Source organism: Eubalaena glacialis, chromosome 18, assembly GCF_028564815.1.
Source record: "Eubalaena glacialis isolate mEubGla1 chromosome 18, mEubGla1.1.hap2.+ XY, whole genome shotgun sequence".
Classification (NCBI taxonomy): domain Eukaryota; kingdom Metazoa; phylum Chordata; class Mammalia; order Artiodactyla; family Balaenidae; genus Eubalaena; species Eubalaena glacialis.
The window spans coordinates 65,172,310-65,295,065 of NC_083733.1; the positions used below are offsets into that span (position 1 = coordinate 65,172,310).

General features: G+C 42.4%; 4 protein-coding genes and 1 long non-coding RNA gene across 5 annotated transcripts in view; all 5 read left to right on the forward strand.

The window, feature by feature from the left end:
- The first annotated feature begins 5,772 nt into the window (after nt 1–5,772).
- Nucleotides 5,773–23,263, forward strand: LOC133077751 (zinc finger protein 347-like). The gene is given in 5 exon segments (XM_061172510.1): nt 5,773–5,892; nt 10,957–11,044; nt 16,074–16,200; nt 21,947–23,013; nt 23,015–23,263. Coding segments are annotated over 4 exon segments (1,458 nt in total). The 5' UTR covers nt 5,773–5,892; nt 10,957–11,029.
- Nucleotides 23,264–50,996: 27,733 nt separating this feature from the next.
- LOC133077752 (zinc finger protein 836-like) lies at nt 50,997–69,141 on the forward strand. The gene is made up of 3 exons (XM_061172511.1): nt 50,997–51,030; nt 60,778–61,942; nt 69,114–69,141. Exons 1-3 carry the CDS (start codon nt 50,997–50,999, stop codon nt 69,139–69,141), a joined length of 1,227 nt encoding a protein of 408 aa, XP_061028494.1.
- An 11,650-nt stretch (nt 69,142–80,791) lies between these two features.
- Nucleotides 80,792–101,933, forward strand: LOC133077754 (zinc finger protein 83-like). The gene is given in 5 exon segments (XM_061172512.1): nt 80,792–80,797; nt 82,450–82,542; nt 90,923–91,049; nt 100,920–101,601; nt 101,831–101,933. Coding segments are annotated over 5 exon segments (1,011 nt in total).
- A 6,815-nt stretch (nt 101,934–108,748) lies between these two features.
- LOC133078788 (uncharacterized) lies at nt 108,749–111,712 on the forward strand. The gene is made up of 3 exons (XR_009697932.1): nt 108,749–108,780; nt 111,148–111,206; nt 111,346–111,712. It is a non-coding gene; the product is annotated as an uncharacterized LOC133078788 (long non-coding RNA).
- A 5,853-nt stretch (nt 111,713–117,565) lies between these two features.
- The window catches only part of LOC133078701 (zinc finger protein 501-like), a 5,379-nt gene continuing 188 nt past the window's right edge, over nt 117,566–122,756 (forward strand). The window contains exons 1-4 of the mRNA XM_061173858.1: nt 117,566–117,613; nt 121,365–122,129; nt 122,190–122,341; nt 122,510–122,756. The exon at nt 122,510–122,756 is cut by the window's right edge and continues 188 nt beyond it. Of these exons, the coding sequence (XP_061029841.1) occupies nt 117,580–117,613; nt 121,365–122,129; nt 122,190–122,341; nt 122,510–122,756 (1,198 nt within the window). The 5' untranslated portion in view covers nt 117,566–117,579. The remainder of the gene's footprint in view (nt 117,614–121,364; nt 122,130–122,189; nt 122,342–122,509) is intronic.

A 122,756-nucleotide genomic window follows, 5' to 3' on the forward strand; every position in this document is an offset into this window, starting at 1 on the left:
CTCCGCCAACAAGAGAGGCCACGATAGTGAGAGGCCCGCGCACCGCGATGAAGAATGGCCCCCACTTGCCACAACTAGAGAAAGCCCTCGCACAGAAACGAAGACCCAACACAGCCAAAAATAAATTAATTAAAAAAAAAAGATGATGGCAAAAATTTTTTAAAAATAAAAAAAATAAAATAAAATATCACTATCCAATGTAGATCTGATTTTACTAGTTAGAAGCTAAATATGATATACATATGTGTACTACATTTCATCTTAATAATTAAAGTAATTTATAGATGAGCACAGGCGGACTGGGAACATATTTGGTGATTAGTTTTGTGGCAACCTTTTGTACAGATTGTTACTTTTGGAAAGTTGTAGGTCCTAATATAAATTCTTTCTTAAATTACCAGTTTCCTTTTTATTTGTAGTTTGCAATAAAATATTATTGATCCTTAAAATTCAAATCAACCAGTTTTGCCAAATAAGATGAGAGTGGAAATAATGCACTACTCGTCCGAATGACCAAATCCACATTTCTTAAAAATCATAATAACCCACCAAGCAATCCACATTTACATATCTACCCAAGGGATTTGTAAACATTTTCCACGTTAACACCTTGTAAAAGATTGTTGATAGAAGCGGTTTTTATTTTTATTATTTCTTTATTTAAATTTCTTTATTTAATTTATTTATTTTTGTCTGCGTTGGGTCTTCATTGCTGCGCGTGGGCTTTCTCTAGTTGCAGCGAGTGGGGGCTACTCTTCATTGCGTGCGCGGGCTTCTCATTGTGGTGGCTTCTCTTGTTGCGGAGCACGGTCTCTAGGCCTGGGGGCTTCAGTAGTTGTGGCTCGTGGGCTCTAGAGCGCAGGCTCAGTAGTTGTGGCGCATAGGCTTAGTTGCTCCACGGCATGTGGGCTCTTCCCAGACCAGGGCTAGAACCCGTGTCTCCTGCATTGTCAGGCAGATTCTTAACCACTGCGCCACCAGGGAAGCCTGAAGCATTTTTTAAATAATAGCCAAAATGTGGAAAGAACCCAAAGCTCCATTAAATGATGAATGTTTAAACAAACTGGAATGTTTCTCATCAGAAATAAAAGTTACGAAGCACTGATAAAAGTTAATCATGGATGACCCTTGAAAACATTATGCCAAGTACAAGAAGAGAGATGGCCATATATTGTGACTTAATTTATATAGAATGCCCAGAATAGTCATATCTGTAGAGATGGAAAGTAGCTAAATATTTGCTTGTGGCTCAGGGTAGAGTGCTGAATAACTATTAATGCGTACAGGTTTTTTTTAAGAGGTGATGACGAATGATGAAAACGTTGTTGGACAGCATTGCAAACATACTAAATCCCACTGTATGCTGAACATGAAAACTGTATATTTTATTGTATACAAATTATACAATAAAAGAAACAAGCTAATATCTCCATGTTGAATTCAGAAAATTGTTCCGATTTACTAACCATGGCCTACAAGGTGTTGGAGAGAGGAGTTCCAGTTTCCATTGTACCAGTGGAAGGAAGACATGATGATAGGAACAATGTCAAGAAGGGGAGGAACTGGAGAGATACATTTTTTTTTAATTGAAGTAAAGTTGATTTACAAAGTTGTGTCAATCTCTGCTGTACAGCAAAGTGACTCAGTTATACACATATGGACTGTCTTTTTTGTCAATACTCTTTCCCATTATGGTTTCTCACAGGATACTGAATATAGTTCCCTGGGCTATACAGTAGGACCTTGTTGTTTATCCATTCTACATATAATAGTTTGCATCTGCTAACCCCAAACTCCCAGTCCATCCCTCTCCCTCCCGACCCCCCACTTGGCAACCACAAGTCTATTTTCTATCTCTATGAGTCTGTTTCTGTGAGAGAGACATTTTTAAGGTAAAATTAACAGACCGTGTTTCCAAAATGCCAGTGATAGGGACTTCCCTGGCAGTCCAGTGGTTAAGACTCCATGCTTCCAATGCAAGGGACGTGGGTTCAATTCCTGGTTTGGGAACTAAGATCCTACATACCATACAGCCTGGCCAAAAATAATAATAATCATAAAAATAAAATAAAATCCCAGTGATGCACCTGCACGTTAGCAATAAGTCTCTTGCTACGCCACTGTGAGACTAGTTCATTATCTGGTACTATTCCAGTTCTCTCAATAAACTTGAAATGTGAGGAGATTCTGTCTTCATGGTTATAGAATTCATACATTGCATCTGTCATTTCTCTGTGTACATGCCACACAAATCTTAAAACAACCCCTTGATTTATGCATCCTCCAGGCATTTCAGTGAAGTAAAACGGAAGAAATGCAAATGAAATAAATTGGGCAAACTGTGTTTTTAAAAATAATAATGAAATATATGACTCACAAAATGAGCTTCCTCAGGAAACTAAAAATAGAACTACCATTTGATCCAGGAATTCCACTCCTCGGTATATATCTGGAAATGATGGAAGCACTAGTTTGAAAAGATACATGCATCCCAATGTTCATAGCAGCATTATTTACAGTAGCCAGTATATGGGAGCAACCCAAGTGTCCATCAAGAAAAAGATGGATTAGGGCATCCGTGGTGGTGCAGTGGTTAAGAATCCGCCTGCCAATGCAGGGGACACGGGTTCGAGCTCTGGTCCGGGAAGATCCCACATGCCGCAGAGCAACTAAGCACGTGCGCCACAACTACAGAGCCTGCGCTCTAGAGACCCCGAGCCACAACTACTGAGCCCACATGCCACAACTACCGAAGCCCACGTGCCTAGAGCCTGTGCTCCGCAGCAAGAGAAGCCACTGCAATGAGGAGCCCATGCACCGCAACGAAGAGTAGCCCCCGGTCGCGGCAACTAGAGAAAGCCCGTGTGCAGCAATGAAGACCCAACGCAGCCATAAATAAATAAATTTCTTTTTTTAAAAAGCCATAAAAAAGGATAAAGATGGATTAAAGAAGTGGTATACATATCTACAATGAAATATTACTCAGCCACAAAGAAGAATGAAATTCTGCCATTTGCAGCACCATAGGTGGACCTAGAGCATATTATGCTAAGTGAAATATGTCCGACAGAGAAAGACAAATACTACTTGATATCAGTTACATGTGGAATCTAGAAAAGAAATGAATGTATATAGTGAAACAGGACACACTCACAGAGAAAAACTAGGTTACCTGTGAAGAGAGGGAGGAGGGGAAGGGCAAGATAAGATTATGGGATTGAGAGAGCCAAGCTATCAATACCTTGTATAAAATAGATAAGGAATATCTTAAACAATATATTGCACAGCACAGGGAATCATAGCGATTATTTTGTAATAAGTTTTATAATCTATGAAAATTCTGAATCACTATGCTGTGCACGTGCGGTGAATGTCATATTGTAAATCAACCATAGTTCAATAAATAAATATATATCATGCATATGTATCATATAGGATTCACAAAATGGAATTTTATAACAGTTGAGATATAATGCTTATTACTATAACTTAAATTTTTTAATAGCCTTTCAAAAAGCCTCTTTTGAAAAATTATGATTCATATTTATAATCTGATAAATACCTGCACACATTAATTTTCATGAAACAAGTGGAAAATATCCTAGGCAATTCATCTGAACAGTATTTCACAAGTATTTCTAACAGTCATATTGCACCATGAGATCTGTGTGCATCAGGAAGCGGAATGTAGCAAGTGTGTTGTTTTTTTTAAATAATTAATTAATTAATTAATTAATGGCTGCGTTGGGTCTTTGTTACTGCTCAAGGGCTTTCTCTAGTTGCGTGGGAGCGGGAGCTACTCTTCATTGCGGTGCGTGGCTTCTCGTTGCGGTGGCTTCCCTTGTTGCGGAGCAACGGGCTCTAGGCACGTGGGCTTCGGTAGTTGTGGAACACGGGCTCACTAGTGGTGGCTCGCGGGCTCTAGAGCATAGGCTCAGCAGCTGTGGCACACAGACTTAGTTGCTCTGCAGCCTGTGGGATCTACCCAGACCAGGGCTTGAACCCAAGTCCCCTGCATTGTAAGGCGGATTCTTCACCACCGAGCAACCAGGGAAGCCCTACCTGGAACCTTTTATCTCATATACATTTTCAATTCACTTAGACACGCCAGCAAACTGCTGGCAAAAACAGCTTTTAATTGAAACCATTCTCGACTCGTTAGGAGGAAACATCTTAGTTTCCGATATAACTGGCCCAAGCAACGGTAAGCTTTTGCCTTAAAACTGTAGCAAACAGTAAATTAAAACAAGCAGTTTCAAGCTGCAGGGACCAAGCTACCCCTCGCCGCCTCCCGCCCCGCCTGCCGGCGCTCCCTGGACTGACAGGGGCTCCCTGCTCGCCCCGCCCCTCGCCGCTAGCGTTCCGCCCAAGCCCCGCCCCCAGAAGCCCTGCTTCTAACTCCGAGCGCGCGCCGTTAATAACGGAAGCGGAAGCGGACAGCGCGGAGAGAAGGTCACCCTGCTGAGAGTAAGTTTTCTTTTCTAGTGTGACTCTGTGCCGCGCGGCCCCCCTTTCTCCATCCTCAGAGTGTGGGGGTCACCAAGGACCGTAAATCCCAGCACCCGGCCCTACGCTCCCAGTAAATCCAGACGTCGCCGTTACAGGTCGGGCATGTTTTCCTTTGGGTTTGAATTCGCCCTGAGGCCGGTCCCGGTGCCCTTGGCTTTTCTGCCTTCGGTCCAGGGAGACACCTCCATTCGCGACATTTTCCTGCTTAAAATCCATTACTGCCTCCGCCCCTTCCCGCCCCCTGTAACGTCCCCTTCCGCGAGGTGGATGCGCGCCCCCCAGCCTCGCCCTCTCGGCCTCTGGAGGGCAGCCCCGGCCGCCCCGCTCCCGGACAGGCCGCGTCCTCTCCCCGGTCCTGGGGTTCTGCAGAGCCCGCCCCTCTCCTGAGCCCCCCTCCCTCCCTCCCTCCCAGCCCCTCTGTCGTCGCCTCCTCCCCCGGCCTCCCCTTCGTAGTCAGCCCTTCCGCTCACCCGGCGTGGGGGGCGGGGAGTGACCTGGGCCAGGCGTGTGACACCCAGTGTTGTTCCGTCTGAAATTCCACCCCGCTGGAGAATGGTCTCTTCCGGTAGGCGGCATGTTATTCTGTCTCCGTCTCTGTAAATATGTGGGCGAGGGGGACCAGGGGAAGCAGAGACAGAGCGACTGAGAGAGAAATAGGAAAGCTGACAGGGTGGAAAGAATGAGGGAGAACGGATGGAGACGTAGAGGATGGCTGAGGAGCTTACAAAGAGACAGTGAAATGAAAGCGACTAAGTAAGCCTTGAAAATAGCAGGTGAATAAAATGGAGAAGTCAATGAAAAAGCCGGATCTCCAGGGATTGGAGAGCAACCTAGGGAGAGCTGCCCTGGATCAGTGGTAGTAGGGAGAGCGGCAGTGGTGAGGCACTGCACAGAAAGTCTGGGACAGGATAAAAGGTGGAACCGTGGCCTTCAGAGCGTCCCGGTCCTGGGAGAGAAACAGAGGACAACTTGTGGCCAGCAGAGCAGAGGAAGAGAGAGAGCAGGAAGCAAGCACAGCCACCTGGGGTGCCCGAGAGTGGGGAGGAAGGGCGAGTAACAGGGACAGAAGGGGTGTAACGGGCCGGGCAGAGAGGGAGTAGAGTTGGGGGAAGAAAGAGGCAGAAATGTATGGATAGGCCAGCAGGAGCACCAGGAGAGTAGATAAGATCAAAAAGAAGGAGACAGAAACAGGGAAAGAAATAGACAGACAGGGGCTTCCCTGGTGGCGCAGTGGTTGAGAATCTGCCTGCCGATGCAGGGGACACGGGTTCGGGCCCTGGTCTGGAAAGATCCCACATGCCGCGGAGCAACTGGGCCCGTGAGCCACAACTACTGAGCCTGCGCGTCTGGAGCCTGTGCTCCGCCACAAAAGAGGCCACGATGGTAAGAGGCCCGCGCACCGCGATGAAGAGTGGCCCCCACTTGCCGCAACTAGAGAAAGCCCTCGCACAGAAACGAAGACCCAACACAGCCAAAAATAAAAATAAATAAATAAATAAAAATTTTTTTAAAAAAAGAAAAAGAAATAGACAATAAAATGGAAACACATAGTAGTGCAGGTAGGGGGCAAACTGGGTCCAGGTTGGGGGTGAGTTGATTGGATTTGGACGATTAAGTTATGGTATACTGATTTCTGGCTTTAGACTCTAATACATTGAAATTTTGCTTGCTTAAATTATACAGGTGAGGATTTGTATTGCAAAACTGTAAGGTTTGTGCATTTTGTAATTGTTTGTATGACAAGAAAACTTCCCTTTGCACTCCCTCTTCAGCCAAGGGGCAGTGAGTTGACTCAGACAGTTGTGGGTCACCCCCTTCCATTTCCTGGTGTAGGGTAGAGGACCCCGGAGAGACTAGTGGGGCAGGAAATGACTGACTCTCACTACATGCTGCTTCTTTAAAGAAACAGTAAAAATTTTGTTTAATGGACTTACTTTTTTCTCTCTGGTTTCTTTACATTTATGTCTTTTTTTTAACTTTGCATCTATCTTAGGGCATTAGATATCTAATTTCCTGCAAATAATTATTAACTTGTGAAATAAGTTTGGTGGCCTTATGTATTCTACTCATGTGATTCTTTTCTAAATATGATAAATCCTCAATTTTTTAAAAACATTGACAGCAGGATCTTTAGATTAAAAAAATTCACAAATTATTTCTTTTTATTGGTTCAGATATAATTGACACCTGAGTTCTTTCCCTGCTTTATCTTTATATACTGGTAAAGTTCTTTGGTAACTAGTAAATAATTTTAGACTCTTTTGATGAGTACTTGGTAGATATGTCAGTGATCTTTTATATTAACAGTCAAAACCTAGTTTAACCAGTTAGTCTAATATTTTTTTCCCCTTTTATTCTTCTATTCATGATGAAGTTTGCTCAGATCTTATTTCTAAGCTGAACGCTTGCAATGTTTTATGCACCAGCAACTATGCTTTTTCAATTGTTTATTTTTAAATGATTTTACTGTGATTTTTCTGGAAAAGAAGAATTACCTGTTTGGTGTCAGTGTGATCAGACCTTGAAAGAGAAGTTTCCTTTGATCAGGCACCTGAAAGATGGTGTTTTAAATGGGACAGGCGATAAGGACAGACTCTGCCCACCGACCCCTCAGGATCTCATTTCAGAATTCAGTTACACCTGATTCTGTTCACTCAACCAGGACTTTCTCAGAAAAGTCTCCCTTCTGGGCCTCAGGGCGCCCACTTGTAACATGGAGATGAGAGACTAGACCAGAAACTCTCAGTCAGAGTAACACTGACCCTGAAGTGATTGGCCAAATTGGGTGTGTGTCTGTGTGTGTCTTCTTTTTGGAGAGAGTGTCTAGTTTTACTTAGTATTGTATATGGGTCCCTGTCTTCCCACAGGCTCGGAGTAGAAGTGACCATTGTCAGAAATATTTCTCTGCATTAAATATAAATCTGAGGAGGGTTTATGCCAGTTCGGGCACTCAGACCTGCACTGGCTCTTACTTGCCCTCAGGACAAATCCCCGCTCCTCACGTGGCTCCTCAGCCCTGTGTCCTCCTCAGGGCCCTGCCGGCGTCTCCAGCCTCATCCTGGGAGCTGACCCTGTTCTCACGGTTCACCCTGCCCTGGGCACATTCACCTTTTGTCTGTTTCCCAAACACCAACACGATTTCTGTCTGACATCATAGTTCCTGTTCTTACCTTTTGCCTTGAAGTCACCATGGCTCAGGCCCTTTGTCTCCCTTCAGCTCTAGGCTCAGAGAGGGCTCCCCATCTCCTCCTGACGATCTGTGTCACATTTTATTGCCTCTGTATCAATCACCTTCAGCAGAAATGCCCGTCCCCATTGATGATTTGCAGTCTTCCTCCTTTTCCGTTCGTTGAAGGATGCAGTGTTCCTCTTGCCTGGATGGCGGCAGCATCTCCCTCTGGGGGTGTGTTTAGTGGCTGGGACTGTGGGTTGGGCTGAATAATCCTCAGGGGAGACCAGGGGAACAGGGTAGGTGATGAGGATGGTTCCTGCATTTGTTCTGGACATTTCAACTCTAATTGATTATTACCCCATGTGGCTGCTTAATTACTCAAAATAAGAGCAAAAAGATGCAGGGAGTGCTAACAAAGCCCTACAGAACTGATGTCCTCATGTAGTATGTTGAGGCGTCCCCATGTTTAGTGTGCTGTGTCACTGCTCCGCTATAGCCCCCAGTTGTTCCAGGCTGTGCACATACAGGGACCAGTTGCCTCCTTGGTCAGGTGGTTTGACTTCCCAACTGCTCAGAGTCAGGGATAGTGATTTCACTGTGGTAACTGTGGGCCAAAGTCCAGAACCTAAGGGGGAATGAAGGAGACTTCCCTCAAAGAGTTAGGGTATCTTTTAATTACCTGTGAGCTGGGAGAACAGGAGAGAAGAAACTTGGGGACCATCTGTCTTGGAGACAAGAAATCTGGGGACCGCTTGTCTTTGAGTCTCCCTCACTGAATTCAAATGTCCTTTGTAACTGGACTCCGTAACATTCTTACTTTCTTGTAAGTTTTCCCAGGAGGGCCAACTTTGTTGACCTGCATATTGAATGCCCAGTGTCCTTTCGGTGGCAGCTTGTGTGTATTCCTGTTGCGGTGGCTTTCCTGAGAGGTACTTTTGTCCTTTAGCCCTGTTTACCCATGAGTGCGAGGAGGAGCGGCAGAACGGTGGGAAAATTGGAGGAGAGCCTGCGGGAGGGATATGGCAGCAAGTGTGAGCTTCAAGATGAGCCCAGTGAATGGTGTATGCATTTGTCCCTTTTGGGCTCAAGGGATGTGTGGAACTCCTGGCAAGTAATGTCTCAGTTGTGGCTGGAGCACCTGGAATTGGGTTTATGGGTAGTTGTGGGGTGCCTTGCATGGTTTGAGGTGCCATAGTGTCTTAGCTCAGGTTCCCTGGGACCTAGCTGCTGAGACTGAGGTTTCCATTCATTGGTTTAATCTGGTCATGGTTCATGGCCATAGATGAAGAGGAACGAAGGCAGTGGTTTTAGGCACAGAAAATAATTTTCCTCCGATGTTAGAAGTATGGCCTGAGCTGAGCCCACAGGGATTCTTGGGTGCAGGAGGATGGGTGCCTTGTCCTCAGGCAATGGAGCTAGAGGGTGCCCTACAGCATCCACTCCGCAAGTGACTTATGTTGGGTATTCTGGGAGGTCAAGAATCATTGTGCAAGGATACTGCTTTGGGAAAGATCTCTGGTGTTCTCCTTAACTTGCTGCAAGTAATAAATCCTTCCTGCTCCAGAAAAAAAAAAGAGAGAGAGAAAGAGAGGAATCATTGTGCAGCTTTTAGACTAATATGGAGGTCATTTTGTTGTTTACCTTTGGTACTTTTTAGTATTTTGTGTTGCAGATAAAGAAATTTTCAGTTGCACTGTGAAAGACACGAAAGGGGAATTGGAGTGTTGCCTTGGGGGATGTTTGGGTCTCACTGGGGGATGTGCATCGTTGGAAACATCTTTCTTTTATATGTAGTTTTTGAAGATGACAATGTTTGGGCTGTGGTTACTGTGAGTGAAAATATGGTGTTTTGCATCTACTGGTTCCTTGGGTGTCTTATATGTGTTTTTCCCTCTGGCATGATTTATTAGAGTTTGGCATGTTTTCTGGTATTTTCTTGCACGATGAGTTGATCATTATGGGTTTTTATCGAGACTGTGTTGGACCCCATGAAAATCTGTAAGTTCATTTGAGTCCAGAAGGGAAATTATGAGTAGTAAGCTTCAAATGGCAGAAGGTTTTCATTAGGGAGATTTTGCTAGGTATATTTCTGTGGACAGAACCTGAGAGGGGCCATTAAGTTCTTTAATGTAGGGAGAGACTGTTCCAAGAATCAGAGGGCCAGCAACACCACAGTGATCAGTAGTACAGAGGCACATCCTTGGGAAGGTGTAGCCGCTACTTTCTTGCTGCCAGGCCAGTGCTGGTTCCTCTACGGTCCTCTCCCTACCTGTCTCAGAACACACACACACACACACACACACACACACACACACACACACACACAGACAATAGGGAACGCTTGTGCTTCCTTGGTGGGAATGTAAATGGTATGGCTATTACGGAAAACAATTTAGAGGTTCCTCTGTCTAGATATCCAAAGGAAATGAAATCATTATATTTAGGTAAATATTTGCAACATGTTCATCTAATGTTCATCGTGCTGACTATCGTTAATCATACTGTGTTTCTCTATACCTGGTATTTGCTGAGACAGTAACACTTGACTGTTCTTAGCACACAGAAATAAAATGGTCGTTGTGAGTTGATGGACGTGTAAAGCACTCTGTTGTGAATATTACACAATGTATACATCTGTCTAATAATCACATTGGATGCCTCATATGTACACCATTGTTATACATCTGTTATGCCTCAGTAAACCTGGAAAATGAAAAGCAAGTGGGGGCTGTGCTGGGCTTGCCTCCTCTGAGTGCCGCTCAACTCAGGCCTTTCCTTAGATCGATGAAGAATTTTGTATATACATGTTTTGTACCCTCTGACCAGGGATTCCTCTTCATACTGTCAGTGTGGGGGTCCAACCTTAACAATAGTTAAGGTTCCCGAGAATATTCCAATCCAGATCCATCACTGAACATCGTGACTCTGAGTCCCCCCGTTCCTGAGGGCTGAGATCTGGGCTGAGGCTGAGGGGCTCTGCTCTGCGTGGGGATGGATCAGGGCTGGTCTGTGACCTGCAGGGGATCATCGGGTCCAGCTGAGGTGCCCGCTGCTGCTGTGCACGTGAGGGCCTCACCAGGAGAGCTGAAGAAGGTGTGGGAAAATGCACGTGTTGGTCTCTGTGTGGGAGTTTACTGTCCTGAGCCCCTCCTGGGACAGTGGGCAGCAGGGGACTGTCTGTTCCACATGCTGAGGTCTTCCCTGTGTGTGTGGTGGTGACTCAGGAAGGGGCTGTGTTGATTCTAAGCATTCAACAGCCTGTTTTCCACTTTCAGGATCAATCTCTAAAGACTCTTGTCTGAGAAAGAAGCCCGGAAGAGGAGGGAGAGGAAAGAAAAGGAGTCAGAAATGGCTCTTTCTCAGGTAAAGTCATGTTCTCAGTTGTTTCTTCTGTCTGTCCTTCCTGAAATGCCCTTCTTTGGACTCGCTAATCTCTGACTCTGAAGTATCCTGCCTGACACCTGTACATTCATAGTCACCCGGGTCCTTCCCTCAGGGCCTGTCATCTCCACTTAGATCCCATCTCCCCATGACCCAGTGACCTGGAACTTGTGAAGAGGCTCCATTGGGTGTAGTCCTGGGCGGGGCTTCACACCCATGGATTGGAGACGTGGTGTCAGTGCTACTGGACAGCAGGGATTGCTTAGGGCCCCATCAGGATGCACTGTCTGCTCTCTGTAAACCAGGATAAAGAAGCTATACATTTATGTGCACAGTATCTGGTAAAATCTGGAAAACCGACCAATAAGAGGTAATTTGTTCTGTCTTTTTAACTTTTTTTTTTTTTTTTGCCACGCCCCACAAAGGCTTGTGGGAACTTAGTTCCCCGACCAGGCCCACTGCAGTGAACGCACCAAGCGCTAACCATTGGATCACCAGGGAATGTGTTATTCCATTCTTGAGTTTGAACTATGAAATCAACCTAAATCTCTGACAGTGGGAAATTCTTTAAATCACTTTCATCATCTCCATTCCTCAGAGGTTGTCTTTTCACTCTGTGGATTGTGTCCTGTGATACAGAAGTTTTTACCTTTGATGCAAGTAAGGTTCCATCTTCATTCTTTTGCTGGTATGTATATAGTTGCTCAGCATCATTTGTTATTGAGACTGTCCTTTCCCCTTTGTGTAGTCTTTGCACCCTTGTCTGTATATTTTATGTATATTCTCTGGATTATTTCTGGTATTCTAATCTCTTCCACTGGGTTATGTATCTGTGCTTATACCAGTACCACATCATCTTGATTACTTTGTAATATGTTTTGAAATCTGAAAACGATGTCCATCTTCTTTTTCAAGAGTATTTTGGCTGTTTGGGGTCCCTTGAGATTCCCTATGAATTTTAGTATGTTTTTTTTTTTTTAACTGCAAAAATTGCCTTTGAAATTTTGACAGGGATTCCATTGAATCTGTAGAACACTTTCAGTAATAAAGTCATTTTAAGAATATTAATTCTTCCAATTCATGAGTACAGGGTGTCTTTTTATTTATTTGTATATCCTTGGATTTCTTTTAGCAACATTTAGTAGTTTTCAGTGTGTAAGTCTTTCACCTCCTTGGGTAATTTTTTCCTAGTCTGTCTCTTGATGCTATAGTAAATAGTATTGTTTTCTAACTTTCTTTTGAATTTGTTCATTGTGTATAGCAAGGCAACTGATTTTTGTGTGCTGATTTTTTTTTTTTTTTGGCCATGCCTTGCGGTTTGTGGGATCTTAGTTCCCCCACCAGGTTTTGAACCCAGGGCCATGGCAGTGAAAGCACAGAGTCTTAACCACTGGACTGCTGGGGAATTCCCTGCTGCAATTTTTCCAAAGTTGTTTTTTCTTTTTTTTGTTTTGTTTTGTTTTGTTTTTTTTGGCTGCGGCAGGTGTTGTGGCACTCGGGATCTTCATTGAGGCGTGCGGCATCTTTCGTTGTGGCGTGCAGGGTCTTTCGTTGAGGCACATGCTCTTTGTTGTGGTGCATGGGCTTCTCTCTCTAGTTGTGGCGTGCGGGGTTTTTTTTCTCTCTCTCTCTAGTTGTGGCACACGGGTTCCAGAGTGCGTGGGCTCTCTCATTGAGGTGCAGATGAGAGGTGTAGTTTGCGGCACGCGGGCTCTCTCATCGAGGTGCACGGGCTTAGTTGCCCTGTGGCATATGGGATCTTAGTTCCCTGACCAGGGATTGAACCCAAGTCCCCTGCCTTGGAAGGTGGATTCTTTACCACTGGACCAACCGGGAAGTCCTTGAAGTTGTTTTTTGAAGTGGTAGTTTTCTCATGGAGCCTTTTTGGTTTGCACATGTAAAACCTTGTCACCTAGAGAAAAAGGTAATTTTACTTCTTTTTCAATTTGTATAACTTTGATTTCTTTTTCTTGTCTCATGGCTCTGGCTAGGACTCTCAGTACATTACTGAACAGCAGTACAGGGTTTGCATCTTTCCCCTTTTTTGTTGTAAGCATTTAGCATTGTAGACTTCCCTTTTACTATGGTTTTGACTGCCTGTTATAAATTTTGGTATGTTGTGTTTTTATTTTCATTCAGATATTTTTACAATTTCCTTGTGATTTCTTCTTTGACCCATTGCTTCTTTTTTTAAAAAATAAATTTATTTATTTCACTTTTGGCTGTGTTGGGTCTTCATTGCTGCGTGTGGGCTTTCTCTCGTTGCGGTGAGCAGGGGCTACTCTTTGTTGCGGTGCGCGGGCTTCTCATTGTGGTGACTTCTCTTGTGGAGCACGGGCTCTAGGCATGTGGGCTTCAGTAGTTGTGGCGCTGGGGCTCTGTAGTGGTGGTGCACGGGCTTAGTTGCTCCGCGGCATGTGGGATCTTCCCGGACCAGGGCTCGAACCTGTGTCCCCTGTATTGGCAGGCAGATTCTTAACCACCGAGCCACCAGGGAAGCCCGGACCATTGCTTCCTTAAGAATCAGCTGTTTAATTTGTACATTTTGGGGGTTTTCCTGTTTTCCCTCTGTTCATTATTTCAAGTTTCATTTCATTGTGGTTAGAGAAGATACTTTTTAGATCTCAGTCTCCTTAAATTTGTTAAGATTTGTTTTGTGGCCTAAGATGTTTTGTGGTCTGTCATGGAGAATGTTTCATGTTTGCTTGAGAAGGATGTTTTTTGGTGTTGGGTGGAGTGTTCTGTACATGTCTTTTAGGTACAATTGTTATTTAGTGTAGTTCAAGTTCTCTTTCCTTATAAGTTGTTTCCATGTGTAGATAAAACTAGAGTATTGAAGTCTCATACTGACATTTTGCTGTTGTCTGTTTCTGTTGTTCATATTTGGGCAAGCTCTAATGTTAGATGTATATATATTTATAATTGTTATATCTTCCTGGTGAATTGACTGTTTTAACATTATATAATATCCTTTGTCTCTTGTGTCAGTTTTTGTCTTTATTTTTTCTGATGTAATATAGTCACCCCTGCTCTCTTTAGGATGGACTATCTTTTCACATCCTTTCTCTGTTCTTAGATTTCTATGTCCTTAGATTTGTGAATGTTCACAGTTCCAACTCTCTGACACACTCTCTGTTTGTCTCTTGCCCTCTGTTTTCCTCCTGTTACTGCCTCTAATGGCTCCTGCTCAGGCACACTGTACCGTGGTGAAAGGCAGGCACCCTGGCCAGCCCCCTTCACTCCACTGTAACTTCAGAGGGAATGCGTCAAGTTTCCTTCTAATCATGACGTTTGGTGAAATATTCTTCCTTAATTACAATATGCTTTTTTCCATATTCTTTTTAGTCATGATATTTAATTCTCCAAGTGGTTTTTAACTTTACTAGTGTGATAATTTTTTTCTTAATCTCTTAAATTAGTGTATAATGGTAATAACTTTTCTAATTTTGAGTCAGTGTTTTATGTGTGGAATACAGAAATAAACTCTGCTTTGCATTTGTTAATACCTACCTATGTCAATATTGTGGTTTAAATTGTATTTATATATGAGTATTCAATAGAGATTGCAGTTAAAGGATCCTATTTTTTTCATGTTAGTACCATTTCATACAGTTGATACTTTTTCATCGTTCCAAAGATGCTGAAATTCACATAAATAAAAATGGTGACAAAAAAATAATGCAATAATATATCCAGAGACAACTTCTCTCGTTTCAGTTATTTGTGCATTTACATGTGTGTCCATGAGTTCATGGATGTGCAAGTCCATGGTTTTGATAAAAGACATCATAATTTTATAACTATGTACTGTATTTTATTGCAGTTGAAATTACATCATAAATATATTACATGGCCTTGAATTTTTCCTACACTATCCTGTTAATGTTTCAAATACTAGTAAGATTACTAACATGGGGCTTCCCTGGTGGCGCAGTGGTTGAGAATCTGCCTGCTAATGCAGGGGACACGGGTTCGAGCCCTGGTCTGGGAAGATCCCACATGCCATGGAGCAACTAGGCCCGTGAGCCACAACTGCTGAGCCTGCACGTCTGGAGCCTGTGCTCCGCAACAAGAGAGGCCGCGATAATGAGAGGCCTGCGCGCCACGATGAAGAGTGGCCCCCGCTTGCCGCAACTAGAGAAAGCCCTCGCACAGAAATGAAGACCCAACACAGCCAAAAATAAATAAATAAATAAATTAAAAAAAAAAAAAAGATTACTAACATGTTGTGTGTGTGTGTGCGTGCGTGCGTGCGCCTACATCTATAATGACCTTTTACTGCCTTTCTTGTTGTTCAACTTCTTTCAAGTTTTCTGGGAGAATCCTCTGGCAATGTGCTTCCAATGCTCTTCTGTTACTTCAGTTTTTGCTTCTTTATCTTCAGTTCAAGACCGTATCCACCTTAATTCAGATGCTTGCTGTATCATTTCTTAGCTTGAACTAAGTTGAGTTTCTCCAAATGTCTCTGACAGTTTTCTCCTCTGCAGGATGGGAACAGATCTTTCTCTACTGAGCTACAATGTTGATTAAAAAGTTCATATCTATAAAGCATTTAGAGTAATGCTTAGCATCTGTGAAGTATTCAAACACCTTTAGTCATTGCTGTTATTATCGTCATTGTAATTTAAGATTTTGATTTTTTTTTTAAAGCACTGTGGACTTTGTCATCTCTAAAGCCACCACTCATAGTGTAGTTCATCTAGATTTTGAATAGCACTCAGTGTGTAAGACATAATCTAACACTTCTGGATAGAGAACTCACTGTTGAATTTTATTTATATGTATTTCATGTATTGTCCACAAAAATGAAAAATACACATTGATTACAGGTTATCATAATCTCTATGAAAAAACAAAAGAAATTAAAATTAGAGACCCATGATTTCCCCAGATATCTTTATATGGATCTGTCAGAATACATACTTCAACTTGATCTTTTCACGTCTTCTCATTTTGTGTGCAAATAAGAATTCTCCTCATGGCCCCTTGGTGAAATGTGTTTTCATTTCAGGCACAGTTGACCTTCAAGGATGTGGCCATAGAATTCTCTCAGGAAGAGTGGGAATGCCTGGACCCTGCTCAGAGGGCCTTGTACAGGGACGTGATGTTGGAGACCTACAGGAACCTGGTCTCCCTGGGTGAGGATAACTTCCCTCCAGAAATTGGGATCTGCTCTTAAGTATCTTTGCATTTTCCATTGTGTGCCTCCTGGGAGCCCCTGTTTTGCTTGACTGATCTGAAATCCTTGTTGATTCAGAAATGGAAAGCTTCAGGATGCAGCATCAGGAGTTTAAACCTACCTTTTCCTGTGATGACCTGCCCACTTCATGATACATCAGGAGTTGTTCCAGAGCTTACATATATATAAAGCTCAATGGGAAACTTTTAATACACCCATTTTCCTGTTTCCTGCCCCTGTGCTTTTGATTTAGAAGTTTTAGGAAAAGAGCTACGTTTCTGCACATTATACTGTCCCCTGTGTATTCAGGAGGTAAAGAGCAGGTCAGGTTTTCGAGGTATTTTTCTGTTTCCATCTGTAGTCACCTCAATTCTCAGTTGAGCCAGAGAGCAGGGCTCTGGAAAAGCCCCAGCAAATCATGTCTCCTTCCTCTTATGTGGAGGAATTTCCGTCTCTTACCTGAGTATTTTACCCACTTTGTAGCGAGAGAGAGAGCCCTGGGCTGTGAAGAGTGATCTGAATACCTCTGGGGATGTATCAAAGTGTGAACACAGGTCAGGTCTCAGAAGGGCCGAGGGGAAGCCTCGTTATTAATCGTGTTTGGAGACCTTCCCCTCATCAGAGAGTTCTGCGGGAATACAAAATTTTACTTGTTGTTTGAACTCTCAGAGGAAATTTTTCTTCTCCGTAACTTATCCCTCTCTCCTTCCGCATGTGAAATGTGTTCTTTCACCCTCCAGTGGTGCTGCAGCTCCTACAGAGACAAAGGCCAAGGTCTTTATCACGATCTACAACCCTCTGCCATCTGGCTTCTGTGAGCTCCTGTTGCTTGACTTAGCAGAGCATGAGGTGGACTTTTTCAAAGGGGCCTCTTGCCCCCTCATCTCTCCTCGACTTCATTCCATTGGATGCTCAGTTCTCAGTCCACATAGATAAGAGCTGATGCCTCCAGACTCCAATCCCGGAACCTTTCCCGGTTCCATCCCCATTGGATGTTTTTAGGAGACCTCATCAGAAGATGGGAGACACTGGCTGCTCTTTCATTCCATGTGGCACCTCAGAACCTGCATGGAGCTGTCTCAAGCCCCGTCTGCCTGTTTAGATCCCTCCTGCATTTCTTCTGTTCTGCTTTGGCCACATTCTTCAGGCTTGTGTGTAACAGGGAGGTGCATTCTATCTTCTGTAATTATTACTTAGGAAAACTAAGGACAGTGGACAGAGAGATCACCTCTTTGATCCCCAGTCCTACTGAGGAGCATATATGTGTCTTTCAGGCTCTTAGTTTGGCATCTGTGGCTAGAGCATATCGTTGCATCTGAAGGTTCTATGATGTCTGACACACATATCTTATATTTTTTTCACTCCTGTACTGCTCTACCTAGTCTGGGAATGTATTCTCTTCCTGATTTCATACTCTCCTAAGTTTGTGTGATTTTGCCTCTGAAACTTGTCTATGAAATACATAGAACTAGGCTCTGAAATTTTATCCAGAATCTTTGGTGTGATAGTCCACCCTTCGTTAATCAACAACTTCTGGTGGACTTTCTATAGCGTGGGTTTACTGGGTGACAGATAATTTTGAATGAGAATAGTATCCCTCATATATTGTAATATTTTCCTGCTATATAGAAAATCACCACTTAAAGCTATAGTGAAGTGGTCTGCATATTCTATGATATGAAATAGAAAGTATCACCAGAGCCTGGCTGATAAATCTTTCCAGGTTTTTTTCTGGTTTTGAGCAATGTCACAAAAGCCTGTCTCAAGGGCACTGTGATAGTGGTGTTCACATGTACTGTGACCATCCCCTTTCACGCTCAGTAAATGGAGAATAGGAACTTCTCCTCAGGATAACATTGCCCAAGTTCACATCCTCCTGTTTGTGAGGCTGTTGTGTAAACTGTTGTTGACACCATTTTGGGGTCACCTGTGTGCTATTGTTCTTTCTACATCAACAGCTAATTTTGAAACATCTAAATCAGAGAACTTATGAAGTGGAGTGATACCTTCAATCTGAACCATAATTCGTTTTGTTTTATTTAATAGACTGCCCTTCCCCCATTGAGTGGTCCTGATATTCCTGTGGAACATCATTTGACCACATACACAAGAGTTTATTTCTCTTGTCTCTGTTGTATGCCACTGGTCTCTCTCTGTCTATGCTAGTACCATACTGCTTTGGTTAGTTTAGGTTTCTAAGAATTTTGAAATAATTGTGAAACCTCCAACTTCATTCTTTTCAACCTTGGTTTTGCTATTGAGTGTCTTTTGAGATTGCATTTGAATCTTAGGATGGATTTATCTGTTTCTTCGAGACACACTATTGGGATTTTATTAGGGATTGCGTTGAATCTGTTGATCACTTAGGGTAGTATTTACATACTGACAATATTTACTTCTAATCCATGAACTTAGGATATCTTTGCTTTAATTTGTGTCTTTTCAAATATTTTTCATCTGTGTTTTTAGTTTATAGTGCATATATCTTTCCCTTCTGTAAAGTTTTGCCAAGTACTTTATTTTTTTGATGGTGTTGTAAATGGAATTGTTTTCTGAATTTCCTTCTTGATTTTTTATTGTCAGTGTATAGAAACAGTATTGATTTTTGTTTGTCAATTTTATATATTGTCATCTTTCTGAGTTCATTATTTCTATCAATTTTTTTTTTGAGAATCTTCATGGATTTTTATTTATTTATTTTTTATTTTTTATTTTTTTGCCGCGCTGCATGGCTTGTGGGATCTTAGTTCCCATACCAGGGATCGAACCCAGGCCCCCAGCAGAGGAAGCATGGAGTCCTAACCACTGGACCACCAGGGAACTCCCCAGGGCTTTTTACTTATTAGATTATTTCATTTGTCAAAAGAGATAGTTTTGCTTCTTTCTGCTATTGGAATTGTTGTTTTTATGTCTTTTTCTGCTACCTACGTGTACTTGCTAGGAATTCCAGTAATTTTTTTTTAGAAATACTGAGTGCAAGTGTCCTTGTCTTTTTCTTGATCTTAGAGGAAAAGCTTTAAGTCATTCCCCATTGAGTATGATGTTAGCTGTGGGCTTTTAATACATGTCCTTTACTATGTTGAGGTCATTTTTTTCTATTTCTAGTTTACTGAGCGTTTTTATCATGTTTTTAGCGTTTCCCCGTGAGTCCACCTCTGGTAATTGGGAGGCTCCTTCCAGCTCAATCTCAATGCAATGTGAGAAGGAGGTGGGGAGTCGCAGGCCAGGAAATTGTCATGAACTTTCCTACATTTTTCGGTTTAGTGTTTTCAGGATAGGCAATTGCCTGGGTGCTGCCACTTTTTTTTACTGGTTTGTAGAGTTTTCCCAAATTCCTTTTTGTTTATTGTTTTTAACTTGGCTTCCTCATGGCTCTAATGAGTGCCTGTGGTTTACTGTTCTGCTGACATCACTCCTCACGGTTTTGTTTTTCTTTGCAGAGTTTGTGTTAAGAAATGTAATGATATGATTTTCAGTATTTAGAGAGGCCAGCTAAAAGACCAGTGTCATGTTTAATAACAAGGAGTGTTAACATAAACATTTTATATACCAAATTATGTTATGTAATCGATATTTTCGTCAGTAACATTTTTTTCTTTCTTTGCTTACTTAACGATTGTGATCCTATCCTGAAATTGCTCAGGCTCTCTCAAACGCTTTCTGCTATCTTTGTTTCCCCATACAAACCCTGCTCACCCAGCCAGGAGGTCTTCCTTCTGAAATCACGACCTCCCTACTTTACAGTAGTGTTGATCTGACTACTTTGTTCTGCATGTGTGTGTACAGAATAGAGTGGTCCGTCTCCTTCTGGTGGTCTTCTCCTGGTTTTTCCTTCTGCTTTCTGCTAAGAACATTATTGCACCATCTCCTTGAATATTATATATATTTTTATTGAATACGTGCATGGAAATACAGCTGTTGGAATTTGATACCTTGCATAGCAAATAGTGTAATAGATTTAAAGTTAATTTCTTTCTACAGTGTTTAAATCTCTTTCAGTTCTTCCCATACTCATAGTATAATTCCCATAGTTAAAAAACTCTGTGCTCCACTCAGGCCCTTTCTCAGTCCTGACCTTTCCTTACATGGTACCTTGATGTGGATGGAAAGATTGTTATTTCCTAGCACATTTAAGTTATTCTCCTGAACTTCCCAATTTCTACAGCACTCCTTCACCCATCCCTCCACCTTCCACATCACTCACACTGTAAAAATAATGCCTCTATATATATTGAACAACTGTCTCATGACACAACCTAAATCATTTTGTGTGTAGCTGTGATGACTCAGAAACCATTTCCAGGAGGGGTGGCTGAATAACCTTAGTAGTTATCCAGCTCACTTCTTGCATCTCCCTTGAAGTTTTCTTTCTCAACTCCTGATATTTGTTGTAGTATTTTGTAATCTATACTGCTTGGGTGGGCGGTCATGTTTAAGAATATGTTGTCTCAGTCTATTGGTCAAGGTTCACATCATGGTTCTCACTACTTTCTGCGTCAATTGGGGTCATGTACATAAACCTGTGATTCCACTTTCCTTACTTAAAAAATTCTGATAATTTTCCTCAAGCCTTTCGAAAGAAACTAGTAATGTTAGACGGCTTGAAATAGTGGGGGGTTTTGGGGGGGGTTGTTTGTTTGTTTGTTTGTTTTGGCCACACCACGCTGCTTGTGGGATCTTACTTTCTCAACCAGGAGTGGAACCTGGGCCCGTGGCAGTGAAAGTGCTGAATTCTAACCACTGGACTGCCAGGGAATTCCCAGAAATAGTGCATTTTTTATATTAATGAATCAAAAGTGGCTTTTGTGTAAAAAAGATATATTAATATTCTGGCATGTTTATTATGATGTCCCTTTTTTTGCCTTATATATTGTATGCCTTTCTTTTGCAATTTGTTGCATGAACCTAGTTAAATAAATTCACAGATTGCTCTCTCTTCATTACATATATTTTGGAGCCAATGAACTGGATATTTTAGGGCACTGAACAGGTAGGGAGTTGTTCTATTTAATGGCTGTTAATATAACTGGAGAATATTTCATTTATTGATATTTAATTGTGATATACAGAAGGTGGTCTTTCAGAATGTTTTATGCTTCTTCCTGGGTACATAGCTTTACAGCACGTTTTTAGAAGAACATTTTGTTTTTTAAAATACTGTTTTATCATAGTCACCATTTTCTCTAAGCTATATTTGTTTCCCAATTGGAAACCGCCTCTCCTTGAGATTATTCATTGAATAAGTTAGTTTTGGATTATTTACTGTTACAGTTATTTACTGTCTGTTTTTTTAGCATTCATTTCTATTTAACAGGTATGCACAATATATGTATAGTATAATATTCTTTTCTCCTCAGTTACGAGGCACCAGTATGTTTACTGCTAATTGGTATGTGCTTTGGTGTCATGGTTGAAAAATACACTTTCTTTGATAGCTAACAGAAGTTTTTCCAATGTGAGTGTTTTTATCATAGGTTGTTTGAAAATTGGGTGCCCTAAATTTAAGTGGAATTACCTCGGATCACTTTATCTTTAGTAAAGAATCATTCCTTTTGTGTTTATAAAGGTTTTAATATCATGGTTGGGAATTTTCATAACTCTGTTTTGTGTAAGTACTAATTTTGGTGTAATATCATGTATTTAACATGAACTATTTACTTATGAATTGGGATGATAGGATACTTATGGTTCTTTATGTCTTGTAGATATCTCTCACGTACATGTGATCAAGAAATTACAACTAAATGCAAACACTGATAGAGCAGAAGTATTCCAAACACTGATATTGGGAAGACATGAAAGGAATAAAATCAAGCATTTTTACCTCAGGGAAATCCAGGAAAATATACATGACTTTGAGTCTCAGCCAAGAGATGAGGAAAGAAATTATAAAGGAATGCCTATAAACCATAACAAAAAGCTGACTGATAAGAGAGATCGACATGGTAGAAGCATTGCAGGAATCAAGCCTATTGAAAACAGGCTGGCATTAAGCTTTCAGGATGAACTGCATATTTTCAAAAGTGAAGAGAAAATTGATGAATTTAATCCAGCTGACAAGAGTATCAGCATTAGTGCCTCATTTTCACCACTTCAAGGAACTTCTCCTACTGTCCAAACCACCATTTCTAATTCATACGAGAATGATTTTATGCATCCTTCAATACTGACACAAGACCAGAGTGCATGCATGGAAAGCCCTTACAAATGTAATCAGTGTGGCAAAACCTTTCATCGGGGCTTAAATCTCACTCAGCATCAGTTGATCCATACAAAAGAGAAAATATTTAGTTGTGATGTATGTTGCAAAGTCTTTAGTCGAAATTCAGACCTTGCAATTCATCGAACAATTCATACTGAAGAGAAATCTTACAAATATAACGAGTGTGGCAAAACCCTTAATCATGGCTTGCACCTCACTGGACATCAGATAATCCATACAAAAGAGAACTTATATAAATGTGATGTATGTGAAAAAGTGTTTAGTCAAAGTTCATACCTTGCAGTTCATCAGAGAATTCATACTGGAGAGAAACCATACAAATGTAATGAATGTGGCAAGGTCTTTAGTCAGAATTCATACCTTGCAAAACATCGCAGAATTCATACTGGAGAGAAACCTTACAAATGTAATGAGTGCGGCAAGGCTTTTAGTCAAAAAGGAAACCTTGCAAGTCATCAGAGAATTCATACTGGAGAGAAACCTTACAAATGTAATGAGTGTGGTAAGGTATTTAGTATTAGATCAACCCTTGTCAGTCATCAGATAATTCATACTGGAGAGAAACACTACAAATGTAATGAGTGTGGCAAAACCTTTTATTTTGGCTCACACCTCATACAACATCAAATCATCCATTCAGGAGATAAGCCATATAAATGTGATGTATGTGGCAAAGTCTTCGGTCAAAATTCATACCTTGCAGTTCATCGGAGAATTCATACTGGGGAGAAACCTTACCAATGTAAAGACTGTGGCAAAATCTTTAATCACAGCTCAAACCTCAGGAGACATCAGATAATCCATACAGGACAGAAATTATGTAAATGTGATATATGTGGCAGAGTCTTTAGTTATAATTCATACCTTGCAATTCACCGGAGAGTTCATACTGGAGAGAAACCTTACAAATGTAGTGAGTGTGGCAAGGTCTTCAATCGGAATTCAAATCTCGTAATTCATCAGAGAATTCATACTGGAGAGAAACCTTACAAATGTAATGAGTGTGGCAGCTGCTTTAGTCGAAAAGCATACCTTGCAAAGCATCAGAGTGTTCATACAAAAGCGAAACCTTACAAAAGTAAAGACTGTTGAAAAACCTTTACTTAGATCTCAACTCTCACCACATATCAGGTAATAAATACAAAGGGGGAATCATATTAACATGATATATGTGGGAAGGTCTTCACTCAAAATTGACACTTTGGGCTTCCCTGGTGGCACAGTGGTTGAGAATCCGCCTGCCAATGCAGGAGACAAGGGTTCGATCCCTGGTCTGGGAAGATCCCACATGCTGCGGAGCAACTAAGCCCGTGCGCCACGACTACTGAGCCTGTGCTCTAGAGCCCGCGAGCCACACCTACTGAGCCCGCATGCCACAACTACTGAAGTCTGTGCGCCTAGAGCCCATGCTCTGCAACAAGAGAAGCCACCGCAATGAGAAGCCTGCGCACCACGACGAAGAGTAGCCCCTGCTCGCTGCAACTAGAGAAAAGCCTGCATGCGGCAATGAAGACCCAATGCAGCCTTAAATAAATAAATAAATAAATAAATAAATAAATAAATAAATAAATAAATTTTTGAAAAATCCTTAAAAAAAAACAAAACAAAATTGACACTTTAAATTCATGGGAGATTCATAGTGGAGAGAAACTATGCACATGTCATGAGTGTGGCAAAGCCTCACCATCACATAATCTATACTGGACAGAAACTCTAGAAATGTATTGAATTTCTCAAAGTCTTCAGTCAAAATTCATACCTTAAGGTGCACTGAAGTTTCATACTGGAAAGCTGCCTGACAAATATGATGAGTGTGAAAAATCCCTCAGTGTACTCAGAAGCTTATCTTACTGTCAGGTAATCCACATTGATGACGAACTTTAAGCAAGGGTTTTAGCAGCTGTCCACGTCTTAGGCTTCACTGAAAATATTCTGGAGAGAAACCGGGTAGGTGTGTTTAGTATGACCAGTCCTTAGACAAGGAAGTCATTCACCAAAGAATTCATTCTGGAGATTACCTCACAAATGCTATGAATGGGCAAAACCTTTACTCAGGGCTCACATCCCGCCAATCATCAGATAATCCATACTGGGGAGAACATTACAGATGTACCGAATGTGGCAAAGTTTCGAGTTAGTGCTCACTTGTCACTAGATATTGGAATATTTATCCTGGAGAGAAACCACTCAAATATTATGTGTGTGGTAAGGATTTTACACAAAGATCACAAGATGGGAAGGTACTGGAACTATCCCTTACTAATGCAACTAGTGTGGCAAAATCTTTACCTTGAGTTCAAGTATTAGGCAACAGTGGAGAGTCCATTGAAGAGAAACACTACAAATGTATGAGCAGAGGCTTTATCCTGGCTGCACAATTCACCAGACTTCTCAATATATATCTTTGAGAGGAACCACACGAGCTAATATGTGTGCTAAGGCTTGTACTTAAAGATGAAATTTCTGAAACAGAGAGGATTTAGTTTGGAGAGCAACGTTTCAAATGTAATGAATGTTGTAAAAGTTTTCATCAGGTATCTACACCTTTAGTGTAATGATAAAATTCATACAGGTCGGAAACTGTAGAGATTTACTGAACGTGGAAAGAATTTGATGAAACGATGGGTCCTGAGGTTTCACCACAGAACTCATGTGAGGGATAATCCTTACAAATGTAATGAATTAGGTAAACTTTTTGTGCCATTCTTAAATCAGCCTACATATCAGAGAATCTATACTAGGCATAAGTACTTCTCCAGGGTTAATGTGAGATTGTTATGTACCTTAGAATCATTACAAGTCACAGTATGTTAAAAATTATGAAATGGTATGTATATGACAGGAAGAATAACGTGTAAATAGCCAATTATCTTCACTGTAAATATTCTGTTAACTGAATTTTATTGAAAAAGCCACATTACTATTTATGCCTTTCAACCTGAAGTTTGAAGTCTGTTGATCTTATGCCTTCATTACAGGCCTTTGATGATTGTCTCTGGGAAGGAATCAGTAACGTAAGGGGGCCAACTTCATTAGGTGTGGTTCATTCACATCCATGTTCCCTGGAAAAACAAGGCCCCTGAATTACCAAATTCAATAGTTGTGAATCAGCAATAGGGAGGAGCAGAGAATAATATAAAACTGCCTTGACTCATCATGCTTCTTATGTTCAGGGTCCATGGATAGGTCACTGTGGTTACAGGACAGAATGCTCTACCAGCTGACCATCAACAGAGCAGGAAGGACATAAAGGGACTGGACTTGCCATGAGAGGAGAGTGACAGGTTGCTAGGGACTGATTATGTGGTAGGAACGATGTGTCGGAAAAGTTAGTCACCTCTTCCACTGCATGTGAATAGGTGGTGTTTGCATCTATGTTTAATGAGAAATTAGACTCATTCTTGGGAATTGAAGGGAGAGCAGTAAACGTTAGAGGAAATTTTAATTACTGGGTGAGGCTTGGTGGAGGATAAGCTTACGGTTTGAATGTCCAGTTTCTCTCAAAGGAAGGAGCCCTTAGGCTTTTTTATCAGTTTGTCCAGATAGGCTGAATAAGAAGAGGTTTTCCTGAGGATTAAGAGGTGTCAATAGTCAAACATCAAAAAATGGAGTCAGGGGAGTTCCCTGGCAGTCTGGTGGTTAGAACTCCGCGCTCTCACTGCCGTGGGCCTGGGTTCAATCCCTGGTCGGAGAACTAAGATCCCACAAGCCGCATGGTGCAGCCAAAAAAAAAGAAAAAAAGAAAAGAAAAGAAAAAATGGAGTCAGACTCTTTAATAAAACACTGAGGCAGAGCCCCCTCGCCTACCCACCTGTATCCCTTACAAGTGTCCTATGTTAATAAGTCTACTTCTTGCCTGTCACTTGACCTCTCGCTGAATTCCTTCTGCGCTGAGACACAAAGAACCTGAGGCTCAGTGAGTCTAGAGACCAGATACTGAAACCCCCACCAGGTGGGAGAAATGAACCGTGTGCTACCCACAAGCATGTACGCCCCAGACTGGTGGGAAGGAGAAGGTTGAGGATGTTGACTCCCGCTTACCTCCCCACCAACCAATCAAAAGAATGTCCACGAGCTGACCACGCCCTCTCTGAACCATTACTATAAAACTCACTACCCCCTCCAGGTTGGGACACACAGTTTTGAGGGCATTAGCCTGCTGTGGCCCCTTTGCCTGGCAGAGCAATAAAGCTGTTCTTTACTTCACCCAAAAAGAAAAGAAAACAAAACAAACACTGAATGCTTACTCTTGAAATTCCTGAGTTCTTGACTTGGCAAACCATACTTTTCTTCATGCTAATAACTTCTTACATTTCTTTTCCTGCAGCACACATACATTCCATTGTTCAATATGGTTCTTGAAAATATTTGTAAAATACTATTTGGATAACTTGTCAGAGATATTTTTACCTTAGTTTAATAAAATTAATGTTTGGAAATGTTTATTAGATAATATAACTAAGCAATTTACTCAAAGAGCAATTTTCTAAATGCTATTAAAATTTGAGTTTCAAATTATGCTAGTACACAACGTGTTACATTGTTTTCTACTGTAATAAAAAATGTTTTGAATTGTTTCCTTAGCGATAATTTTTTCTGTCACATATATTTCTCCTGTTTTATAGCATGGGATATGTAAATTAGTGGGTTGTTTTGGGACTTCTGTGACATGATAATGCCCATAAGGCAATGACAGGTACAAAGTAGGTGCATTATAAATATGAAGAAAAACTGTTACTTTTAGGGCTTTAGTTCAGTGAAAAAACTGGAATGGCAAAATGGTGACATGAAATCTCTCTTGTGGGAGTTGGCTGTGGTCAGGTACTTGAAAATCAAGTGTGTGGAGTTGAACAAACATGCAGTGAAGTGAAAGAAATTATAAGGATGAATGAGATAGACTGCAGAATTCCAATTATAGTTTGTGACAAGGAGAGAATCTCCATTCCCAAGTGTCTGGAAGCTGTGCTGCCCTTTCCTATTGATATGTTCACATTCAGAACCAGAAGACCTTGCAGAGAAAATAACATTTGTGCTACTTTTAGTATGTCAACTGACACCCAGTATCCTCCACATAGAATTTGTTCCCAACCAAGAATAATGTATTTTTCTTTGATAAGTGATCTTGATGATTATTATTTATTTATTTATTTATTTATTTATTTAGGCTGTACCATGTGGCTTGTGGGATCTTAGTTCCCCAACCAGGGATTGAACCTGGGCCCCGGCAGCAAAAGTGACGAGTCCTAACCACTGGACCGCCAACGAATTCCCTGACTTATATTATCTTTAATATGAATTCTTTCTATGATTCATTTCTGTTAGTAATATTTTATGATGAATTTTTGAATCTTCATGTGGGATTTAATTGGTCATTTTGTTTACTTTCTTTTTCTATTAACTTTGTCTAGTTTTTTATCCTAGTAATACTGGCCTTATAAATTGAGTTGACAAGTACTCCCTCCTTTTCTTGTCTTAAAAAAGAAATTTTATAGCCTGCTGTATAGCACAGGGAACTCTACTCCATACTCTGATGGCCTATATGGGAAAAGAATCTGAAAAAACAAAACAAAAAAAAGAGTGGATATATGTATAACTGATTCACTTTGCTGTACACCTGAAACAACATTGTAAATCAACTATACTCCAATAAAAGTTTAAAAATTAAAAAAGAAATCATATGGAATTACTGGTAATTCTTCTTTATAAATTTGATAGAATTGTTGAATGCCATCGTTGTGACTTTGTTAAATTACCTTTTGTAAAGTTGAGCCCCTGAGTGTTGAAAGTTAGGCAACAACTCCACGAAAGACTGCAAGAGAAAGTGAAATGGAGACGTTTATTACTCACAGATTCTGGAGGAGCTACAAGGTATAGCTGGAGGGAACATATAAGAAGTCCAGGCAGGGTCTAGGCAGAGAGTATGGGGCCGGACCTGGGGCGTAAACCTTCTTTAGGGTCCATGGATAGGCTGTTTAAATGGAATTGGTGAATTCAAACCAGAAAGAATAGGAATTACTAAGCTTCAGTGGGGGAAGGGGAGCCAGAGTTAAAGAAGAACCAGGGGAAGGCCAGGGGTGATGGGGAAGTGTGGTTGTCACGAGGGCAGTCCAAGGAGTCATATCCCTGTGACTCTGGGCTGTTAACCCAGGATGTGCTGTCAAAGGAAAGGCTGGTGTCAGTTCACGGCCCCAGCAGGCCACTAGACTACACCAAATAGATACTGAAACAGCCATATTATGGAGTAGTTTATCTAGGATCTCACAGTCACCATCTCAGCTTGCAGACTTCTTTCTTGGGTAGTGGGGATTTTGAAATTTAAAATTTACTTTGTAATTCAAGGTAGTTATTCAAATAATCTGTTTCACATTGGTGATTTGTTTTAGGTTACTCGTTTCATGGAATCAGTCCATTTCATCTTAGTTTTTAAGTATTATTTTGTAGAGTTTTTGTAATAGTTCATTTCTATCCTTTCCTTGTCTGCATGTTCTGTAGTGATATTCCCTATTTTATCTAATAATCAGTAGTTTCATTTAGTGTGAACAAAGGAGGGAAAAATCATTTCTGAGAAAAGCTGCAGTTATCATAGATACTAATATTATTTACAATCATTTATCACCCTTCTGTGAGATCATACATGTCTGCCCTTTGATATCAGTCTTGGCCACTTGACTTAGGCAATCCTTCCTTTCACTTGAGAAGATTGCACTTCCTTGCCCATTTTATGCAAGCTTGGCTTTTTGAGTTCCTGGGCCAATTTGGTGTGAGTAGAAAGGCACGTTTCAAGTTTAAATGGAAGCTTTCAAATCTTTTGTTTGTTTCGTATAACCCTGTCTTCTCTCTGCTGCAAGAAGGGTCTTGGATAGACTGAAATTTTATGCTGAATGACAGAATCAAATTATACAAACAAGCAAGAGGTGAATAATGATACATATGAGGAAGAAATAAATGTTTGTTGTTGTAAGACATTGAAAATTCAGGAATACTTGTTACATAGCAAAACGTGTAAAAAGTGACTGGTACATTTTCAATGACCTTTTCTTTTTTCATGCCCACCTTAACCTCCCAAAGTCAAGGTTATAGGTGAGAACTCATTGTCTCTCATTCCTTCTCTCATATATTGCCTCTTTCCATTAGAATGTCCATTTAATTTTGATTCAACTACAAATATATTACCTTCTTTGTCTAACTACACTGGGTTGACTACAGGTTTTCAGTTTTAACACTTCCAACTGGTTTATCATTGAATATTTGTAAAATAACCTTACTAAAATTGCCCAGTTACATGGTGCTGCCTTCACCTGAGGAAGGAAGCCTCAGAACTACATGAGCTCAGTTAATACTTCAGTCCTACCACAAACAGGAAGTTCACACTGAGGGCTAAAAAGCCAAGCAAAGAAATGAAATGAGCCCTTAGACTTTTAGTGTACTGGTAAATTGCTGTTCATTTTCGATGAGCGCTCTTATTAACTCCACATTTAATTTAATATTAAACTACTATGTGATATTAACATACCTGTTATATCTGAGGGATGATCAGAATTGGAGAAGCTACCTTAAGTATTTCCTATAGAGGAATAGAGAAATAAGATTTCCTTGAAACTACAGAATATATTCAATTGAGGGTAGGCACTTAAAATGCTACTTTAATTTTTATTTTATTATTTATTTGTTTAATCATTCATTTAAAAACAATTCTATTGGCCCCACTGCACAGCTTGTGGGATCCCAGTTCCCCGACCAGGGATCAAACCCGTGCCCCCTTCAGTGGAAACGCAGAGTCCCAACCACTGAACCGCCAGGGAACTCCCCCTTAAAATGTTATTTTAAAGTTATGTTTCTTTTTTTGGCCCGGTAGCAGGGCTTGCAGGATCTTAGTTCCCTGACCAGGGGTTGAACCCGGGCCCTCGGCAGTGAAGGCTTGGAATCCTAACCATTGGACTGCCAAGGAATTCCAGAAAGCTATATGTTTCTGGACATGAAATGATTCTTATATTATCATTTTTAATTTTCTTTTTTCATTGTCCACATACAAAATATTGACTCCCAAACATCAAAATTACATTAAATATATGTACTACAAGTATCCACATTACAATCTGTTCTCAAGCATCATTTTTTTTTTTTTTTTTTGGACCGCACCGTGCAGCTTGCAGAATCATATTTCCCCAACCAGGGATTGAACCCTGGCCCTCCGCAGTGAAACCTCAGGGCCCGCCAGGGAATTCCCAAGCATATATATATATATTTTTTTTTTTTTTTTGACCGAGCCACACTGCATTTAGGATCTTAGTTCGCCGACCAGGGATCCAACCCGCTGCCCTGCAGTGGAAGCGTGGAGTCTTAACCACTGGACTGCCAGGGAAGTCCCATATTTCCTTTTTTTAATAAGATACCTGGGACTTCCCTCTTCCCTGGTGGCTCAGTGGTTAAGAATTTGCCTGCCAAAGCAGGGGACACAGGTTGGAGCCCTGGCCTGGGAAGATCCCACATGCCGCGGAGCAGCTAAGCCCGTGTGCCACAGCTACTGAGCCTGCGCTCTAGAGCCCGCAAGCCGCAACTACTGAGCCCATGCGCCACAACTACTGAGCCGGGCCTGTGCTCTAGAGCTGCGAGCCACAACTACTGAGCCCATGTGCCACAACTGAAGCCCGCACACCTAGAGCCCGTGCTCCGCAACAAGAGAAGCCACCTCAATGAGAAGCCCGCACACCGCAACTAAGAGTAGCCCCTGCTTGCAGCAACTAGAGAAAGCCTGGGCACAGCAACAAAGACCCAATGCAGCCAAAAATAAATTTATTAAAAAAAAAATAAAGATACCTGGGACTTCCCTAACGGTCCAGTGGCTAAGACTCCACGCTCCCAATGCAGTGGGTCCGGGTTGCATCCTTGGTCAGGGAACTAGATCCCATGTGCATGCCGCAACTAAAGATCCAGAAGCAACGCAGCCAAATAAATATTTTCTTTAAAAGATACCCTGGACTTCCCAGGTGGTGCAGTGGTTAAGAATCCGCCTGCCAATGCAGGGCACACGGGTTCGAGCCCTGGTCTGGGAAGATCCCACATGCCGCGGAGCAACTAAGCCCATAAACCACAACTGCTGAGCCTGCGCTCTAGAGCCCGCGAGCCACAACTACTGAGCCCGCGTGCCTAGAGCCCGTGCTCCACAACAAGAGAAGCCACTGCAATGAGAAGCCCGCGCACCGCAGGGAAGAGTAGCCCCCGCTCACTGCAACTAGAGAAAGCCCACGAGCAGCAACGAAGACCCAATGCAGCCAAAAATAAAGATACCTTAGGTGTATTTTTACAACAAAAAGTGCTATATAGATATCATATTTATACTTTGCTCGTTATGTATGATGGAGACCATTCCAGTCTACTGACCTTCCTCACTCTACTAGCTTCTCACGCATAGCCATGTATTCCCCTAATTTCTCACTCCCCTCACATAAAGGCAAGGCCATAGAACCAGTTTTGCCAAATGCGGAGGTACTAAAGGGTTTCAAGCAGGAAAATGTCCCGAAAGGCGGTTTCTACATGGACCGAAAGCAGAAAAGGCAAGGGCTTCGGTACTGGCCTCGGAGAAATTTGAAACCCAGAGGAAAACGGTCCGCGATCTGTAACAGTGACGTCTGGATTTACGTGGGGAGGAGGGGCGGGAGTGGGAATTAAAAGACCGCAGTGACTCCAAAGCCCTGAGGATGGAGTTAAGGGACCGCGAAGCACAGATTTCGACTAGCAAAGAGAAACACTCTGCACTGCTACTTCGTTCCAAGAATTCCATTTCCGGGGCCGTAGAGAAAGGCGCATGCGCCTGGTGAAGAGGCCGACCGGCCGGGGCGGGGCCTGGACGGAGCGGTACTGCCGGGTTTGGGGGGCGGTGAGGGGAACCCGGTCCGGGAAGGGAACGCGGGAGGGCTGGGAAGGGGGAGGGCCCGGAAGGTGCTTACCTGTACTTGACGGGCTTGTTTCACGTTGCAGCCTGTAAAAATTTTAAGTTAAAGCTTACGATTTTGGGGGCCAGTTATGTCGGAAACTAAGATGTTTCTTATAAAGAAGTTGAACACGGTTTAAATAAAAGCTGTTTCTAACAGCAGGTTGTTCTCATGTCCTGCTAGTAAGGCCAAAGTTATTCAGGTTTCTGGAAATGTGGGTCTCCTAGACTGGTGGGCATGGGTCAGTGGTTGGCTCCAGGAACATTTTGTGCAATTAGAATTAATTTTAGCAGTTTAAGGAAATAAGAACTGAACTTGTCTCTGTATTATACACTAGAATGAGAAATACAAAACTCTCCCTGGGTCGAATGGGCTATTTCATACTGACGCCCTGCAGAATAGCTTCTCCGTTTCTGTTCCCCTTTCACTCCAAAGGCCAAATTCAACAATCTGCTCAGTTCCAGAGACTCAGGGACCAGACGTAGGGTCTGAGACTGGAGGACTAAGGCAAGTGACAATTTAGGTCAGTAACCGTTGCTTCAAAAAGAGCAAAACGTTTCCAAAATTGTTATAAATTGTATTGTTCTTTCTTTTTGCTAACGTGTTTTAAATATTTGCCGTTTTAAAACCAAGTCTTTACACAGTGAGTTGTATAAACAACTCTTTATACAATTACATACATCACTATATGTTTAAGGTGTAAAGCAAAATAGTCTGACTTCCCTATATTGTGAAATGATTACCACAATATGTTTAATTAGCATCCATCATTTCATATAGATAAAATAAAAGGAGGAGGAAGGGCAATAAGAGAAAAAAATTTTTTCTTTTGATGAGAACTGCCTTATTTTGTAAAATGCTTATCCTATTCCACACTTGTGCTGAATTACCTTCAAATAGCTTTGAGAAAAACTTGTTTACATCATAATATACTTAAGTCAACAATAACTAAATATAATGCAATTTCAAATTCACTATATTCATTATGAGAGTAATTAGAAATTTACCTTTGATTTTTAAACTATAATGTATTTTAGCTGTTTGTGTTCTATTGCTTAAAGTTCTCTTATGAGCCTGTAAAATATATAGTATTCAGAAGACACTGGGATTTATTTTCATCTAAGGAATAATTAACTTTGCCATATTTCTAAGGGCATTTAGTGGGGAGGTCCATGTTCTCTTTAATGTGAACCCTAAAGAAAATAAAACTAGATTATCAACTATGCAATAACTTCATTTCTACCTCAATATTTTTATGGCAATATCTGTCATTAAACATTTACTACAAAGTATGTTTTCCTACATTCCTACTGGTGGAATATTTCATCCATAGAGAAATGGCAATCAATTGAAACATGATGTTTACATACGGATATTAGCATATTTAAAATATTTTCAGTCAAAATGAGTAGAATGTCCTGGTGTAGCATACATATGAAAACATAACATTTTTAAAAGATGCAGTGACTGGAATAAATTTTGGGATGTTTATTAGAAAGATTACTTTGTATTATGGAAAATTTCAAACTAGCCATGTTGGCAAAAAAGACGTTTCAGTGTGGACTTCCATGATTCCAAGCAGGGAAATGAGTCAGTGGTGGAACATTTCATTAAACACAGAACAATAGAGGAGAATCTGATTATAAGGCTAAGTCACGAATCCAATTTTTAATGGGGAGTTTTGTTGCTTATATAATTATCAAGGCAGCCAAAATGAACATATTCACAAGAAAAAAAGGAAATTTCCTAAGTCACAGGAAGATTTTGACATAGGTCTCCCTGTGATATCATTATGAAACAGATACAAACTAATAACGATTAAAAAATATGAAAATCACAAGGATATAGTATGAGGTGTCCTTAAACATTGAAGAATATACATTTTGTGGGACTTCCCTGGCGGTCCAGTGGTCAAGACTCCAAGCTCCCAATGCAGGGGGCCCGGGTTCGATCCCTGGTTGGGGAACTAGATCCCGCACGCATGCCACAACTAAGATCCCGCGTGCCACAACTAAGATCCCGCGTGCCGCAACCAAGTCGCGGTGCAGCCAAAATAAATAAATAAATAATTTTTTAAATTAAAAAGATAATAAAGTGAATAGGATAGTGAACACAGCTAGCACTGTGTCCTTGTACTCTCCAGGTATCAAGGCAACGAACTGCCCAGGCATAGAAGTCATTCGCGAAACTTACACCCATGAAGGTGTAACCTCTAGGTCCCCCACATAAGTGATAGTATCTATGGATTCATTCAATTGTATAGAGGCATTAGCGCTACTGAACCAAGGCTCAGATATTGTGTTCTTATTACACACAGAGGTTACCTAGATATATAGATACCTCGTTAAGTTTTTAGATGACCTGACTTGCACTGGCAGTTCGACAAAACTTTTCATGAAAATATCCAAAAGGTCTTGTTTTCCTGTCCCAGGGCTGTATCGAATTGAAGCAAGGAAGAGTTCAGATAGGCTGAGCACCCTAGCTCCATAAAACGGGCCAGTGGAACACTTTGGACAGAAAACAGCAATCTGGAACCCCAGTGACATATAGGGTGAACCAAAGGGTCGTTCCTCCTTGGATGGACTGAGATTTCTGATGGCAAATCCAGCAATCAGACAGGCTTCCCATTTTACAAGCAATTGGGGAATATGGACGAAGGCATTGTCCTTCTATGGAAGGGAAGGAGAAAACAAGCTAAGAGATTGTATTGAAAGGAAGTTATACAAGCCTGGTCTTGATAGCTTGGGAAAGCCATCAACCTCAGACATCATTTGCTTCTGATTTTCATGAGCTTTATCTTCAGGTTGTCAGATGGTGTGGAGGTCCAGCTGGGGTTGAGTGTCTTCTTTAGGTGCACCATGTGGATCCAGAAGTGTACTCCCTGGAGTTTGGCATTACAAAGTTTAGTCAACAGTACCGGATAGGGTCCCTTCCAATGAGCCTGCAGAGAGTTCATCTGGAAGTGTCTTTTCCAGTACACATCTTAGGGCTGTAGCGTGTGATATTTGTTTTCATCTCCTGGGAATGTATTAAGAAAACAGTGCTCTACAGAGCATTATTATTTTTAGGTCTTTAAAATACTGATTTAAGTTTTACTTTATCAGTCCTGGATCAAATGAAGCAGGAGGTAGTTGCACCAGGTATCGTGTTACAAAGAAAACAGACTCCTAATGAACCCACTTCATTGTTATGATCTTAAAGTTACAAGAACTGTATTTCCGAGTGCCCGTCAGAATCATTTCATTGAATTTCTCTGAAGAGGAAACACATTTGCAAAAGCATCAGGGTAAAGCAACAGCTGTCTATAAATTACAAAAAGTCTTGAAAATGTTTATTATTTTTAATTTTTATTGGAGTATACTTGATTTACAAAATGGGTTCATTTCAGGTGTACAGCAAAGTGAATCAGTTACACATATACATATATCCACCTTTTTTTTTTTTTTTAGATTCTTTTCCCATATAGGCCATTACAGAGTATTGAGTAGAGTTCCCTGTGCTATACAGCAGGTTCTTATTAGTTATCTATTTTGTGTATAGTAATGTGTATATGTGAATCCCAATCTCCCAATTTGTCCCTCCCTCCTGAAAATGTTTATTATTAAAGACCTAATGAGAGATCATTATAATGGGATTAACAAACAGATCTGCTTATTTCTGTGACATAAATTGTTAAATTAGGACTGATAACATTATATCAGGGCATCTTAGAATTTCAGGAATTTCATACAATTTTGGAACACTTCTGTTAATATATTCCTATATAAATATCAGGTTAAAAGATTTAGTTTTTCTTTTTTTATTTGACAAAGCTCCCCTGAAATTTAACATATTGAAAGCCTTATTCGTTTGACATTTTACCAGGTAAAGAACAAATCCTTCAAGATATTTCAGGGGACCTCTAAAAGAGCCCCGAGTTTTTTCAATGTCAAAAGTCTTCATTCAGATCCTGATTTTGGGGAATTTTGTCAAAAATATCAAAAGGTTTTGGACATTTGATCCAAGAGGACCACATGACATTAGAAAATGTTGCAGGACTTCCCTGGTGGCGCAGTGGTTAAGAATCCGCCTGCCAATGCAGGGGACACGGGTTCGAGCCCTGGTCCGGGAAGATCCCACATGCCTCGGAGCAACAAAGCCCCCCAATAGGCCTGTTCGGTGGAATCCATCTTGGCTGACAGATGCACATGCGCACATGGGAGGATCCTGAGATACACCAAATACGGACACAGAACGAGCCAAATCAAAATGATTGGCCAAAGGAAACCCGGAACAAATTCCCCATGTAAGTGACTTAAACTAACACAAGGGCGCGACTCTCTCTCTTGAGTCTGCCCGTGTCTATCCACACATACTGTACTCTTTTCCTCCTAATAAACACTTTACTGGTTTCACTACTTTCCGTCTTTCCGGGAATTCTTTTCTGCAAAGCTGAAGGGCCAGGGCCTTGTCACTGACAACTGGTCTAGTGGCTAGGATTCGGCTCTCTTACTGCTGCGACCCGACCTCAATCTCTGGCCGGGAACCGAAACCTGGCTTCAAGCCGCTGCAGGCCAAGGTCACCCAAGATCAATTCTACGCAGGGAGAATTTTGTTATTTTAGTTTGTAAAACAGAGACAAGCCCAGTTCTTGTTTCTCGTAGTTGCTTAAATTAATTCTTGCAACCAATGCTCCCGGATGTAACCAATGTCCCATTTCAACCCCTCTCAGAGACTAAACTTCCCAAAACCCTGAATTGCTTCAGTCTCACTAGCAGGACATGACAACAACCTGTTGGGAAAAAAAATCACTGAATGCTTTTTTTAGTTGTTGTTGTTTATTTTTTGGGGGGGTGGGGCACTCCGCATAGCTTGCAGGATCTTAGTTCCCGGACCAGGGATTGACCCCGGGCGCTTGGCAGTGAGATTCCCGAGTCCTAACCACTGGACCGTCACGGAATTCCCTTACTTAAACCATTTTCATCTTAAGAGGAAACATCTTAGTTTCCAAGGTAACTGGCCCACACAACTGTAAGTTTTCCTTAAAACTGTTAGACTGTTGTATGTTCATATGTATGTATATGTGTGTTGTAGGTGCATGGTATTGCCAAAAATCAATTCGTAAAAGAGCTCTACTTAATTGGCTTTTAAAAAAATTAAGCGCTTGTATAAAGACTCAGAAATAAAAAATAATCTGGCCAGAATGAATTTCAGGTGCATGTCATCTGGAAAATAGTCAGTACTAAACTGATTTCTGGTATTGAAGGTGGCTTAAGCTTGTTGGTTTGATTAATATAGACATGTCTTTAAAGTCATCAATGTTAAGTATAATACTTCTGTTGTACCTAGGTTTACTAGAGGTCAAATAAGACCTTATTCTTCTGTTATAAATTTGTCAACCAAAATGTAACTCGATGTGAAAAAAAAAAACTTTTAAGGAATGTATGTTTTCAGTAAAAGAAGGTGGGAGGAATGAGAAAAAAAAATACTGAAAAAAGAGTTGTGCATGATAAGGATTTTCTAAGACTGGATTAAATTTAGTTGGGTAAATGGATTTTGTTGGGAGTGGGCTGGGAGAAGACTGGATTTGGTTTCTCCCTCCAAAGTTTTCTTGAAATGCTGCTTTTAATATCAGTATGAGTTTCTTTGCCTTTAAGTGATCTGTATTTTCTTTTGAGCTCTTTTGTAACGTTGGTTAAGAAATAAGTATTGTCTCACAGTGACCTATGATCTTTCTTGACCAAGTGTTTTAAAACTTTTTGACAAACTTCCCCAATATCAAATTTTAATTAAATTTCTTTTGATTTCCGGCTAACTCAGGGGCCCCTGAGGTAACTTAAAGAGAAATATTTAACTAGGATTATTTGGTACATTATTGTAACCAAGTTTCTTTATCGATTACACTGTAATCAGATGTTTTACCATGCCTTTTAAGTCTTTTGTCATTTATAGATATTTTTGTACTCTGATGCTGTTACAAAAAATGCTTCAACAACATGGAAGTTGTTATAACAGTCACACCAAGATGATGGCTATGCAAGGATTCCGGCCCATGCTGACTTAAAACAAGGAGCTGTCCTGCTCCCTGGGGCCCCTAGATCAGGCATCCAGAGATTTTTACTCCCTGACTGTCAGGGTCGACGCCCCTACTCAGCCTTGAAGCAGTTACAGAAGACTGACCATCTGCCCTCTTCTTCCCATAAGAATATGGGAGTAGAACCCCTGAGGGGGGAATGAAACAGGAGGGAAGGGGGCAGGGCACAAACTTTAAAAGAATGACATAGCCCAAGGACACAACGTAAAATGATTAGAACCAAATAGGTCCAAGATGGCAGCGAGTCGACTTCCACTAGACCTTGAGCCTCAGTATATGCTCATTGTAACAGAACAGCAAGCTAAGTGACAGTTCTGAGGCAAATCATCCAAGATCAAAAAGTGGGCGGTGGCCCAATTCCTGGAAATCCCCGCCCCTTCTGGAAATAGTTGGAATAATCCTCCCACGCATTAGCCTATGAAATTACCCAGCCCATAAAAACTAACCACGCCATGTTTCCAGGCTGCTCTCACCTGCTGAGAGGGCCCACCTTCTGTCTGTGGAGTATGTTTCTCTCTAAATAAATCCACTTCTCACCTATCAAAGCAAAATAAAACAAAAAAAACTGTTACAGACAGTAACTTAAAGGAAGCACATGAGCTTACTGGGAAGCACCTTCCAGTGCCCGCCCCCTGCCCCTCCTCCCTCTCCCTGCGGCAGACCTGGGCACTCTCCTCGCCCCGCCCCTCGCCGGAAGCGCTCTGCCCAGGCCCCGCCCCCCGGAAGCCCTGCTTCTAATCCGGCGGTAGTAGTTTCCATAGGACCTGGAAGTGGAGAGTGGGGCGTGAAGGTCTTACGACAAAGAGTGAGTTTTTTCCTTTCTGCTGAAAAGTTGCGCTGCGGGCCTCTCTTATTCCATCTTCAGGGTCTTGTGAGTGACTACGGACCTAAAATCCCCACACCCTCCCCTGAATTTACCCCAGGTAAATTCAGATCTAGCCGGTCTGAATCTTTTCAGGGATCTTTTCTCTTCGGGTTATAGATTTCTCTGAGGATGGTCCTTGCCCTTGGTTTTTAATACCTTCCGTCCAGGTAGACACCACCTTTCGCACCACTTCGCTGCTTAAAACCTGTTAACTGTCTCGGCCTCCCCTTGTAAAGTCCTTGACCGCGAGGTGGATTCGCCCTCCACCCCACCCCACCCCACCCCACCCCACCCCACCCCACCCCACCCCCAGCCTCGCCCTCTCGGCCCCTGGAGGGCAGCGCCGGCCGCCCCGCCCTCCCTCCCAGCCCCTCTGTCCTCGCCTCCTCCTCAGGCCGGTCCTTCTGCTTCTCTGGCCTCCCCTCCCTGGTCAGCCCTTCCCCTCACCCCGCGTAGGGGGACGTGACCTGGGCCAGCCTTGCGGACGCCCATGGTTCTTCCGTCCCAAGTTCAACTCAGGTGGAAAATGGTCTCTTGCGGTAGGCGGGCATCTTATTCACTCCCCATCTTTCTAAATATGGGGGCGAAGGGGAATCAGGAGAAGCAGAGACAGAGCGACCGAGAGAGGAATAGAAAAACTGAGAAGGAGAAAAGAATGAGGGAGAACCAATGGGAACTTAGACGGTGGCTGAGGGACTTGCAAAGAGAAAGTGAAATGAAATAGATTTAGCCTTGAAACTAGCGGGCGAATAAAATAGAGAAGTAAATTAAAAAAGGCGGATCTCCGGGTGAGCAGCACGGCGAGAGCCCTGGATCAGCGGGAGGAGGGAGGGCAGCAGTGGTGAGGCACTTCGCACAGTGAGTCCGGGAGAGGAGAAAAGGTGGAACCAAGGCTTTCAGAGCACCAGGCGCTGGGAGAGAAAGAGGACAAAGGGAGACACGAAGAGCAGAGGAAGACAGCAGGAAGGAAGCGTCGCCAACTGCAGTGCCGGGGAGTGGGGAGGAGCGGAATTTAAGGGCACTAGAAGAGGTGTAACCCAGAGGGTAGAGAGGGAGCGGAGGTGGGCGAGAAAGAGGAACAAGGGGAACGGGTTGCAGAGTGGGGGCAGGACAGGTGTGAGGGAGGAAATAGAGACGAGGGCAGGAACGGCAGGAGAGCGGAGGGGAGCAAAAAGACGTAGACAGAGAAAGAAATAGGGAGGCAGATAAACGGAATGAAATGGTGACACATAGTAGTGCAGGTAGGTGGTGGGAGCTGGATGCAGATGGATGGTGAGTTGTTTGGATGTGGATGATTAAGTCGTGATATATGATTTGTGGTTTTAGAATATAGTACATTTAAAATTTGTTTAAATTATACGAATGAGGATGAGAATTGCAAAACTGCTGTCTACAAGCTTATGCATTTTGTAATTATTTATATGAGACGATAACTTCCGTTTGCAATCCCTATTCAGCCAGGGGGCAGTGACTTGATTCACTTAGTTGTGGGTCACCCCCTTCCCTTTTCCTGGCGTGGGGTAGAGGTCAGGGGAGAGGACACCTGGGGCAAGAAATGACTGACTCTGTCACTACATGGTGCCTTGTTAGAGGAACATTTATTTAAAGTATTTTTTTGTGTGTAATGCATTCAGTTTTTCTTTCTCTATTCTGTATAATTTTTTTTGTAAGTTGGAATAAATCTTAGTTCATTCAATTTCTCCTTTCCTATAAATAAGTATTTCTTTCTGGAATAATTTTTGGTCTTCTGTAATCAACTCATATCATTCTTTTCTAACATTATAGTCTCAATTTTTTAAAACTTTAAAACCAGAATTTTTAAAAAAGATTTATTTATTTTTATTTATTTTATGGCTGTGTTGGGTCTTCGTTTCTGTGCGAGGGCTTTCTCTAGTTGCGGCAAGTGGGGGCCACTCTTCATCGCGGTGCGCGGGCCTCTCACTGTCGCGGCCTCTCTTGTTGCGGAGCACAGGCTCCAGACGCGCAGGCTCAGTAGTTGTGGCTCACGGGCCCAGTCGCTCCGCGGCATGTGGGATCTTCCCAGACCAGGGCTCGAACCCGGGTCTCCTGCATTGGCAGGCAGATTCTTAACCACAGCGCCACCAGGGAAGCCCCAACACCAGAATTTTTAAATGAAAAAATATTTACAAATTATTTCTTTTAAAAATGTGTTTCAGGTTCCTTTGAGGCCTGCCTGCTTTCTGCTCTTTATCTTCCATATGGGAAAAGTTCCTTGGTAACTAATAAATAATTTTCGGCTATTTTGATGAGTACTTGGTAAAGATACCAATGACTGTGTATATTAACAGCCAAAGCCTAATTTAACCAGTTAGTCTCATATTCCGTTTTCTTCCTTTTTGTGTGATCTATTAAAATTGTGAGCTGTGAGATGATATAAAGATGTTTCCCTTGGGACTTCCCTGGTGGTGTGGTGGTTAAGAATCTGCCTGCCAATGCAGGGGTCACGGATTCGAGCCCTGGTCCGGGAAGATCCCAAATGCGCAGAGCAACTAAGTCCATGCGCCACAACTACTGAGCCTGCGCTCTAGAGCCCACAAGCCACAACTACTAAGCTCACGTGCCACAACTACTGAGCCCGCACGCCTAGAGCCTGTGCTCTGCAACAAGAAGCCACCGCAATGAGAAGCACTCTCACCGCAATGAAGAGTAGCCCCCGCTCTCCACAACTAGAGAAAGCCCGCGGGCAGCAACGAAGGCCCAACACAGCCAAAAATAAAATTAATTAGTTAATTTTTTTAGAAAAAGATGTTTCCCTCAGGGCCCTCTTGACTATTCTCTGCAAGTGAGGAAGGATGGGCTGGATTGATGTGAAACCTTCCAACAGAGCCCCTCTATTCTTGATGAAGAAGTTTGCTTACAGCTGATTTCTTTCTTTTTTTATTTAATAATTTTTTTTAAACATTCTTTTTAAAAAAAATTTTTTCATTTTGTTTATTTATTTTTGGCTGCGTTGGGTCTTCATTGCTGTGCACGGGCTTTCTCAAGTTGCAGTGAGTGAGGGCTACTCTTTGCTGCAGTGGGCGGGCTTCTCATTGCGGTGGCTTCTCTTCTTGTGTGTGGAGCACGGGCTCTAGGTGTGCAGGCTTCAGTAGTTGTGGCACACGGGCTTCAGTAGTTGTGGCACACGGGCTTCAGTAGTTGTGGCTCGCGGGCTCTAGAGTGCAGGCTCAGTAGTTGTGGCGCACGGGCTTAGTTTCTCCACGGCATGTGGGATCTTCCCGGACCAGGGCTCTAACCCTTGTCCCCTGCATTGGCAGGTGGATTCTCAACCACTGTGCCACCAGGGAGGCCCCCTCACAGCTTATTTCTAAGCTAACCCCCTTCAGACTTCTTCCCCACCAGCAGCTATGGTTTTGCAATTCTGTGTTTTTAAAATATTTTTCTTTGATTTTCTGAAAAAGAAGAATTAAATGCTTGATATCAGTGTGAGCAGACCTTGAAAGAGAAGTTTCCTTTGCTCAGGAACATGAAAGACCTTCCCTGGGTCTTTGTTTTTTGTTTTTTTAAAAAATATTTATTTACTTATTTGGCTGTGTTGGGTCTTAGTTGCGGGATGCAGGCTCTTCCTTGCGGCGCACTGGCTCTAGCGTGCACAGGCTCAGTAGTTGTGGCGCGCACAGGCTTCGTTGCCCCGTGGCATGTGGGATCCTAATTCCCTGACTAGGGGTCGAACCGACGTCCCCTGCATTGGAAGGCGGACTCTCGACCACTGGACCACCAGGGATGTCCCTGTCCCTATGTTTTAAGCGAGATGGATGGTAAGGACAAACTGCCCACTGGCCCTTCAGGGAGCTTTTCAGAATTCAGTTCCACGTGGTTCTCTTCACTGAATTTAGACCTTCTCAGAACTATGTCCCCTCTGGCCCTCAGGGAGCCCTATTGTAACGTGGAGATGAGAAAATAGACCAGAAATTCTGAGGGTGAGCAACACTGACCCGTGAAGTGATTGGTCAGATTGGGTGTGTGTCTGTGTGTGGCAGTTCTTCTTGGAGAGTGTCCTGTTGTCTTTAGAATTTTAAATGTGTCCCTGTGTTCCCAGAGTGAAAACCAAAAACAAAAATGCTTGAATGGAGACAAGAACATAGGCTCAGAGTAAAAGTGACCATAGTCAGATGTATTTCTCTGCATTAAGTGTAATTTAAGGAGAGTTGATGTGGGTCCTGGTACTCATACCTCCACTGGCTCTTATTTGCCCTCAGGACAAAATCCCGACTCCTCAGCCCTGTATCCTCCTCAGGGCCCTGCCGGCGTCTCCAGCCTCATCCTGGGAGCTGACCCTTTCTCATGGTTCACTCTGCCCCAGTCACATTCACCTTTTCTCTCTTCCCCAAAACCAACACGTTTTCTGTTTCAGATCTTAGTTCCTGTTCTTACCTTTTGTCTTTAAGTCACCATGGCTCAGGCCCTCTGTCCTTCTTCAGGTCTAGGCTCAGGGAGGTCTCCCCAGCCCCTCCCGACAATCTCTGTCACATTCACAAGGTTTTATTGCCTCCATATCAATCACTGTCAAAAGAAATGCCCTTCTCCATTGATTATTTAGAGTTTTTCCTGTTTTCCCTTCATTGAAGGGTTTACAGTATTCTTCTTCCCAGGATGCCTGCAGAATCTCACTCTGGGGATGTGTTTAGAAGCTAGGACTGTGGATTGGTTTGAACAATCCTCAGGGGAGACCAAGGGAACTAGGTAGGTGATGCGGATGGTTCCCATATTTGCTCTGGACATTTGAGGTCTAATTGATGCTTACCTCATGTGGCTTCTTAATTACAAAAATAAAAGCAAAAAAGATACAGGGAAGCCTAAAGAGCCTTCCAGATCTGGTGTCCTCATGCAGCGTCCTGAGGTGTCCCCATGGTTAGTGTGCCGTGTCACTGGTCCGCTATAGCCCCCAGGTGTTCCAGGCTGTGCACGTCCAGTGAGCAGTCACCGTCTTGGACAGGAGCTTTGCCTTCCGGCGGGTCATCTGCACAGAGTCAGCGATAGTGATTTCACTGTGCTAAGGGTGGGCAGAAATCCAGAACCTAAGGGGGCATAAAGGAGGCCCCCCACCAAAGGGCTAAAATGTCTTCCAGGTAGTTGTGAGTGGGGAGAACAGGAGACAGTGAGAGCTGGGGACCCTCTCCCTTTGAGTCTTCCCCACTGAACTCAAATGCCTTTGTAACTGGACTCCATAATGTCCCCAGTTGCCGGCAAACTTCGATGGGGGGGGCACTTTTGTGATCTGCATACGGAATACTCCGTGTCCTTTGGGTGGCAGCTCGTGTGCATTCCTGTTGCCGTGCTTGTGCCAAGAGACCCTTGTGCCTTTTAGCCGCATTTGCGCAGTCATCATGGCGGGGAGATATAAAAATGGGGGAAGCGGAGGGGAGCCTGTAGGGGGCTGCAGGAGCCACATGGCAGCAAGCGGGGGCATCAAGATGAGCCCAGTGAATGGTGTGTGCCCCTGTCCCAAGTGTAGTTGTGGGATCGGGGGCTGTGTGACGCTGTTGGACAGGAATGTCTAAGTTCTGAGTTCGGGCTGGAGAACCTAGAAGTGGGTTCTTTGGTAGTTGCAGGTGTCGTAGAATGGTGTGGGGTGCCATAGCGTCTTGGCTCAGGTTCCCTGGGACGTAGATGCTGAGACTGAGGTTTACGTGCATGGGTTTAATTGGGAAACTCACATCACACCTGAGAAGGAATGATGGAAATGGAATTAGGCGGAGAGAAACAGTTTCCTGCAATGGTAGTAGAACCAAGGTCTGAGCTGAGCCCACAGGGAGCTGTGGGTGCACGACGATCTGTGCCCTGGTCCTGAGGGGCTGGATCTAGAGTATGCCCCACAGCATGCATTCCACTGTCTGACTTTCGTTGACTCTTTTGGTAGGGCAAGCATCGTTGTGCACCCCATGGAGTAACACAGGGAAAACCCCAGAGATCATTTTGTGGCTTACCTTTGGTACCTTTGAGTATGTTGGGTTGCAAGTGAGGAAAGTTTCAGATGCACTTTGAAAGATACAAAAGAGAATCTGTAGTGTTTCCTTGGAAGATGTTGGGGTCCCACTGGGACATGTACATCATTGGAGACATTTCTCTTTTATTAGTCATTTCTGGAGATGACAGTGTTTAGTTTGGGTCACAGGAAATGAAAGTAGTGTGACTTGGTTCTGGTGGGCCCTTGGGTATCTTCACATGTACTTTTCCCTCAGGCATCAGTTATTAGAACTTGGAATGTTTTCTGTTATTGTATAACAGGATGAGGGGATCATTATGGGTTCTCTGGAGACTGTGTTGTACCCCATGAGAGTTTGTAAGTTTGTTTGAGTCCAGAAAGGGAAATTATGAGTACTAAGCTTAAGATTGCAGAATGTTTTCAGTAGGGACTATGTCCTGCTAGATATGGGTCTATGGGCTGAGGCTGAGGGGCTCTGCTCTGCGTGGGGATGGATCAGGGCTGGTCTGTGACCTGCAGGGGATCGTCGGGTCCAGCTGAGGTGCCCGCTGCTGCTGTGCACGTGAGGGCCTCACCGGGAGGGGAGCCTGATCTGAAGGAAAGGGTGGGAAAACTCCTGTGTTGGTCTCTGTGTGGGAGTTTACTGTCCTGAGCCCCTCCTGGGACAGTGGGCAGCAGGGGACTGTCTGTTCCACATGCTGAGGTCTTCCCTGTGTGCGTGGTGGTGACTCAGGAAGGGGCTGTGTTGATTCTGAGCATTAAACAGCATCTTTTCCACTTTCAGGATCGACCTCTAAAGACTCATATTGTCTGAGGAAGAAGCCCGGAAGAGGAGGAAGAGGAAAGAAAAGGAGTCAGAAATGGCTCTTTCTCAGGTAAAGTCATATTCTCAGTTGTTTCTTCTGTCTGTCCTTCCTGAAGTGCCCTTCTTTGGACTCGCAGATCTTGTCTGACTCTGAAGTAGCCTGCCTGACACCTGTACATTCATAGTCACCCGGGTCCTTCCCTCAGGGCCTGTCATCTCCACTTAGATCCCATCTCCCCATGACCCAGTGACCTGGAACTTGTGAAGAGGCTCCACTAGGTGTAGTCCTGGGCAGGGCTTCACACCCACAGATTCAGACATGGTGTCAGTGCTGTTGGGCGGCAGGGATTATTTAGGGGCCTCTATCTGGATGCTTTGTCAGCTCTCTACAAACCAGATGAAAGAAGCTACACGTGGAGGTCAGGTATTAATATGCACAAATGCCTGCTAAATTCTGGAAGAGACAAGTGAAGAGAGATTTATTCTGACTTTTTCTAATATATTTGAAGCTAAATGAGTGAGGCACTGGCTTCAAAATCTTTTTTTGTTTTTTAAATTGATTTATTTTTGGCTGCGTTGGGTCTTCGTTGCTGCGTGCGGGCTTTCTCTAGTTGTGTCGACGGGCTTCTCATTGCGATGGCTTCTCTTGCTGCGGAGCACGGGCTCCAGGCGCGCAGGCTTCAGTAGTTGTGGTGCGTGGGCTCAGTAGTTGTTCACGGGCTCTAGAGCGCAGGCTCAGTAGTTGTGGCGCACGGGCTTAGTTGCTCTGCGGCATGTGGGATCTTCCCAGACCAGGGCTCGAACCCGTGTCCCCTGCATTGGCAGGTGGATTCTTAACCACTGCACTGCCAGGGAAGCCATGGCTTCAAAATCTTAATGATTGGGAATGGAATGGCTAGTTGAGAAACAGACATGAGTGATACAGGTCATTTTATTCATCATCGATTTTAAACTATGAAATCAACCTAAATCTGTGACAGTTGGAAATTCTTTATGTCACTTTCATTCCCTCCATTTAGAGGTTTTCTTTTCACTTTGTTGATTGTGTCCTTTGACACACAGCAGTTTCTCTGATTCAGGTAAGGTTCCAGCTTTATTGTGTTGCTGGTAGATACTCAGTTTCCCAGCACCGTTTGTTATGGAGACTGTCCTTTTTCCATTGTGTAGTCTTACCACCCTCCTCAGTGCATCTTGCATATATGCAAAGGATTATTTCTGAACATTCTGTTTTGTTCCATTGGTTTATATATCTGTGTTTATATATGTACCACACCATCTGGATTACTTTATAATATGTTTTGAAATCTAGAAAAGGGAGGCCTCCATCTTCTTTTCTCAAGAGTCTTTTCACAATTTGCAGTCCTTGAGATTCCCTATGACCTTTAGCATTTTTTTTTTCTATTTCTGCAGAAATTGCCATTGGAAATTTGATAGGGATTCCACTGAGTCTGTAGAACACTTTGGGTAGTTCAGACCTTTTAAGAGTTTTAAGTCTTCCAATCCATGAGTACTGGAAGTCTTTCTATTTATATGTATTTTTCTGGGTTTCTTTTAGCAATTGTTTAATAGTTTTCAGTATTTAAGTCTTTCACCTCCTTGCGAAATTTATTCCTAAGTATTTAATTCTTTTTTTAAAAGTTTTATTTATTTAGCTGCACTGGGTCTTAGTTGCGACATATGGGATCCTTTAGTTGCGGCATGCGGGAGCTTTTAGTTGCGGCATGTGGGATGTTTAGTTGCGGCCTGCGAACTCTTAGTTGTGGCATGTGAGACTAGTTCCCTCACCAGGGATCAAGCCCCAGGCCCCGTACATTGGGAGCATGGAGTCTTAGCCACTGGACCACCAGGGAAGTCCATCATTCTTTTTTAATGCTATAGCAAATAAGATTGTTTTCTAATTTTCTTTTGACATTTTTCTTTGTATATAGAGATGCAACTGATTTTTGCGTGTTGATTTTGTATCATGGAATTTTATAAAATTATTTTTGGATGTAGCAGTTTCCTTCTTTAATACGTATGGTTTGTACATTTAAAACCTTGTTGTCGGGTCTTCCCTGGTGGCACAGTTAAAATCCGCCTGGCAATGCAGGGACACGGGTCCCAGCCCTGGTCCAGGAAAATCCCACGTGCCGCGGAGCAACTAAGCCCGTGCACCACAACTACTGAGCTTGTGCTCTGTAGCCCTCGAGCCACAATTACTGAGCCCATGTGCCACAATTACTGAAGCCCGTGTGCCTAGAGCCCATGCTCCACAACAAGAGAAGCCACCACAATAAGAAGCCTGTGCACCACAAAGAAGAGTAGCCCCCGCTCGCTGCAACTAGAGAAAGCCCACGCGCAGCAACGAAGACCCAATGCAGCCATAAATAAATAAGTAAGTAAGTAAGTACAAACTTATTGTCTAGGAAAGAAGATAATTTTACTTCTTTTTCTATTTGGATAACTTCGATTTCTTTTTCTTGTCTAATTGCTCTGGCTAGGAGTTTCAACACTTTGTCGAACAGTTGTGTAGAGTGTGTGCATCCTTGCCCTCTCCTTGATCTGAGAGGAAAAACTTTCAGTCTTTCACCTTTCAGTATGATGTTAAGGGTATTCCTTTCATGTATAGGATTTATTATGCTGAGATAGTTTACTGTTCCTAGTTTGTTGAGTGTTTATATCTTGAAAGATTATTAAATTTTGTCAAATGCTTTTTTTGTATCCACTGAGATAATGATGTGTTTTTTTTCCCTTTATTCTGATAAGTTGGTGAATCACATTAATTGATTTTTGTATCTTGAGTCATCCTTGCCTTATAGGAATAAAATCCACTTGTTCATGATGTCAAATCTTTTTTTTATTTTTTATTTTTTTTTTTGATGTCAAATCTTTTTAATGTGCTATTGAATTTGCTAGTATTTTGTTAAGGATTTTGTATCGGGGTATTGGTTTCTAGTTTTCCTTTCTTATGTGATGCTCTGGGTTTGGTATCACAATCATGCTGGCTGCATAGAATGAATTTGGCAGTGTTTTCAACTCTTTGTAAGATTTTTAGCAGCATTAGTGGTAATTCTTTTGTAAATGTTTGGTAGAATTATGCAGTAAAGACATCTCTTCCTGAGTTTTTCTTTGAGGTTTCTGATTACTACTTGAATCTCTCTAGTGATAATTCTCTTCAAATTTTTTATTTTTTAATGTTTCCAACTTGGTAGGTTTATGTTTCTATGAAATTATCTGTATCTTATTTATTGATTATGTAAGGTGTGGGCATTATTGTTTATAGTACTCCCTTTTAATCCTTAAAAATATTTTTTTTGATATCAGTTGCAATCAATTGTCATGATTTCAGAAGTATATATCTTTTGTAGTTGAAATTATATCTTCAGTATATATTTGAGTTTTTCCCAGCCTTGAGTTTTTCCTACACTATCATGTTAATGGTTTAGATAGTAGGAAGATTACTAACATTTTCTGTGTATGTGTGTGTGTTTGTGTGGGCCCACGTATATAATGACCTTTTATGCCAGTCCATGTTGTTTACCTTGAACTTCTTTTAAGTTTTCTCACGGAACCCTCTGTCAGTGCACTTTTTTTTTTAACAATTTTTAAAATATTTATTTATTTATTTATTTAGCTGCACTGGGTCTTGGTTGCAGCATGCGGGATCTCCAATCTTCGTATCTCTGTTGTGGCCTGTGGGATCTTTAGTTGCGGCATGCAGGATCGTTTTTAGTTGTGGCATGCGGGATCTTTAGTGGCAGCATGCAAACTCTTAGTTGCGGCATGTGGGATCTAGTTCCCTGACCAGAGATGGAACCTGGGCCTTCTTCATTGGGAGTGCCGAGTCTTAGCCACTGGACCACCAGGGAAGTCCCTGTCAATGTACTTTTAATGCTCTATTACTAAACTCTTCTATTTTTTAGCTTCAGTTCCAAAGCCCAACCCTCTGGGTGGAGGTGCTTGCTGCGTCATTCTTAGCTTCTTGATCTGAGACCTCAGAGTGTCTCTGACACAGTTTTCTCCTCTGTAAGATGGGAACAGGTCTTTTCCTAATGGCCTGTTATGTTGATAACAATTCATACCTGTAAAGTACTTATTTAGAGTAATGTTTACATATTGGAAGTGTTCAAACACTTTTAGTCATTGCTGTTGTTATCATTATCATAATTGAAGATTTTGACCTTTCTCTAAAGCCACAGTGGACTTCGTCATGTCTGAAGACAGCACTCATACTGGAGCTCATCTGTCTATTGAATATCAGTCAGTGTTTAGAACATAATATCTAACACTTCTGCATAGACAACCCGTTCTTGAATTTTGTTTCTATGTGTTTTATAATTGTCCACAAAGATGAAACATATGTATTAATTGGAGGATATCATAATATGTTATGGAAAAGCATAAGAAATTAAAATTAGAGACACATAATTTGCTCCAAATACCTTAACATGGATCTTTCAGAATACATACATCAACAGAATCAGTCCTTACACCTTCCTCATTTCATTTTTATAAAGGTAAGAAGTATCCTCATGGCCACTTGGTTAAAAATTAAAAAAAAAAAAAAAAAAAAAATTTTTTTAGTTGAAGTATAGTTAATTTACAATGTTGTGTTAGTTTCAAGTGTACAGCAAAGTGATTCAGCTATATATATATATTCTTTTTCAGATTCATTTCCATTATAGGTTATTTCAAGATATTGAGTATAGTTCCCGTGTGGTTCAGTAGGTCCTTTTTGTTTATCTGCTTTATATATAGTAGTGTGTATATGTTAATCCCAAACTCCTTATTTATCAAATCTCCCCCACCCCCCACCCCGTGAAATGTTTTCGTTTCAGGAACAGTTGACTTTCGAGGATGTGGTCATCGATTTCTCTAAGGAGGAGTGGGAATGCCTGGACCCTGGTCAGAGGGCCTTGTACAGGGACGTGATGTTGGAGACCTACAGGAACCTGCTCTCTCTGGGTGAGGATAACTTCCCTCTAGACATTGGGATCTGCCCTTTTGTGTTATGCATTTTCCCCTGTGTGCCTCTTGGGAGGCCCCTTGGACTCAGACATGATGCAGCACCATGAGTTTAAACTGACCCTTTCTTCAGATGATCTGTCCATTTCATGAAACATCAGAGGTTGTTCCAGAGCTTAATTATGTATAAAGCTCAATGGCAAACTTTTAAAAAATATCTGATTTCCTGTTTTCTGCCCATTGCTTTTGACTCACTACTTCTTGGAAGAGTGTTAGATATATGTATTACACTGTTCCCGATGCATTTAGAAGGAGGAGGTGGATGAATTTGTGAAATATTTTTCCTGACCCACCCGTCATGTCCTCACTCCTCAGCTGAACAAAGAGCTGTGATTTTGGAAAAACCGCAGCACTTCACATTTCTTTGCTCTGATAAGCAGGAATTTCTATTTCTGATCTGAACATTATCTCCATTTTAGAGCAAGAGAAAGAGCCCAGGGCTCGGGTGAGTGGTGTGAAAATAGCAAAAAACCAAATGGGTGGGAATGTATCAAAAGTGTGAACAGAGATGGGATCTCAGGGCAGAGAGGAAGCCACGACATCTAGTAGTGTTTGGGAACCTCTTCTCAGGGTAGAGAGTTCTTTGGGAAAACCGAAGTTGATTTATTGAAAACTCTCAGAGGAAATTTTTCTTCTCCGTAATTTATCCCTCTCGTCCTTCCACATGTGAAATGCGTTCTTTCACCCTCCGGTGGTGCTGCAGCTCCTACAGAGACAAAGGCAAGGTCTTTATCAAGATCCACAACACTCGTCATCTGGCTCCTGTGCACTGGTTGTTGCTTGACTTTGAGGAGCACGAGGCGGGCTGTTTTATCAGGGTCTCTTGCCCCTTCATCTCTCCTTCTGGTCTTGATTCCACTGGATCCTCAATTAGTCCCTGTAGATCAGAGCTGATGCCTCTGGAGTCCCACCCCTGAGCCTCTGAGTTTGATCAGAGTTGCTGTACTTGGAAGACGTAATCAGAAGATGGGAAAACACTGGCTGCTCTTTGACTCATCTGGCACCTCAGAACCTGCATGGAGCTGTCTCAAGCCCTGTCTGCTTGTTTAGATCCCTCAGCCATTTCTTGTGTTCTGCTTTTGCCATGCACTTCAGGGCTGTGTGTAACAGGGAGATGGAGTGGTTCTTCTGTATTGTTAGTTAGGAAAACTAAGGTCAGTGGACAGAGAGATCCTCTTTTTTAAAAAAAATTAATTAATTTCTAATTTTTTATTTTTGGCTGTGTTGGGTCTTCGTTGCTGTACGCAGGCTTTCTCTAGTTGCAGTGAGCAGGGGCTACTCTTTGTTGCGTTGCGCGGGCTTCTCATTGCAGTGGCTTCTCTTGTTGCAGAGCACGGGCTCTAGGCACGCAGGCTTCAGTAGTTGTGGCACGTGGGTCAGTAGTTGTGGCTCGCGGGCTGTAGAGCACAGGCTCTGTAGTTGTGGCGCACGGGCTTAGTTGCTCCGCGGCATGTGGGATCTTCCCGGACCAGGGCTCAAACCCGTGTCCCCTGCATTGGCAGGCGGATTCTTAACCACTGCGCCACCAGGGAAGTCCCGAGAGATCCTCTTTTTGATCCCCAGTCCTACATGGGGAGCATATATGAATCTTTCAGGCTCTTAGGTTGGCATCTGTGGGTTGAGGATGTGGTTGCATCTCAAGGTCCTCGAGCATCTGACTCCCGTATCTTGTAATTTTTTGGCTCTTGTACTGCTCTGCCTAGTCTGGGAATGTGTACTCTTCCTGATTTCTTATTTTCCTAAGTTTGTACGATTTTGCCCCTTAAATGTGCTTTTGAATTACATAGTCCTAAGGACTGAAGATTTTTCCAGTTTCTTTGCTGTGATAATCCACCTGTAGTTTGTGGACAACTTTTGGTGGACTCTCTGGGGAATGGGTTTACTGGGTAACAGAAAATTACTGATGGAGAACACTTTCCCTCATGTGTTGCAATATCATCCTACTGCATTCAGAGTCACCACTTGAACCTACTCAGTAGGGTGGTCAGCAGGTTGTAGGATACAAGATAGAAAGTATCACGAGTGCCTGACCTATAAGTCTTTACAGTTTTTTTTTCTGGTTTTGAGGACTGTCACAAAAGCCTGTCTCCAGGGCCCCGTGACAATGTTGTTCGCATATACTAATGACCATCCCCTTTGAGCCTGAATAAATGGCACCTTAATTTCTTCTATGAATAACATTGTCCACGTTCACATCCTGATGTCTGTGAGGCTGTTGACTAAACTGTTGTTGATGCTACATCTTTTGTCGCTTGTGTGCCACTGTTCATTCTATCTGCACACCTACTTTTTTTTTTTTTTTTTTTTTTTTAATAAATTTATTTTTATTTTTGGCTGTGTTGGGTCTTCGTTTCTGTGCGAGGGCTTCCTCTAGTTGTGGCAAGCGGGGACCACTCTTCATCGCGGTGCGCGGGCCTCTCACTATCGCGGCCTCTCTTGTTGCGGAGCACAGGCTCCAGACGCGCAGGCTCAGTAGTTGTGGCTCACGGGCCTAGTTGCTCTGTGGCATGTGGGATCCTCCCAGACCAGGGCTCGAACCCGTGTCCCCTGCATTGGCAGGCAGATTCTCAACCACTGCGCCACCAGGGAAGCCCTGCACACCTACTTTTGAAGCATCTTAATGAGAGAGCTTATGAAGTTGAGTGAGACCGTCAATGATGAACCATAATTTGTTTTGTTTAATACACTGGTACTTTCATTTTGTACTTTTCTGTGAGTTATAAATGATCTTGATTTTTATTTATTTTGTCATTCCTTTCATACTTTTTATGTTAGTCTTAGTGTTTTTCTTATTTGCAATGTATGGAATGGTTGATTGAGGAAGGCCCCCCCCCCCACCATGGTGGAATTGGTGATCAGTCCCTTTTAGAGTTCTTTCTGTATTCCAGACATTAACCTATTATCAGATATCTGATTTGCAAATATTTTCTCTTATACCCTAGATTGTGTTTTCACTCTACTGAGTGTGCTTTAATGAATAATAGTTTACGATTTTTTAAAATATTTATTTATTTATTTTTGGCTGCGTTGGGTGTTCGTTGCTGCATGTGGGATTTCTCTAGTTGTGGTGAGCGGGGGCTACTCTTCATTGCGATGCATGGGCTTCTCACTGCGGTGGTTTCTCTTGTGGAGCATGGCCTTTTGGTGCACGGGCTTCAGTAATTGTGGCATGTAGGCTCTAGAGCGCAGGCTCAGTAGTTGTGGCACACGGGCTTAGTTGCTCTGTGGCATGTGGGATCTTCCTGGACCAGGGCTCGAACCTGTGTCCCCTGCATTGGCAGGCGGATTCTTAACCACTGTGCCATCTGGGAAGCCCCATAGTTAACAATTTTGATGTAGTCCAGTTTATCTGTTTTTACTTTGTAGCCTCTGCTTTTGGTGTTTTATCTGACAAATCATTGGTGGATCCAATGTCAAGAGACTTTCCTGTATGTTTACGTCTAGGAGTTTTATGCATTTGGGTCTTAGGATTAGGTCTTTCATCCATTTTGAGTTAATTTTATATGTAGTGTAAGATAATGGTCCAACTAAATTCTTTTGTATGTGAATATTCAGTTTTCTCAACACCTTTTGTGGAAAACACTGCCTTTCCCCTATATAGTGATCTTGAGGCCATTGTGGAACATCATTAGACTATATATACAAGAGATTTTCTCTGTCGGCTCTGTTGTGTTCCACTGGTCTCTGGAAACTTTGGAATAAGTTTTGAAATGAAGTGTGAGACCGCGGATTTTGTTCTTTTCAAGCTTGTTTTTGCTATTCATTGTCTCTTGAGATTCCATATGAATAGTAGGATGGATTTGTCTATTTCTTCAAAAACACTATTGGGATTTCACTAAGGATTGTTTTGAATCTGTTGATCACTTTGGCTAGTATTGGCATCTTGACAGTATTGACTTCCAATTCATGAACTTGGGGCATCTTTGCATTTATTGTGTCTTTTCTAATATTTTTCAGCAGTCTTTTTATGTATAAATTTATGTATAAATCTTTCCCTTCCCATATAACTTTATGCCTAAGTACTTTAGTTTTTTGATTCTCTTCTAAATGGAGTGGTTTTCTGAGCTTCTTTTTTGATTGTTCATTGTCAGTATTTAGAAACTCAATTTTTAAACTTTTTTTTCATTTTAAAAAATTAATTAATTAATTTATTTTTGGCTGTGTTGGGTCTTCGTTGCTGCACGCGGCCTTTCTCTAGTTGCTGGGAGTGGGAGCTACTCTTCCTTGCGGTGCGCGGGCTTCTCATTGCGGTGGCTTCTCTTGTTGTAGAGCATGAGCTCTAGGCACGCGGGCTTCAGTAGTTGTGGCGCACGGGCTTAGTAGTTGTGGCTCACGGGCTCTAGAGCACAGGCTCAGTAGTTGTGACACACGGGCTTAGTTGCTGTGCAGCAGGTGGGATCTTCCCGGACCAGGGCCTGAACCTGTGTCCCCTGCATTGGCAGACAGATTCTTAACCATTGCATCACCAGGGAAGTCCCGAAACTCAGTTGACTTTTGCACGTTGATTTTTTTACTTTTTTTTCTGGCCGCACAGCTCGGCATGTGGGATCTTAGTTCCCAGACCTGGGATGGAACCCTTGCCCTGTGCAGTGGAAGTGCGGAATCTTAACCACTGCACCGCCAGGGAAGTCCCTGCATGTTGATTTTATATCTTGTAATTTGGGGGGAATTCTTTCATTTTTTCTAGCAGGGTTTTTTTTTGCAGAATCTTCAGAGTTTTCTACGTAATTAGATCATGTCAGTTGTCAACAGATAATTTTGCTTCCTTTTGCTGTTGGGATACCTATTGTCTCTTTTCATGCCTATGTGTTCTTGCTAGAACTTCCAGGTATATGGAAATATTGAGAGCCTGTATCCTTGTCTTGTTCCTGACCGTAGAGGAAAAGCTTTGATTCTTTCACCATTGCGTCTGATGAGAGCTCTGAGGAACTGCTCCGTTGAAGCATGGTTTTCAGCATAGTTTTGTACCTTTTCCTGGCAAAGAACATGCATAAGACATCATGATATTGAATCCAAGTTCATGTGCTTGTCGTTCAGTGAAGGCAAACAAACAGAAACGTTGGAGTTTGGAGCAATGAAAGGCTTATCCAAAGTGGCACCAACCAGGAACATAGGAGACCCAGGCTTGACTCAAATCCATCTTGCTGGCTGGCCAGGGTGTAAGATTTTTAAAGGCAAAAGGAGGGAGGGGAGGGGAGTGTCTGTGATCCCAGGTTTCCTATAAGATCTCAGCTGCAGACTTTTGGGCACCACACTGTGACTTCCTTTGTGATTATTCTGTATGTGCCCGCAAAACAAGCTCTTAAATCACCATCTTGGGATTCCTTAACTTCTTTCTAGGAGAGAGCAAAGGCATTAGTTGAGATATTTTATTATTTACTTAGAGCCAATGTGACAGGTTAAGAATTTCAGTTCTCAATTCACCCTACGGGTGTCATCAATTTTTAAATCTTTTTGGGGCCAGCTGGATGAAGCTGCAGTTAGGGGTCGTAAATCAAGGTATCAGTTTAAGCTACCCATCAAGGGAAAGATTATGCTGGACTTGCTTTTCCTTTGTTTCTGCGTTCCCTCACTCTCCTAATAGTAACGGCTTGAATCTGCTCTTTGGGTCTCGGTAAAGTCTAGGAGACTAAGCCTTTTTCTTTTTTTTTTTTTTTTTTAATACACTAACAACCTGTAGGATGAATCTAGCTCTTGGATGCTTTGTTTTTTTTTTTTTATAAGCTATTTTAAATTTTATTTATTTATTTATTTATTTATGGCTGTGTTGGGTCTTCGTTTCTGTGCGAGGGCTTTCTCTAGTTGTGGCAAGCGGGGGCCACTCTTCATCGCGGTGCGCGGGCCTCTCACTATCGCGGCCTCTCTTGTTGCGGAGCACAGGCTCCAGACGCGCAAGCTCAGTAATTGTGGCTCACGGGCCTAGCTGCTCTGCGGCATGTGGGATCTTCCCGGACCAGGGCTCGAACCCGTGTCCCCTGCACTGGCAGGCAGATTCCCAACCACTGTGCCACCAGGGAAGCCCTAAGCCTTTTTCTATGAGCAAGAAACGGGGACACGGAAAGGCTGGCAGGGCCCCATAGGGTCTTCCTCAGTCTCAATCCCCCCCACCCTTTTTGATACCCTCAGTCTTAAGGGGAGCAGGTGTGGGACAAGAAAGGGAATAAAATATTCTATAAAGAATATTAATCAAACTCGGCAGGGGAACTGAAATGTAGGGGGACTCGGTTTCAAAATCATGATCTCCTTCCTACTCGACTGTACTGTTGATTCGATTTCTTTGTATCTGCATGTGTGTGTACAGAAGAAATGCATCCATCTCCTTTTGAGTCGCCTTTTCCTGATTGTTTCTTCTGGTTTCTGCTAACAAAATTCTTGCACAGTCTCCTGGAATATTATGTATGTATTTCTCCAATATAAGAATGACAATGGAACTTATGGAGTATACAGTTGGATACATTACATAGCAAATAGTGTAATAGATGTAATCCTACTTTCTCCCTACAATCACTTTTTAAATCTCTTTTGTTTCTGTCCCATACCCATAGTATAATTTCCATAGTTAAAAATCGGACAGTATTATGAAAATTGCTGAACCAATTATTCTTATTATTATTTTATTCATTTATTTTTTTTTTTTGGCTGTGCCGTGCAGCATGCAAGATCTTAGTTCCTCGACCAGGGATCAAACCAATGCCCCCTGCATTGGGAGCGCAGAGTCTTACCCACTGCACCTCCCGGGAAGTCCCTCTTTTCTTTTAAGGTCACTATTTTAGTTCCCCTCATACAGTTATTCACACAGATGTGCAGTCACCAGCTGTGCTCCCACATATGCATATATCCTGCGTGCCACTCAGACCCTTTTTGTCCTGACCTTTCCTCACATGTACCTTGATGTAGATGGAGGCACTGTTTGCTTTTTAAATCTACTATCTTGTTATTTTCATTCTATTTCTCCTACCTTTTCTATGGTCTGTTTTTTTCTTTAATTTGTTTATTTATTTCTGGCTGCATCGGGTCTTAGTTGCAGCCTGTGGGCTCTTTGTTGTGGTGCACAGGCTTCTCTGTAGTGGTGGCACGCGGGCTCCAGAGCGCGCGAGCTAAGTAAGTAGTTGGGGCGCACAGGCTTAGTTGCCCTGCAGCATGTGGGATCTTAGTTGCCCTGTGGCATGTGGGATCTTAGTTCCCCGACCGGGGATCGAACCTGCATCCCCTGCGTTAGGAGGCGGATTCTTAACCACTGGACCACCAGGTAAGTCCCCGGAAACAATGTTATTTCCTAGCATATTTAACTGGTTTTCCTGATAACCCCAATTTCCACAGCACTTTTTCACTCATCCCTCCACCTTCCACATCACTCATACTGTAAAATGACCCCTCTTCATCCATTGAACAACTATCCCAGTACACGACCTAAACCACTATGTGCAGCCTTGACTCAGAAACAGTTTCCAGGAGAGATGGCTGAATAACATTATTGGTTACATGGCTCACTTCTTTTGCATCTCCCTTGAGGTTTTCTTATTAAACTCCTGATTTTGTTGCAGCATTTTATATTCTGTACTGCCTGGGTGGGCGGTCATTCTTTTTTTTTTTTTTTTTTTAATGAATTTATTTATTTATTTATTTTTGGCTGCATTGGGTCTTCATTGCTGTGCACGGGCTTTCTCTAGTTGTGGCGAGGGGGGGCTACTCTTCGTTGCGGTGTGTGGGCTTCTCATTGCAGTGGCTTCTCTTGTGGCGGAGCACGGGCTCTAGGCGTGCGGGCTTCAGTAGTTGTGGCACATGGGCTCAGTAGTTGTGGCTCACGGGCTCTAGAGCACAGGCTCAGTAGTTGTCCTGCACGGGCTTAGCTGCTCTGCGGCATGTGGGATCTTCCCGGACCAGGGCTCGAACCTGTGTCCCCTGCATTGGCAGGCGGATTCTTAACCACTTTGCCACCAGGGAAGCCCCAGGGCGGTCATTCTTAAGAGTATGTTGTCTCAGTCTGTAGGTCCAGGTTCACATTTTGATTCTGTGTCCGTGGGGGTCACGTACATAGAGCTATGCGTCTACTGCCCTGATTTGAAAAATCATGTTAATTTACCTCCAGCCATTTGAAACAAATTAGTGCTGTTAGATGGCTTAGAATATTGCACGGTGTATAGTAAAGACTTAAAAGTTACTTTTGTATAAAAAGATAGTATTAACATTGTCGCAGGGTTTTTTTCTTTTGTTTTTTTTTTTAGTATTTTATTTATTTATTTGGTTGCACCAGGTCTTAGTTGCAGCAGGCGTATTCCTTAGCTGCAGCTCGCTGGCTCCTTAGTTGTGGCATGTGAACTCTTAGTTGCGGCATGCAAGTGCAATCTAGTTCCCTGACCAGGGATTGAACCCAGGTTCCCTGCATTGGGAGCACAAAGTCTTAACCACTGCGCTACCAGGGAAGTCCCGACGCAGGTTTTTAATATCCCTTTATTATATTTTGTATGCTTTTCTTTTGTAATTTTTCTGACCATTTTGTCTGACCATGGTTTAAAAATTTACAAAGTGCTCACTCTTCATTTCGTATATTTGGAGCCAATAACGTAGATAATTTAAGGGTACTGCACATGTAGGGATTGCTCTAAATATTGCCTGTTTGATACCTGGAGAATATTTTACGTATTCATTCTTAATTGTGGTTTCCAGATGATGGTTGTTTGGTGTGTATTCTCCAATGCAACTGACCTGCACTACTTGTTAATGTTGTAAAATGCCTTTTATTTATGGGTACATAGTTTTATAGCATATATTTAGAAAAATATTTTGTTTTCTTAAAAATTGTTGTATCAGGGCTTCCCTGGTGGCGCAGTGGTTAAGAATCCGCCTGCCAATGCAGGGGACACGGGTTCGAGCCCTGGTCCGGGAAGATCCCACATGCCGCGGAGCAACTAAGCCCGTGCGCCACAGCTACTGAGCCTGTGCTCTAGAGCCCGCGAGCCACAACTACTGAAGCCCATGCGCCTAGAGCCCGTGCTCCGCAACAAGAGAAGCCCCCGCAATGAGAAACCCGCGCACCACAATGAAGAGTAGCCCCCGCTCGCCACAACTAGAGAAAGCCCGCACACAGCAACGAATACCCAACACAGCCAAAAATAAATAAATAAAATAAAATAAATAAATTTAAAAAAAAAAAAAAATTGTTGTATCAAATCTTTATTTTCTCTATCATATATTAATTTTTCAATCCTAAACAGCCAATTAATTAGATTATTTATTAGGTAAGCTTGTTTGGGTTATTTAGTATTACAGTATATTGTCTGTCTTTTAGCATTTATGTAGGTACAGTAAGTATGCAGAATTTATGATATTATATTTTTTCTTCTCAATTATGAGACAGTGCTATGTTTAATGTTAATTGGTATGTGCTTTGGGTTCGTGGTGGAAAAATACCCTTTCTTCGATAGCTGATGTCCGGTGTGAGTGTTTTTGACATAGGGTTTGTGAAACAAGGCTACCTTAAAGTTAAGTTGAATTTTATGTTATTACTCTTTCTTTAGTAAAGAATTCTATTCCTTTAGTGTTTCTAAAAATTTTAAGATCAGTGTTGGGAAGTTTCATAACTCTGTTTGGTGTAAGTACTACTTTTGGTGTAATAGATATTCAACATGAAACATTTATTTATGGACTGTAATGAATAGGATAACCATGGTTCTTTGTATCTTGTAGATCTCTCTCCTATACATGTGATCCAGCAGTTACAACCAAAAACGAACAGTGATACAGGAGAAGTATTCCAAACAGTGATGCTGGGAAGACCTGAAAGTCATGAAATCAAACATTTTTACCTCAGGGAAATGCATGAAAATATTTATGACTTTGAGTCTCAGCAGAGAGGTGATGAAAGAAATTATAAAGAAATGCCTATAACTCATAACAAAAATCTCACTGATGGAAGACATTGCCATTGTAGACGGGATGCAGGAATCAAGCCCATTGGAAACAGGCTTGGATTAAACTTTCAGGATGAACTCCATATAATGAGAAGTGAAGGGGAAATTTATGAATTTAATCAAGCTGACAAGAAAATCAACAGTAGTGCCTCATTTTCACCACTTCACATAATTCCTCTTAGTGTTCAAACCAGTATTTCTAATACAAATGAGAATGATTTTATGCATCCCTCAATACTGACACAAGACAAGAAAGCCCACAGCAAAAGATGTTACAAGTGTAATGAGTGTAACAAAACGTTCCTTAACAGCTCAAACCTCACTAGGCATCAGAGAATCCACACAGGAGCAAAAGTGTATAAACGTGATATATGTGGTAAAATCTTTGGTCAAAATTCACACCTTGTGGGTCATGGGGAAAGTCATGCTGTAGAGAAATGTTACAAGTGTAATGAGTGTGGCAAAACCTTTAGTCGTGGCTTATACCTCACTCAACATCAAATAATCCACACAGGAGAGAAACCATATAAATGTGATGTATGTGGCAAAGTCTTCAGTCGAAATTCAGTCCTTGCAAATCATCAGAGAATTCATACTGAAGAGAAACCGTACAGATGTAATGAATGTGGAAAAACCTTTAATCACCGTTCAAACCTCATTAGACATCAGAAAATTCATACAGGAAAGAAGTTATATGAATGTGATACGTGTAGCAAAGTCTTCAGTCAAAATTCAAACCTTGCAGTTCATCGGAGGGTTCATACTGGGGAGAAACCTTATAAATGTAATGAGTGTGGCAGGGTTTTTAGTCTATATGCAACCCTTGCAAGCCATCAGAGAGTTCATACTGGAGAGAAACCTTACAGATGTAATGAGTGTGGGAAAACCTTTAATTACCACTCAAACCTTATTAGACATCAGAAAATTCATACAGGAAAGAAGTTATACTGACTTTCTCCCCCTACCTCTTCAGAACAATTCCTCAGAGCTATCTGAGACATTGTCTCCTAGATTATAGCCCTCATTTTGCCCCAAATAAAATAACTCACAACTCTTGGATTGTGCATTTTTTTCAGTCGACAGTCTCATAAAAAGAAAATTATATTTTCTGTTTTTATTTTTTTTTTGCTTTCTCTTTTAGTGATATCTATATGATGATGGATGCTTACTAAACTTATTGATAACTATTTCCATATATGAAAGTCAGAACATTATGCTGTACACCTTTAACTCGTACAGTGATGTATGTCAAATACATCTCAATAAAACTGGGGGAAAATGTTTTAAGAGGCAAAACACTTTGGGGAAAAAAAGAAACAATGAACAATGCAATTTAGAACAATTTTTCAGAGTGTATTTCTCTTTTTAAAGCAATGGTTAGCGACGGAAATTATCACATGGCTCAGTCTTCCAGTCTCAAGGCTCTAGGATTTGTCTCTGAGTCTCTGGAACTGACACGTGTTGTCATTCAGCCTGGCTGAATGAGGAACAGAAAGGAAAAACTGTTTTGTAGGGTGTCAGCATGAATGCCCCATTCTACCCAGGGAGCATTTCATATTTCTCATTCTAGTTTGTAATATAGAGGCAAGTTCAGTTCTTCTTTCCTTGAACTGCCTAAATTGATTCTTTTTTTAAAGAACCAATTTTATTTATTTATTTTTGGTTGTGTTGGGCCTTCGTTGCTGCGCACCGGCTTTCTCTAGTTGCGTCGAGTGGGAGGTACTTTAAATTGCGGCGCACAGGCCTCTCATCACAATGGCTTCTCTTGTGGAGCGTGGGCTCTAGGCGCATAGGTTCAGTAGTTGTGGCACGTGGGCTCAGTAGTTGTGGCTCGTGGGCTCTAGAGCGCAGGCTCAGTAGTTGTGGTGCACAGGCTTAGTTGCTCCGCGGCATGTGGGATCTTCCCAGACCAGGGATCGAACCCGTGTCCCCTGCATTGGCAGGCGGATTCTTAACCACTGCACCACCAGGGAAGTCCCCTAAATTGATTCTAATTGCAGGAAATGTTCCCAGATGGAACTAGCCCCTCACAACAACCACTTGGGTAGAAGGGGTGTAATCCGGAGGGCAGAGAGGGAGCAGAGATGGGGGAAGAAAGAGGCAGAAATACTTAGAGATGTAGGGCAATCAAGAAGGCTGGAGAGAAAGAGGAACAAGGGGGAACAGGTTGCAGAGTGGGGCAGGCCAGGTGTGAGGGAAGAAATGGAGAGGAGGGCAGGAATGGCAAGAGAGCAGAGGGGAAGAGAATGAGAGACAAAAAGAGTTAAAATAGGGAGACAGATAAACAGAATGAAGTGGAAACACAGAAGTGCAGGTAGAGGGGAGAAACTAGATCCAGATGGGTAGTGAGTTCTTTGGATGTGGATGATTAATTTGGGATGTATATTTTGTGGCTAGAATATAGTAAATTTAAAATTTGCTCAAATTATACAGATGAGGAGAATTGCAAAACTCCTGTCTACAAGGCCTTTGCATTTTGTAAATATTTGTATATTTAATGTGCCTGAGGTGATTCCAATCTGGATCCATCACTGAGCATCATGACTCTGAGTCCTCCCATTCCCGAGGGCTGAGATCTGGGCTGAGAGTGAGGGGATCTCCCTGCATGGGGATGGATCAGGGCCTGGTGTGTGACTTGAAGGGGATTGCTGGGTACAGCTGAATAAATAAATTTATAAATATAAATTTATATAAATAAATATTTATATAACAAATTATTTTTAAATAATGAGTTGTTTAATTTCCACAATTTGGGGAATTTTCTGTTTTCCTTCTGCTGTTTTAGTTTTATTTCACTGTGATTAGAGAACATACTTTTTATGATCTCAATCTCTTAACATTGTTAAGATCTGTTTTTTGGCCTAACACGTGGTCTGTCATGGAGAATGTTCCATGTGTGTTTCAGAAGCATGTTTTTGCTGCTTTTGGGTGGAGTGATCTGTATGTGTCTGTTATGTCTACTTGGTCTATAGTGTTGTTTAAGTCCTCTGTTTCCTTATTGATCTTCTCTTTGGTTCCATCCATGAGTAAACCTGGGCCATTGAAGTCTCCCATGCTGTTTCTGTCTTCATTGCTGTTAACGTTTGCTTCCTTTTTCTTGGAGATCTAATGTTATATGTGTATATATTTTTATTTCTTCTATCTTTTTGTTAAATTGACCCTTTTATCATTATATAACGTTCTTTGTGTTCATTTTTTTCTGATATTATGTAGTCACCACTGCTCTCTTTTGAGGATGGACTGTCTTTTCCATCCTTTCACTTTTCGCCTTTCCATGTCCTTCGACTTGTGAATGTTCAGTTTTTAACTCTCACAGGCTGTTTCTGTGTCTCTCGCTCTCTGTTTTCCTCCTGTTACTTTCTTTAGTGGTCCCTGCTCAGGCACCCTGTACAGTGGTGAAAGGCAGGAGCCCTGGCCAGCACCCTTCCTTCCACTGTAACTTCAGAGGGAATGCATCGAGGGTTTCCTTCTCGTCATGATGTTTGGTTAAAATGTATTTTTTTAATAACAATATATCTTTCCAGTATACTTTTTTCATGATTTTTAATTCTCCAAGTTCATAACTTTATTATTGTAATATTTTTCATAATCTGTGACAATAGTGTATAATACTATTAACTTTTCTCGTTGTGAATCTTTTTTTTTTTTTTTTTTTTTTTGGCTGCATTGGGTCTTCGTTGCTGCGCGCAGGCTTTCTCTAGTTGCAGCGAGCGGGGGCCACCCCTCGTTGCTGCGCGTGGGCTTCTCATTGTGGTGGCTTCTCCTGCCACGGAGCACAGGCTCTAGGCACGTGGGCTCAGTAGTTGTGGCTTGTGGGCTCTAGAGCGCAAGCTCAGTAGTTGTGGCGCACAGGCTTAGCTGCTCCGCGGCATGTGGGATCCTCCCGGACCAGGGATTGAACCCGCGTCCCACGCATTGGCAGGTAGATTCCTAACCACTGTGCCGCCAGGGAAGTCCCTATGTTTTATTATTAGAAAAAACAGAGAACCCTTTGGCTGTTTTTAATGCCCATGTACATAAATTTTAATAGATAAAATTGTATTTATATTTTTGAATATAGTTATTGAGATTGGAGTTAAAATATTTTGTTTTTTTTCATGATTGTACCATTTTTCTTTTATTAGGCTATTATAGAATCATGTTGACAAACTAAATTCAGTACAGTTGATACATTTTCATTGTCTGAAAGATGCTGAAATACATGTGAATAAAACGATGGTTAATAAAATTGAAAATCTGTCAAGAAACAATTCCTCTCATTTCGGTTTTTTAGTGTGGACATGTGTGTGCATAAGTTCATGGATGTGCAAGTCAACCATGTTATATATCTTTTTAAATTAATTAATTTATGGCTGTGTTGGGTCTTCGTTGCTGTGCATGGGCTTTATCTAGTTGCGGCGAGCAGGGGCTACTCTTCATTGCAGTGCATGGGCTTCTCATTGCGGTGGCTTCTCTTGTTGCGGAGCACGGGGTCTAGGCGCATGGGCTTCAGTAGTTGTGGCTTGTGGGCTGTAGAGCACAGGCTCAGTAGTTGTGGCACAGGGGCTTAGCTGCTCCGTGGCATGTGGGATCTTCCCGGACCAGGATTCGAACCTGTGTCCCCTGCATTGGCTGGCGGATTCTTAAGCACTGCACCACCTGGGAAGACCCTAAACCATGTTATATACCTTTCATAGTCTAATTTATATCTTTGAATTTATATCTTTATTTAAATCCTCTGTGTCTCCCAGAGTCTGCTAATTCCTGAGATGGGTGGATATGGGACTCCAAACACCCTAAGGTGTTTAGGACCCTAAGGTCCTAAAATCACAACTTAGTCTGCCTGTGTCAGGAGTGTTGGTTGTCACAGCAGAGGTTTGGGTGGAGCCAGGAGCAGTGTAGCCTGTGCCGGGGGGATCAGAGAGCAAGGGGGGTGGAAGTGCAGCCCAGCCAGGACGGTGAGAGGGGATGGGGGATGACGTGGGGACAGAGGAAGGGGTGACACCTGGCGGGGTCTGAGGGGCCATGGCTGTCACAGCTCAGGGCAGGGATGCTCCTGAACATCTACGCAGCACCCACGGCACAGCCGAGGTCGAGAGGCTCTGGTGTGAAGAATCCCCAGCCTGTCTCAAGTACCGCTGAGTTCACAGCAGGGTCCAACACTCCACTGTGGGTTCATTTTCAGTGCCCTTAACAAGGTTGGATCCAGCACTTCCTGAGCTTGAGTGAGTCAATTAGGCAGAATTGACCTTGGAATCAGAGTGAGGTAAAATTAGCCTAGTGACTCCTCACCAGGGTAGATTCCAGGGATGCCCTTGAGTTTAGGTGGTGCCCTTCCAATAGCCTCACTGGCGGCATTTTTAGTAGGAGGAGGTGGCAAAATCCCTCTTAGAAGACCATGCTTATTTCTAGTGGTTTTGGTTTCTGAAACAGTTGATACTCTTCAGTGCCACTTTGAAACAGCATCCTTTCAAAGTAGTGTTGGGGGGCATGCCCTCTTCGGCACACACTCAGCCTGCTGTCTGGATTCCCCCCCTCCGTCCGCCCGCCTCCGCCCGCCTCCGCCCGCCGGCTTCCTGTCTCTGCACTGTTGATGACGGTCAGCCTGAGCCGAGCCCTCCCGTCTCCATGGAGCGCCTTGTGACTGGGTCGGTTCCGGGTTCCGGGCTCCCGGGAGACAGTGGCGGAGGCGGAGCTATCGCGCCATTTCTTCTCGAGACAGCGGTGATGGTGGTGGTGTGATAGTGGGACAGTGGTGATAGTGGTCATGTTACCAAAACGCAAGTCCCTGTGCCTGATGCACAGTGAGGCCGAACAATATCAAAACGTTGGGGTTTGGAACAGAGAAAGGTTTGGTGCAGGGCCATGCAAGAAGATGGGTGGCTCATGCCTTAAAAACCCCAAACTCCCTGAAAACTTCCAGCAAAGCCCTCTTATAGGAACGGTGAGGGAGGGGTGTGGTTAGTTGTTGCAGACCTCCTGGTGGCAGATCCTTTGTACCTGAGGTCAGGTCATGGTCAGGTAAAGATGTTCCTGTAAACCTCCACCAAACAAATGTTACTCTCTGTCCTGACAAGAAAGGGGAAGGTGCCAAGGCACACCTTTCACCCTCTGAGGTCCAGGCCTGGCTAAGAGAAGGGGGTCCCTGCAGGGGGGCCAGTTACCCTGCCCCAGAGCATTCATCCAGAACCAGGTTTGGGGCCTACCGCCAGTGCCCAGGCCTGGCGGAAGATGATGATCTCAGTTGGCAGCTCCCTCAGGGCCAGGTCCCCAGACCCTGCCCAGTTGTGATCGCTGAGAGAGCCAGGCACCCAGGACCCAACTGGCCCTCCGGCTCCTCTGGCCGCCCAACGGCAAGGGGCCAGGTCCTGCAGACAGCGGCCCATGCAGACTGCCGCTGCCATTAGGTCGCAGAGGCGGGGATGGGGGAGAGGGTCACCGCTGCCTCAGGGCCTGGGCAGTGGGCGGCCTTGGCGAGGGCTCTGGAGCCCTGCAAGACACACCCCCAGCCTGTTCCCTCGGCCTCCCAGCTCACCTGCCGGCCCAAGGAGAAGCGGAGGGGAGAAGGCGGGGATCCCTCTCTTACTTCACTCTCCGCCTGACCACCACCACTCTGCGGACATTTGGCTGAATGGGTCCACTAAATGTCACTCATTGACAGTTGGTCGCTTGAGGGAGGGGCTCACTGTGGCACGGACCAATGGCTGAATGGGAGCTCTAAGGCCACTCCAGCCATCCCTTCAGTGGTCTCCTGGTAACCGTTGCCTGGTAACGGGGGTGGGGGGCACAGCGTGCGCCAAGGGCCCTGTGCTAAGGGCTGCGCACTGCTGGGCTCTGTTACAGTGTGATCATCTCCAGGTCTCCACCTGCACCACTCTGCGTTTCCATTTCATTCTGTTTATCGGTCTCCCTATTGCTGTCTATGTCTGTCTTTTTGTTCCCCTCTCTTCTCCTGCTGTTTCTCCCCTCCTATTTTCTCACTCCTGTCCTGCCCCTCTGCACCTTGTGTCCCCTATTGATGCTCTTTCTCCCCGACCTTTCTGACGACCCTACATCTCTATGTATTTCTGCCTCTTTCTTCCCCCACCTCTGCTCCCTCTCTGCCCTCTGTTTACACTTCTATCCTTGTTACACTCCCTCCCTCCTCCCTTTCTGGCGCCCCAGGTGGCTGTGCTTCCTTCCTGCTCTCTCTCTCTCTGCTCTAGTAGTCAGTATTTTTCCTCTCCTTCTCTCCCAGCACCATGATGCTCTGAAGACCATGGTTCCACCTTTTATCCTCTCCCGGACCCTCTGTGTGAAACGCCTCACCATTGTGACCACCCTCCCACCACTGATCCAGAGCCCCTCACCCTTTGTTGCCCTCCAATCCCTGGAGATCCGGCTTTTTTATTTACTTCTTTATTTTATTCACCTGCTACCTTCCAGGCTTAATCACTTTCACTTTACTGTCTATTTATAAGTCCCTCTATGTTCCCATTGGTTCTCCCTCTTTCTTTATCCTCAGTTTTTCTATTTCTTTCAGTTGCTCTCTGTGTCTGCTTCTCCTGATCCCCCTCGTCCCTGTATTTACGAGGATGGCGACTGAATAAGACGCCCGCATACTGGAAGAGACCGTTTGGAACTCAGAACCGAAGAACACTTGTGTGTCACAAGGCTGGCCCAGGTCACCTCCCCCTACACGGGGTCAGAGGAAGGGCTGACCAGGAAGGAGAGGCCTGCGGAGCAGAAAGACCGGTCTAAGACGCGAGGACAGAGGGGCTGGGAGGGAGGGAGGGGGTCTCAGGAGAGGGGCGGGCTCTCCAGAATCCCAGGACCGGGGAGAGGACGCGGCCTCTCCTGGAGCGGGGGGGCCGGCGCTGCCCTCCAGGGGCCTCGGGGGCGAGGCTGGCGGGGCTCGAATCCACCTCGCGGAAGAGGACGTTACGTGGGGGCGGGCGGAGGTAGTAAAGGATTTCAAGAAGGAAAATGTAGCGAAAGGCGGTTTCTACGTGGACCGAAAGCGGAAAAGGCAAGGGCTTCGGTACTGGCCTCAGAGAAATTTAAAACCCAAAGGGAAACGGTCCGCGATCCGTAATACTGACGTCTGGATTTACATGAGGAGGAGGAGCGGGAGTGCGAATTAAAAGACCACAGTGACCTCAGAACCCTGAGGATGGAGTAAACGGACCGCGAAGCACAGATTTAAACTAGAAAAGAGAAACTTACACTCTGCAGTATGACCTTCGTTGCATTTCATTTCCGGGTCCGTAGAGAAGTGCGCATGCGCGTGGTGAAGAGGCGGGGTGGCCGGGGAGGGGCCTGGGCGGAGCGCTAGCGACGGGGTTGGGGGGCGGTGAGGGGAACCCGGGTCTGGGAAGGGATCGCGACGGGTGGGGCGGGGAAGGGGGCGGGCCCGGAAGGTGCTTCCCCGTGCTTGACGGGCTTATTTTAAGTTGCAGTTTGTAACAGTTTTAAGGTAAAGCTTACATTTGTGGGGGCCAGTTATATCGGAGACCAAGATGTATTCTCTAAACAAGTTGAAAACGGTTTAAATAGAAGCTATTTTTGCCAACAGGTTGCTCTCATGTCCTGTTAATGAGGCCAAAGATATTCAGGTTTCTGGAAATGCGGGCCTCCCAGAGTGGTTGACAGGCGGCAGTGGTTGGCTCCAGAAAGATCTTGTGAAATTAGAATTAATTTAAGCAGTTTAAGGAAACAAGAACTGAACTTGTCTCTGTATTACACACTAGAAGGAGAAATACAGAACTCTCCCTGGGTTGGATGGGCTATTTCATACTGACATCCTGCAGAATAGCTTCTCCGTTTCTATTCCCCTTTCACACCAGAGGCCAAATTCAACAATCTGATCAGTTCCAGAGACTCAGGGACAACACCTGGGGTCTGAGACTGTCGGACTAAAGCAAGTGATAATTTAGGTCACTAACCATTGGCTTAAAAAGAGCAAAACGTTTTTAAAGATTGTTATGTATTGACACTTCCCTGGTGGTCCAGTGGTTAAGACTTTGCACTCCCAATTCAGGGGTCATGGGTTCGATCCCTCGTCAGGGAACTAAGATCCCCACATGCCGCAAAGTGTGGCCTAAAGAAAGAAATAAATAATTGTTATAAATTGTATTGCCCTTTCTTTTTGCTAACGTGTTTTAATTATTTGCCGTTTTAGCCTAAATTTTTTTTTTTTTTGGCCGCACCAGGCCAAAAAAAAAGTTTAATTTTTTAAAATTAGCATCCATCGTTTCATATAGATAAAATAAAAGGAGGAAGGGCAATAAGAGAAAACATTTTTTTTCTTTTGGTGAGAACTGCCTTATTTCATAAAATGCTTATCCAATTCCACACTTGTGCTGAATTACCTTCAAATATCTTTGAGAAAAACTTGTTTACATCATAATATATTTAAGTCAATAACTAAATATAATGCAATTTCAAATTCCCTTTATGTTCATTATGAGAGTAATTAGAAATTTACCTTTGATTTTTAAACTGTAATGTATATTAGCTCTTTATGTTCTATTGCTGAAAGTTCTGTTAAGGGTGGATAACAGAGCCTGTAAAATATATAGTATTCAGAAGACATTGGTATTTATTTTCATCTAAGGAATAATTAACTTTGCCATATTTCTAAGGGCATTTAGTGGGGAGGTCCATATTCTCTTTAATATGAACCCTAAAGAAAGTAAAACTAGATTATCAACTATGCAATAACTTCATTTCTGCCCTCAATATTTCTATGGCAATATGTGTCATTAAACATTTACTACAAGGGCCTCCCTGGTGGCGCAGTGGTTAAGAATCCGCCTGCCAATGCCGCAGACGTGGGTTCGAGCCCTGATCCGGGAAGATCCCACATGCCACAGAGCAACTAAGCTCCTGCGCCACAACTACTGAGCCCACGCACCACAACTACTGAAGCCCATGCACCTAGAGCCCGGTGCTCCACAACAAGAGAAGCCGCACCGCGACAAAGAGTAGCCCCCGCTCTCCGCAACTAGAGAAATGTCCACGCGCAGCAATGAAGACCCAACACAGCCAAAAATAAAAAAATAAATAATAAAAACATTTACTAGAAATTATATTTTCCTACATCCCTACAGGTGGAAGATTTTGTCCATAGAGAAATGGCAATCAATTGTTTACAATTGATGTTTACGTAGGGATATTAGCATACTTAAAATGTTTTCAGACAAAATGAGCATAATGTCCTGGTGTAACACAACATGCGAACAACATCACATTTTTAAAAGATGCAGTGACTGGAATAAATTTTAGGATGTATATTGGATAGATAATTCTGTATTATGCAACATTTGAAATTAGCCGTGTTGGCAAAAAAGACGTTTCAGTGTGGACTTCCATGATTCCGGTCAAGGACGAGTCAATGGTGGAACATTTCATTAAACACAGAACAATAGAGAAGCTGATTATAAGGCAAAGTCATGGATCCATTTTTTTAATGAGGAATTCTGTTGCTTACATAATTATCAAGGCAGCCAAATTAGCATATTTACAAGAAAAAAAAGAAATTTCCTAAATCACAGGAAGATTTTGACACAGGTCTCCCTGTGATATCGTTATGAAACTGATACAAATTATTAAGGAGTCAAAAATGTGAAAAACACAAGGCTATAGTATGACGTGTCCTTAAAAATTAAAGAATATACATTTCTGAGTCCGGGTGGAAGGACCAAAATATTTACCACTCTCAAACTTAGATAAGGATAAATTTTACCAGAAAGGGTTATTACCAGGAATTCCCTGGCCATCCAGTTGTTAGGACTACACGCTTCCACTGCAGGGAGCACGGTTTGATCTTTAGTCCAGGAACTAAGATCCCACAAGTCGCGCTGCACGGCCAAAAAAAAAAAAAAAAAAAGATTCTTACCATAGAGAGAATGTTGCAACCACAAAATTTGTAAAGCCTCAAAAGTCAGACAAAAAAAGAGCTTTTCTTTTATACCCAGGGGTAAACAAGGTAGGAAAACTCCCATATGGAGGAGTGGATGAGCACATGGCAGGAGCCTCAGTTTCTCAGATGATGTTTTATGCTGAAGTCAGTTACTCTTGGGTGCAGATATTCTGGCAGCAAGGTTGTTCTGAATTACAAAGCTCAAAAGTGGTCCAAAAATTAAGGCATTTGGGAGAGGAGAAAAGCTTAAAATTTTTTTGATTAAATCATCTTAACAAGCATTGTGTCCACTTATCTAAGGACCAACAAATCAGTAATCGTTGATAAGGCAATGGATGGGAATTTTGAGGATTCCTTTCTTGCCATTTCCAAAGTAAACAAGGGGGCTATCATACGTCTTACTGAAATTAAAGAGGAAGTGTAGTTCTTAGCTCGTAAGCTGTTACCGTCCGCAGAAAAGAAGAAAAGGAGTTCTTTTACCTTTGCTGTTTTCCAGAGTTCCAGGATTGAAGTAAAGTCTAACATTGTCACCACATAATGTGACATCAAGCAAAATTCAAAAAATAACAAATACACATGTTACATTTGGATAATGGAATATTAGAAAATTTAAACTAACAATGATAATAACAAACATACTCAAGAACCTCAGCGTTTATGCCTTTGAATGGCATTGAAGGACCCTGCATGCTCCTTGTGCCTGTGTTGTGTCTATTCCTGTCACATGCAAGAGGAATTAAGTCTCTTAGTTTTAATTTGTATTTGTCCTTACAACACACACATAGAAAAGGCAGCAAGTGTGACCTTAAAGTTGGCCAAAAGACAATTTCAGTTTATTGAAAAAAGTAGATGCCCCTAGGCTTAATTTCATTCATATTTATGAAATAGCAAGTCACCTCCTGATTGTAACAGATCAACAAATTAAATATAAAGAACCAAAGACTTAATATGTGTTTAAAAAAAAGTTTTTTTTACACTGATGTTATAAAGCAATGCTTTTGACTTAAACTGTCAGATTCCCCTTGACCTACACTCCCTGGACCAGAGTTGGTCTCTGCCTCCTGGGTTTTAGGGGAATAGAAATGGAAATGATGTTCTTATACCTTTAGTATGAAGACGCTCAGTCAGCATGAGCAGAGCTTTGCATTTCACCTTTCAATTTCCGTTCCCTACAAAGACAACTTAACTGAATGAGCCTGTTCTGGGTGTAGTCAGCACCCACATTGACCCTCCACCTAGAACCCTAGACACCCTGCATCCCACGGCTGAGCTGCAGTCATCTCACTCCCAGCGTACCTGTCTCCACCCACTCATTCCCCGGTGTCTCTCTTAGTCTATCATGTCTTTCCAGTGAATCATAAATCTTTACTTCTTGCCCTCTGCTTTCTTTATTTTTTGGAACCCGTGCCGCAGTGGAAGCCTGGGGTCTTAACCACTGGACCACGAGGGAAGTCCCCCAAATTTTTCATTTGAACAGTTCTTTTTTCAAGTTAAGAAGGAAAACAAACAAACAAAACAAAACAAAACAAAACCATGTTCAATATGTGGCCCAAAACGATATCTGTAAGCATTTTCCTTGCTTGTTTCAAACAGTACTTTGAAATAAGCAGGTAGGAGCTGTACTCCTCAGGACACCACAGAGACTCCAAGAGATCCAGAAGACAATGATCCAGTTCAGTTAGGCAGAAGGAAACCCCCAGGTGCAGAGCAGAGGAAAGCCCGGTGCTGCCCCCAGAACCTTCCTTTTTCCTGACCAAACCTCCATATAAGCCCTGAATTCACCCCTACTCGTTCCCTGCTCCCCTGCCACTGTCCTGTCCTCTCTCCTCACTGTGTGTTGCTTCAGGATCAGAAACACTCCCAGGTTTCTGCAGACCCGAAAATGATCTATTTATATTTTTTAATCACAGAGCCTAATCAGCAACTGCCTACAGGCTTACCCCTCTGCCCCAGCTAGTGATTGTTTTACTCTTCAGATCAGAACAGCTCCACTAGGATAGTTTCCTTGGTAACCCATGAGCCAACCTCACATCAATTCCCCCACCAACTGGTTACCTACCTCTTCCCCTCCAATAGTGAAGACTGCTGTCCTGTCCTGCCTGCCTTCTGCTATACAAGGCGGGGTGTCATTTCAGGACCTTGCTTCTGACATGTAAGTTCCCCTGTCCAACAAACCACTGATGTGTCTGTGACTGTCTCCGGGCTCTTTCTTAGGTCTTGAGGTTGTGCAATTACAAGGCTTGCAGGCCTTTGGGGTGCAGCCCAACAGGCCTCCTGGGTGAATGGGGAATAGAAACAGAAATGCTGTTACTGTTTCTGAATAGAAACAGAAATGCATGTCGGTATGAAACTGTCCATTCTACTCAGGGAGAGTTTTGCATTTCACATTCTCATTTGTAATCCCTATACAAACAACTCTGTTTTTTGTTTTCTTAAACCAACTAGATTAATTCTCTTTTTAAAAAATTGGAAGTATATTTGATTTACAATGTTACATTAGTTTCAGTTATATAGCACAATGATTCAGTTATCTATATATATATTCTTTTTGAGATTCTTTTCCCGATTCTTTTCCCTTATAGTTTATTACAAAATATTGAGAATAGTTCACCATGCTATACGGTGGGTGCTTGTTGGTTTTCTATTTTATATTAATTGTAATTGCAGGAAATGTTCCTGGGTCCAATCACTGCCACGTCAGGCTCTCACCAAGATCCCAGTTTCTAGATCGCTTAATTGCTTCAGCCTCACCAGCAGGACTTGCCTGTAACCTGCTAGCAATAATAGGTTTTGACATAAACCACGTTCAACTTGTCCTGAATGAAACATCTCAGTTTCTGGGAATTCCCTGGCGGTTCAGTGGTTAATACTCCGTGCTTTCATTGCTGAGGTCCTGTGTTCGCTCCTGGTTTGATCCCTGGTTGGGGAACTAAGATCCTGGAAGCCACGTGTGCAGCAGAAAAAACAAAAAACATCTCAGTTTCTGACAGAAGTGTCCCACATGATGTAAGCTTTTACCGTAAAACTATTAGAGACAGTGTTAATGTTACAGGGAAAATCTTGGCGGATGTGTAGCCAACAGACACAACCAAGCCAAAGCAAGCAAGTAGGAATGATTTGTTTTTTTATTTTTTTTTGGCCATGCCGCATGGTTTGCAGGAGCTTAGTTCCCTGAGTGGGGATCCATCCCGGGCCCCCAGCAGTGAAAGCTTGGAATCCCAACCACTGGACCACCATGGAATTCACAGGAAGGACTTATTACTTACAGCAAGCAAGGAGAACACTGGGGATCTTTTCCAAAGCAGTGTCTCCCCAACAGCAAAAGTGGGGAAACTTTTTTTGGGTAGGGGGCTGTGCCGCGCAGCATACGGGATCTTTTTTTTTTTAAATTTATTTATTTTATTTATTTATTTTTGGCTGCATTGGGTCTTCACTGCTGCGCGTGGGCTTTCTCTAGTTGCAGTGAGCAGGGGCTACTCTTCGTTGTGGTACACGGTCTTCTCATTGCTGTGGCTTCTCTTGTTGCGGAGCACGGGCTCTAGGTGCGCGGGCTTCAGTTTTTGTGGCTCGCAGGCTCTAGGGCGCAGGCTCAGTAGTTGTGGCGCACGGGCTTAGCTGCTCCGCGGCATGTGTGATCTTCCCCCACCAGGGCTCGAACCCGTGTCCCCTGCATTGGCAGGCGGGTTCTTAACTACCGCGCCACCAGGGAAGCCCCATACGGGATCTTTGTTCCCCAGCCAGGGATCAAATCCTTGACCCCGCAGCGTAAGCATGTTGTCTCAACCAATTGACCGTCAGAGAGGTCAAAGGGGAAGTTTTAAGCTAAGGGTACATGCATATCCATGAAGGGGCTTGGGCTGTGAACAGCGTCCAAGCTTTAGCTGATTGGTCAAGAGGGTCAGAAAAGGTCAGCATCAACATCCCTTAGGTTCCAGTTGACCTGGTGGTTGAGTGCTTCAGGCTAATCTTTACTACTGAAACAGAACTGGGAGTCTTTACAACTGATATGTTATCTTTGCTATTGTTACTTCTCTTGCCTGATAGCAGACTATGTTTCTGTGTTCCTTTATTCCCTTAAGATCTTTAATTCCTGAGACCTGTTCAAGGGCAAGCATCGTGGCCAGGCTTAGATCACGAAATGGCTAAGGCAAAAATGATTTCTCATATGTCAAGAAATCCATGCCTGGTTCTCTTTCTCCCGGGACCCCCTACCCTATCTGGTTACATTACCAGACCAGGTTCCTTTGCCCAATGCTCAGCAAGACGTGAAGGTTTGCAGCAGAGAAAGGTTTATTCATGAGGCAGCCAAGCTACATGATGCGGAGAAGAAACATCAGATCTGCCTCCCTGACCGCAAGGCCCCCTGGTATTTAAGGATAAAGAAAGAAGGTGGCCTGGGACACGGGAAAAGTGGTTGGAGATAAGAAAAACGTGAGGTAATCCTTGTTCTGCACCAGCACAGCTAAGTTAAAGGCTTCTTCATGGAACTCATGTTCAGAAAATGGCTCTTAGCTTGTTCAGAAGGTGGAGTTTTTGGCCCTTCTGATGTCAAAATGTCACAGAGCAGACACTCACAGATGCGCAGGTGGAGGGTCAGTGGTTCTAACTAGTTGTAACCAGCTTGGCATCAAACTGGACACAGCTGACTCCAAGTTTCCAAAAAACAACTTGGACAAACATCTTTAGCGAAATGACACTTGCAGGATGTGCAAGCTTTCCTAAAAATAATTAAAGTGGGCTTGATCCTCAAAAGCAGGTTACAGTTTATTATTTATTAAGTTAGTTAGAGTTTAATGGATCGAACTGGTGACTACCTTTGGTTTCAACAGTAAATCAAAATAAGCAGGAGGCGAAGGGGCTACACAAAGTTCAAAAGACACACGTTTCTAAATCCCTAAGAGTAGCTTTACAGGCAAGGCTGGGGGTGGGGGAGGGGATGCAGAGGCCCCGCCTCCTGCCCCGCCCACTGGGGGGGGTCTCCCGCTGGCCTCGGCGCTCTCCTCGCCCCGCCTCCTCGCGTAAGCGCCTTTCGCAGTCCCCGCCCTCAGGCTGCTCCTTCTAAGCATTCTGCGCCTGCGCAGTGGTTTACGAACCGGAAAGCGGCGGGCTGAGCCGGGGTTTCCACGGAGAGCTGAAGTCACTCTTCGGTGCGTGATTTCTTTTTCTAGTGTACCGGCGCTTCGGGGTTCCCCCATACATCCTCACAGTGTGGGACTCACTATGGAATTTAAAATATTCGCCCCCGCCCTTCCATCCTAAGTAAATTCAAGGTGGGGGTCGTTTCACTTTGTAGTTGAAATCGCTCTGAGGCCGGTCCGTGCCCTTGGGTTTTACATCCACGCGGACGCCGCCTTTCGCGCCGTTTTCCTGCTTGAAACCTTTTACTACCTCCGTCCTTGCCATGTAAAGTCCTCATCCACGGGGTGGATTCGCTCCACCCTAGCCTCGCCCTCTCGGCCCCTGGAGGGCAGCGCCGGCCGCCCCGCTCCCGGACAGGCCGCGTCCTCTCCACGGTCCTGGGGTTCTGCAGAGCCCGCCCCTCTCCTGAGATCCCCCTCTTTCCCCGCCCCTCTGTCCTCGCGTCTCCTCAGGCCGGTCCTTCTGTTCCGCACGCCTCCCCTTCCTAGTCAGCCCTTTCCCTCACCCGGCGTCGATTGCGGGGGGCGGGGTAACCTGTGCCAGAGACGTGACACCCAGTGTTGTCATTCCCCAATTTCACGCCGTTGGAAAATATGCACTTCCGTAGGGGGGCATCTCATTCAGTCGCCAGCCCAGTAAATACGTGGACGAGGGGATTAGGAGAAGCAGAGACAGAGAAGGACTGAGAAAGCGAAAATCTGAGGAGAAAGGAATAAGGGAGAACGGATGAGAACGTAGACAACGGCTGAGCATCTTGCAAAAAGACAGTAAAAATAAATTTAGCCCTGGAAGTCCTAGTTTTTTTTTAATATAAATTTATTTATTTTATTTATTTATTTTTGGCTGCATTGGGTCTTTGTTGCTGCGCGCGGGCTTTCTCTAGTAGCAGCGAGCAGGGGCTACTCTTTTTTTTTTTCTTTTTCTGAATGAACTCTTTTTTTTTTTAATTTATTTATTTTTGGCTGTGTTGGGTCTTCGTTTCTGTGCGAGGGCTTTCTCTAGTTGCGGCGAGCGGGGGCCACTCTTCATCGCGGTGCGCGGGCCTCTCCCTATCGCGGCCTCTCTTGTTGTGGAGCACAGGCTCCAGACGCGCAGGCTCAGTAGTTGTGGCTCATGGGCTTAGTTGCTCCGCGGCATGTGGCATCTTCCCAGGCCAGGACTCGAACCCGTGTCCCCTGCATTGGCAGGAGGATTGTCAACCACTGCGCCACCAGGGAAGCCCCCGGGGCTACTCTTCATTGTGGTGCACAGGCTTCTCATTGCAGTGGCTTCTCTTGTTGCAGAGCACGGGCTCCGGTAGTTGTGGCGGGCAGGCTCAGTAGTTGTGGCGCATGGACTCAGTAGTTGTGGCACATGGGCTTAGTTGCTCCGCAGCATGTGGGATCTTCCCGGACCAGGGCTGGAACCCGTGTCCCCTGCATTGGCAGGTGGTTTCTTAACCACTGCGCCACCAGGGAAGCCCATGAAAGTCGTAGTTTTATAAAACAAACAAGTAATTAAAAGAAGATCCGCAGGGATTGGAGACCTACATTGGGACGGTGTGTGGATCAGCTGTGGGAGGGAGGATAACAATGGTGAGGCACTTCACACAGAAAGTGGGGGCGGGGGGATAAAATGTTTGGAAACCTGGCCTTCAGAGCAACATGGTGCTGGGAGAGAAAGAGGAAAACGAGTGATTGGAGGAGCAGAGGAAGAGAAAGAACGGGAAGGAAGCATAGCCGCCTGCGGGTGCCTGAGTGGGGACGAAGGGAGCACGACAAGGACAGAAGAGGTGTATCCCAGAAGTCAGATCTGGAGCCGAGATGGGGGAAGAAAGGGGCAGCAATAAATAGAGATTCAGGTTAATCAGAAAGGTTGAGGGGAAAAACCCATCAGAGGGGAAACAAGTTGCAGAGTGGTCACGAAATGGGTGAGTTTTGCAATACGAGGGCAGGAACAGCAGTAGAGTAGAGGGGTACAAAATAGAGAAAGAGAAAGAAATAGGGAGGTAAGTGAATGGAATGGAATGGAAACACAGTAGTTAGGTAGTGGGGGAAACTGGATCCAGATGGATGGTGAGTTTAAAACAAATTTAAATGAAGATTGCAAAACTGTCTGTAAGGTTTGGGCATTTAGTATTTATATCAGAAGATAACATCTTTTTGCAGTTCTTATTTAGCCTGGGGGCAGTGACTTGAAGCAGATAGTTCCCTTTTCCTGGCATCTGGTAGAGGTTGGAGGGAGAGGAGAAGTAGAGCAAGAAAGGTGTGAGTGTCACCACCTGGGGCCTCTTTAAAAGAACATTAAAAGTGTTTTGTGTGTGTGTGTGTGCTGGATTTACTTTTTCTTTCCTGTTTGTTTTCATTGAATTATTTAGAGCTTGAAATAAGTCTTATATTCAATTTCTACTTTCTTATAAATAATTATTAACTTCTGAAATAAGCTGTGGTGGCCTTCTATAATTAACTCATGTCATTGTTTTCTAAATATGATATATTGTCAATTATTTAAAGCGTCGAGGCCAGAATTTTTATTTTTTTAATCTATTTTTTACATTTATTTATTTATTTATTTTTATTTTTGTCTGCCTCCGGTCTTAGTTGCGGCACGCAGGCTCTTGGTTGTGGCGCGTGGACTTCTCTCTAGTTCTGGCGCGAGGGCTCCAGAGCACGTTGGCTTAGTTGCCCCGCAGTATGTGGGATCTTAGTTCCCCAACTAGGGATCGAACCCGAGTCCCCTGCATTAGCAGTCAGACTCTCAACCACTGGACCACCAGGGAAGTCCCAAGGCCAGAATTTTTAGATTAAAAATAATTCACAGGGAGTTCCCTGGTGGTCCAACGATTAGGACTCAGTGCTTTCACTGCCGTGGCCTGGGTTCAATACCTGGTGGGGGAACTAAGATCCTGCAAGCTGCGGCCAAAAAATAAAAAAAATATAAAAATAAAAAGTAATTCACAAATTAATTCCCGTTAAAATTTTTTTGAGCTTTATTCAATATGTGTGAGCTTCCATCTGGTAAAAGTTCTTTGGTAACTAGTGAATAATTTTAGACTATATTGAGGAGTACTTGGCAAAGATGTCAATGATCTTTTATATTAACATTCAAATCCTAGTTTTAGCCTTATATTCTGTTTTCTTCCTTTTTCTTTGAACTGTTAAAATTGTGAGCTGTAAACGATATGAAGATGTTTCCCTCAGGTCTCTCTTGACTCTTCTTTTCAAGTGATGAAGGATGGGCTGTATTGACTTGGAATCTTCTTCCAACAGAAGAAGTTTGCACAGAGTTATTTCTAGGCTGACCCCTTCATGTTTTCTGCTCCAGCAGCTATGCTTTTGCAATTCTGTATTTTAAAAATTATTTTATTTTTAATTATTTATTAATTTATTTATTGGCTGCGCCTTGTGGCATGCGGGATCATAGTTCCCCAACCAGGGATCGAACCCGTGCCCCCTGCACTGGGAGCGTGGAGTCTTAACCACTGGACTGCCAGGGAAGTTCCTTAAAATGTTTATTTTTTAAAAATTTTATTGATGTACAGATCATTTACAAAGTTGTAATTTCTGCTGTACAGCAAAGTGATTCAGTTATACATATATATATATTCTTTTTCATATTCTTTGCCATTATGGTTTACCACAGGATAGTGAATATAGTTCCTTGTGCTATACAGTAGGACCTTGTTGTTTATCCATCCGATACATAATAGTTTGCCTCTGCTAGTCTGAAACTCCCAATCCATCCCTCCCTCTACTCCTCCTCCCTCTTGGCAACCTCGAGTCTCTTCTCTATGTCGGTGAGTCTGTTTTCGTTTTGTAGATATGTTGATGCGTTTCTGTATGTTTAAATGATTTTACTGTGATTTTTCTGGAAAGGAATAATTAGCTGCTTGGTATCAGTGTGATCAGACCTTGAGAGAAGTTTCCTTTGCTCAGGAACATGAATGATGGTCCTGGTGTTTTAAATGCAACGGGCAATAAAGACCAGCTCTGCCCACTGACCCTTCAGGATCCCATTTCAGAAGTTAGATACACCTGATCTGTTCACTCAACTCAGACCTTCGCAGAAATCTCTCTCCTCTGGGCCTTACGGAGCCCACTTGTAACATGGGGATGACAGACTAGACCAGAAACTCTCAGTCCGAGCAACACTGACCCCGAATTGATTGGCCAAATTGGGTGTGTGTCTGCGTGTGGCTGTTCTTTTTGGAGAGAGTGTTGAGTTTTGTTTAGAATTGTATATGGGTTCCTGTCTTCCCAGAATGAAAAACAAAAACACTAGAATGGAGACAAGAAAGTAGACTCAGAGTGGAAGGACATAGAACTATTTCTCTACATTACATGTATTTTTTAAAATTAATTAATTTATTTTTGGCTGCGTTCGGTCTTCGTTGCTGTGCGTGGGCTTTCTCTAGTTGTGGCGAGCGGGGGCTACTCTTCATTGGGGTGCGCAGGCTTCTCACGGCGGTGGCTTCTCTTGTTGCGGAGCATGGGCTCTAGGTGCGTGGACTTCAGTAGTTGTGGCTCGCAGGCTTTAGAGCGCAGGCTCAGTAGTTGTGGTGCATGGGCTTATTTGCTCCACGGCATGTGGGATCTTCCCAGACCATGGCTCGAACCCGTGTCCCCTACATTGGCAGGCGGATTCTTAACCACTGAGCCACCAGGGAAGTCCCTACATTACATGTATGTTTGAAGAGAGTTTATGTCAGTCCTGGCACTCAGACCTCCACTGGCTCTTATTTGTCTTTAGGACAAAATCGAATCTCCTCACTGAGGCTACACAGCCCTGTGTCATCCTCAGGGCCCTGCCAGTGTCTCCAGCCTCATCCTGGCAGCTGACCCTTTTCTCATGGTTCACTCTGCCCCAGGCACATTCACCTTTTCTCTCTTCCCCAAAAGCAACACGTGTTCTGTGTCAGATCTTAGTTCTTGTTCTTACCTTTGGCCTTTAAGTCACCATGGCTCAGGCCCCTTGTCCTCCTTCAGGTCTAGGCTCAGAGAGGTCTCCCCATCCCTTCCTGACAATCTCTGTCATTTTCACCAGGTTTTATTGTCCCTACCCCAATCATCCTCTTTAGAAATGCCCTTCTCCATTGGTTATTTGGAGTCTTTCCCATTTTTCCTTCCTTCAGGGGCTTACAGTGTTCCTCTTCCTTCCAGGATGATGGCAGCATCTCACTGTGGGGATGTGTTTAGATGCTAGGACTGTGGTTTGGGCTGAATAATCCCCAGTGGAGACCAAGGGAACCTGGTAGATGATGAGGATGGTGCTCATATTTATTCTGGACTTTTCAACTGTAATTGGTCCTTCCCCATGTGGCTACTTAATTACTCAAAATAAGTCAGAAAGATGTAGGGAGTCCTAAAGAAGCCATACAGAATTGGCGTCCTCATGCAGTGTCCTGAGGTGTCCTCATGGTTAGTGTGCCGTGTCACTGCCCTGCTGTAGCCCCCAGTGTTCCAGGCTGTGGACATCCAGGGACCAGTCGCCACCTTGCACAGGAGCTTTTCCTTCCGGCAGGTCATCTGCTCAGAGTCAGCGGTAGTGATTTCACTGTGCTAAGGGTGGGCAGAAGTCAACCCTAATGGGGCATAAAGGAGAACCCCCTCAAGGAGCTAGGGTATCTGGTATTTTTTAATTACCTGTGCATGGGGGGAACAGGAGACAAGAAATTTGGGGACCGCCTGTCTTTGAGTTTCCCTCACTGAATTCAAATGTCCTTTGAAACTAGACTCCATAATGTGCCCAGTTTCTGGTCAATTTTCCCAGGAGGGCCAACTTCTTGACCTCCATACTGAATGGCCAGCGTCCTTTCAGTGACAGCTTATGTTTAATCCTGTTGCGATGCCTTTGCTGAGAGGTCTTTTTGCTTTTCCCCCCGTTTCCTTGTGTTCACATAGAAGAAGGATAGAGAATGAGGAAATTGGAGGGGCGCCTGTTGGGGACTGTAGGAGGGACCTGGCAGCCAGTGGGGGCATCAAGATGAGCCCAATGAATGGTGTGTGCACCTGTACCTTGTGAGCTCAAGGGATGTGTTGAATTGTTGGTGGAGGGTGTCTCATTTCTGGCTGGAGCACCTGGAAGTGGGTTTATGGTTAGTTGTGGGGTGCCTTGCATGCTTTGAGGTGGCATAGTGTGTTATGTCATGTTCCCTGGGACATAGCTGCTGAGAATGTGGTTTCCGTGCATTGTTTTATTCAGGTATTTTATGGTCATACGTGAGGAGGAGTGAAGGAAGTGAATTTAGGCTGAGAGAAACATTTTCCTCCAATGTGGTTAGAAGTGTGGACTGAGCTGAGCCCCACAGGAGGATGGGTGTAGGAGGATGGGTGCCTTGTCCTCAGGAGATGGAGCTGGAGGGTGCCCTACAGCATCCACTCCACAGGTGTCTTGTGTTGGTTCTTTTGGAAGGCCAAGAGTTATTGTGCAATTTTTAGAGTAATACAGGGGAAATTTCCGAGATCATTTTGTGGGTTACTTTTGGTATTTTTTTAGTACTTTGGATTGCAAATGAAGGAAGTTTTAGATGCACTATGAATGATACAAAAGAGCATTTGGAGTGTTTCCTTGGGAGATGTTGGGTTCTTACTGCGGCATGTGCATCATTGGAAACATCTTTCTTATATGTATTTTTGGAGATGACAGTGTTTGGTATGTGGTCACTGTGAATAAAAATATGGTGTTTTGCATCTAGTGATTCCTTGTGTGTCTTCATGTATATTTTTCGCTCAGGCATGGTTTATTAGAGTTTGGAATGTTTTCTGATATGTTATAGCAGGATTAGTGGATCATTATGCGTTTTATCGAGACTGTGTTGGACCCCATGAGAGTTTGTAAGTTCATTTGTGTGCAGAAGGGAAATTATGAGTACTAAGCTTCAAATGGCAAGTTGTTTTCTTTCTTTCTTTTTTTTTTTTAAAGTTCTACTTTTTTTTTTTTTTAATAACTATTTATTTATTTTTGGCTGCTTTGGGTCTTTGTTGCTGCACGCGGGCTTTCTCTAGTTGCGGCGAGCTGGGGCTACTCTTCGTTGCGGTGCGCGGGCTTCTCATTGCAGTGGCTTCTCTTGTTGCGGAGCATGGGCTCTAGGTGCACGGGCTTCAGTAGTTGTGGCACGTGGGCTCAGTAGTTGTGGCTCGCAGGCTCTAGAGCGCAGGCTCAGTAGTTGTGGCTCACGGGCTTAGTTGCTCAGTGGCATGTGGGGTCTTCCCGGACCAGGTCTCCAACCCATGTCCCCTGCATTGGCAGGCGGATTCTTAACCATTGCGCCACCAGGGAAGCCTGGCAGATGGTTTTCATTAGGGATATTCTGCTGGGTATTTGTCTGTGGATGGAACCTGAGAAGGGCCGTTAAGTTCGTTGATGTAGGGAAAGATTTTTCCGAGAATTTTTCCAAGAGGGCCAGGAATACCGCAATGATCTGCAGTCCATAGGATCATCCTTGGGAAGGTGCCGTTGCTACTTTCTTGCTGCCAGACCAGTGCTGCTTCTTCTATTGTCTTCTCCCTACCTGTCTCAAACACACACACACACACACACACACACACACACACACAGTACAGAGAATAGGGAACCCTTGTGCTTTGTTGGTGGGAATATAAATGCTATGGTCTTATGGAAAACAATGTGGAGGTTCCTAAATAAATTAAACATAGAACAGGCAAACAGTGTATGACACCTTCCTCTGGCTAGTTATCCAAAGGAAACAAAATCATTATAGTGAGGGAAATATTTGGCCTCCATTGACCATTACTGCATTATTCACAGCAGCCAAGATGTTGAAAGAACCAAATGTTTGTTGACAAGTGAATGGATGTAGAAAATTTATGTCATCCATAAATGATGGCATTATTATGACAGAAAAAGACAGACATTTTTTGTGGAAAGTAGAAATATCAGACTTATAGAGCCGTAGAGTATAAAGGTTCTTACGAGGGTTTGGGTGGTGTGGTAACTGGGGAGATGTTGGTCAAAGGATACAACATTCAGTTGTAAATGTGTACAACATACACATCTCACGCACAGCATGCTGACGATCGTGAATCCACTGTGTTATTATGTACTTGGAATTTCCAGAGAGTAATACTTAAGTGTTCTCAGCACACAGATACAAAGATTACTGTGAGTTGGTGGAATTGAAAGTTACTTTATTGTGATTATTATTGCACAGTGCTTACATCTGTAAAATAACCACATTCGATGACTCATGTGTACACCATTCTTCGTCATCAATTATACCTCAGGAAAGCTAGAAACATAAAGAAAGTGGGAGGTGTGCTCAACACAGGCCTCCCGTTAGATCATTGAGGCGTTTTTCATACACATGTTTGGTACCCTTTGACCAGAGATTTCACTTAATATTGTTGGTGTGAGGTCCAACCTCAATACTCTTTGAGGTGCCCCAGGTGATTCCAATCCGGATGCATCACTGAGCATCGTGACTCTGGGTCCCCGCATTCCTGAGGGCTGAGATCTGGGCTGAGGGTGAGGGGGCTCTGCTCTGCGTGGGGATGGATCAGGGCTGGTCTGTGACCTGAAGGGGGTCGTCGGGTCCAGCTGAGGTGCCCGCTGCTGCTGTGCACGTGAGGGCCTCACCAGGAGGGGAGCGAGATCTGAAGGAAAGAGTGGGGAAACTCCCTTGTTGGTCTCTATGTGGGAGTTTACTGTCCTGAGCCCCTCCTGGGACAGTGGGCAGCAGGGGACTGTCTGTTCCACATGCTGAGGTCTTCCCTGTGTGTGTGGTGGTGACTCAGGAAGGGGCTGTGTTGATTCCAAGCATTAAACAGCGTCTTTCCAACTTTCAGGGTCAACCTCTAAAGAGTATTGCTGCCTGGGTAGGAAGCCCGGAAGAGGAGGAAGAGGAAAGAAAAGGAGCCTGGAATGACTCTTTTTCAGGTAAAGTCTTTTTCTTAGTTGATTGTTTTGTCTGTCCTTCCAGAAATGCCCTTCTTTGGACTCACGAATCTCTGACTCTGAAGTATCCCGCCTGACACCTGTACATTCACTGTCACCCGGGTCCTTCCCTCAGGGCCTGTCATCTCCACTTAGATCCCATCTCCCCATGACCCAGTGACTTGGAACTTGTGAAGAGGCTCCACTGGGTGTAGTCCTGGGCAGGGCTTCACACCCATGGATTAGAGACGTGGTGTCAGTGCTATTGGGCAGCAGGGATTGTTTAGGGCCCCATCTGGATGCAGTGTCTGCTCTCTGTAAACCAGGATAAAGAAGCTGCACATGTAAGTCAGGTAATAATATGCACAATACCTGGTAAAATCTGGAAATCATACCAATTATGGGCAATTTGTTCAGACTTTTTTAAGGCAATTAAGCTAAACGAGTGAATCACTGACTTCAAATCTTAATGATTGCGAATGGAATGGAAAGTTCAGAAACAGATATCAGTGATAGAGGGTGTTTTAGTCCATCAGCAAATTTAGTCTTGAAATCAACCTAAATCTCTGACAGTTGGAAATTCTTCATATCACTTTCATTACCTCCATTCCTCAGAGGTTGTCTTTTTTTTTTTAATAAATTTATGTATTTATTTATTTATTTTTGGCTGCATTGGGTCTTTGTTGCTGCATGTGGGCTTTTCTCTAGTTGAGGTGAGCGGGGGCTACTCTTCGTTGCGGTGCGCGGGCTTCTCATGGCGGTGGCTTCTCTTGTTGCAGAGCATGGGCTCTCGGTGTATGGGCTTCAGTAGTTGTGGCTTGCAGGCTCTAGAGCGCAGGCTCAGTAGCTGTGGCACACAGGCTTAGTTGCTCCGCGGCATGTGGGATCTTCCCGGACCAGGGCTTCAACCCGTGTCCCCTGCATTGGCAGGCGGATTCTTAACCACTGTGCCACCAGGGAAGTCCCTCAGAGGTTGTCTTTTTACTCTGGGTTGTATCCTATGACACAGAAGTTTTTACCTTTGCTGTAGGTAGGTTTCCAGCTTCATCTTTTTGCTAATAGATCTAGTGTCTCTGCACCATTTGTTATTGAGCCTGCAGTTTCCCCTTTGTAGTCTTGGTATCCTTGTCTATACATTTTATATACATTCAAAGGCTTATTTTTGATATTCTCATCTGTTCCATTGGTTTATGTGTCTGTGTGTCTGCCAGTACAACATCATCTTGGTTACTTTGTAATATGTTTTGACATCCAAATATGACGGCCTCCATCTTCTTTTTCAAGAGTATTTTGGCTCTTTGGGATCCCTTGAGATTCCATATGAATTTTAGTATGATTTTTTTCTATTACTGCAAACATTGCCATTGAAATTTTGATAGGGAGTCCATTGCATCTATAGAGTACTTTGGGTAATATGGTCATTTTAAGACTATTATGTCTTCCAATCCACGAGTACAGGGTATGTTTCTATTTATTTATATCTTCTTGGACTTCTTTTTGCAGCATTTAGTAGTTTTCAGTGTAAAAGTCTTGCACCTCCTTGGCTAATTTTTTCCTAAATATTCTATTCCTTTTGATGCTATAGTAAATTGAATTGTTTTCTAATTTTCTTTGACATTGTTCATTGTATACAGAAATGCAACTGATTTTTGCGTGCTGATGTTTTATGCTCCAGCTTTTGTAAAGTTGTTTTTTGAAATAGTTGTTTTACTGTGGAACCTTTTTAGTTTGTACATATATAACCTTGTCACCTAAAAGAAAAGATAATTTTACTTCTTTTTCAATTTGAGTAGCTTAGAATTCTCTTTCTTGTCTAATGGCTCTAGCTAGGAAGTTTATTACTTTCTTGAACAGTAATGCAGAGTGTGCATCTTTCCCCTTTTTTGTTGTAAGCATTTATCAGCGTAGACTTCCGTTTTAGTGCAGCTTTGGTTACCTGTGATAAATTTGGTATGCTGCGTTTTTATTTTTATTCAGATATTTTCCCCGTTTCCTTATAATTTCCTCTTTGACCCACTGCTTCTCTAAGAATGAGGTGCTTAATTTCCACATTTGGGGGATTTCCCTGTTTTCGATCTGCTCTTTATTTCTAGTATCATTTCATTGTGCTTATTTATTTGGCCACTTCGGCTGGCGGGCTCTTAGTTCTCTGACCAGGGATTGAACCCGGGCCCTTGGCGGTGAAAGTACGGAGCCCTAACCACTGGACCGACAGGGAATTCCCAATTTCATTGTGTTTGGAGAAGATATTTTTTTATCATCTCAATCATCTTAAATTTGTTAAGATTTGTTCTGTGGTATAAGGTATGTTCCGTCTTGGAGAATGCTTCCGAAGGATGTGTTTTCTGCTGTTGTTGGGTGGAGCGTTCTGTACATGTCTGTTAGGTACAGTTGTTCTATGGTGTTGTCCAAGTCCTCTGTTTCTTTATTGACCTTCTTTTTGTTTTCATGCATATGTAAAACTAGAGTATTGAAGTCTTTTACTCACGTTTTGCTCTAGTCTGTTTCTTTCTCTGTTTCTGTTAATGTTTGTTCCAGTTCGCGGGGAGGTCTAATGTTAGATGTATATATATATATTTATAATTGTTATATCTTCTTGGTGATTTGTATCTTTTATTATTATATAATACCCTTTGTGTCTTGTGTCAGTTTTTCTCTTTAATTAAATTTGTCTGACATAATATTGTCACCTCTGCTCTTTTTAGCATGGAATATCTTTTTTTTTAAAGTTATTTACTTATTTATGTATTTATTTATTTTGGCTGCGTTGGGTCTTCATTGCTGCGCACGGACTTTCTCTAGTTGCGGCGAGCGGGGGCTACTCTTCGTTGTGGTGTGCAGGCTTCTCATTGCAGTGGCTTCTCTTGTTGTGGAGCATGGGCTCTAGGTGCGTGGGCTTCAGTAGTTGCGGCACACGGGCTCAGTAGTTGTGGCACGCAGGCTCTAGAGTGCAGGCTCAGTACTTGTGGCTCAGGGGCTTAGTTGATCTGAGGCATGTGGGAGCTTCCCAGACCAGGGCTCGAACCTATGTCCCCTGCATTGGTAGGCGGATTCTTAACCACTGTGCCACCAGGGAAGTCCCCCAATTGTATCTTAAATATATTCTTTGGCCTTGTATTTTTTTTACACTATCATGTTAATGGTTCAAATAGTAGTAAGATTACTAACATTTTATGTGCATTTGTGTGTGTGTCCACATCTATAATGACGTTTTATGCCCTTCCGTGGTGTTCACCTTGAAGTTAAGTTTTCTCAGGTGACCCTCTATCAGTGTACTTTTTTTTTTTTATCAGTGTACTTTTAATTCTCTTTCTGTTACTTAAGTTTTTCTTCTTGATGTTCAGATCAAGAGCCGAACTTCCTGGACTTCCCTGGTGGCGCAGTGGTTGGGACACGGGTTCGATCTCTGGTCCGGGAGGATCCCGCATGCCGCGGAGCGGCTGGGCCCGTGCACCGCATCTGCTGAGCCTGCGCTCTGGAGCCTGCGATCCGCGGCTGCTGGGCCCGCGTGCCGCAGCTGCTGAAGCCCGTGCGCCTGGGGCCTGTGCTCCGCAGCAGGGGAGGCCACTGCGGTGGGGGGCCCGTGCACCGCGGCGAAGAGTGGCCCCCGCTCGCCGCAGCTGGAGAAAGCCCACGTGCAGCAGCGGAGACCCAACACAGCCAAAAAAATAAATTAAAAAAAAAAAACAAGAGCCGAACTTCCTTAGTTTATGTGCTTGTGTGTTGTTTCTTAGTTTCTTGACCTGAATTGAGTTTCTCAGTGTGTTTCTGACAGTTTTCTCCTCTGTAACGTGGGGACAGATCTTTCTCTAATGAGCTCTGATGATGATTAAAAGCTTACACCTGTAAAACATTTGCAGTAATGCTTACTATATGTTAAATATGCAAACACCTTTAGTCATTGCTGTTGCTACCCTTATCATAATTTAAGATTTTGACTTTTCTTTAAAGCCACTGTTGGGGACTTCCCTGGTGGTCCAGTGGTTAAGAATGGGCCTTCCGGGCTTCCCTGGTGGCGCAGTGATGGAGAATCCGCCTGCCAATGCAAGAGACATGGGTTTGAGCCCTGGTCCAGGAGGGTCCCACATGCTGCGGAGCAACTAGGCCCGTGCGCCACAACTACTGAGCCTGCGTTCTAGATCCTGCAAGCCACAACTACTGAGCCCGCATGCCACAACTACTGAAGCCCGTGCTCCTAGAGCCCGTGCTCCACAACAAGAGAAGCCACCGCAATGAGAAGCCCGCGCACCACAACGAAGAGTAACCCCTGCTCGCCACAACTAGAGAAAGCCTGCGCGCAGCAACGAAGACCCAACACAGCCAAAAATAAAATAAATAAATAAATACATACATAAATACGTAAATAAATTTATGAAAAAAAAAAGAATGCGCCTTTCAATGCAGGGCACTCGGGTTCGATCCCTGGTTGGGGAACTGAGATCCCACGTGCCGCAGGGCAGCTAAGGCCATGCGCCACAACTACTGAGCCCGTGAGCAGCAACTACTGAAATCCAAGTGCTCTGGAGCCTGCGCACCACAGCAGATTGCCTGCACGCCGCAACAAAAGATCCTGCACACCGCAACGAAAGTTCCCGCATGCTGCAATGAAGATCCCGAGTGATGCAACTAAGACCCGATGCAGCCAAAAAAAAAAGCCACTGTTGACTCTGTCATCCTTGAAGATACCACTCATAGTGTAGCTTATCTAGATATTAAATATCACTCAGTGTGTAAAATATAATATGTAACACTTCTGCATAGACAATCCATTGTTGAATTTTATTTGTATGTATTTTATGTATTGACTACAAAAGGAAAAAATCCATTGATTGATGGAGGATATCATAATGTTAAGAAACAGCCTAAGAAATTAAGTTAGAGAATGACAGTTTCCTTCAAATGGCTTTACATGGATCTGTCAGAATATTTACTTCAACTGAATTGATCCTTACTCCTCTGTCCTCTTCTCATTTTGTGTGAAAATAAGAATCTTCTCAGGGCTCTTTGGTGAAATGTGTTTTCATTTCAGGAATGGTTTGCCTTCGAGGATGTGGCCATCAAATTCTCTCAGGAGGAGTGGGAATGCCTGGACCCTGCTCAGAGGGCCTTGTACAGGGACGTGATGGTGGAGACCTACAGGAACCTGCTCTCCCTGGGTGAGGATAACTTCCCTTTAGAAGTTGGGCTCTGCCCTTGGGTATCTTTCCATTTTCTCTTGTGGGCCTCTTGGGAGGCCCTGTTTGCTTGACTGATCCGAAATCCCTGTTATGTTATCTCAGACACTGAAAAGCTTCATGATGTGGCATCAGGAGTTTAATCCTACCTTTCCTTAGATGATCTCCCCACTTCATGATTTATCAGGGGTTGTTTCAGAGCTTATGTATTCATAAAGCTCAATGGCAAACTTTTAATATACCCACGTTCCTATTTTTCTACTCCTGTGCTTTTTGAGTTAGGAGTTCTAGGAAGTGAGCTACATTTGTGCATTTTATACTGTTCCGTGTGTATTCAGAAGGAGGGGAAAAGTGGACGAATTTTTGAAATATTTTTCTAGATTCATTTGTAATCTTCAGTTGAACAAAGAATTAGAGTTCTGGAAAAGTCACAGGAAATCACGTTTCTTTCTTCTTATGTGGAGGGATTTCTGTTTCTCAGCTGAATATTTTACTCACTTTGTAGCAAGAGAAAGAGTGCTGGGCTGTTGAGAGTGATGTGAATGCCTTTGAGCATGTATCAAAGTGTGAACATAGGTGAGATCTCAGAAAGGCCGAGAGGAAACCTCATTATTAATAGTGTTTGGTTAACGCTCCCCTCATCGGAGAGTTCTGTGGGAATACAGAAGATAAGTTATTATTGTGAACCCTCAGAGGAAATTTTTCTTCTCCCCAACTTATCACGTTGTCCTTCAACATGTAAAATGTGTTGTTTTACCCTCCAGTGGTACTGCAGCTGTACCAGAGACAAAGGCAAAGTCTTTATCGTGATCTACCACACTCTGCCATCTTGTTCCTGTGAACTAGTTGTTGCTTGACTTTGAGGAGCATGAAGTGGGATTTTTTAAAGGGGTCTCCTGCCCCCTCATCTCCCTTTCAGGGCATGATTCCACTGGATGCTTAGTTCTCAGTCCACGTGGTGAAGAGCTGATGCCTCCAGACTAATCCCTGAACCTTTCTTGGTTCCATCCCCATTGGATGTTTTTAGAAGACCCAGACAGAAGATGGGAAATCACTGGCTGCTCTTTGATTCCCTCTGGCACCTCGCAACCTGCATGGAGCTGTCAAGTCCTGTCTACTTTCTTTTGTTCTCCTCTTGCCATTTCTTCTGTTCTCCTCTTGCCACACAGTTCAGGGATGTGTGTACTAGCCCTGTTGGTTGGATCTTTTGTTATTGTTACTTAGGAAAACTGTAAGGACGGTGTATAGAGAGATCCTCTTTTAATTTTTTATTTTTATTTTTATTTTTTATATTTTATTTATTAATTTGGTTGTGCTGGGTCTTAGTTGTGGCAGGAGGGCTCCTTAGTTGTGGCATGCGAATTTTTAGTTGTGGCATGCATGTGGGATCTAGTTCCCTGCATTGGGAACGCAGAGTCTTAACCACTGCGCCACCAGGGAAGTCCCGAGATCCTCTTTTTAATCCCCAGTCCCTCATGGGGGGAATATGTGCATCTTTCAGGCTTTTTGTTTGGCATCTGTGGGTAGAGTGCATGGTTCTATCTGAAGGTCCTATAATATCTGACAAACATATCTTGTATTTTTTTCACTCCTGTACTGCTCTACCTAGTCGGCGAATGCGTAGTCTTCCTGATTTTGTATTCTCCTAAGTTTGCATGATTTTGCCTCTGAAACTTGCTTTTGAAATACATAGTCCTGGACTTCCCTGGTGACACAAAAATAAATAAATAAATAAATAAATAAATTCATTAAAAAAAAAGAAATACATAGTCCTAGGTTCTGAAATTTTATCTAGTTTCTTTGCTTTGGTAATTCACCCATAGTTCATGAACAGATTCTTTGTCTTTTGGCTGTGTTGGGTCTTCGTTGCTGCACATGGGCTGTCCCTAGTTGCGTCGAGCGGGGGCTGCTCTTCGGTCCAGTGTGCGGGCTTCTCACTGCAGTGGCTTCTCTTGTTGCGGAGCACGGGCTCTAGGCGTACGGGCTTCAGTAGTTGTGGCACGTGGGCTCAGTAGTTGTGGCACGTGGGCTCAGTAGTTGTGGCTCACGGGCTCTAGAGCACAGGCTCAGTAGTTGTGGCACACGGGCTTAGCTGCTCCGCAGCATGTGGGATCTTCCCGGACCAGGGCTTGAACTTGTGTCCCCTGCATTGGCAGGCGGATTCTTAACCACTGCGCCACCAGGGAAGCCCCAATGAACAGATTCTGATGGACTTTCTATGGAGTCATTTTACTGGGTAGCAGAAAATTTTTCATGGAGAATAGTTTCCCTCATATTTCTGGCTTCATATAAAATCACCACTTGAAGCTACTTAGTAGAATGGTTAGCATGTTCTAGAATACATTATACAAAGTATCACGAGAGCCTGACTGCTTAAGTCTTTCCAGTTTTTGTTTTTGTGAGGAATGTCACAAACAAATGTCTACAGGGTACTGTGACAGTGTTTTCACATATACTAATGACCATCCACTTTTAGCCTCAGTAGATGATATAAGCGTTTCTTCTAGGGATAACGTTATCCAAGTTCACATCTTCCTATCTGTTAGGCTGTGGAGTAAACTGCTGTGGATGCCATTTTTTTTTGTCACCTGTGTGTGCCATTCTTCATTCTCCTTAATTTTAAAGCATGTTAAAAGCGTAGACAGCCCTTCCCCCTTTGAGTAGTCCTGACACCCTTGTGGAACATTATTTGACCATATACATAAGAGTTTATTTCTCATGTCTCTGTTTTACACCAATGGTCTCTGTCTTTACGCTAGTACCACAGCAGTTTGGTTTATTTAGGTTTCTAAGAATTTTGAAATAATTGTGAAACCTCCAACTTTGTAGTTTTTCTGAGTTCCTTCTACTAAGTTATTTCTACTAAGTTCTTTTGTAGAACCTACAGGGTTTTCTACATATTAGATCATGTCGTTTGTCAATAGAGGTGATTTTGCTTCCTTTTTCTGTAGATAACTTTTATCTCTTCTTCTGCCTATGTGTTCTTTTTTTGAAAAAAAATTTTTTTTTAATTTTATTTATTTATTTATTATTATTTTTTTGGCTGTGTTGGGTCTTCATTGCTGCGCGTGGGCTTTCTCTAATGACAGAGAGCAGGGTCTACTCTTCGTTGTGGTGTGCGGGCTTCTCATTGCAGTGGCTTCTCTTGTTGCAGAGCATGGGCTCTAGGCATGTGGGCTTCAGTAGTTGTGGCTCATGGGCTCTAGAGCGCAAGCTCAGTAGTTGTGGTGCATGGGCTTAGTTGCTCTGCGGCATGTGGGATCTTCCCAGACCAGGGCTTGAACCCATGCCCCCTGCATTGGCAGGTGTATTCTTAACCACTGCGCCACCAGGGAAGTCCTGCCATGTGTTCTTGCTAGGACGTCTGGTAATATGTTTTTAGAAATAGTGAGAGCAGGTATTTTCTTATTCGTGATCTTAGAGGAAAAGCTTTAAGTCATTCACTATTGAGAATGATGGTAGCTGTGGGCTGTTAATATATGTCCTTTATTAGATTCAGGAAATATTTTAAATTTCTAGTTTATTGAGTGTTTTTATCATGAAAGGCTGTTGAGTTTTGTCCGATGCTTTTTCTGCATCACTGGAGATGACCATATACAGTAGTTTTTTTCTTACATTCTGTTTATGTGCTCTTTTACATTGAAAGATTTTCATACGTTGAACCATATTTGAACTTATATTTGAAAAATACATCCTCATTCGTCATGGTACATAATCCTTTTAATATGCTGTTGATTTCAGTTTACTAATATTTTATTCATGATTTTTGCATCATTATTCATTAGAGATTTTAGCCTCTGGTTTTCTTGTAGTGTCTTTGTCTGGCTTTGGTGTTAGAGTAATTTTGACCTCACAGAGGGAGTTCGGAACTGTTCCCCTTTCTTCAATTTTGGGGAAGTGTTTAAGGAATGTTGGTCTTAATTATTTTTAAAGTGAGTAGAATTCTGCAATGAAGCTATCTGGCTTACCTTTGCTGAATGTTTTTTGATTAGTGATTCAGTCTCCTTACAAGTTATAGGTCTGTTTAGATTTTTAATTTTGTCATAATTCTGTCTTGGTAGGTTGTTTTTCTCTAAGAATTTATCTGTTTCTTCTGTTATCCAATATTTAGGCATAGAATTGTGTTAGTATTTTCATCTAGTGTTTTTGATTTCTGTAGAAGCAGTTTCAATCTGTTATAATGTTTCCTCTTTCATTTCTTTTTTTAAAAATAAATCTATTTATTTATTTATTTATTTTGTCTGCATTGGGTCTTCGTTGCTGTGTGCAGGCTTTCTCTAGTTGTGGCGAGCAGGGGCTACTCTTTGTTGCGGCGTGCACAGGCTTCTCATTGCGGTGGCTTCTCTTGTTGCGGAGCACGGGCTCTAGGCTCAGTAATTGTGCCTTGCGAGCTCTAGAGCACAGGCTCAGTAGTTGTGGTGCACGGGCTTAGTTACTCCACAGCATGTGGGATCTTCCCGGACCGGGGATTGAACTCGTGTCCCTTGCATTGGCAGGCGGATTATTAACCACTGCACCACCAGGAAAGTCCTCCTTTTTAATTTCTGATTTTAGTAATTTGGGTTTTCTCTCGTTTTTTATTATTTAATGTAGATAAGGGTCTGTCAATTTTGTTATTCTTACCAAAGAAACAACTTGTGGTGTTGTGATTTTCTGTAGTTTTTATTCTGTATTTCATTTATCTCTAACTTTTTTTTCATACCTTCTGATTCTTTAGGTGTGTGTTGTTCTTGTAAGATCTTTCCCTTTTCTTTTTCTTTTTTTTTGAAAAATTTTCAAAACAACAGTAATCCAGAACCCCTTTTGTGTAGTTGTATTTTCTCTTTCCCTGCAGTTAAAAAAAAAAACTATTTATTTATTTATTTATTCATTTGGCTTCGCTGGGTCTTAGTTGTGGCTTGCAGGATCTTGGATCTTTGTTGAGGCACTCGGGATCTTTAGTTGTGGCATGTGGGATCTTTAGTTGCACCATGCAAACTCTTAGTTGCGGCACGTGGGGTCTAATTCTCCGACCAGGGATCGAACTTGGGCCCCCTGCATTGGGAACATGGAGTCTTAGCCACTGGACTGCCAGGGAAGTCCCTTTCCCTGCAATTTTGACTTTTAATTAACATATAACATGGTGTAACTTTAAAGTGTACAGTGTGATTATTTGGTGTACGTTTATATTGGAAAATGTTTAATTCAATAGGTTTCTGAACACTTTCATCCACTCGCTTAAGTGCAGTATTTTTTGTGTGGTGAGAACATTTAAGCTCTACTGTCTTAACAGCTTTTAATTATATACTACATTATTGATAACTATAATTACCAGGCTGTACATTTGATTCCTAGAACTCTGTCCAGTTAGAAGTGGAAATTTATTCTTTTGACTAATATCTCACCATTCTACCAACCCCCAACCCCTACTCTGTTTCTGTTAGTTTGGCGCTCTCTCTCTCTTTTTTTTTTTTTTTTAAAACATCTTTATTGAAGTATAATTGCTTTACAATGGTGTGTTAGCTTCTGCTTTATAACAAAGTGAATCAGTTATACATATACATATGTTCCCATATCTCTTCCCTCTTGCATCTCCCTCCCTCCCACCCTCCCTATCCCACCCCTCTAGGTGGTCACAAAGCACCGAGCTGATCTCCCTGTGCTATGCGGCTGCTTCCCACTAGCTAGCTATTTTACATTTGGTAGTGTATATATGTCCATGACACTCTCTCACCCTGTCACATCTCACCCCTCCCCCTCCCCATATCCTCTCTTTTTTTTATAGTATATTTCACCGATAAATGAGATCATTCTGAATTAGTCTTTCTCTGTGACTTAATTTCAATTTCCTGAGCAAATACCCTCACTGTCCACCCATGTTGGTACAGATAGACCGATTTACTCCTTTTTCGTGACTAAATAATATTACATTGTGTATATCTACCAGATTTTTTTTGACCTTTAGCCTATTGGACCCTTAGGTTGTTTTCAAGCCTTTGATATTGTAATTACTGCTGAACGTGGGAGTGCAGGAATGATTTCATATGACAGTGATTTCATAGTGGATTATTGCATTTATGATATATATATTTTAAGTATTTTGAGGAACCTTAAACTGTTTTCCATAGTAGCTCCACAATTTACATTCCAAAAATAGTTACCAGTTTTCTCCCCATTCTCAGCAACACTTTTCATCTCTTTTCTTTTGATGACAGCTCTTCTATCAGGCATGAGGTAATATTGTGGTGTTCTTATTTTTCTTAAACAATGTATTTCTGAATTTTTCTTAGTTATTAATTAAAGGGGGATGGGGAGGAAGAGAGCTTGTCTAATTCTGCTTCCTGCAGGGTGACTCTTTCTGTTTATCTTTTTCTTTCATTACTTCACATACTTTTCTCAAATGTCTGGGAAAGGGAATCCTTGTTACATAGTGGCAAAAAGTTTAGTGGAATTGTTTTTTATAGTTACATAGAAAGCAGAAGTTATAAATGATAAACTTGGATATTTCATTGAGGAGATTCCAAGCAAGGCGTTGAATGTGTGAATAGCTTTCTTCTTGCTGCTCCTCAGAAAATTTGAGCGGTCAGACATAAATTCAAGAAAGAACTGTTATGGGAAAAGAACCAGGACTTGACACTTTGGGAAATTCTTAGCCTATTCAGATTGCAAAAGATGCTGAAATAAAAAGACCTCTCTTAGGAAATTGTGGTCTAGAGAAAAAAATTGATCGTGTCACTGAATATAGTTTCACTAATAACTCAGAAAAAAAAATCAGTAAGAGTATTCAGACACTTAACAGGTTAAGCGCTGCAGTTCACAGACCCCCTCAACAAGCTAAGCAGAAACCAGGGAGAGAGGTGGGAATATCCAGGGAAGATCTGCAGAGGAAGAGCCTCTTTCCTAGTAAAGTGAATCTGAAGACATACATGAGATACCTATGAAGTTCTGAAGAATGTTAGCAATCAGAACAATGCCAGCTTGGACTGAGAGGGACAGAGAGGGTAAAAGACGTCTGTCTTTATTATCATTAATAATAATACAGTGCAATTTGTTCTAAAACCTAGTTTATTCATTGACCCATCTCTTCAGATCCAGGTTCAGTATTTTTGAAACAACTGCTTTATAAGTGGAATTGTATATTTCCATCATAAGGTACATATTGCCTAATTATCTCTTTTTTGTGTGTGATGTCAATAGCAATTGATGATTATTGTCTAATCCACTAATTCAGTAGGAGTTGCAAAGCAGTGTGATATTCTGCATGTATCATTTTTCTTTTTTAAAAAAATTTTGATATTTTTATTGAAATACAGTTGATTTACAATGTCATGTTAGTTACAGGTGTACAGCAAAGTGATTCAGTTATGCATACATACATTTTCCAGATTTCTTTTCTGTTATAGGTTATTACAAAATATGGAATATAATATGGAGTATAGTTCCCTGTGCTATGTGGTAGGTCCTTGTTGGTTATCCATTTTATATATGGTAGTGTGTATATGTTAATCCCAAACTCTTAATTTATTGCTTCCTGACTCTCCCTTTCCCCTTTGGTAATTATAAGTTTGTTTTCTATGTCTGTTAGTCTCTTTTTATTTTGTAAATAAGTTCATTTGTACCTTTTTAAAATTTTTTTAAAGATTCCATATATAAGCCATATCACATGATATTTGGCTTTCTCTGTGTGGCTTACTTCACTTAGTATGATAATCTCTAGGTCCATCCGTGTTGCTTCAAATGGCATTATTTCATTCTTTTTTATGGCTGAGTAATATTCCATGGCATATATATACGACATCTTCTTTATACATTCACCTGTTGATGGACAGTCAGGTTGCTTCCATGTCTTGCCTATTGTAAATAATGCTGCTATTAACATTGCAGTGTATGTATCTTTTTGAATTAGTGTTTTTGGGTTTTTTTTTAAATAAATTTATTTTATTTATTTATTTTGGCTGTGTTGGGTCTTTGTTGCTGCCCATGGGCTCTCTCTAGTTGCAGAGAGCGGGGACTACTCTTTTGTTGCAGTGCACGGGATTTTCACTGCAGTGGCTTCTCTTATTGTGGAGCCTGGGCTCTAGGCACGCGGGCTTCAGTAGTTGCGGCACGTGGGCTCAGTAGTTGTGGCTCGCAGGCTCTAGAGTGCAGGCTCAGTAGTTGTGGCTCACGGGCTTAGTTGCTCCATGGCATGTGGGATCTTCCCGGACCAGGGCTTGAACCTGTGTCCCCTGCGTTGGCAGGTGGATTCTTAGCCACTGCACCACCAGGGAAGTCCCTGTTGTTTTGATATTAAGTTGTATGAGCTCTTTGTGTATTTTGGAGGTTAACCCTTTGTCAGTTGCATCATTTGCAAATATTTTCTCCCATTCTGTGGGTTGTCGTTTCGTTTTGTTTATGGCTTCCTTTTCTGTGCAAAGGCTTTTGAGTTTAATTAGATCCAATTTCTTTATTTTTGTTTTACTTTCCATTACTCTAGTAGATGGGTCCAAAAAGATACTGCTCCGGTTAATGTTAAAGTGTTCTGCCTATGTTTTCCACTGTTCTGTACTTTTAGAATGTTTTATGCCTCTTCATGGGTACATAGTTTTATAAGAGGTGTTTAGAAAAATATTTGGTTGATTAAATTGTTTTGTCAAATTCTTCACTTTCTTTGTGCTAGATTAGTTTTCCAGTTCTAAACTGTCATGTGCTTTGCGTTCATGGTGGAAAAATACACTTTATTTGATAGCTAATACCAGTTTGTTTAATGTGAGTGTTTTTGTCATAGGTTGTTTGAAAATAGAGTGCCCTAAAATAATTAAAATTACCTCTGATCACTTTTTCTTTAGTAAAGAATCCTATTCTTTTTTTAAAAATTTATTTATTTTTATTTTTGGCTGCGTTGGGTCTTTGTTGCTGTGCACGGGCTTTCTCTAGTTGTGGTGAGTGGGGGCCACTCTTCATTGTGGTGTTCAGGCTTCTCATTGTGGTGGCTTCTCTTCTTGTGGAGCATGGGCTCTAGGCATGCGGGCTCAGTAGTTGTGGCACACGGGCTCAGTAGTTGTGGCTCTCAGGCTCTAGGGTGCAGGCTCAGTAGTTGTGGCGCACGGGCTCAGTTGCTCCGTGGCATGTGGGATCTTCCTGGACCAGGGCTCGAACCCGTGTCCCCTGCCTTGGCAGGCGGATTCTTAACCACAGTGCCACCAGGGAAGCCCCAAGAGTCCTGTTTTTTTGTGTTGCTGCAGTTTTTAAGATCATGGTAGGTAGTTTCATAACTCTCTTTGAAATAAGTACTATTTTTAGTGTAGTATCATGTATGTAACTTGAAATATTTATTTATGAATTACAATGTGTAGGATACATATGATTCTTTGTATCTTGTAGATATTTCTCATATACGTGTGATCAAGAAATTACATCTAAAAGCAAACACTGATAGAGAAGAAGTATTCCAAACCTTAATGCTGCGAAGACATGAAAGGAATGAAATCAAACATTTTTACCTCAAGGTTGTCCAGGAAAATATTTATGACCTTGCGTCTCAGTGGAGAGCTGAGGTAAGAAATTACAAAGGCATGACTATAACCCATAACCAAAATCTCACTGGTAAGAGAGATGGACATGGTAGAAGTACTGCGGGAATTGAGCTTATTGAAAACAGCTTTGCCTTAAGCTTTCGGGATGACCTGCATATTTTTAAAAGTGAAGAGGAAATTGATGAGTTTAATCAAGCTGACAAGACTATTAGCAGTAATGCCTCATGTTCACCACTTCAAGGAATTTCTTCTGGGGTCCAAACCAACATTTCTAATATACATGGGAGTGATTTTATGCATCCATCATTACTGACAAAATACCAGAAAGCACCCAGGGAAAGACCTTACAAATGTAATCTGTGTGGCAAAACCTTTCTTCAGGGATCACACCTCAGTAGACATCAGATCGTCCATACCAGAGAGAAATTACATAAATGTGATATTTGTGAAAAAGTCTTTAGTCGAAATTCAAACCTTATGGTTCATCAGAGAATTCATACTGGAGAGAAACCTTACAAATGTAATGAATGTGTAAAGGTGTTTAGTCGGAAATCAAACCTTGCAGTTCATGAGAGAATTCACACTGGAGAGAAACCTTACAAATGTATTGAGTGTGGCAAGGTCTTTAATCAAAAACAAATCCTTGCAAGTCATCAGAGAATTCATACTGGAGAGAAACCTTACAAATGTAATGAGTGTGGGAAAACGTTTAGTCAGGGCTCAAAACTCAGGCGTCATCAGATAATCCATACAGCAGAGAAATTACATAAATGTCATATATGTTGCAGGGCCTTTAGTAGAAATTCAGACCTTGCAGTTCATCAGAGAATTCATTCTGGCGAGGAACCTTACAAATGTAATGAGTGTGGCAAGATCTTTAGTCGGAAATCAAACCTTGCAGTTCATAAGATAATTCATACTGGAGAGAAACCTTACAACTGTAATGAGTGCGGCAAGGTCTTTTGTCAAAAAGCCACCCTTGCAAAGCATCAGAGAATTCATAATGGAGAGAAACCTTTCAAAAATAATGAGTGTTGAAAAGACCTTACTCATATCTGAACCTTCACTACACATCAGATAATAAATACAGAGGGGAAACCATATTAATGTGATATATATGGGAAGGTCCTCATTCAAAACTGACAGTTTAAATTCATGGGAGATTCATAGTGGGAGGAAACATGCACATTCATGACTGTGGCAAAACCTCGCTTACCATCACATAAGCCATACTGGACAGTAATCGTAGAAATGTCATAAATGTCTCATAGTTTTTAGTCAAAATTTGTACCTTAAGGTGCACCAAAAAATTCATACTGGAGAGAAACCTTACAAATATAATGAGTGTGGCAAATCCTTTATTGTACTTTGAAGTCTAACTTACTATCAGGTAATCCATATTGGTGAGGAACTTTAAGCCAGGGTTTTAGCAAGTGTCCACATCTTAGCTTCATTGGAAAAGTCATACTGGAGAGATATCAGGTAAATGTATTTACTTTGACCAGGCCTTTAGGCAACAACTTCATTCACCAAATAATTCATTCTGGAAATTATTACCTCACAAATGCAATGAATGGGAAAAACCTTTACTCGGGGCTCACATTTCATCAATCATCAGATAATCTATATGCGACAGGACATTACAGATGTACTGAATATGGCAAAGCTTTTCGGTTGTGCCTTAAACTGAGGGTTCACCAAACACTTAATACTTTAAAATGCAATAGGGACTTCCCTGGTAGGGCAGTGGTTAAGAATACACCTGCCAATGCAGGGGACACAGGTTCGAGCCCTGGTCCGGGAAGATCGCACATGCCACGGAGCAACTAAGCCCGTGCGCCACAACTACTGAGCCTGCGCTCTAGAGCCTGCGAGCGACAACTACTGAGCCTGTGAGCCACAACTACTGAAGCCCGCGTGCCTAGAGCCCCATGCTCTGCAACAAGAGAAGTCACCACAGTGAGAAGCCCGCGCACCGCAGCGAAGAATAGCCCCTGCTCGCCGCAGCTAGAGGAAGCCTGCGCACAGCAATGAAGACCCAATGCAGCCAAAAAAAAAAAAAAAAGTAAATAAAATAAAATGCAATAAACATGGCAGTGTTTCAAATTATTACTTACTTGTCCCTAGATATCAGAATATTTATCCTGGAGAGAAACCACACAGATGTAATAAAATTTAATCACTTTCCTCATCACCCTGGTGGAATCCTGTTTCTTTTACCAACACAGTTTTATCCTGTCTTGGTGCTTTACAACAAACGCTAAGAATGCACCATTAGGCTGTCAGGGTGGAAAGAATCTATAGCAATTTCTTTCGAATATGGAATCAAACAACATATAATTTGGGGATTATATACTCATAATTTGTACTTGAGTTATTCCCTCCATACTCTATTCCAGAATATTCAGATGGCTATAATGCAAGTAGCATAGCAGTTTATTTCAGACTCTGAATTTTATTGACGTGCAAAAATTGAACAGGGTAAATTTAAAGATCTGATTGGTTGTATTGTATGATTCATGAATTGGGCAGTATCCCACCTAGAAATTAAAGAGGTCCTAAACGGTGCTGTACAAACTGGAAAGCTTTTATAGGCAGTAACTTGGTGGGATAAGAATGTTATTAGTAAAAGAAAAGGTTCTTTCAGGCAAGGTTACCTTTCTTGGGGGAAAGTAGCGCCAAAGTCTTAATCTTCTCCTGCAGATTACCTCACTAGTGTTCAGGAAGTTCCAGAGTGATTGGTTTAAGGTGACATTCCTGCGAGGGGTGAAACTGCAATTACTTCTTGGTTTTCTGTCTTGGGGGCAAGTGACTCTACCTTGTGAATGTGTGTGTAACTTCATCCCTATTCATGAATATGTGGTGTATGAATGTATTTCTTCATGATCTTTTTTGTGCCCAGTAAATCTAACATCGTGCACCTTGATTTACATGAAGGAAAAATAGGCATATAGAAGCACATAAAAAATATTAGAAAAATTTAAAATCATCCAGTTTCACTTTTGTCCTTGAACCACTCAGTACAGTAATTTGAAAATAACAGTGTTCCTGAGTATTCTCTTAACGCTAAACAATATACAATGGGAAGATTTTTGCTTGATAGATAAACTAGAAATTTCACATATCACCACCAAAACAGTTTTTGTTGTTGCTAGTTTGCACTTGTGGCTATTCACTGGAATAGGGTGGAACTCCACGCAAAGGCTAGTTTGGTCATTTAGACTGATATTAACGTTGAAGTGTTACGAGAATGTTTGTTATGTAATTCCGCTTTCTAGGGGGACAGGGAAGAATACCAAGGTGTTCAAAAACTGGTTTGACATAACAGGGAATGATGAATGGCTTGATGTATTAAGGTGATTACTGGATCGGGCTTAGGGAAGGGTAACCACTTACGGTTTGAACTTCCAGTTGGTATCAAAGAAGGAAGCCCTCAGACTTGATCTTCTTCACCACATAGGCCAAATAAGGAGAGGTTATGGTGAATCTTAATATATAGTTGTAAGTAGTCAAACATCAAAAAATGATGTGAGACTTTAATAAAACACTGGATGTTTACTCTTGAAAATCCTGTTTTCTTGGTTAGGAAAGACCATACTTTTCTTCATGCTACTAATTTATTCCATTTCTTTTCCTGCACCACATGTACATTCCATTGTTCAAGTTGGATTATTTTATTTTATTTTTTGGCCGGCTGCTAAAAAATGGATGTGGACAGATGAATGGATATATGTGGTACACGTATACAATGGAATAATACTCAGCCATAAAAGAATGAAATAATGCCATTTTCGGGAACATGGGTGGAACTAGACATTATCATACTGAGTGAAGTAAGTCAGAAAGAGAAAGATACATACCATATGATATCACTTATCTATGGAATCTGAAATATGGCACACGGAATTCCCCCTCAGTCCATTGGTTAGGACGTGGCACTTTCACTGCGGGGGCCCAGGTTTGATCCCTGGTCTGGGAACTAAGATCCTGCAAGCCAAACAGCGCAGCAAAAAATATGAAAAATAAAAAAATAAAATGCGACCAAAACAAACCTATCTATGAAGCAGAAACAGACTTACAGGCATAGAGAATAGACTTGTGGCTGCCAAGGGGGAGGAGAGGTAGGGGAGGGATGGACCGGGAGTTTGGGGTTAGTAGATGCAAACTACTATATATAGAATGGATGGACAACAGGGTCCTACTGTAGATCACAGGGAATTATGTTCAATGTCCTGGGTTAAACTGTAATGGAAAAGAATATAAAAAAGAATGTAGGGAGTTCCCTGGTGATCTAGTGGTTAGGATTCGGAGCTTTTACTACTGTGGCCCAGGTTCAATCCCTGGTCAGGGAACTGAGATCCAACAAGCTAAGCAGCGCCACCAAAAAAAAAAAATCAATTTGGTTTTTGGAAATGCTGTAAAGATTTTATTTAGATAAGTTGTCTAAGATATCTTTATACTAGTTTACTAAAAATTAATGTCTGGAAATGCTTAGTTGATGATATAACTAAACAATTTACTAGAGAATCAATTATCCAAAGACTGTTAAAATTTGTATTTCAAATTACAGTATTAAGCAGTATATTCCATCGTTAATTTTCTAGTATAGTAAAATGTTTTTTATACACTTTTTGTTTTTGCATTATTATTTCCTCCCTTGCATATTTCCCTTGTTTTGCAACAAGGGGTATATAAATCAGTGGGTTGTTTTGGGACTTCTGTGATGTGATAATGCATATAAGCAATGACACAAAGTAGGTGTACTGTAAACATGATGAAAGAGTTATTTTGGGGCTTTAGTTCAATGAAAGAACTGAAATGGCAAAATGGTGCCATGAAATCTTTTTTCTGGGAGTTGGCTGTGGTCAGGTGCTTGAAAAGCAAGTGTGTGGAAGTAAAGAAGCATGCAGTGAAGAGAATGAAAATATGATACATAAGAAAGAAAGATCGCAAGAATCCAAGTATAGTCTGTGACAAGGAGATAATCCCCATTGCCAAATTCCTGGAAGTCATTCTGTCCTTTCTCAGTGATGGTTAAATCTCTTCAAAGAGAGATATCTTAACCATTTTGCTACTCTAATAAGCCAAGTTATTTAACTCCTTCAACCACACAACATCTATCGTTAATTTTACGAGTATAACTTGCCATTTTTAAATCGACTATCGTCATATATAATTGTGGTTATGGTAACTTCCTATTATGTCAATCCAGTTATACCTCTTTTATTGCAATTTGCTTTGTTGTGCTTCAAGATACTGCATTTTTTACAAATTTCAGTTTTCTGGCAACTTTGCATGGAGGAAGTCTTTGCGCCATTTTTCCGACAGCCACTTTGTGTCTCTGTGTCACATTTTGGCAATTCTCCCAAAGTTTCAAATGTTTTCATTATTATTAAATTTGTTGTGGCATCTCTGTAAAAAAGTAAATCCGCACAGCTCACACCCATGTTGTTAAAGGTTACTTGTAGCTGTGTGGGGTTCTCTTTTCCTCATTCTGTTCCTTTGGTCTGTGTGTCTGTCCCTCAACAAATCCCACACAATCTTGATTACTGTTGCTATATTAGAAATCTTGAGATCATGTGGAATGATTCCAGCCACTTCAGTATTTTTGTGATACTGTAGCTCTTCTCGTTCTTTTGCCTTTCTATATTAATTTTAGAATAATATTGGTTGTTCTATAAAAATCTAGATTGGAAATGCATTATACCTGTATGACAATTTGGGGTAATTTAACATCATTTCTATGTTGTTTTCCAGTCAATGAATATGGTATGTCATATTCAATACGGTATGTCATAAGTAAATGTAAGTAAAAGTTCATCATTGATTTCTTTCATTACTGTTTCATGAAAGTCAATGTTTTGTTAGATTTACTCATTTTTCTTCTACTTTTTCTTTTTTGAACATTCAAACATATTATACTTTTCATTTCAGTTTCCATGTTTAAATTGCTAGTATATACAATTATAATAGATTTTTGGGTGTTCTTATATCATGATACCTTGCAAATTGCAGTTTTTCTCTAAGTTTCTGTAGACTCCTTTGACTTTCTACACACATCATTCCATTAAATTTCATGTATTATTGAATTATTTAATTTCTTTAATTATTTTTGACCGTCCCTTATAGAACAGAAGCTGTCTGAAAGCAGGGTATTGATTTTATCTCCTGCTGGATCGTCAGTGAGGGAATCATTCACGGCTGACACGATGAGTGAATCCACATTGCCAGTGTAAACAAGGGTGCTGGAATGCACAGGCTCATTGACCAGTAGCTTTAATGGTCATGGAAGTATTTGTGGCACTGGATTCCTTACTCCTGTGACATTACAACCTAACATTCTGAACATTTGACATACATTCTCATGCTATATTTTGTTAACACGGTGTGAATTCTAGGCAACATGTGCTCAACAGCTGTTAACTCATCACGTAAGTGATGTTTTCATAAAGTCTTTTTAAGCCACAAAATTTTTTTTTTAATTAATTTATTTTTTATTTTTGGCTGCATTGGGTCTTCGTTGCTGTGCACGGGCTTTCTCTAGTTGCGGTGAGCGCGGGCTGCTCTTCGTTGTGGTGGCTTCTCTTGTTGCAGAGTACGGGCTCTAGGCGCACGGGCTCAGTAGTTGCAGCACGCGGGCTTAGTAGTTGCGGCTCACAGGCTCTAGAGCACAGGCTCAGTAGTTGTGGCGCTGGGGCTTAGTTGCTCCGCGGCATGTGGGATCTTCCCAGACCAGGGCTGGAACCCGTGTCCCCTGCATTGGCAGGCGGATTCTTAACCACTGCAACACCAGAGAAGTCCTAAGCCACAAAATTTTGAATTCAAGATTCTTTCTGAAAGGCTTCATTCTATACCCATCAGAAAATAATAATCCTATTTATCAGGAACACCTGATACTCATCAGGAATACCTGGAGAACGGTGACTGAAAGAAGTTGGAGGTTTATCATTATCACATAAGAGGAAGTCCAGAGGGTGAAGTTTGTGACGTGATGGGTCCTTTGCCCCTTCTATCTCCATGAGCACTTTGTCTTTACTTTGCTTATAGCAACATGGCTGCTGGATGACTAAGAAGGGTGACGATTGAGCAAAACCCTTTTCATTTTTAGATTTTGTCTCGTTCTCAGCGAAACGTTAGTCTCACATGTTTTTCTAAATATTACCTACGTTTTAAGTGGCCATCATAGTTTTAATAAGAAATGTGAATTTTTGAATTTCATATTTCCACCTAAAGAACAGAGAAAAGTAAAGGGAAAAGATGTTAGGGACAGAGTATGTGAATGGAGTTTGTTCTTTATCCTGAGACTATGAGATGATAGGTGCTTACTAAACTTATTTCGGTAATTATTTCAGTCTATGTAAGTCAGGACGTCATGCTGTACAACTTAAACTCACACAGTGATGAAGTCAAATACGTATCAAAACTGGGGGAGGGGGGAGCGGAATGTGATTTTAAATAAAGGCAAAACACTTTAGCAAAAAGAACAAGGCAATTTATAACAATTTTTAAAAATGTATTGCGTTTTTAAAAGCAATGATGAGTGACAGAAATTATCATATGCCTTAGTCCTCCATCCTCAGATGCTAGGTTTTCTCTCTGAGTGTCTGGAACCAAGAGAGTGTTGAGTTTGTAGTCCTGGCTGAACGAGGAATAGAAAGGAAAATCTTATTCTGTAAGGTGTCACTGTGAAATGGCCCATTCTACACTGGGAGTGTTTTTTCATTTCTCATTCTAGTGTGTAATACAGAGGCAAGTCCAGCTCTTGTTTCCTTGAACTGCTTAAATTAGTTCTAATTGCAGGAAATTTTCCGGGATCCAACCACTGCCCCACAGCAACCCATTGGAGACCCACGTTTCCAACCACTGAATTGCTTGAACCTCACGACCACGACATGCGAGCAACCTGCTGGCAAAAACAGGTTTTTATTGAAACCGTTTTCAGCTTGTTAGGAGGAAACATATTAGCTTCCCACCTAAGTAGCCCACACAACTGTAAGCTTTTACTCCAAGTTACGGAGAAGCACCAACTCCTCCCCGACCCCCGGTGCTCCGTTCGCAGAACTGGCTCCTTCCTCGCCCCGCCCCTCGCCGCTAGAGCCCCGCCCCTCGCCGCTAGCGCTCCGCCCAGGCCCCGCCCCCGGAAGCCCTGCCTCTAACTCCGCTCAGTTTCTTACGGAACCGGAAGTGGGGAGCTCGGAGAGAAGGTCGAGCTGCCGGGGGTAAGTGTCTCCTTTGAAGTGTAAATCTGTGCTGCCCGGCCCCCTTTACTCAAACCTCAGGGTGTCGGGAGTGACTGTGGAACTAAAATCCCAGCACCCGGCCCTCCTACCCCTGTAAATCCAGACGTCGCCGTTACGGGTCGGGTATCTTTTCATTTGGGTTTGAATTCGCTCCGCTGCTTGTCCCTGCCCTTGGCTTTTCTGCCTTCGGTCCACGTAGACACTGCCTTTCACTACATTTTCCTGAGTAAAACGCTTTAGTAGCTCCGCCCCCCCCATGTAACGTCCCCTTCCGCGAGGTGGACTCGCGCCCCCCAGCCTCGCCCTCTCGGCCCCTGGAGGGCAGCGCCGGCCGCCCCGCTCCCGGACAGGCTGCGTCCTCTCCCCGGTCCTGGGGTTCTGCAGAGCCCGCCCCTCTCCGGAATCCCCTCCCTCCCTCCCTCGCAGCCCCTCTGTCCTCGCCTCCTCCTCAGGCCGGTCCTTCTGCTTCTCCGGCCTCCCCTTCGTAGTCAGCCCTTCCTCTCACCCGGCGTGGGGGGCGGGGAGTGACCTGGGCCAGGCGTGTGACACCCAGTGTTCTTCCGTCCCAAGTCCATCTCGCTGGAAAATTTGCTCTTTCGATACGCGGGCATCTTATTCAGTCACCATCTCTGTAAATACGTGGGCGAGGGGGATCAGGAGAAGCAGAGACAGAGACGGACAGAAATAAAAAACTGAGAACGAGAAAAGAATGAGGGAGAATCGATGGGAATACAGGGGGTGGCTGAGGACTTGTAAAAAGACAGGGAAATGAAAGCGATTAAGCACTGAAATAGGTGCATAAAATAAAGAAGTAAATTTTTAAAAAGTCGGATCTCCAGAGATGGGAGAGCAACATAGAGAGGCCCTGGATCAGCGGCGGGACGGGGGTAACAAAGGAGAGGCACTTCACACAGAGTGGGCGAGAGGATGAAAGAGTTGGAACCTTGGGCTACAGAGCAACGTGGTGCTGGGAGAGAAAGAGGAGAAAGTGTGCCTAGAAGAGAAGAGGGAGAGAGAGAGAGAGAGAGCAGGAAGGAAGCGCAGCCATCTGAGGTGCCAGATAGGGAGGAGGAAGGGAGTGTAACAGGGACAGAAGGGGTGTAACCCGAAGGGCAGAGAGGGAGCAGATGGGGGAAGAAAGAGGCAGAAATACATAGAGATTTAGGGCAATCAGAAGGGTTGGGGAGAAAGAGCATCAAGAGGGGGAACAGACTGCAGAGTGGGGCAGGACAGGTGTGAGGGAGGAAATAGGAGGGCAGGAACGGCAGGAGAGCAGAGGGGAACAAGAAGAGAAACAGAGACAAATAAAAAAATAGGGAGACATAAACCTCAGGAAATGGAAACACATTGTAGTGCAGGGAGGTGGGAGCTGGCTGCAGATGGATGGTGAGTTGTTTGGATATGGATGATTAAGTTGTGATACGTGATTTGTTATTTTAAAATGTAATAATTTAATTTTTCTTTAATTATACAGATGAGGATGAGAATTGCAGAACTCCTGTCATGTGCATTTTGTAATTATTTGTTATCAGAAGATAACTTCCATTTGCAAACCCTATTTAGCCAGGGGGCAGTGATTTGCTTCACTAAGTTGCGAGTTACCCCCCTTCCCTTTTCCTGACATGGGGCAGGGGAGTAGGGAGAGGACATGTGGGGCAAGAAATGATTGAATCTGTCACTACATGGTACCTTTTATTTTTTGTATATTTTTAAAACATTTTTTATTTCTTTAGTGTTGTATCTAATTTATTTATTTTTGGCTGCATTGGGTCTTCGTTGCTGCGCGTGAGCTTTCTCTAGTTGCAGGGAGCGGGGGCTACTCTTCGTTGCGGTGCGCGGGCTTCTCATTGCGGTGGCTTCTCTTGTTGTGGAGCACGGGCTCTAGGCGCGTGGGCTTCAGTAGTTGTGGCTCGCGGGTACTAGAGCGCAGGCTCAGTAGTTGTGGCGCACGGGCTTAGTTGCTCCGCGGCATGTGACATCTTCCTGGACCAGGGCTTGAACCTGTGTCCCCTGCATTGGCAGGATTCTTAAGCACTGCGCCACCAGGGAAGCCCCTACATGGTACCTTTTAAAAGGAACATTAAAAGTTCATTTTTTGTGATGGGTTTTCTTTTCTTTTTCATCTCTTTACATAGAATTCTTTTTGTAGCTTGGAATAAATTTTCATTCAGTTTCTACTTCCCTATAAATAATCATTAATTTCTGTAACAAGCTTTGGTGGTCTTCTATAATCAAGTCAAGTTATTCTTTTCTAAACATGATATATTGTCAAATTTTTAAAACTTTGACACCACAATTATTAGATGAAAAAACTCACACATTGTTTCTTTTTAAAATGTGTTTCAGATTTCTTGGAGGCCCGCCTGCTTTCTCCTCTTTACCTTTTGTACTGAAAGAGCTCTTTGGTACGTAACAAGTGATTTTAGACCATTTTGGTGGACACTTGGTGAAGTTGTCAGTGATCTTTTATATTAACAGTCAAGTCCTAGTTTTACCAGTTAGCCTAATATTTTGTTTTCTCCTTTTCATGTGTGCTGCTAAGAGGAAGAGGAGGAAGGGGAAAGCAGAGGAGTCAGGAATGACTCTTTCTCAGGTAAAATCGTATTTGCAACTGATTCACAGTCTGTCCTTGTGAAACGCCCTCGTTAATCTTCCCTGACTCTGAAGTATCCTGCCTGACAGTTGTACATCACAGTCACCCGGGTCCTTCCCTCAGTCCCTGTCGTCTCCACTCAGATTTCACACCCATGGATTGGAGATGGGGTGTCAGTGCTCCTGGGCCTCCGGGATTGTTGAGGGGCCCCATCCGGATGCACTGTCTGCTCTCTGTCAACCAGGATAAAGAAGCTGCACATGCAAGTCAGGTATTAATATGCACAATACCTGGTAAAATCTGGAAAACAGAACAATAAGGGGGAATTTTTTTTTTTTTTAATGGCTAAGAAATTTATTTAACCAAACAATGAAAAACCAATAAAGGGATCAAAGTCAAGAGTGGTCTGATCACAAGGACACTTTCCAGTTTTAGTATATGTGCTGCCGAAGCAAGCACAACAAGGACACTTTGAGGAAGGAAGATTATAGGCTGGCCAATCTCACCCCTAAATATAAATACAAAAATCTTAAACACAGCATTAGCACACTGTGCCATGGGTCTCAATTATTTGTCTCCCCATCCTATGGGAGAATTACACGTCTAATTCTCTATGGGCATCAGGCATGGTCAAAGGACTTGCTTAAGCCAATAAAATGTGAGCAAAAGTGACCCACGCCCTTTTCAAGCCGAAGCTTTAGGAGCCATTGTGTGGTTCTACCATGGATCCTCCTGTGATATGAGTAGGGTGTCCTAGATAAGGACTGCTCTACCCTTTTGGGTTCCAGCATGAAGAAAATGTGAATATTGCAGACAAAATTTAACCTGAGCACGAAATAAACCCTGTTGCTCCAAAAAAAAAGAGTGGTCTGATCAGATTTGCGTTTTAGGACATTATACTGGCAGCAGAGTTACCAGATTTCACTTATCTAATTGCCTGAAAGAGACAATGGACATCATTTAGATAGGGATATATTGAAAAGCTGATCTCTGGTGGCCTTGGCCTACAGAGGCTTGAAGCAGGATCTCAGCTCCCAGCTGGAGGTTGAAGTCAGGTCGTGGCAGTGAGAGTGCTGAATCCTAGCCCCTGGACCACGAGGGCCAGTGGCCGTTGACAAGGCCTCTGGCCCGAGTTCGTTCATAGACACGAATTTCGACAGACGGAAAGTAGTGAAGCAAGTAAAGTGTTTATTAGGAGGCAAAAGAGTACGTCTGAATAGACACACACGGGCAGGCTCAGAGAAAGAGTCGTACCTTTGTGGTAGTTTGAATCACTTATATAGGGCATTTCTTCTGGGTTTCCTCTGGACAGTCATCTTTCTTTGCCTGGCTCCGAGTCTGTATTTGGTTTATCCCAGGGTCCTCTCCTGTGTGTGCACGAGTCTCAGCCAAGGTGGATACTAGCGAAGAGGCATTAAGGGGAAACTTGTTCTGACTTACTCAAAGACAGTTGAAGCTGAAGGAGCAAGTCACTGACTTAATCTTAATGATTGGGAATGGAATGGAAAGTTCAGAACCTTACATCAGTGACAGAGGGGGTTTTCTTCCATCCTTGAATTTAAACCATGAAATCAATCTTGATCTCTGACAGTTGGAAATTCTTTAAATCACTTTCATCACCTCCATTCCTCAGAGGCTGACTTTTTACTTGTGGATTGTATCCTTTGAGACAGAAGTTTTTACCTTTAATGTAGGTAAGGTTCCAGCTTCATTCTTTTGCTAGTAGGTATGTATTTTCTCAGCACCATTTCTTATTGAGACTATCCTACCTTTTGTGTAGTCTTGGCACCATTGTCTCTGCATTTTACATATATTCCAAGGATTATTTGAGCTTTCTAATCTGTTCCATTGGTTTATGTATCTGTGTTTATGCCAGTACCACATCATGTTGATTACTTTGTAATATGTTTTAAAATCTAAAAATAACTGCCTTCCTCTTCTTTTTCAAGAGTATTTTGGCTGTTTGCTGCCTCTTGACATTCCCTATGAATTTTAGCATGATTTTTTTCTATTACTGCAAAAATTGCCTTTGAAATTTTATATAGGGATTCCGTTGAATCTGTAGAACACTTTGGGTAATTTGGTCATTTTGTTCTTTTTTTTCTTTTTCTTTTTTTTTTTTTTTTTTGGCTGCTTCACAGGGCTTGCAGGATCTTAGTTCCCCAACCAGTGATTGAACCTGTGCCCCCTGCAGTGGAAGCTCAGAGTCCTAACCACTGGACTGCCAGGGAATTCCCTAATTTGGTCATTTTAAAAATATGAAGTTCCTAATCCATGAGTACAGGGTGTTTCTATGTATCTCTATGCACTTTTTTTTAGAACGTTTAGTACTTTTCAGTGTACAAGTCTTGCACCTAGTTGGCTGATCTTTTCCTAAGGATTCTATAGGATTGTTCTCTGATTTTCTGTTGACATTGTTCATTGTATATGCAGCTGATTTTCATGTGCTGATTTTTTATGCTGCAACTTTTTTAAAGTTGTTTTTTGAAGTAGTAGTTTTCTCTTGGAATCTTCTTGCTTTCCATATAGAAAACCTTGTCACCTACAAAAAAAAGAAAATTTTACTTCTTTTTCAGTTTGGATAACTTCAATTTTTTTTTCATTTTCCAATAACTCTAGCTAACTTGTTCAATAGTTTCTTGAACAGTAGTGCAGAGTGTGCATTTTTCTCCTTTGTTGTTGTAAGGATTTAGCAGTGTGGACGTCCCGTTTAGTACATCTTTGACTACCTGTTACAGATTTGGGCATGTTGTTTTTATTTTCATTCAGATATTTTAAAAATTTCCTTGTAATTTCTTCTTTGACCCATTGCTTCTTTAAGAATGAACTGTTTAATTTCCACTTTTGGAGCATTTTCCTGTTTTCATTCTGATCTTTATTTCTGGTATCATTTCACTGTGGTTAAAGGAGATACTTTTTATGATCTGAATCTTCATAAATTTGTCAAGATTTGTTTTATTGTCTAGCATGTGGTCTGTCATGGAGAATGTTTCACACGTGCTTGTGAAGGATGTGTTTTCTGCTGACGTTGGGTGGAGTGTTCTGTACATGTTTGTTAGGTACAATTGTTCTACAGTGTTGTTCAAGTGCTCTGTTTCCTTACTGATCTTTTGGTTTCCATGCATTGGTAAAACTCAGGTATTGAAATCTGATACTAATATTTTGCTGTTATCTATTTCCCTTTTTATTTCTGTTAAGAGCTTCTTCATTTCGGGGGGAGCTCTGATGTTAGGTGTATACATACTTGTAATTGTTACAGCTTCTTGGTAAATTTACCCTTTTCTCATTTCATAATGTATTTTGTCTCTTGTGTTAGTTTTTTCCTTAGTTTATTTTGTCTGATATTGTGCAGTCACCCCTGCTCCCTTTAGGATTGAATATCTTTTTCCATCCTTTCACTTTTCGCCTTTCCACGTCCTTAGATTTGTGAATGTTCACAGTTCCAGCTCTGACACACTCTCTGTGTGTCTCTTGCACTCTGTTTTCCCCCTGTTACTTCCGCTAGTGGTCCCTGCTCAGGCACACTGTACCGTGGTGAAAGGCAGGAGCCCTGGCCAGCCTGCTTCACTCCACTGTAACTTCAGCGGGAATTAATCAGGTGTTTCCTTCTGATCATGATGTTTGGTGGAATATTCTTGCTTAATAACAATATATTTTTTTCCATGTTTTTTTGTCATGATTTTTAATTGTCCAATAAGTTTTTAACTTTACTGTCATGATAATTTTATTATTAATCTGTGCAAATAATGTATAATAGTAATAACTTTTCCAATTTTGAGTCAAAGTTTTATTAGTGGAAAAAAAGAAACACTTTTGCCTTTGTTAATACCTATCTAAGGCTAAATGGACAAAACCATATTTTTAAATATAGTTATTATATTGAGGTTGGAATTAAAGTATTCTGCTATTGTTTCATGTCTCTACTGTTATTTTTTAGTAGCCCATTATGGAATTATGTGGACAAATGCAGTTGAGTGTGATCGATACATTTTCATTGTCTGGAAGATCCTGAAATGCACATGAATAAAAATGATGATGAAAAAATTGTCTGAAAATTTGTCCGGAGAATACTCCTTTCATTTCACTTGATACAGTGTTGACATGCTTGTGCATACATTCATGGATGTACAATTCCATGCTTTAGATAAAAGTCGTCATGATTTTGAAACTATGTATTTTACCTTTTTGCAGTAGAAATTATATTTTTAATATATTCCATGGCCTTGAATTTTTTTTATACTATCATGTTAATGGTTTAAATAGTAATACAATTACTAACATTTTGTGTGCATATGTGCGTGCACACATGTGTAATGGCCTTTTAGGCCGTTCCATGTTGTTCACCTTGAACTTCGTTCACGTTTTCTCAAGGAACCGTCTGGCAATGTACTTTTTTTTTTTTTTAAGCTTCCAAGAGCATTTTGTTTATTTAACCTCCTCCTCCCAGTAGCACTTAGTATGAACACAGCATTGTTCTGAGGGCTTTAAGAATATTAACGTGTTTAATTCCCACCCACAAAGTGGATCCTAGTGTTACCCTCATTTTACAGTGGAGGCGCCTGAGGTTCAGAGAGGTTAAGAGACTTGCCCAGGGCCACACAGCTGGGATGTGGTGTGGCTGAGACTTGAACCCAGGCAGCCTAGCCCAGCGTCTTGAACACACCACCCTGAGCTCTGCCCACAGACAGATTCATGCTGATGTGAGCGCTGGGCAGCAGTGGGCCCTGGTGCTCGGTGTGGAGTCGTCCCCACTGCCCCTCACGCAGCCTGGTGGGGCTGGCACTGCCTTTCCCAGCATGCCCCTGCCTCATTGACGGGGACCCCAAGCCCCTTTGGTCCAACATAGGCCCCTCCAGACCGTTGGCCACCAGCAGCTCCACCAGGGGACGCTGTGGTCCCACGTGAGCCACTGCGTGTTTCTTAGGCAGCTCCTGTCTGCCCGCCCATTTCTCCCTCCCTTTGCCGGACAGACTGGCATTTTCCATCCCGTTCACGCACCGTGGGTGCTCACCCCTTCCGTGGAAGGGCAGTGACCTGTGGGAAGCTACAGTCAGATGAGGAGGCTTAGGGCAAGGCTCCCTCCAGGAAAACGGGCTCTCCTTCCATCTCCTCTTTTTCCTTTTCCTTCTAAAGGATCCCAAGGGCAGAGGAGGGTGGGATGGGACTTGAGGGGTGTTGAGAAAGCCCTGAGATTCTGGCAATGTACTTTTAATGCTATATGTGTTACTTAACTCTTTGATTTTAAACTTCATTTCCAAAGTCCAACCTTCGGAGTTCAGCTGCTTGCTGTGTGATTCCTTAGATTCTTGACCTGAGTCGAGTTTCTCAGTGTCTGACACAGTTTTCTCCTCTGCAGTATTGGAACAGGTCTTTCTCTAATGAGATGTGTTGTTGATAACAAGTTAATACAAGTAAAACATTTAGAGTAATGCATACCATATAGCAAGTGTTCAAACAGTGTTCGTCTTTGCTGCTGTTGTCATCATGATAGGAGATTTTGAGCTTTCCTTAAACCCACTGTGGACTTTGTCGTCTCTGAAGACACCACTCATGCTCCTCCACCTCCAGGTTTAATTATCCCTCAGTGTGTAGAACATAATATCTAACACTTCCATATAGACAACCTGGCATTGAATTTTTATTTGTATCTATTTCATGTATTTCCTACAAAAATGGTAAATCTATATCTATTTGAAGGATATCGTAATCTCTATGACAAAGCATAAGAAATTAAAATTAGACACACACGTAGCTCCAAATACCTTTACATGACTCTGTCAGAATACATACTTTTGCATAACACAGGGAGATCAGCTTGGTGCTTTGTGACCACCTAGAGGGGTGGGATAGGGAGGGTGGGAGGGAGACCCAAGAGGGAGGAGATATGGGGATATATGTATATGTATAACTGATTCACTTTGTTATACAGCAGAAACTAACACACAATTGTAAAGCAGTTATGCTCCAATAAAGATGTTTAAAAAAAAAAGAATACATACTTCAACCTAATTGATCTTTTAACCTCTACTCATTTTATATGCAAGTAAGAACTCTGCTCATGGCCCCTTGGCAAAATGTTTCTTTTATTTAAGGCACGGTTGACCTTCAAGGATGTGGTCATCGAATTCTCTCCAGAAGAGTGGGAATGCCTGGACCCTGCTCAGAGGGCCTTGTACAGGGACGTGATGTTGGAGACCTACAGGAACCTGATCTCTGTAGGTGAGGATAACTTCACTCCAAAAGTTGGGAGGGTGTCTTTGCATTTACCATTGTTTGCCTTTTGGGACCACCTGCCTTCCTTAACTGAACTCAAAGCCATGTTGACTGGGCAAGAAAAGTTTTGTGATGTAGCATCAGGAGTTTTGGGGTTTTTTTTTCCAATTTTATTTATTTATTTATTTATTTTTGGCTGCGCTGGGTCTTCGTTGCTGTCCGCGGGCTTTCTCTAGTTGCAGCGAGCGGGGGCTACTCTTGGTTGCGGTGCGCGGGCTTCTCGTTGTGGTGGCTTCCCTTGTTGCAGAGCACGGGCTCTAGAGCGCAGGCTCAGTAGTTGTGGCACACGGGCTTAGTTGCTCCGTGGCATGTGGGATCTTCCCAGACCAGGGCTTGAACCCGTGTCCCCTGCATTGGCAAGCGGATTCTTAACCACTGCGCCACCAGGGAAGTCCTCATTTTGTACTTTTCTATGCATAATAAATGGTCTTGATTTTATTTCTTTAATCATCAGGTCTATGTATTTGATGTTGCTCTTAGTGGTTTTGTTTCCTGTTTTCCATGTGTGGTTGGTTGATTGGGGAAGAGCCAGCCCCCTTATGGTAGAATTGGTGATTGGTTCTTTTTAGAGTTCTTTATATAGTCTCGATATTCTACTACGGCGTAGATCAGTTGTAAATATTTTCTCCCATACAGTAGATTACTTTTGACTCTACCGAGTGCGCTCTAATGCACAGTAGTTTATAACTTTGAGGTAGTTCAGATTGCTGCTTTTACTTTGTCACCTGTGATTTTTGTGTTATATCTGATAAATCATTGGTGAATGCAATGTCAGAAAGCTTTTCCTGTATGTTTGCTTCTAGCAGTTTTATACATTTTGGTCTTTGGTTTAGGTCTTTCATTAGTTTTGTATATCATATAAGTTAGTGGTCCAACTTAATTGTTTTGTATGTGGATAACTGGTTTTCTCCACATCTTTTTTTTAATAGACTGTCCTTCCCCCATTGAGTTGTCTTGACCCCCTTGTACAACATCATTTGACCATGTACAAGAGATTTTTTTTTTTTGACGTCTCTGTACGATTCCACCAGTCTCTCTGTCTTTATCTCTGTACCACAGTGTTGTGATTAGTGTAGGTTTGGAGTAAGTTTTGAAATAAAGACATGTGAGACCTATGACTTTGTTCTTTTCAAGCTTATTTTGCTGTTCAGCATCTTTTGAGATTCCAAGTGAATCTGTAGAGTGTATTTATCTATTTCTTCAAGAAATGCTATTGGGATTTTACGAGGAAGTGGGTTGAATCTGTTGATCACTGTGGGTAATATTGACATCTTGACAATATTGACTTCAAATACATGAATTTAGGATATCCTTGCATCAATATGTGTCTTTTCTAATATTTTTAGCCATGTTTTTCGTTTATGGTGTACACATCTTTCTGTCCTTGTAAAGTTATGCCCAAGTGTTTAGTTTTATTTTATTTATCTACTTATTTTAAAATTTTATTTGTTTGTTTTTATTTGGTTGCGCCAGGTCTTAGTTGCTGCTCGCTGGCTCCTTAGTTGTGGCAGGCGGGCTCCTTAGTTGCGGCATGCATGTGGGATCTAGTTCCCTGATCAGGAATCGAACCTGGGCCACCTGCATTGGGAGCGCGGAGTCTTAACCACTGCGCCACCAGGGAAGTCCCCTTGTTTTATTTTTTGATGTTATTGTAAATGGAATTGTTTTCTCAATTTCTTTCTTGATTTTTCATTGTTAATATATAGAAACACAATTGATTTTTGTGTGTAGATTTAATATCTTGTAATTTTTCTGAGTTCATTCATTATTTCTAGCAGATTTTTAGCAGGATCTTCATGGTTTTCTACATATTACATCATGTTGCTTTTAAACACATGATTTTGTTTCCTTTTTCTATTTGGATACTTCTATGTCTTTTTATGCCTATTTGTTCCTGCTAGGATTTCCAGGAATAAGCTTTTAGAAATAGAGCAGGTATCCTTTTCCAGTTTCTGATTTAGAAAGAATGCTTTCAGTCTTTGAGCAGTGAGCCTGATGTTAGCGGTCAGCAGTTAATATATGTCCTTCAGTGTGTTGCGGTAGCTTTTTAAATTCCTTGTTTATTGAGTGTTTTTATCATGAAAGCCTGTTGACTTGTGTCATATGGTTTTTACTGCATCAGTTGAGATGGTCATTTTATTTTTTGTTTCATTCTGTTAATGTACTGTTTTACACCAAAAGTTTGCATATCTTGAACCACCTTACATTTCAAGAATATATCACCTTATGTTATTGTATATAATCCTTTTAGTGTGGTGTTAGTTTTAGTTTACTTTTTTTTAAATTAAGTAATTAATTAATTGATTTATGACTCTGTTGGGTCTTCATTGTTGCACGTGGGCTTTCTCTAGTTGTGGTGAACAGGGGCTACTCTTTGTTGTGGTGTGTGGGCTTCTCATTGCACTGGCTTCCCTTCTTGTGGAGCCCAGGCTCTAGGTGAGCGGGCTTCAGTAGTTGTAGCACGTGGGCTCAGTAGTTGTGGCTCACGGGCTCTAGAGCACAGGCTCAGTAGTTGTGGCGCACGGGCTTAGTTGCTCCTCGGCATGTGGGATCTTCCCAGACCAGGGATTGAATCCGTGTCCTCTGCATTGGCAGGTGGATTCTTAACCACTGCCTTAGCCGAGAAGTCCCCCATTTCCTTCTGATGGCCTTATTCTAGTTTTTCCTTCAGGTTTCAGCTAAGAACAGTCTTGCACATCTCATGGAATATTATATCTGTTCTTTGTGAAAATACGCATGGAAATGGGAATATTGAATTTGATACCCTACGTAGCAAATAGTGTAATAGATGTACAACTGCTTTATATCTAAAATATTCTATTCGCTCTATTTTTAAATCTCTTTCATTTTGGCCATATACCCATAGGATAATTTCCACAGTTAAAAATTGAACAGTATTGTGTTACTTGCTAAGCCAATTTTTCTTTTCTTTTAACATCCTTATTTTTAGTTGCCTCGTACAGTTTTATTCACACATATATGCAGTCACAAGGAGTGACACCCCATGTTTATTATTCCCTGTGCTTCACTGAGGCCCTTATCAGTCCTGGTCTTTCTTTACATGGTCCCTTGATGCTGACAGAAACACTGTCATTTGCTCACATATTTAAGTTGTTCTCCTGATCTCCCCAGTTTCCACAGCATTTCTTCACCCATCACTCCACCTTTCTCATTACTCACACTGTAAAAATGATCCCCTTTCATCCATTGAACAACTTTCTCAGGATATGACTTAAATTAATATGTGCAACCGTGATGACTCAGAAACCATTTGAAGGAGGGATTGCTGAATAACAGTATTAGTTACACAGCTCACTTCTTGTTGCATCTCCTTTGAGTTTTCCTTTCTAAACTACTGGTATTTGTATGTTGAGTCTTAATTTGTATATGCTTTGTGGTTATGGTGGAAAAACTTTTTTTTGAGAGCTAATACAAGTTTTTCCAATTGAATGTTTTGTCACAGTGTGTTTGCAGGTAGGCTGCCCTAAACTTAAGTTGAATTACGTGTAATCACTGTTTCTTTAGTAAAGAATCCTATTCTTTAGTATTCCTAGAAATCTTTAACATCATGGTTGAGAAGTTTCATAACTGTGTTTGGTACAAGTATTACTTTTGGTGTAACATCATATATTCACCATGAAATATTTATTCATGCAGTGTAATGAATAGTATACTTATGGTCCTTTTTATCTTGTAGATCTCTCTCATATACACATGATCAAGAAATTACAACTAAAATCAAACACTGCTATAGGAGAAGTATTCCAAACAGTGATGTTGGAAAGCCATGGAAGCTGTGAAATCAAGCATTTTTACCTACGGGAAATACAGGAGAATATGCATGACCTTGGGTGTCAGTGGAGAGATGATGAAAGAAATTACAAAAATATCCCTATATCCCCTAACGAAGATGTCACTTATAGAAGAGTTCGACATGGTGGAAGGGATTCAGGAAAGAAGCCGATTGCAAATAGGCTGGCATTAAGCTTTTCAGATGAACTGCATATGTTTAAAAGTAAACAGAAAATTTATGAATTTCATCAAGCTGATAAGAGCATCAGCAATAGTACCTCATTTTCACCATCTCAAGAAATTTCTCCTACTGGCCAATCCGAAATTTCTAATATACATAGGAGTGATTTTATGCATCTTTCAATACTGGCAGAAGACCAGAAAGCACACAGGGAAAGTCCTTACAAATGTAATGAGTATGACAAAACCTCTCCTAAGGGCTCAAACCTCAGTAGATATCAGAGAATCCACACAGGAGAGAAATTGCATAAATGTGATGTGTGTGGCAAGGTCTTTCGTCGAAATTCAGACCTTGTAGGTCATAAGAGGGTTCATACTGGAGAGAAACCTTATAAATGTAATGAGTGTGGCAAGAGGTTTAGTCAAAATTCACATCTTACAAGTCATCAGAGAATTCATACTGGAGAGATGCCTTATAAATGTAATTTGTGTGGGAAGACCATTTATTCTACCTCAGGCCTCAGGAGGCATATGATAATCCATAGAGAAGCTAAACAATATCAATGTGATGTATGTGGCAAAGTCTTTCATCAAAATGCAGTCCTTGTAGTTCATCAGAGAATTCATACTGGAGAGAAACCTTACAAATGTGGTGAATGTGGCAATGTCTTTAGTCAAAAAACACACCTTACAAGTCATCTGGTAACTCATACTGGAGAGAAACCTCACAAATGTAATGAGTGTGGCAAGTTTTTTCGGGATAAGAGAACCTTTACAAGGCATCAGCAAATTCATACTGCAGTGAAACCTTACAGATGTAATGAGTGTGGGAAGTTCTTTCGTGAGAAGCCAACCCTTAGAAGGCATCAGCAAGTTCACACTGGAGAAAAACCTTACAAATGTAGTGAGTGTGGCAGAGTCTTTAGTCAAAATTCAAACCTTGCACGTCATCAGAGAATTCATAATGGTGAGAAACCTTACAAATGTAATCAGTGTGGCAAGCTCTTTAATCGAAAAGGAAACCTTGCAGTTCATCAGAGAATTCATACTGGAGAGAAACCTTACAAATGTAGTGAGTGTGGCAAAGTTTTTAGTAAAAATTCAAACCTTGTGTGTC

Bases quoted from the DNA above. Each gene is read 5' to 3' on its own strand.
- LOC133077752 (XM_061172511.1), top strand. From the start codon at position 50,997: ATGTTGGAGACCTACAGGAACCTGCTCTCTCTGG. The intron at 51,031-60,777 runs GTGAGGATAACT...TGTATCTTGTAG, and splicing joins CAGGAACCTGCTCTCTCTGG to ATCTCTCTCCTATACATGTG. The intron at 61,943-69,113 runs GTTATACTGACT...AAAAGACCACAG, and splicing joins AAAATTCATACAGGAAAGAA to TGACCTCAGAACCCTGAGGA.